Source organism: Scardinius erythrophthalmus (assembly GCF_964197995.2).
Source record: "Scardinius erythrophthalmus genome assembly, chromosome: 18".
Lineage (NCBI taxonomy): Eukaryota > Metazoa > Chordata > Actinopteri > Cypriniformes > Leuciscidae > Scardinius > Scardinius erythrophthalmus.
In genome coordinates, this window is record NC_138238.1 from 9,161,921 (window position 1) to 9,306,099 (window position 144,179).

Consider the following 144,179-nt stretch of genomic DNA (forward strand, 5'->3'; position numbering starts at 1 on the left):
AACCCCTCCACCTGCCTTGAGTCAGCTACTGACAGAAACACAGCAAATCACTCTGACAAGAGGTAGAGAGAGAGAGAGAGAGAGAGAGAGAGAGAGAGAGAGAGAGAAAATGATTGCGAGTTGATTGAGGGCGTGCCATGAATAATTAATGATGGATCCGAAAGGAAAATAATCTTTAAAAGGTAACGGAGAACAATTAAGACTTCAAAACTAATGAGTCGCAAGCAGACAAGTTGGTGCAGGTAGGGGGCGCTGTAAGGTCTGGGGTTTTCATTGGCCACACAGGATCCTTGTGTGCAGTTTGGAAATATGCCTGTGCCTGGCTGCCTTGATAAGAAACACATGCAATTCGGACAAAGAGACTCCTCTTGTATGATTCCCTCTGCTGAGGCGAGAACATAAACAAGCCGATTCAAATTAAAGAAGCCAGTGTCAAAATATTTAAACCCACCCAACCTGGGCTGAACCGATTTCAATTGAAACAAGACTGCTGCCCTCTGAGATACTGGCCTAGTTGCTTGTCAAAAACAGACTCTTTGATCCGACAACAGAAGCAAGTGATGAAAACTGTTTTATGGAGAGATAAAACAGTAAAGTGATTACAAAGAGTAAGAAAAAAATATTTCCATCAGCTTCGTGTTGCTATCAGAAATTTTATTGAATGACCGTGTGCAGTTCAAATCTACTGCTTTATACATAGACAGTTATTCAGACTGATTGAAAAACACTTTGAACCTTCACTGGTATTTCTACTGTCCACGCATAATGCGTGCTGTTGTTTCCATACGAGGAACATGCTGTGTTACTGCTCACAGAGGCAGACGGCTATCACATGTGTGAGGCTGAAGTGTTTTTACTACTAAAAATAGTGTCTGTGGGAAAAATGTGTGTTTGCTGACAAGTTTCATTCATGCTGGTTTTGACTAACTGCATGAACAAGCAACCTTTTACAAGCCACAGATTTGAAAAGTTCTTGGAAGCTTGTTGGAAATTGGAATGCACATACTTTTTCCAAGTCTGTCACATAAAGTGTATTCTGCACACTGACATACAACATGCTTAAGGGCTTTGAATACTTCAATTTTTTATTTATACTTGCAAGACAGGCTTGTAAACAGCGTTAGCTAGGGATGTCCATTTCCGCACCAGTAATTTATTATTACTGTGGCAGAGTACAGTAATTGTGACTTTATTTCTCACAATTGCACTTTTATTTCTCATAAGGTTGACTCTATATCTCACAGTTATGACTTTGTGTCTCCCAGTTGTTTCTCATAACGGCAACTTTATCATATTGTTGCTATATTTCAAAATGTGACTACATCTCACAATTGCTGCTATAATTCTCATAACTGCAACTTTATCGTAATTGTTATTCTAATTTAAAATGTGACTACATCTCACAGTTGCAACTTCCTTTCTTATAACTCAAATATTGTGGGATTTTGTCATACAATTGCAACTTTATACTTCAAAATTGTAAGTCTCGGATCTCAAAATGTGACTAAATTGCGAAATTCTGACCATGTTTCACTATTCCGCATAACTGCAACTTTGTATTTATTGTTTACTGTTTAGAAGCCGGCAAAACCAAGAAGTGAAAAATATAATCTATGCAATCATTTTAAGCAACCACAAAGTGTCTCATTTAACTATATTAAAATTGGAGTTGTTTCTTCATTTTTTCCCTGCTACAATTTGTGTAATTTTGAACTCAACTTAATAAGGGGGAACAAGGGGGTTTGCGTTGTATCTGGGTCTGGTTGCGTATCCCTGTGATCCCTCTCATCCCGTACCAATCAGCAGCCATGTTACAGCACTCATCTCCCATCTCATTTAGAGTCACTTAACTCCATGCCTAAAACTTCTCTGTGCCATACGCAAACCCTCATGCTCCCTTCAACTCTTCTGAGGTCACAGCCAGCCTACCAAATGAGTTTCAAATGTTCATGTTATTTATGATTAGGTATCAATTCACTCTACAAATCTCTTGCAGATGTTTTTGTCACTGCAAGCCTCTTCCACATACATAGGCTTGTATATGCGTACGTGTGTGTGTGTGTGTGTGTTAGAGAGAGAGGGTCTTGTATGAATTATACATACAGCAGGTGTTACTGTTTACCACTAAACCTTGAGCCTGGGTTATACATCACAGGCGTGGCAATATCATCTCAGTTCAGGCACGGACGAAAATACATTTACAATCTGTAAATTTACAATCCCCCCCAAAGGAAAAAACAACAAGAACTGCAAAAAGTTTACTTAACAAATGACAGAAAATTATGGTTAAATGAGAATTCCAACTAATAAATCAGCATTGTATTTTACTTTATTTCACGATTTTACAGGCTACATGATACATATATAGCTCCTTATTCACTTGCATGTTTAAACAGGTAAATAGGACACAAACCAATCCATCTTACTGAGGTTTTTTTTAGCCTGCACTGTGCTTTTACACCAGTAGGTGGAGTCGTCAAAGTGTCTGTCATGTATTCAATACATGGGGGGGGGGGGGGTGTGATATTGTAAAATATTGCCCATCTATATATCTCATCAAAATTTTATAAATAATAACATATCCAATTAGTTCCTAATGAATAAAATCAAGTCCTTCTTAACATTTTTCCCTTTGAATATCCTGTTTGACTCGGGAATATTTCTAATAATGTAATTGTGAACATTAGCATCATGTAGACGTTTCCTCGTATTTCCTCGCATAACATGAACACATCATTTAACACGTAATTTAAGCAAGAAGTGCAATTTTTATTTCTCTCTTGCTTCATAGAAGTGGGCTTTATAGTAATGTGACTGTGAATTTGAAAAAGAGGGACTGAACGTTGCAGGCCTCACCGTTCGACTCATAATACAATTCCCTCGTGGCCTCCCCTAGAACATCTCTCTTACTGAAACTTACCCTTTCAGATCTCATCAGTCATAGGTTACCCCCGCTGACAGGTCTGGCTTGAGATTGACGCACACATCTTTAAACACACATACACTGCCTTATTCCTTGTTTTCTCTCTCCCCTGTAAGGCATTCACAGTCAAGGAAACCTGGACACACCACACACATACAGCGGTGTCCGTTGGGGTCCTCCACACGCCAGGTCTGTGCAGTTCAGAGAAGCTGAGACAGGACTTAAGGCTCAAAGGACATGAGGAAGACAGCGCACATGACCTTCCTCTACCCCTCTCAACATCTGGTTTGGTTATCCCTATCCCTGCCGGTGATCCACTCACACACACACACACACACACACACACACACACACACACACACACACACAGGTACCTCAACATAACACACATGCACACACATGCGCGCCACCTCTTGCCCTCCGTCCATTAATCGTATCAGCCACATCGTGCCCTCAGCTTTCGCAGTGATTGGTAAAGTAAACCCAAGACGTGAAAATGATGTATGAGCTGCTCTGCTACGGAAACGACAATCGAGCAGAACCTCAACCTCGGCCGGACCCCGCTGTGCCGCTCTCTCCCCCTTCAAAGGACCCCACTCTTCTCCCAGAAGTCCTTTCTCCCAATAGGCAAGACACACCTGTCCTCCTTATATGTCACAACGGTTTACAGGCAGGAGTTTTTCAGCCCTTTATTGGAAGCATCTGAGCCGAAGCCTTGTTAGAAAGAGGACCTGGAGAAGGCAGTTGCTGCCATATATGCTTCCAAAACTACATCTTACTGTGTAAATACAGTTAATTTTTGGAAATGTAAGGCCCATTATGATAAACGCTGCACCGCTTTTGTTGCAGAGTAGAACGAAGTCTCGAGATGATGCATTTTGTCATTAGAATTTTTTCAGTAGTGCAGTAGATCGTAATGATTCTGCGAAACGAGAGCATTGTGCTGTCATTGTGAATAATAAAAACATCAACTAACTGTTGTCTCGAAAGACAATGTGGGGTTCATTTTCAGCCATCTTGTCATCAGCAATAACACTGCTATTTCTCAGCCTAAACACACCACACGCTGCCGCAGCTTTCGCTGTAAAACAATGATCACCGTAATTCTATCCCTTGAACCTCACAAAGAGGCTGTAATAATTAAGAGCAGTACAAAATCACTGAATAAAAGCATTTTTTTCTTTTCTTAAATGAAGCGGATGCACCACAGTAATGCATGTTAAATGTGTGTGTGTGTGTGTATATATAGGCTATAGCCTATATATTTTAAAATATTTTTTTTATCAGTCATTTTTTACAGAATTACAGTAAATTGCCTTTTTTTTTAATCTGAGTTGAGAATTGCGTGCAGATACGCAGTTTTGTGTGTTGAGGAGATGAGGAAGAAACTGATGGTAGAACAAGACAGGCCTATCTCACATCTCAGTCTTTGCAAGTTACTGAAACCACACATGAAAATACACGCATGTGCAGTGCAAAGTACTGTTTGATGTGAAAGATAACTAATTGGCACCAATGGTCTCTATGATCAACTTAGCTCAAGATGCTTTTGAGAAACGCAGCCCACTACGATTTCGTTCCCAAAGCATATTTACCGAAAATGCAGTTGTGAAGCCTGTAAATTCAGTTATAGAATGCCGCTTACCAAGAATTAATCACATATAGGACTGGCAACCGTATTCTGCATGTGAATGTGGCCATATAGACTTGTCAGGCCAAGTTTCTGAACACAAAACAAGCATAATTGACATGTAAAAGTGCGCTGTGTTTTTGTTAATGAATTTGTGTTTTTGAAGTTAAAGAGTCAAGAACAAGTCATTTTTCAATTACTGTTCTTTTTTGGTCTGGTTAGAGGTTTTTTTTTGAGAAGGTTATGTTTTCATAGGCTACCATTAACTACTTGAAAAGTTTTATGAATTTTATTTTCAATTAAAAATTGTATCTCAGATGTTGGGGAATTAGATACTGTATGCAAAATATATAAAACAAACATTCTAAAAGGTATTAATAAATGAGAGGTCAAAAAAAAACATTTTTTAAATTATTTTATTATGAGACAGATGGACATTGTATATCTCCCACTTTTTTAGTAACACACAGACCAATCCATATTTTTAGGGAGTCAGAAAGAAACTGATTTCAAGTTAAGATTCTGTGACACACAGATGATGGCTGTCTTCCCACAGGAATCATCCACTGAGACTTCACGGGGATTCTTTGGATAAAAAAAAAAAAAATTGTATTGTAATTTACCATAAAAGTCATATCAGTTTAAGTGGAGAGGTTCAAACTCTGGTTTGCTTTTATTCTCTGCTGTGCTGCTCTCTGTTCTGTGCATGCATGTTGAGTCAATGTATCGTAATACATCCCCAGGAATCATAATTACATTAGTTTGAAAAGATATCAGGGGTGTGCATGTGTGTGTTGTGGGGGGTGTGGGTGGAGAGGGAGGCTCATCCCATTTTGTGGAAATGCTGAAACTCCAGGAGGTCTGACAGCCAATTAAATAAGCACCAATCCAGCTCCACCCTACCCCCACCCACCCTTCGCTCCAAGACCCCCTGCACCTCCTATTCAACACTCATTCCTCACTCAGAGAGGCAGACAGAGAAAGCGAGAGCTAGAGACTAAGGGAGTGAGAGACAGAAAGAAAGAGAGATCTCTATTGTCATCACTGTCTGTCAGTCATAGCCATGGGCCTTGGAGGTAAAGCAGATAGACCAAAGAGCAGAGAAAGGCCATTGAGTCTTCGGATATGTTTGGTACCTTATACAAGCCTGTGGGGTGTTTTCAGTGGGGATTCAGCACAGGGCAGACTTCTGCAAAAAAAAAACAAAAAAAAAAAAAACACCTACAAGTCCAGTCATTGGCCAGGACACCTGTCAGGATGGAGAAAAGATTTGATTTGAAGATTTTTTTTTTTTATGAAATGATAAGCATGACAGGAGCGGACGATAGTTTCGATACGAAGTATATGATAAAGTAGTTTTGCTCTGCGTCCAGTCAGTCCAAATCAAAATTTTCATGGATAGCCAGAATACGTCTGATCTTATATAAAACAAAATGTCTAGTACTTCAGTATTCTCCAATTTATTTTCTGATCAGCAACACTCTTCAACACCAATCTTTCGTGAATGTTTTTATTGCTTTTATTGGATTAAAAGTGGGGGTCTTAAAAAACACACAAGGGAATGAGTAACAGAAAAGAAAGAATGTAACATTGCATGAAATACTCCCCAGATCAATCTCTGATCATCAGTCAACAGTTTGTATCAATACAGTGAAAGAATAAAAGTATTGAATGGACATTCATCATGGCCACTGCATCAGAATCTGCAGTTAGTCTTTTCACATCCTCATTGGTCATTACATGCAGAGCTCACACAACCACAGGAAATTGAATACTAAAGAGAGAAAACACACATAGACGAGAAAACACATTGGCAAAGTTATAAAACTGCTTCGGTACTGATACAGTGTAACTTAAAAAATGAATAAATAAAACAGGAACTTGCGGGAAAGAGCCAGCGTAAAAACAGAGATGCTTCTTGTTTGACTTATTTCATTACCTAAAGAATATGCTTGGGTTATTTATATAATGTTTTTAACATCTGTTTGCCATTGTCTGTATTTGCAATTTAATCTGAAATCACGCCCTATTTGTCAAAAAAACGCCTTCAAATGACGGTTGTTTTTATGCAAGGTAAAATTAAGTCACGTTGCTCCAAAAATGTTTAAAATCCATAGCTAAAATAATCAAAGGAAAGAAGCTCGTTTCCAGAAAGGATCAGAAAGGTATTTGGATTTACTTTAATAGCTGGTTAAATGAGCACGGCGGCTTTGGACTTGTGTTTAACGGGCTCTCCTGTGTTTTACAGGGCAGGATTCTGTCGACTCACAGCCGTTGAGTTCTAGTTTTCTAAACGTTTAATAATGTTCAGCTAGCGTACCTAAAGCATTGAGTTTAAGTTGTAAACTTTAAGAACAAGTTTATCGTGTGAAAAAAAGAAAGATGCATTAAAAAAAAAAAAAAAAATTCAATTAAAATAGGCCTTCTAGAAAAATCTGGTAGGCCTATTATCTGTGCGATGACTGTGGGTGTTATTAATTTTAAAAAAATATATATATATATAAATAAATATATAATTATTTACACATGTGATAGGCTATTATTAATATAGCAATTGGAATAATACTACATGTGGAATATCTTGAAAACTGAATATAACTAAAAATGAATTATTTTCAACAACTTAGAATGTTCCATCCACACGTCACTATTTTCGAACTTTTCGAGCATTTGCTTAATTAAATTTTGTTTGACGATTTTCAAGTAATGACTCAACTTTAAATGGCTGCAAGCTCTTTGTCTTCAGTTGGCCTCCAAAATTTCTTATAAATCCATAATGAATTTTAGAAGGCGTTCTGAAGTGATAGTTTAGTTCTCAGACACAAAGGGAGAGGTATGAGGCTGCCTCAGGGGGGCGAGAGAGTCTCCTGCCTGAGACACTTCTGACTTTTACATTGAGTTTACGATGATACACCTTCTGTCTTGATAAATAGGCTATTGGTAACACGGTCAAATAACTTTTACTAATATTAACCAACACAGATCAGTAATTCGTGTACATTAAATTGACAATATTTATTAAAATTTAAGGTTTAAGGCATTTATCACTGGATGTAGGCTTATCACAAATTATATGAGCTTTACATAATGTACCTATAGCCTACAATAATATTTGCTAATTCTATTAAAATTAAAGGTTATTAAAAATCGCCCACAATGCTATTTTTAAACTAGGCCTATGAACAACAGTTTATGTCTTGAATGTTTCAGCTGACCATACTGTTCGCATCAACTTAATAGGCTTTATAATTCTGCAAAGGCCTAGAACAAGAAATTTAAGAATTTCGTGAACTAATCTCTGGCCGTATTTTTCCCACTGTTTTTTTTTTTTTTTTTTTCTCAAGATTTTTTTGAAAACGGACATAATAAACAAACAAAATAAATAAAATTAAATATAAATACGTAATTGCATAAATATTCTTATTGCTTTGCCTCAGGCATTGGAACGTTGGTAAACTACATTACTCTAAGCTTACATAACACATAAAGCTATTATATGACCATATAAAATGTCACACATTAACTCCTCTGCTATCTTCAACGCGTGTGAACAGTCTACAAGCATACAAACAACCAAACAAATAAAAAAAAATTGACTTATTAGTATGCCTAATTGTAAAATGGCCCGAGTCTATGCTTTCAGGTTTTCGTATAAAATCACCTCATTTGAATTTATTTAAAACATCATTCGATTCGAATATGAAATAACCCCCCCAATAGCTTTTGTTTTTCTAAAGGGTTTACACTGTAAATACATATCCCAAATACAGTTGGCAGCGAGATGTATTGTCAGTGAAGTGAAAAGACTGATAACACGAACTATATGAGAGGCCCTACTGGCCAGCAGCCTGCATAAATTAATGAATGTTTTATACATCAAGTAGCCTACCTACGTCAATCTGGAAAATCTACAAAACACAGATGTGTCTTTGGTCTTGTAAAAAGAAACGAGGAAAAACTGGTTATTTGGCCTTCATCCTCTACTGGCCGTCGTCGGAGGAAGGCTTTGGGTCATAGGCAGGCTGTTGGTCTGGCGTGAACCTTTTTAGAAAGATTGAGTAATTGCAAATCACAATGTTCCATTAACCATAATAGGGCCTTGCCACAAAAATGCGTAAATTGACTGTCTTGATTTATTATAAATTTAGTCTTTTCCTCTAAGAATATACTGCTACTAGCCTAACTCCGTCATCGTATTCATAAAAATTCCCTTCTGCTCAAGTCAGTTTGAATTAACTTCAGAAACTCGTCACTATTCGCTGCGGGGCTCCGTCTATTGTTATAGGCCTACAGAAAGAAAGAAAAAACGAGGAAAATTAAATATTCTTTCTGTGTTCTTGAATTCTTGTTTTTGTTAAGTCAGTGCAGAGGTAAACCGGTTATGCTGTCTATCTATATCCTTAACAAGAATGCCAGTTTATCGATAACCTAACGGTTAATCTCAAAATTACAAAACATAAATACAAGCATATAGGCCTAGGCTTAATGTATTTTTTTTTTTTTTTTTTTTATCAAACTCACACTCCCACATACGCAAAGTCAACATGCCTGCACAAATTGAAAAACATAATATTACCTATATATATAGCCTAGGTATAAAAAGTGTAGCCATACAATTACAAAAAAATATGGGTAAAATAAATAAAACAAACACGTGGTAAAATAAATAGCTTACATGTAAATATGTAGAAAAATAGAAAATAGTAGATATGGTCGTAAAATAAAATAGGGTTGTAGTTTGCTTTAGATTTGGGGCAATATGTTTTATGAATTATCTGGGGCCTATACGGCACTGCTGAATTGGATTTGCTTTTGTGCATGTTGATAAAAACACACACACACTCACAATGTGTTAAATTATGGGATACAAAACACACACAAAAAGCTTTTTAGTTTTAGGCAGTTGTGTCACACACCAAATGTACATTTCACCACCATAAAAATAAAAAAGTCCTTATTCTAATAATTCAACTAACAAAATCTTAATCAACTCTTTATTTATAACGTTATAAAAATCAGACGACAGTTCTTAAAGACGAAATTTGCTTAAAGAACATGTTAAAAAAATCGTGCCTGTGTTTAGGGATTTTTAATAGACACGCAACAAAATATGACTCATAATTTTTAAATTGATAGATATGTCGAAAATAAATACGGTACAGGACCAGGACATTTTTATTTACTTTTATTTTTCACACGAATAAACAATACACATCTGATTACAGTATTTTGTATCTGAAAACATGCTGTGCAAATAAATATAAAATAAATAAGTAGGCTGTAAATACAATAAAAAATGCAAATCATGCGCGATATAAAAAAGAAAGCAGAACTTAGGCTAATAAATAACCATAGCCTAAGTCTTTTTCGGTTCCTGAATCAGAATCGCAATTGTATATGTGTGGATTTTTAAAATATTTATTGCAAGGTGTGTATTCGTTATTTCAGAACAATTCGGTTTGATCATTCATATACAATTTAACATGTTTAAATATGCCTATAGACTTTATAGGCTACTAAAGATAACTGAAAAAAAAAAAAAAAAAAACATTTGTCTTGCTGTAAATTGCGTAGTTTAAAAAAAATGTGTAGTGTAGGCTATATTACCACTGATCCAAACAATTGTCCTCTAAGAAATCTGTGGATACCCAATGAATTATTCATATATGTCCTTTTGAAAACAGCTTGTAATATTATTTAGGCTAGGCCTATATATATAGGCTAAATAAATAAATCGCTGTATCCCACCTTAATGGCAATGCGACCTCCGAGACATCCCATGCATATAAAACATCCTTGATGTGAAAACGACGAATTTGTTTAACCACACAAAATCTATTTCCTTCTTTTTTTCCAAATATTGTTGATTGTCGCCATTATCTTACCATTACACTATCGTACGACTAAACTCCGAAATGCAAGTAGGCTAGAAGAAAACAAGCAAGCGCGACATTCGAAACTCGCGCCAAATTATCCAATGTCTTGTTGGTCATAATGACGCGCAATGCTGCAACGCGTGCTGATCTCGTAGTGCTATTTGGAAACATTTACAAATAGTCGACATCCATGACAACACGAGAGCAGTACGTGGAGAAGAACGTTGATGCTCGCGGTGCCATTCATTGCCTTTTTAAAGACTACGTGTAACAGCTCTCGGACAAGACTGTGAAATAAGCTATCTAGCCCTCTCTCTGCTCCAGACGATACAGTCCGCTCTGCAATCTTCCTCACTGTTGTATTCCACAACAACGATCTAGACGTATCAAAAAAAACGCAAGACATTTGGCATCTTCCGTTGAAGGTGCACCGTCGTCCATTTCCACAACAGGGTTTGAAGCACCGGAGGCGCGCCATTCTTCTTAACGCAAAATCACAGGCGTCTTTAGGTAGCAGGGTTGGAGAGGAGTCGTGCAAGGGGATCTCCCCTCCCCAACCCAGCCGCCGAGGTGGATAGGGGGAGGGGAAACCCGCTGGATCTACGGGAGGGAGCCCTTGGCCAGTCGCGCAAAAAGGAATTCCCACCAAACGTAGCCCATATTTAAGGGGGATCCGTAGACTCGATAGATGCAAACAACTGGCACGTTAAATGTGCATTCCGGTCGTGCCAGATTTTTATTTAGACCTCGTAAAACACAATGTTGGAGAAGTTGTTTTGAAATACAGGGAACGGTATGGGTCGTTTATAGATAACATAGCGTAATTTGGAAATAAATGTGATCCAGATATGTCCACAAATAGATCAGGGCAACCATGCGTGGGTATAGAATGTTCCCAATGAGAACCGATTGAAATATAGCAGAATTTAAATTCAGCACGAAGCCTATTTTTGTTTAAAAGAAAACTGAGTGTGTTGGAGCTGAACGTGTCCACCTTAAAACATGAGCTCTTTCAAACGCAGAGAGCTCATGATGGTGGTTAATGCCCTGGTTAGATGTTCTGCTTGGCTACTTTTTGGAAAGCTAAGACTATTGATTTGCAAAAACAAAAGGGGAACTATGAGGATATCAGAAAAAATGCCTCAGAATAAATTAAGTGATGGTGAAGTCATCAACAGTCTATCGTGATACGCCTATATGGTTCGTGTGTGAAATTCCTTAAATCTGTTTTTTTTACTATGTTTTATGTGCACTTATCTGTTAAACATTATATAATGTAAAGTATACGTTGTATAATGTAAAGGACTGGAGAATTACATTGTTACCAAAAAAGTCGAGGGGTGGCTATTTGGAAAGTATTGTGAGTTGGGGTTTCGCATTTCAAATGAATTACTCTCGGCTTTCCAACAGTCGCAGTTCACACCTATGTAAACGCACCCCGGAGGGCAACAGATTTATTTGCAAGAGAACTATTTTACCCCTCCTTTTTACCCTCGACTCGGTGATGGATGGACGATCTCTCTTTGTCTAAATGCAAATAGACTTTAACCCTGAATTAATGGATAACTCCGTAGAGGGGTGATTACTCGACTTTCGGGTTGATCTGCCTTTCTCATAGTCCGTCTGTCACCAGCTACATGACAATTGATCATTTGACGCACATTTGGTGCACCCCCTAAATGTGCGAATTACTACCACTCTAGTCTAGACAATCGAGTTCAACTGACAATATTCCTTACACTGGTTTATTAATCAGCTGGACCAGTCTATCTATCTATCTATCTATCTATCTATCTATCTATCTATCTATCTATCTATCTATCTATCTATCTATCTATCTATCTATCTATCTATCTATCTATCTATCTATCTATCTATCTATCTATCTATCTATCTATCTATCTATCTATCTATCTATCTCTGACAGCACATTTTGATACTGTGATACAGTTCTTTCTTTTTCCAAAGTCATGCTAAGTTCATTTATAGATTTATTTTGCTGCTGTTTTTAAGAGAGTTCTGCATGTCAGCATTAAAGTGCATTAAGTAGCCAATAATGTTTGGAATTTTGGAAGCAATCTCCAACGTTAACTCTGATAAACATAACATGGCTGTCATTTACCCCTGAGCTAGCTGCAGACCCCCTGTTGTTGTCTGTAAGGAGCCCCATTTAAAAGCAATAAAGAACACAGCAGCGCGTGCAGAGAGGGGAATGGAGAGGCATTTTGGATTTGATTTGAAGTTGTAGGATCAGACAGTAGATCTGTTTTTGAATGCAGTGGGTTTGCTCTAAAAATGCATAAACCTTATTTGTAAATTATTGTTTGACTTTTATTGGTACAATTTACCAAGTAGATCAATTCATGTTGTTAATTTACTAATCCCCTTGCCTTTCCTCTGTTTGTGTTTTGTATCTTGTAATGTTTTTGATTGCAATGTGTCATACATGCTGAAACTTGTTGCACCAGGGTTGAGCATTTATTGATAGTACTGTAACAAATAGAAAGGTGAAATGAAAATGTAATCTGAAGATGTGTGTGCATCAATACGTGTGTGTGTGTTCAGTTTTGTCCTGGTCTTCAGTACGACTTGCACATTACCAGGGGTACTAAAATTTTATTTCCAGCTAACATGGTCAGGATACAGAGTGTGTGTGTGATTGAGTGTGTGTGTGCGCTCGAGAATATGTGTATAACAGCACTATTGCCTTTTGCCAAGGGGGGCGTTTGCTCATGTAGCTTGTAAAACTCAATGTCTGGGCACCCTTTAAGCCTTCCCTATGAAATATCACTTGTGTTCTTGCTGTCCGGTGATAAAAGAGCCAACAGGATTTGGAACTGATCTATACAGAAGAGGCCACCTGTTGCAGAGGATACAACATGAACCATTATCAGTACATAATATTATGCGTCACATGAGACCTACTTTTGTTAATAAGCCATATTCTTTAATGCATGTGAAACTAATGTTGGTGTTAAAGGGATAGTTCACCCAAAAATGAAAATGTTGTCATCATTTACTCACTCTGATGTTGTTCCAAACCTGTATGAGTTTCTTCTGTTGAACACAAAAAAAATATATTTTGAAGCATGTTGGTAACCAGACAGTTGACAGTAGCCATTGACTTCCATAGTAGGAAAAAAATACAATGGAAGCCAGTGGCTATCATTCTTCAATTCATCGTCTTTTGCGTTCAGCAGAAGAAAGAAACTCATTTGGAACAACATGAGAGTGAATAAATGATGACAGAATTTAAATTTTTGGTGAACTATTCCTTAAAAATGATACATATAAGCAAATATGCACACTTAAAGGGGCAGTTCACCAAAACAATAATAATAATAATTGAGTATAATTAGGCTATTGGTTCACCCTCATGTTGTTCCAAACCTGTATGACCTGTATGAAACCACATCATTGAGTAAATTATGACAGAATTTTCGTTCTTTTAAACATTCGCCTTTTTCCACCTTTGTTGCCATTGGCTTGGCTTGCTTAGTTGGGGACATTACATTTAATTTAATATTCAACAATAATATTGATCTACCTGCATTGACACTATTATACAAGAACTGAACTGAGCTGTACGATGACATCACGGTTTTCTCCAGAGCGGCTATATATATATATATATATAAATGAACTAAATTAATAACTTTTTTAAAACAAAAATGAAACATCACTGAACTTACTTAAGCTGGACTGTGACGCTATTTTCTTCTGGAAACAAACTTTTTTGCATTATTTTCATGTTATCTCTTTAAAGCTGCTTTGAAACAATCTGTATTGTAAAAAGCACTATATAAATAAATGTGGCAAAATCTTTTGAGAAATGTTTGCAAGATAATTGAATAATTAATATAATTAGAGGCATGAGTGTGATAGGAGGTCAGGAGGTCTAGGCCCACAAACTCATTTCATCCTCCCCTTCACCATTTTGCTTCTTTTTTTCCTCACTTTCTGCTTCTCACATTCTCTTCCTTAAATCTGTTCCATTGTGTGGTTGATGGAGTCCGTTGTTCATTCGTCTCATAAAATCAAATCAGCAGTAGTCTTGGGACCTTGGTGTGTATCAGGGTGAACACAGGGTCGTCTCGTTCTCTCTGCACATCTTTAAAAAGAAAGCGATGCCCAAGGCCTGGAGATAGAGACTGATAAAAGGCAGCAGAATGCGAGAGAGGAACGAGGGACAGTGGGGAGAGGGAGGAAAAGAGATGGTTCATTGTTGGGTGGGCAGTTCCATCACTTGATGACTGTGGCACTCTCCTCAACCCTGCAGCTGGGTTCTGATGCCCTCACAAACTGTCTTTCTTCTTCCCAACAACAACCATGGCTTCGGGGGGTCACAGAAGATGCTTGCCCTGCCATGTGATGGCGCTACAGATGTGGTGAGGGAACTTTTTTAACATCCAGGGCAAAAAGCAAATGCGTCAGATACAAAGGGAGCGTCACAATACCGTCCTTGTATCTTTCTCCCAGCTGTATTTAACAGCTGCAATAAAGAGCTTATTTGAAAAACCTGAAAAAAAAGAAGAAATTGAATGCCTTAGACTTTTTAAGGGATGTCTCTGTTTGTAGTTCTCTCTGTACTACATCTAATGCCTCATCCATATGTATACAAGTGTTTAAATCAGACCTCTTGCTCTGATCTGAAGATAAAATAATGAGCACTGCTCAATCCTGTTCACATCTCAAGCCATTTGGAGCTGTGATTTGGTGGTGTGAATTTAGCACGGAATATTTATCTTTATTTTCTTATTCATAAACATAATAAGGATCATGGAATTAACACACCTGATGCAATTCCTCATTTTCTAAACTTATGTTGTTTACTGGAGTCATTCAGTGTAATGTTTTGTACAGTAGTTTGTTTTTAAAATAAAAAAGTTTGTACATTATAGAATATGCCCATTGCCATATTGGAGCACTTTTCTGTCACCTATAGGCCACATGCACACTCCATAACTATATATTTCTTCTCTGCATTCTAAAAATGTACTCTAGAAAATTCACCGTATTGACAACCACGTTAAGCTATAGAAGGTCCGCATAGTGTATTGAATCGTTCTGTGCATCCGTCGCGTAATTTACCAAATTGATTCAGGCAACCATAGCAGTGACGTCACTATATTTTTGTACCCTGACAGCTTGGGTTACGGTGCAAGGAAAGCACAAAACACATATTACTCAAATTTTGATTCTGTTTCTCTCCACTAGTTCCCCACACCAACCCTATTTGGGGAGGACCGCGTGTCTTTAAACTGCGCGCGAGAGCGACAGATTATTTCTATCGTTAGTATTACTATGATCGTAAACATCTCCACCACACGTATTTTATGCCTGTGAGAAGTCGAAATGTCGCTTTTGTTATCACTAAATTAGTAGGCCTGTGTCAATCATCTACATCCTGTTTCGGAAGTGACTCCTGAATTCCGTTCACAAACGGGATGATAATTTAAGTGATTCACTTGTAGCCTATTTAAACGCGACTCTCATTTCTGTAGCCTATGAGTTGCTTTCAATGGTTAATTACATGGAAGCTCCTGCTCCTTTGTCCATTTAAGCATAGAATGCCTTTAGCCTACTATCAAAAAAAAATAATGTTCTGGAAATCATGGATCTTTTTGAAGTTTTCCATTTATTGGATTGTCAGCAGCTTCATGGAGGAATTTAGAGTCTTATTTTTCTAACATATTACAGCTGTTATCACAGTGGACTAAGCACAGACAGGTTTACTGTGATTTCTCCAGTGGGGATAGAAATACGCCCTTAACATGTGATAGGTCTGTCCACAGGCAAAATTGCAGGCCCAAGGAAGAAAAGTATGTCTGTAGATATAGTACTTATAAACAGAAGATACTCTTTTTTTTTTTTTTGACCATATCTACTTTAAATTTAATTTGCCATAAGTCCATGTCCTGTTTTTTATATATATTTTGTCATCTCATGATATTTGCCTATGTTTTATTTAATCCACCATCCTGATTAATCTGTTAATCTCATCATCTCAGAGCTGGTCTGGAGGGGCTGAATGATGATTGAACGGCCAATGAGGATTTGTTCTCCTGTGAAAATTTCTATATTAAATGACATTTTTAAAATAGATTTATACATTTTGTTTCAAATATGTAATATACAAGGGCAGGGCAAGAAAAATCTTTGTACAGAGGGACTGATTAGATTACATTCCAATTGAAATAAATGGAACATGCATTAAAGCATTCCCGAATCAGTCACATATTTGCATCTTCTGACACTTGTATTCTGCAGGACTCTTTCTGTGCACAAATAAGGAGCATGGATCTTAAGTTTAGTTTCACTGTAATTTTAATTAACGTATTCATACAAGAGAAAGGTTAGGAGTTTGTAGTAGCAGGATACCATCATTCATGCTTTCATGAATATGGAGAGGTTTAGCTCCATCACTTTAATCTTCTGTTAGCTGCCCCGAAGCTTGCTTAGTGCAGACAATAGTGTTAATTATTCCATGCTTCTCTCCTTCAAACACTTACCATTCACATATGTTTATGCAACAAACAAGGAAGTGCCCAAAACACACAGTCATTAAGAATATTCACCACACAAGCAGATGATGTTTATAATTTCTGCCATCGCAGTCATGCCAATGACATTGTCTTTAGCGGTACAGCAGGGTAATTTGGGGTTAAGTTTGTGTCCATGAAAAAGTATCTGACTTTTCTTGTCCTCCCTTGATTGATCCCCTTTGAAATTTCATTATTAAACACGAGCGTCCATGTAAGCCACTGGTGTCTGTTTTGTCAGGATGCTGTTTAACTGTTTAAATACACTTTGACTGCTAATTATTAGTGTGCAGATGTACAGTATATGCATACTAGCAGATCTGTCTCTGATTTGTTTGTCATTTGGGGTAGGCCTGCTCATGGAATGTCCACCTCTGATAAATATAATATGACAACTGTAATGAATAAAACTATTGCATTCAGCACATTTCTGCCCTTATACAAACTTTCATGAGCAAGTTGTAACATCTTTGGGTATTTATAAACATTGGCAATCGGTGAGGGAATTTTTCAGGGAGGTTAATATGTAAATCAATACCGATTAAACCAATAAAAGCATCAGGTTTGATTTTTTTTTCATGCAGTTACAGCTTATGTACACTGAGTTTTTTAAATAAATATTATTGCAGTACGTTTTACTAGAAAGTACTGTTTTAGTCTTTCAAATTTTTACATTTAATTCAATGCTACTTGCTGTTTCTTTGTAATTATCTGTGAAGTTTACTAGTAGTTTTTTGTCAATTGTCATATGATATACCCTTAGTCTTAATAATAGTCTGACAGAGTATAATATCCCAAATTACAAATTTCTTTTAATCTCTCGTTTGCCTTTTTCGGCTTAAAAAATGATATGCTCCTATTGTTTCTTTGTGTAAAACTTTTTTAGCTTTGAGTGCACCTTTAAACTGCACGCCTGTTTAGCAGTACAGCGTTCACCCTTTGCAAGTTGGTTCTTTTAACTTGTAAGTGCATGACAAGTTGCACTATATCAATATACTTGCGTAAAGCTAAAAGTCTTGCGTCTCACTCGATCAGTGCTCACGGGACTGAAAGCGTTAATTTTCAGACGTCATCATTCCCGGGGCGGTGACCTTAAAGGTAGGGGTGGGGGCAGATTTTTGCTCCGGGGATGAGTGGGAAATACGCCTCGCTTTCAAGGCAAATAGCCTGTTTTGGATGTAAAAACATAACTTGTTTGTAAGAGTCGGGCATTGCTTTTCTTTCAGGACAACAAATGTATTTTGTAATGGATTGCCTGTGTTTCCTCAAGGTAAATCTGTAGTTATTTAAGTAAACAACATATTGAAGCGAACGTGTGTTTGTGGTGTTTCTTGTAACCTCCTCTACATAACATCTGTTCTCGGACACATTGGATTTGTCGAATGCATTGTATCAGCCTTTACAAAACGCGTATGTACATTGAAAAACAACAGTTAAAATCGGTTTGAAGTATCAATATTCTGTACAGTTTCGATGTCTTATCGCTAATTTCGCACGCGTGGTCACGATCGACTCGCGAATTGTCTGCGATGTATTTTAATTTCCCGAAGTTACCACATGAAACTGGCTACTTTAGACCGATTAAGGTAGGCTTGGTTCTTTTTGCAGATCATGAGGAAAGTCCAATATGGTGGAGAAGATCTGATTTAAGTATCCAAGGTCTATACGACGCAGTGGAAAGGGGCCGCTTTCCTCCTAATCTTTTCCAAGGTCCCGTTCGGTGCAAACATGCAAAAAAGTAGAACAGTTCAAGGTGTGTTAAGGAGTTGGGGTATGCTCAAGAGACACGTGCCCTCTCCCCTAATTAAATGAGGCAAAAATGCAATGGTCTGGATATGACAGCAGATTAAATTTCGTTCGCCTCTCCATCAATTTTCTGTTTAATGTCACTGAGCTCCATTGTGGGAGAAGAGGACGCGTCATCCAGCCATAAATTTGTGATTATAGAGGCTCGAGGAGGCAGTTGACTCTATTCGGACGGATTTGCTCCGTACCTTCAGATAGATCTTCAACAACCAGAAACCATTCAAGTGTCTTTTATATACCATTTAGGCTTTAAATAGTTTTTTACCGGACTAGACTATGACTAAGTAGTCATGATAAATTAAGAAGCCTCTATTTTTTTCCAAAGGCTGTTAAGATTAGTTAGAAAGCTCTGCGCGAGGAAGGGACACTTCAGACGGCTTTTTCTTGATGAAAGATTTGAATCCAGATCACGGGCGAATTGCCCATTGCGCATAAATCAATAGTCAATTCTTATTTAAAAAATATTTTCTGTCTGGATGGACTTCCATTTTTATAGGTAGGTGTTTTCTACTCATCTGTTTGTGATTTATTTCAGCCATAAGGACTTTTGCAGAAGTATTGAGAAGATCGTGCTATACATGTTTAGGCTACTCGTAAATATTTGTGTCCTTTATGCAGAAGGTACATGGGTTTTCAGAATAAATATGGTAATGATTTACTACAAGGCTGTTCTTGACATTAAAATACACTTTCATCTCGGACATACACCATTCGATCAAGAACTATTTGGCGGTCAGTAAAAAGAGACTTGTATCAATTTTTGAGAAGTCAAGCCTTTTTCTAACTGGCTTTGAATTCAGTATTGTAATGCCTAAACAATATATTTACTTGTAGCCTACAATTGATATGGGAATTTTAGAAAGATACTAATGTGCTATATCTCGTAAGATTTTTATCAGTATTAGGGTATAGCCCACAAAAGACACGCAGTTCTATGTAATATGGGAGAGGGCCTTTTGACCGGATATTTGATTGTTCTGACTTTTTCATTGTTTGTGCTGGACTCTCAAATAGTTTACGTCACACAAAAAAATTACAATTTTAATACATATAAATTATATTAAATTAAATATAATTTATTTTAACTTTTATACTTATTGTTTCCGTTCACATGCTAAATGTTTAACCACATCTCTACTATGGTCGTTTAGTAGGCTAGTTTAAGTAATTCATTCGAATTCAGTCATTTGCATTATTGCTTTGCTCACCAAGGTTACTTGGTCATAGGGTCAAAACATTATTGCTGTTAAACGAAACATGTATTGATGGTAGCTTATATGATTTCATATTATTTCAGTCTGTTTGGATTGAGCCATTCGTGAAATGTAATACTAGCTATACATTTGTTTATACAACCAAATTAAACTCGGAATGACTCATTTTTGTTCCCATAAAAATCAACATGTATCAAGGGCCTTCAGGAGGGACAATTACGTCGACTGATAACGTGTAAAACATTGAATGCATACCTGTGAGAGGAACTATGAAGATCTGACAACCACCAGGCTGTGATAAAAGCATATACTAGGCTACATAGGCTATACTCAGATCAAAACAGCACATTGTCCCGTGTCAAAACCGAGTGGGCCACTGACAATCCAAAAGCATGTGCTGAGCCATTCCCTCAAGGATTTATTTGAATCTTTACATACAGACTCATTATCGCGAATGCAAACAGTGTAGACTATTATACTGCGTTGTGTGACTACATCTCTCATAAGATTTTTATATAAGGTAGCCTATTTAATTATGGTTGCACTACTTTGTTTTAGATTTATGGCAGTAATGAGCAATATAACAGCTCGCAGTCATTCCTTCTTAGGCCTAGGTCATAGGCTACTTTTGTAACTCGTATTTTGAACAACTGTATACTACAATACGAAGATTAGGCTACTCGAAATAGGTAGGCTATTGCTAATATTATTCACTAATTTCCTAGTAATTAGACCACTCATCCGATTAATATTCTTTAGTCACGTTAAATTTGGGAGATAAGCTTTAAGGAGACGTTTTATGAATTATCACAGAATTTAAACTGAGGTATTTATAAGACAGTCTCATTAATGAAGCACTATGGGTGGTAAGTCGTCAGTTTCTTGTTCATTATAAATGGATCAGTCAATAATTGGTGCATATCAACGGCAAGTAGCCTATTTACTTTCCCTTCATCTGCGATGTTTTGTGCTTCTGTTCTAAAGTCCTATGGAGATTTGCAAGGTAATAACAAAAAGTTTCTTGAGTTTTTTTTTACGGGTTTTTGTAAGTGTTTTTTTTTGTGTGTGTGTGTGTGTGTGTGTATTTTGTTAGATTCATTTACCTCTCTATAGTTTGACTTCTCGCTTTTACAATAAAACAGGTCGTAATGAGGTAGGTTTGTGCCATTTATGGGGGTGAAGCAGTACTTCCCTTAATTGGACACAGATGCTCTTTTTCTATCGATAACGCCGTACCCTGGAATTTATAAAGGGCAGCTAGTCGGTATTTACCCTTATTGGCAGTTGTTTTTTTATCATTCAAAAATTATCCCTGGGCCTGTACTGTCTTAAACCCAAAATATTCTTAGGTTGTTAGGGTTAGGGTTGGGTTTCCAACCTCTAGCTACATTTGATTTAGCTTGTCTCTTCATCGTTTCAGTTAGAAATTTGACTTCGGTGTCAGGTCTGTCTAATATTACTCACTCATATGCGATTGCTAAAATCAACTGCATGTTTCTGCATTGCTGATTTCATTAGACCTTACTGTTCTTGTAAAGTTCTTGTCATCGACACAAATAACGCTTCGATCAATGACAACGGACCACAAAACACAAATTTAAACTAAATATTCCTACGCCTAAAATGGTTATTTATAATGTCCACGTTTTAAATACAAGTCCTGATACACACCAGTATACTGCATACATTGGGCCTTCTAAACCGTTTGTCCAAGCCGTGTGTGCACGTCCCTGATGCCTGACACTTACCAGAGGCCAAGCCATTTCACTAGAATTTTGTAATTCTGATGGTTGCAAATGTTCAAAAGTAGCTCAAAATATATTTCGCTTGGATATCAAATGCAGTAGCCTAACTTAAATCATCAAAATGAGAGGAGAGGTCACCAAATAGCTACCAGTCAACCTAATTTAGAGCTTGTAGGTTTAAGACGCCTGCATGCACTCTCAAATATTCAATCAAGTTCTGTTAAGGAATAAAATAATTTGATGTTCCTGTATCATTTAACACCAACGTAAAATTTTACACTTCACGTTAGTTAAATGATACCATATTAGGCTAATACATAGGTTAACATAATAATTAATTAGGCCTATTTTTTCAATACAGCGGATGTTTTAAAATCGTGTTTCTCGTGCAATTTTACGAGCAGATCTCCGGCCAGTGAGCGAAATGAATGTCTTGACTGAACATGCTCCATCCTCGTCACCAGTTATGGAGTGCATTGTCACAATGATTCATCCGACGGACTCGCATAAAATCCCCTAACCTACATGGACGTGTATGCGCATGTAAGCATCGTTTATACATTCGAATCAGAGTGGGCTCTAGTATTCAGGCGTCCTCTGTCTTATTCTTTTGCCAAAGGCAGACCATGGGGATCTCGCACTATCTAAAACTGGTGTGCAACTTAGGCCTGACAATAACTGCGTCTCTGCGCACCCTTGGCCTATACGCTGGTGACAAACGCCCCGTTCCGGTAGTTTGAATGTAGCTGGAAGATGGAGGGAAAGTGTCAATCAGAGACGCTTCATTGATCACGGACAATGCCGTTCGCAGGACTGGTCTGTTTCGAGAGCAATCAGTCACTCCGCATTAATTATCCCCGCGTCCCACAGTAGGGCAGCTCGCGCTGGCACATGGACAGTGTGTGTCTGTTTGTGTGTGCGTGAGTGAGTGAGTGAAAAAAAAAAAAAAAGTAAGAATGTGTGTATGCGCGTGGGGAGAGGAGATTGTGTGGAGTGCGTGTGTGACATCAAGAAACAGACACTGAGGTTGTGTTCAGGTATAAATGTAGGCTATATGTATTTAGACGAGCCTCCATGCGAGAAAGAGAGTGCATTTGGTTGTGTGTAAACGTGTGTTTGCATGGGCTGCTTGTGTGTGTGTGTGTTATCCGCACACCACTAAAAATGCACCCACCCCCACCTTTCAAGTTGCGAAAAGGAGCCAATAAAAACCCAACAATAAAAGGTTCTTTCTTGTCACTAAATAAATTAAGTGCCGATATCTGCTTAAAGCGCTGCACCTTTTTGAGTATTGCAGAACGGAATTCTTTATTGCCCCAATGTTATTGTTTTTTTCCAGCATTTTTTTTTTTTGATAGAAAGGTCGGCGGTAGGGCATAGCACACACTCTGTAACACGTATTTTAGAGTTGGTTAACACAATGACTGTGCACTTTGTCATATTAAGAGCTTCTGCTTATGGATGATTACTTGATTTCATACTTCTGAGGCCAAAATTTCTGTTTAATCTCATTAACCGTGGCATTTTTCTTTCAGGACTTACCCTATTTCTCTCTTTTTATCTCTGTCTTTTTCCTTTCCTTTACAACAAGCCCCACTCCTACAGGATCATAAACAATTTATACATTAATGGAATGATTTATTGAACTGTTGATTATTAATTGATTCCACCACATCATGGAATGTTTTATCGTTTCGTTAAAAAAGTTCAAGTAATTATATATTTTTTAGTAAGTCTATTGTCTCTCTCTTTCTCTCTTTTGTTTAGATGGCCTCAATGATCAGCCCATTTTTTTATCTAAAATTTTAACTAGGCTATATGCAGACCCATATGTAAAATATATAAAATACCAAGCATATGTGGTTTGTAATATAGCACATTATAACTGTTCTCTATATATTGGTAATCATTATATATGCCTATGCTTTTTTCCCCAAATATATTGAGCAAATATTAAAAACGTAATATTCTATATCCAATAAAGCTAATGGTGGTCGACGCCTCCCCCTTATTTATTTATTACAAATGGATACAAGATTGTAACAAAAAACGTAAAGTAGCCTACACTTTCATGAAATTACAGTTCTTCTAATGGCTTATCTGAAGTTGCCCTTATTTATGTGATGGACGCAGAAGGTTTTGCTGGATGAAGTTTAATGGTTTTAATTTAAAGAGGTATAGAAGGAAATAATTGCAGAGTATAAAAAACATAGAACAAAACCAAAACAGTACAGTATATATTTATTTATTTATTTATTTTTCAGTTTATTGAAAGAAAAAAAAGGCGTTTGACAGGCAAAATATATTTATATTTTAATAATAATGCATTGTGGGATAATACAAACAACAATAATATTTCTGTTAATAATCATTTTCCAGTTCACTCACCCAGGTTTTGCAGAATTGCATTTGTACCGAGAGAAAAAAACCCGGCATACAATAGTTCGTTTTAGCGTTTAATTATTAGTTTGTATTTTACGGTTAGTTTATATATACTTACTGTTATGAAATATCCACTCAAAGTTACAAGTCGCAGTCAATGTGAAGTTTTTTGTTTAAATTTCATCGTAAAAAATCCTCAGTTAGCTACCGCACGCTCGTTTTGGTCGCTTTTGCCTTCATTTCTCGTGTTTTAAGTCTTTTAGATCCCATGTATTAGAATTGTCATGTTGCTGTTGAATTAAGCGATATTAATCCGAGAATCTATACTTTAAATTTAATACAACATGTAATTTCCCCCTTTTTAGCGCATTCCCTTTGATTAAGTCACTCTTGACTCTCCTTTAGCTTTGGGGCCAACGAGGTTCGCCTAGGGGAGGCCTTGAAACCGCCCCTCCTTATCTCCTTTCATCATCCAGCTCTGGGACGCCTTGAAACCGCAAGGCCAGTAATTGCTTTTTTCAGGCAGCCCAGTGCGGACTGGACAGCAGCCAATCAGAGCCTTGTTTACATTCTATGATTGACAGCGCTCTGGCAACACGCCAACCAATCAAACAATTTTAAGGACGAGGCCCAGGATTTTAACTCTTTGTTTGCCATTGCACCGTAGTTTGGGCTTTAAGTGATTTCCCATCTTGATGTGATCTGGGTTAAATTTGTTTCTTAACTCCTTAAACCTAACGTGCAGTGACATGCATGCTTTACATTGAATGATACTGTACTTTCACAACAGAAAGAGAGTTTATTTACGTTTGGCTGATGTTAAATTTCTCATTTTATCATTGTTCAGTTAGTTTGTATTATGCTCGATGAGACACACCGGATATCATTTAAAATAATAAATAGGCTATATAATGGCAACTAATAATTTGTCATGTTTGCAAGGCTTACTGTTCCGCTTGTTAAAAACTCAAATGTTGTGAATTGCGTTTCTTGTGTAGTTTGAAGTCATTTAAATAATGGCACTGTAGGCTGCATAAGCAACCATGTGGTCGTGCCTCACACTGAACTAGTCGCGAGACAGGAAAGCTCAAATAAAGCGCCCGCCGTTTTGTTTAGTTGATCCAGCTGACACGCCATTGGCTCAGAGCGCCATCCAATCGGAGCCACTGTTTATCCTGGGGCGCGCTGCACGAGCTTATTGACATGTAGGTATTAGACCAATGGGCGCGACTGCTCCCACAGTCACCTCCCCCTCTTCTCCTTGAGTGGCACTAGCAGATTCAGGAAAGAGCCTCTGACTGCTTGTACGGGGCTCGATTCAGCAGAAGCTCTTACTACTACGGTGCATCTCCGAACTTCTGCACTGCACACGCACTGCAATCAGCAGACTCTAGGATGTAACCATTTCCAAATGTTTTTATTCTGCTTCTGCTCTCTTTTGCGTATTTTTTGTATTATGTTTTTTTAAATCCATTTATTGTTTTGCAAGGAATAACTTAACCAGTAAGTAATTCGTTTATATTGTATTTATATGCGTGCAATAATAAACATTTGCCTTCAAGAGCTGCTCTTACTTTTTGTTTTTTTAAAGAACATCTGGCGTTATACAAAATTACCGAGTTTGTGTTGCAGGGGGGTGAAAGAAAAATATCCCTTTATTTTCATCCGACTCTGTTGCTTTGTTTGAGCAATGATGATGATGATAATAATAATCATTATCATTATAATAATAGAAGATAAGCGCAAGACTGAATTTCTGTTTGAATAAAGAAGGAATTTTATTTAGAGGGAAGACATTAATGTCTTATCGACTAATAATGTAAAAAATACAAGTGTGAATAATTATACACAATCTTAACAAAAGACTAAATCCTACTTCCATTTGTACTGCTATGCAATGGACGTGATAGCAGAAGAACATACGCGCTTTTACCTTTGTAGGCTACACTTGAATAATGGACAGTTGTTTATTAAATTGAAACTGACCATTGGCCTGTTGACTAAATTTGAGTTTCACGTGCTTTTATTCTATAGGCGTTTTATATTGAAATACCATGATTCGTAAAATTGTCTGGATTTTATTGGAGTTTAAAATGGCATTTCCTAACACTCAAAACCTTCTTTAGGAAACCTGTTCTTTCATGTGCTCCTCCTCACCTCCCATCCGTCCTCCGAGCCAAGTCTAATAGATCTCAGATCCCAATGAACGTTAAAAGTTCGGCTTTACTTAATAGCGGGAGTTCAAATACTTCATGCTTTAAAATTGCTGCCCAATTTCTTTTCACGATGTTGCAGAAATGATACATGTTTGCTAAAAATGTCCTTTGTCAGCGCAAAAATGGTGCACTATACATTTAATTCTGTGCCTCAGTGAATGCTCATTATTTGAGGGAAATTCTCTTAAATTGATGCCTAATGTTGTGCACATCAATTCACTCACTCAACTTGTCTCTTTTCATTTTTTGTGTTTTTAATGAAAGTAGTATTGCTACAGCAGTGTGGCACTGCAACCATCCTCACACTCAAAACTGGGAACTTCCAACGTTTTAAGGCCTCATTCAGCAGAACGCTGAAACATCCAACAGACGTTCAACGTTCTGAGCGTCAAATATCTGAAGATGCGAGATAAGGAGATCACCATTCGCGCGAGCTTTTGTAATTCTGTTGAGCAGACCTAATTATTATTGCCTTTCAATGTTCAATATCTGGCAAAAGTACTTTATGCAAGCATGTTATGAGGATGTTTTGAAACAAATCTCGCGCATTAGTAACACCCCATGACAATTCTCTCAATGCACCATTTTGCCATGACAAGACTCCATCTGCAACAGCGCAAGATGTTGCTTTTACCCGTGATTTAGGAAACTAAAGGACTAGAGGCCAGAGGTGAAATATAGACGCCAGTTACCCCATATACAAAGGTTACAGAAAGCCTGGTTCAGACGAACAAAGCAGTTTAATTTAATGGAATGACTGAGAAAAATTGATGAAGAAATTACATTTATAGTTTGATGCATTAAATAATTAACCGTTTGCAATGGAAGCAGTCATACCAAACATCAGCGATTATAGATTTTCTTAATTTTTTTTCATCTTGTCTTGTGGAAGACAGAACGACTGGTTTAGCTTTGTCCATTTTATATATGTTTTTGCTTTAGGCGTCCTTAGTTTTCCATATGCGTAAGAATACTGTAAAAATGTTTTGATCTTGGCATCTCTCTGAATGGTTATGGTATATAGCCTGCAGTGGGTCTTCCATGTAAAAGTGGAGGTGTGCTGCAAGCTCGCTCAATTGTGGTGAGATGAGAGAGACGAGCGGAGAATTTGTAGTTTAGGCAGCAGTCGCAGCAATGGACGTACACTCCTGGTGTTTCCAATGAAGGATTACCATTACACTTCTGAAGGATACTAACATGATACGATCTTGTGGATTTGCATCACTCATTCGTGTAACTGGTTTGTAATTGAAACTACATTTTATGATTTTTGTGTTGCAGAAAACATGACTGGGACATACTTTTTTGGCCGTCAGAGCCAAAACTGTGCTGAATGCAAGACCTAACCGAAACTCTTAACGGAATTATAACATCTGGGCGGCGTTTGGTTCGGTTCTCGTGGTTTCCCGCTCTGGATTTCGGATTTAACGTTTTTTATCGGGATGGAAGGTCGGGATTTCGCTCCTCCGCCGCACCTTTTGGCAGAGCGAGGCGCGCTGGTTCACAGAGCCGCCTCGAGGATCACTCATGCCGGGCACACGACAGTGCAGCATCCCGGTCACTTCCAGCCTGGGAAATATTACACCTCACATATAGCGATGCCTCCACATTCAGGTAAGTGCTTGTGTTTCCCTGTTGATAAGTGAATGCTTTTAAAACATATTTTTAGCAGAATTAAATCGCTTAACTTCAGAAAAGCGCGTTGACTTGTAGCCTACTTACCTTTTTATTGGGAAATTAATTGCTTTTTGGAAATAAGCAATTGCTACGGACTCAGTGTAAGTCACGTCTGGCAGAATTAAAGCGTTTTATTGAACAGTTTACTTGCATAATGTCTGTCATGAGCTGCGAAAAGGCTGGTCGTTTCTAGTTGATAGCAGTTCATAAGAAAGCGGGCAAGAAAATTACCTTCAACCTTAACTGAGAACTTTACTAGATATTTAGTCAAATTGAATTTATATTTGCTATTTTTTTATTTATTTTTATGATTTAATTAATGTAGTGTTTTGTTAATAACGAACTGTTACTTTATAGCTGGATTGCCCTCTTTGTTTCGCGCTCGTTCAGACATCTAGTTTTCTTTTGACAAAACAAGTTGTTTGGTCATATCTATTCTAGTAAAGCCCCATGATTTTATGTTAATTATTAGGGTGCATCTTTGAGTGGCTTGCTGCTTTAAGTTAATAACACAAGCTTTGGTGTGTGTGAGTGTGTCTGCGCTGTGGTTCGAGAAGTCTCCCAGATTAGGGTCAGTAGCTCTGTGTGTATGCGTATGTGTGTGTGCTAAAAGAGGCGTCTGTAATACCAGAAAATCCGGTTTCTATATTGAGCGGTGATGTGACGGGGTGCGAATGAGTTGACAGTACATGCATTAGATTTAACAAGTGTCTCCAGCATTCAGTGTACCTTTGGGATAGAGGTACACTTTGCATTTTGATTATTAATGAGAAATAAGTTCGTATGCTATATGAATGCGTCAGTCTGTGAATGCTTCTTTTGTTAATCACTGAGAAAATCATATGTTAGCCTACATAATTCCACAATTTACCATTTTATAGGCTATATAGCCTAGGCCTAACTTTTCATATTGTTGAGATAGACTATGTTTTGACTGACGTGTTGTTTTTTTAAGTATGTGCTCAGCAGTTTAATAGTTCTAAACAATTAATGAAATAAATAAACTCCCGTTGGTGTTGTTTTAGTGTGCTTGAATAGGCCAATATTTTGATTAGTTTTATATCGCTTAAATGTATATTTTTTATTGTATCAGATTATATATTTTTCGCATGTAATTGGGTGTGTTATTAAATTCAGCATTTAAAATTGACTTAATTTAAAGTGTAGCCTATTTCGATTTGGGGTTTGCTGTTCTTTAGACTCATATTAAATAGCCTATGTTCAGTCGAATTCTCGGTGTGCTCAACCCTGCTGACGTATTTTCAGTCGAATTCGAAATGGACTCATAGCGTTCTCCGTGCCGTAGAATGAAATTTCAGAAGCGAGATCTATCACAGCGCGCGCTGACCCTGATGGTCCCCGGCCCACGGTGAATGCGCGCGGGTACTGACGGGGTCTTTAGCGGCTGTCTTTCTCTCCGGCCTCCCGCTGCATACCCTCGCACTGCCTTCTTAAAAGTCATTTTTATTTGTTCCTTACACAAATAACTTCGTCCTAATACCTCACACAGAGACAAACAACGAAAGTCCAGAAGGCAAACTCTATAAAAAATACAGCCTCTTTTACGATAGCTGCTTTCGAGAAAATGTAGCCTGTCGTTATTTTTCATCTCTAATGTATTGAATCGGTTCATTGTCTCTTTCTTCGACGACTGTCGTCGAGCTGAATGCATTTTAAAAGCCGAACCCCCGGTAGATTGATGGATTTTGTTGTGCTGCTCAGGTCTCGCGTGCACATCAAATGCTGCTCTGGCAGTGCGCGCGGATAATGTGTACAGTAGGATCTCCTTTTCTTCTTTTTTTCCCCCCACCTCTCTCTCTCTCTCTCTCTCTCTCTCTCTCTCTCTCTCTCTCTCTCTCTCTCTTTCTTTTCTTTCCTCCATATCCTCAGCAGATGTCTTTAACGTCTGCCTCAAGGCGGACGCCAGCTCATGCCATACAGGTGCATCATTTACTTGTGTAGGCTATGTGTGTCTGTGTGTATGAGTATGTGTGTGCGCTCGTATCAAATTCTTGTTCTTCCGCTGTGGCTTTTTTAATCAACACAGGTGTCTTTTCTGCTCATACAGAATAGATAGTATATTGTAGTATAAGATGATATGTGTATTATTTTACATCATATACTGGGACAAAAGTTATTTATTATTAAGTTTTAGATCTTACCCTTTTTGTTTGAATGGAATGTAACTAATATATATATATATATATATATATATATATATATATATATATATATATATATATATATATTACATTCCAAAAGTTATTTATTATAAGGTTTTAGAACTTGCCCTTTTTGTTTGAATGGAACTAATATATATAGGCTATATATATACTATACTATATATATATATATATATATATATATATATATATATATATATATATATATATTTATACATATATATATATAAAGCATATTTTCCTCCCTTTTGTATGTATTATTACATTTTCTTCATTTATCAATTATTTAATATATATTCCCTTTAGATCACGGAATTTAGATTATTTCAGACATTCACACTCACATAGAAAGTGAAATCCATTGTGTGTAGACATGCAGCATGGGAGGAATGTGTAAAAGTCCCTCAATGTTTGTGAAATTAAGTAAGAAATGCATTCTGGTATACTCTTTTAGCCAGAGCTTCAATTTTCTAACTGTTCAAGTCAGACAAATACTTATAGATTGGTAGATGGATTAAGAGAGAGGATAATTTAATTATTCTCAGATGGAACAAACACCAACTCGCAGTTCAATTAGGTGGCACCCTGTCTGCCTGTCACGGTCATCCACGTGGTTGTTCGCCATCACCCTCGGTGTTACAGAGAGTTATTTTGTAGCTTTGTGCTGTAGCAGTCATGTTTCTGCAAAAGCAGTGGTCTGCCCTGTCAAACCTCGGTTGGCCTTCTTTCATATCACTTCTTCCTCTCTCGCTTGTGTGTGCCCTGAGTCCTGATTTAACAATGCTGTCTGCGCTGCTGTTGATCCTAACCTGTCTCACCCTCCCCGTCCACTCGTTCCTCCGCGGTGCAGCCCTGTTCCGCACAGAGGTACTGCTGCCCCCGGGCCATTCGCCTTTGATAGGGCTTGTAGTTTAAATTAGTTGCGTTCCCTAGGATCTAGTTAGTATCTCTTTTTCTTTCTCTCTCACTTTTACCTGTCTGTCTCTGCATCATCTCTGACTTACAGCTAATGGATCAGTTTGGGCCTAAACGCTAAATGAATTAGGTCATTTCGGGAATATCCCTAACTTGATTTCTGATTTGGATTGAACGTTTAGTTTGATTCCATCTTCATCCTGAACTTCCGTAATGGCATGCGTTTCTTCCGCTTCTCCAAAAGGGGGAACGAGTGAAAGTGACTAAAAGAGAGAGAGGGAGACGAGGAAAAAGAGTGGCTGAATGTTTCCACCTGGTTGGTAATCTGGCCCAATTACCTCTGCTTGGTAGCACAGAGCCTGGCGTGTTCCATCGCCACTCACTATGCCTGCCAGCTGAGTGCTGTGAGCGAGTGTGCGGCACTCTCTATGTGTGTGTGTGTGATTCAGCAGAGCTTCGTTGGCAGAAGCGACATCGTTCCCCCCCTCCCCTCCACCCCACGGTCTCTTCTTTCACTGTTTGATGTGCCTCAGTAGGCCGAGAGAGTCCCAACGCCCTGGCCCGACTGCACCCATCACCGCTGCCCCCTCAAAACAATGCATCTGCACGTCATCAATGTCGGCAGAAAATCATTTATTAATATTTGATACGTACACCTTCTTATGTGCACCTATAAAAAATGTATTACCTGCTGCAGCACCATGGAATATCATCACTTTCAGTAGTCTGTGACTATTGATCAGGACTGTGTTTCCCCCAAAGCACAGCTGTGCCGTGAACTTCATGAGGGCCAATATGGCGCTTTCCGAAACGTTGAAGCCTGCATTCATCTTAAAAGGATAGTTCACGCAATAAATAATCTGTCATTGTTTAGGCCTACTCACATTTATGTCATTCCAAATCTGTATGACTTTCTTTTTTCTGTTGAAATATATTTGGAAAAATGTCTGTTTTTTTGGACATACCGTGTATAATTAAAATCAATGGGGTCTAATTTTGTTTTGCCCCCTCAGAGTTGTTCAAAATATCTCGTTTTGTATTCCACAGAAGAAAAACATGAGGGTGAAAAATTGATTATGGAATTAAAATGTTAAAACACTGGATATGTAATTTCAAATCTAGCTTTGGTGTACTTACTCAAACGAATGCGATTGTTTTATGCTGACAAGACATTTACAAACAGTTTGCTATAGATTTAATGCAAATCAGGAGGGTTTAAATGAGGAAGTGAGAATAAATTACACTTCCTGCATGCATGGCAACTCAGACATGCATATGCACCTATTACACACCTGACATATGATACGGTGTTTTCACACCAAATCTGAAAATTGTCGCTCTTCCGACTTGGATTTGTGCAACTGATACTTGAGAACTGAAAATGCTCACTGGGAGGGCTAGTTATATGCACACTGACACAATCGCACACAAACACACATAAGCTAAGCTTAATAACGGATGCAAGCAAATAAGGGTCAATAGACACTGACACACACACACACACACTTCAACTTTTAAACCCTGGGTTCATCTGCTGTGCATTGGATCAGCACAACAATGAGGCAGTACTCGGGGGCGCCATGAGCTACAGAGCTCATTTATACAGCTGTCAGACTCTTTCTTTCTTTCTTTCTTTCTTTCTTTCTTTCTTTCTTTCTTTCTTTCTTTCTTTCTTTCTTTCTTTCTTTCTTTCTTTCTTTCTTTCTTTCTTTCTTTCTTTCTTTCTTTCTTTCTTTCTTTCTTTCTCCCTCCCTTTTTCAATCTCCTCCTCCTCCTCTTCCTCCTCTGTTTCCTATTGGCTCACATTTTCACAAGAAAACAGCCCCCTGACTCGTCAACATTGCTGTTTGGATTTCATCAGTTTAACACCCAGCATTTTTTTTTCTTTTCCATTTTATTATTGTTTTGTTTAGCATAAGTGATTCTTTCAGCTATCTCACTCATTTTGACACGTTTCCTTAAGGGGGTTACACGTTTCTTCTCAGAAATTTGTAAGTTTCTTCAGCGGTTTGAAAATTAGATTATACTGCAGATTAAAATGCAGTGTATGTTCTGGTTAATTTCGCATGAATCAGCAAATGTTTAAGTGTCTTATGTTTGTTCGTATGAATAGTTATAAATAATCTCTTAAGTGAATCTAAAGGCTGAACAAGGATTATTTTTCATAATAGCAGATTTTACTTGCCATGCCAACATTTCCACTGGCCGAATATTTTATTATTTTTTATTTGACTTTTGTCTAGAAATTTACATTTATATATTTTATATATTGTTATTGTTTTATCATTTATTTGTATAAGTATTAGAAAATATACTAATATGCAACAAACTATTTATTATGTCTGGAATATATATATAGGAAAAGGGAATGAATGAAGGATAGAATGAGTAAACAAATAAAAAGGAAAAAGGATGATTGAATAAAAGGAAAACAAAATCTACAAAGGAAAAAAGAAAGGAAAAAAGAAAGAATATATGTATGTTTGTATTTGTTTTTTACAAAAATAAAATTATAAGTATCTGAAAAAAAAAAAACTTCACATAAACACTGGTCTCTTTTGTTGAACCCTGTCAATTTACCGTTTTTGTACAGGGTTTGAGCAGAATGCGTTCTTTCTTTCATGTGTACGTGTGTGCGCTTGCATGCTGCTTGCTACATCCTGTGAGCTACTTTTCATTGTGACACCTCGACTGATGGACTCAACCACCACAGCATATTATAACCATGTGGGGAATCTCTCTCTCCTCCCACACTCTTTCCCTCGCATTGTCTCTTGCACTGCTGTCATTATTAAGTCCAAACTTTGACTAGGCCTGCAGCCAGCTTTTGTAAATGAGAAACAATTTTGGGATTTGGCTTAGAAAATAAAAGCCCTCCGCATTGGCTTTGATGTCTGATAGTAGAGAGAAATGACATTTTAAATAGGCTGCAAAAACAAAACCTTGAAAGTGCTTCCATTTCTGTGGTGAGGATGTGTGATTGGACAAGGAAACTAGTGACAGTCCTGAGTGTGTGCTTGGAGGAACTGGGAAATCCACTTCCCTTTTTTTTTTTGGAATGTGTGTGTTCTGAATCATGCTGTGTAATTTCTGTGTTTGTGCATGTGTGTGCATACAGTGATCAATAATCGATCTGTCTGTGTGTCCTCGCCAAGGTCAGATCGTCCCGCCTTGGCACACACAATTGCACACATAATTTCACAGTTGTGCTGAGCTCATCACCATCAGATACTGAGATGATATCAGGCAATATCATCAAGGATTTTATGCTGCAATGGCATCTGACACCTGTATGTACCAGGTGCGCGCTAACACACACACACACACACACACACACACACACACACACACACATTGTGTTTTATGGGGACTTTCCATTGACATAATAATTTTTATTCCGTACAAAATGTATTCTATCCCTTTAACTAACCCTACCACTAAACCTTCCCATCACAGTAAACTTTCTGCATTTTTACATTTTCAAAAAACATCACTTAGTATGATTTATAAGCTGATTTCCTCATAGGGACCAAAAATGTGCCCACAAGGATTTTGCCGTCTTTGTGGGGACATTTTGTTCCCTCCATTTGTTCTCCCCAGTCAAGATCCAAGCAGAATCCGACTACCTTATTCATGCAGTTATCGTTTAGTATTTTTTTTTTTTTTTATGCTTGTCATCATTTTGCATTATTAAACACATTTTTTCTCCTGGCGCATATGACTATTATGAAAGGCACATTGTAAATTTCGATATTTGGGTATCTTGAGCAGTATGTGGCAGCATGTGATCATGCGAGGGTGGGATACCACACAGCAAGACGAGCGCTCCAAATGTATGCAGAGCCTTCATTAAATATACATAAAGCATGCTTTTTAAGGACGCGTCGCTTCCACACCAGTAAAGGAAAAAAAGCACAAAACAAAGATTAGCATCAGGAATTCAATATTAATCAGTCTCGAGGGACACACACGCGCTCTCTCGCTCTCTCTGTTTTCCTCTCCTTCTCCTCTCTCTCGTTAAAGCGAAGGCTTTAATTCGAGAGGGACTTGTTGCTTTTGAGCCACATGTCTGAATATTTTCATGTTCTCTGATTAAAACAAAACTCTGGTTGACGCGTCGCCTTTGTCTTTGGCCCGTGCTTTGATTGCTTGTTGAGTTTTCCTTGCTCACTTTCATCCCTCCCTAATCGTCTTCCTGAATCTTTTTGTTTGCATTATTATTATTTTTTATTTTTTTTAGGCAAGAACTTGCTTGTTTTTTTTCTTCTCTGTCTCGCTCTCTCTCTGCCTGTCTCTCTCTGGTTCTGATTAGCGTTTCTCAGACTCAGCAGGAGGTTGGCTAGCTGTGGGGGAAGACAGTGCCGTGACCACCGTGACCACACAGTCATGCCTGAACACGGAGCCAGCCTTCCATGCATCCCATAATAGCCCCTGTTCTATTTCTGGACTCTGGCCTTGCCATTTTTACCCAGAATGCACAGAAAAATGAAGCCTTATTTGACCACATGAATTCTCAGCTTCACTCCTCCCACAAGTAAAATTCTGCGAAGCGAACAACATGTCAAAACATGTGGGTTTCATTCCAATAATCTAAAAGAGTCCTCCTTCTCCACACCACCTTGGCCCCCGAAATGCACTGATTTAACAATAAACTGCTTAAACGAGCATGGCTTGGCTGGCGTGCTTTGTTGTGTATGAGCTGATCTGTGGTCAGGTGTACTGTGTGGTCACAGCCAGCTGAATTAGGACACAAACCTGCTCAGCGGCTATCAGCATGGCAACATAATGACTGTGATTTGGATTGAAGAGGAATGCATGACTACATACAGAGAGGGGCTGTTGACAAGGGAAAGTGGCATGTCAGTGTGTGGATGTGTGTGTGAAAGTCTATAGAGCATGTGTATGAGGCTACCCTTATTATCGCTCTTTTCCCATAAACAGATCTCTAGCTTTAAAAACGTATCGGCTAACATCAGTACGCTTGTTTATTTAACTGCTTAATTACACCCCCACACGCACACATATATGTGGGTATTGGTTGCCTGGTGATAATAGCTCTGGGCTGGTGACCCAACCAGGTGTGATCCCAGATAGGGGTGACCCACGAACTGAGCGTTACTGAGAATCATGGTGCCCTTGGGCAGGGGGGTTGACCTGTGCAACCTGCTATTGTCCCTGTAGTTAAAGTACTGTAAACTACTTTTTTTTGCTTACTGACAAGTAACCAGTTATACAGCTAATTTCTTTGTGTAATATGTTTTTTCTTTTCTTTTTTTTTTTTTTTAAGATGCTGCTGCTTATGGGGTTTCTGCACATGAGAGTGTGCACTGTTATACGTCTCTCCTGAGTCAGAGTTTGCAGGGCAGCAGAATGAGACTTGGGGCTGCTGGTAATCCCTCTCTGGGCTCTGAGTTTCTGAGCTTCGCTCTCTCACTGATACTATGGTTAGAGGGGGATTAGAGGACTTCATCATTCACTGGACCCCAGAATAGAAGTATGGGTGAGGGTGAAAAGAAGGGAAAATGAAAGAAGGAAGGAAGGAATAACGTAAGGAAGGGGGAAGGAAATGGAAGAAAGAATGGGATGAAAGTGAGAAAGCAAGGAAGGAATGAAAATAATTAGGAAAGGTGAGGTAAAGGGGGAAAAGGGAGTAAGAAAAGAAAAGGAAAAAACTATAAAAGGAAGGAAAATGAAGATAAGAAGGAAAGAAAAGGTGGAAAATGTAGGAAAGGGGAATGAAGGAAGGATAGAAGGAGAAAACAAATAAAAGGGGAAAAAAGAATGAATGAATGAAAGGAAAACAATTCAGAAAGGAATTGGAAGGAAGGAAAGAGAAAGAAAGGGAAAAGGAAGAAAGAAAGAAAATCATTAGTAAAGGTGGGGCAAAGGGAAGAAGAATTGACAGAAAGAAAGAAAAAAGGAAGTAATGAATGAAAATGAGAAAACAATCAAGGAAACACAAGAAGGAAAGAAATTAAGGGAAGACAAGTAGGAAGGATGGGAGGGGAAAATGAATGAAGGAAGAAAGAAAGAAAAGTATGAGTAAAGGTGGGGCAAAGGAAGGAAGAACTGGCAGAAATAAAGAAAAAAGGAAGTAAAAAATGAAAATGAGAAGACAAACAAAGAAACATGGAAAGGGGAGAAATTAAGGGGAGAAGAAAAGAAAAGTAGGAAAGAAAGGAGGGGAATAGGTAGAAGAATGGAAGGAAGGAAAAAGACAAGGAAAGAGGAAGAAGGACAATATACGAATGAAAAGAAATGATTAGGAAAGGTGGAGGAGAGGAAGGAAGAATAGACAGAAAGAAAGATAAATAACAATGAGAAAAGGAAGAAAAGGGAAGGAGGGAGGGAGAAAAGATAAGTAGGATGAAAAGGTAGGAAAATGAACAGAAATGTAGAAATTAAGGAAATTATGTGGAAAGAAAGAAAGAATAAAGGAAATAAAGAATGGATGAGAAGGAAAGAAGCAAGAATGAAAAGGAAATAAGGATAGATGGACAGACAGGAAAGAAGGAAGGAAATGAGGAGGAAAGGAAGAAAGTAAGCAGGTGATATATATATGTGTGAATATAATGTATGTGTGAGAGTTTGTGTGTGTGTGTGTGTGTGTGTGTGTGTGTGTGTGTGTGTGTGTGTGTTCTCTCCACTATGGTTTATGCTTGAACGAGAGTGCTGATGTCATATAGACACTACCAAGATTAAAGTGCTGCACCCGCTGTCTGGGTGTAAACACTGCCGGCACATTAAACACTGCAGAGACACACACACGGAAACATGTCAATGAAAGACAGAGACAGTGACAGAAAAGAGAGAGAGAGAGAGAGAGAGAGAGAGAGAGAGAGAGAGAGAGAGAGAGAGAGAGAGAGAGAGAGAGAGAGAGAGAGAGAGAGAGAGAGAGCGAGCAAGAATGAGTAACAGAAAGTCCAGAGTGTGGGGAAACAAAGAAAGGAAAAGCTGTTGATACAGGAAAAACAAAGGCAAAGTGTGTGATTAATGAAAGCGAAAGTTGTGTAATGACTCTCTAAAGGGCTCACGGCAATGACATCATCAGCAGTGCATTCTCATTAATGCGAGGAGCTTCATTTGCATCGTTTACTACAGCGCCGTACGTGTAAGACGCGTCAATGTAACTCTGCAACAAGAGCCACACTACGCAATAGATTATGGGCTTCATCACGCATATTTTGATCTGAAAATTCTTGTATTCCTGTTTTTGTCCTTCAAATCAACATCCCGCATCTGATTATAGAGGAAATAAGCAGTTCTCAGGGAGCAGGCGGAAATCAGGACAAAATAAAATAGCCTCATAAATAATTTGCCTACACTCTTTAGCGAACGCGTGCCATGTTTGCAACGATAAGGAAAACACTCCTCATCATTTTTGGTATCTCTTTAAAGCAGGAGACTCAATTTGCTCTCCGTTTAATCTCATTGCTGTCTAGAAGAAACAAAGAAACAGATCTCATTTGGGATTTTTCTTTCCTACAGGTCATTATGGACAACATATTCAACCTCGTCTGTGCTTTTACACTTTCTTATACATGTGCATGAACTTTTGAGCAGTTTCTGTTAGTGTGTGTGTCTGTCTGTATGAGTGCATGCGTGTGACGCCGGCTCCAGTCGTCAGCGGTTATCAAAGGCCTTGCGGGTGCTGTGTTGTCTCTCTGGCTTTACGCTCGTTCCCTCAGCACGTCTGGTCGGGCAGGCCTGTCCTCTATCATGCCTGCCAGATAGTGGCTCCTCTGTGCTGAGCTTTGTTTGGAGGTCAGGAGCCTTACACACAGCTGTGGACACAACACAGAGGCAGTCAAAGTCCCACAGTCCTCCCCTATCATCTCCCCCTCGCACACACACACAAATACGTTCAGGACATGGAGCCGGTCCAGCCTGATGAAAGAGGGAAAGATGTGAGGCGTGAATCGAGGCTATAGTGATTCCACATCTCGGGTGCCAGAAACGCTGCTCCTCTCGCTCCTTGACGGATGTCTAAGGATAGAACGAGTGCCGTTTTTTATGAAAGTTAGTGATTCAGATCTTTTTAATGATTCAAACGCTCTTCATAGCTTGGCTCCTCTCGGTGGGGCAGAAGAGTTTTTCGGCCAGCTGTAAGAGTGAGTAGACAAACACGATGAGGCGGCGCAATGTTATGTTGCCACTGTAAAGACCATTCAATCAGCCTTTAATTCTCCTAATAGCCGAGAGACCGGCCTATGATTACACTTTGGCTGATATACACTTCCCTTTGGCTCCGATTCAGCTTTCCGTGTGACTCAGTCTGCGAGTTCTATTTCTCTTTCGCTCACTTCATGCTTGGTTTGCTTTGCTCTTTCTCTGTCACTTCCAACTGTTAGTCTGATTCTCAGGTGCTGTTTTGCTAAAATCCAAACTTCATTCTCACATTCTGCTTCCAAAACCCAAACCTGCTGAATGATTTACAGGCAGAAATGATTCTGGTTGGCTAAAAAGGGTTTCTTTTCAACCTAGGACTGTCACAGAGATGTGTTTTCAGACACCTATTTCAGTGAAATCTGACAGGTAATCACATTTCATGTGTCGTATTCCAAATATTGCTTACAGCGCCTTAAATACACTTTCTGCCTCATACTAATATTTGCGCAGACAAACACACCTTTGTACAACAGCCTTGATCCTTAAAATACAATCTGCAAGTGATTCAGTTTCCTTTATAGTCACACATTCACCACCCTCTGAATATTACTAGCATTATTTCTTCTTATGCCTTTCACTTCTTTTCTCCTCCATCTCACTGTGCCTTTATTTTTCAGTTTGTGTTGTCGCTCTTTCAATAACTCTTTATCCTCTTTGTGGAGTATTGGTAAGAGCCGTGCCTGGTTCAGACTACATGGTATTTTTGTTTGTTACGATAGTCACTGTCAGATTATGTGATTTTGACTCCTAAATTCTTAGTGTCGTGGACAAGACACATGTCAGACTGCACGTTGCTTCCCGATCAATCATCGCTTGCCGTCTTTAACAACGTACGTGATGTCATTGAGGAGGCGGAACTAGCGACTGACTTCGGGAAACAAGAGGGTAAACACACAACGGTTGTACTAGCTTAATGCTAATTCCAGTACTCTCACATGGTTGCTGAAGCGCCTCCGATATTGTCGCCAGCATTTATCTTTTTTCACTCCGTCGTGGTGGTCGCTTGAGGAAACATTATAAAGGCAGTAGGATTGTTTCCATATCTCCACAAACCTTTCCTCCATTGCATAATTCCACGTAGCAGCACAGATACGTCGTCTCTCTTTCGTTTCGCCAATTTGCGGAAGAGCTTCTGTGCTCCTATTGGTCAATGTTACCGATTTCTTGCGTCCTGACGCCCGTTGTCATTTACGAATCCCCATGACACCCTACGTCAAAAGGATCATGACAAAATTGTCAGTCTGAACCGTCAGTGCATAAGTCAAGAAATGAACATAAATGATTATGATTATATGAGCAATCTAGTTTTGTTTTTGTTTTGTTTTGTTTTGTTGTGTGGAAAATTCCATTTGTGCGATTTGTTGCAGTTCTTGGTTCATGTGCATTTACATCAGATGGACGTCTTTGTCTATTGTTCAAAAGAATCATTTGACAAAGTGTCTAAAAAACCCCTGAAGAAAACGTGTCCTGTCTCTCCAAAGTGTAGAGTGCTGCTACTACAGTAAAGTCGCTAACACCATTAACATGTTTGTGTAGAGTTCTTTTTTTTTTATCTTTAATTATTGAGTTTTCATGATCAATTCAAGTGTAGATGTGGGGTTAGAGAGAGAAAGAGCTAAATGCTCAGCTGTTGACTGTAGTTTAGGGTCATAAAAGAGAGTCTCACACTGGCTGCTTCTCTGATGGTTTTCCATGAGGTTACTGAACCCAGAGTCTTTACCACTGCCTCTAAGGGTTAGGATGAGCTCAGTAAATCAGCCATGTTTACTCTTTTATGTTATTTTCTGTGTGTGATTGTCCAGGATTGGAAGGCTTATTCAGGTTCTCCTGCAGATCTCTTTGAGCTGAGCTCACCCTTGCTTCTAATGAATCTTACAGTTGGTTTATGTTTTGAGGGAGAAATCGCCTCTATAGCACTTAGTTGAACCCACACAGCCTCATCTTTCCTGCTGTGTGTTTGCTCAAGGTTAGAACGCTACAATACTACTCCAATCTTCTCGTTTTCAGAGGCGTTTAATCTCAGATCTGGGATCAGCCTTGCCTTTCCTCGCATCGCTTCTACAGCAGTTCAAACAGGGGCATGTCTGTGGCCTCCAGGTCGGATCGAGAGGAAGTCTGTTTTCCTGCCGTTCACTCTCTCTCCATTTTGGAGCCATGAGAGAAGAAAATGAAACGCATTTATCTTGGGTTTTCCTCTTCTCTCAACCCTTCATGTGTCCTTCCTTCTGCTTTTATTTGTCGAACACACACGAACACAAACCCCCGGAACGGTGCGCCCATGCAGCGCCGTCGATATTCAGAAGGGCCCTGAATGGATGGCTGGCATTTGCATGCATTGATTGAGTGCATGTTTGCCCAATATTTCAGCGCAGCTGATGGCTTTATTAGACACATTGATTTAGAAGGCAGATAGATGGAGGTGGACGACAGGGAGGGGAATGAACAGAATGGAATAAAGGAGGAATGAAGGAGGAAAGGGGAGAGAACATTGCGACACACACACTGGAAAATTGAGCAGTTTGCGTTGCTTTTCTCTGTATCTGTCAAACTAGAAAAAAATAAGTCACAAATAATAATAAATTCCTTACAAAATTAATAGTATATAATAAATTGATTTTTTATGGAATCAAGAGGTCAAACTGTGATGTCCTCTATTGGTCTAATGTCCTTGTTTGAACTTGTTTAGTTTTTTATTTCATTTATATTATTTTGTTACATCTACTTATCCTTGTCCATTGCCCATGGTTTATCCTTTCATGAACATTCATAAAAAGTTCAATATCACCTGTATTAATTGTGAGGTTTTTTTTTTGTTTTGTTTTTACAGGAAGCCTGATACATAAATGGCTTTTCATACTATTTTCAAACATTTTGTTGAAAGATTAAAGGAAAATAAGAAGATGTGGAAGAGAGGAAGCTAGAGTGAGAGGTCGCTTTAGACAGTGAGAATTGTGTGACCTGCGTGTGTGTGTGTGTCCTGATAGAGTCTGATTAGGAGGACAGTTTTGGGTTGTCAGAGGAAGCGGTGGCCTTACGTAGGAACTCTCACCTTTTCACTGAACTGCACTCAACATAAGTCTGACCCTTCCTAACCACTGCGCGCACACACAACACACACGCACAATGAAGCATGAACACAGAATGATCAGGGTTGGATCACACCACAGACTGCTGACTGCTCTCTCTCTCTCTCTCTCTCTCTCTCTCTCTCTCTCTCTCTCTCACTCACAATGCAGTTAAATGTGCCCCAAATCATTTTTCCCCCTCACATGTGACACAGATCTGACACGGACTGTCTGAACAGCAAAAACCACATTCATGGTTCCTACACTTTCTATGACCTTTTCAGTTTTCAGTTATTCAGTTATTCCTTTTCAACTTTTTTTATTTTTTATTAGTATTTTTAAACCAGATATTTAATTATAATTATTATTATTAGGTAGTTATTTGGACAGGATTTCCATTTGTATGAGGAAGAAATATTTCAAACCAATCATTTTAAAGAGTTACACATTTACTGTACAAATGTCTCCAATAAACGCACTGAATGATGTTTCATTGTTTTCAGATTCTAATATATACAAACAATCATAAAGAGCAATATTATATATGAATACATAAAAAAAACTTTTTTTTAAAATTCTATTTAAAGAAATCACAGTTTTTTTCCACATTAATCTTTAAAGGAGAACTCCGGTTTTCGGTCGAAGTCCATAGTAATCGATTGTCAAGTTCACGCGCGTGATAAACCTATGCACGTGAACTCGACAATCGATTACTGTGGACTTCGACTGAAAACAGGAAGAAAATACAGGTATGTGCGCTGGCTGAAATAACATCTTCTTTATTAATATCTTTCACATCTACTGCAGTCAGATTCACCCGTGTTCACTCTGAAGGAATCACTCACATTAGCTGTGCACTTGTAATGACACATCAAGGATGTTAAAAGCAGGTTTAAAACTTGCCCCATTGAAGTCAACAGGGTGCACATTTTCAAAAGAGGATAACACGGTGTAGGCAACACCGATTTTTGTCATTGCTTTCTGTATTGACAGCACTCCAAATTTACCAAAAAATTAGCTCAATGTTAAAATTGACCGGAGTTCTCCTTTAAGATTTTACTACATTTTATGACTTTTCTAGGCCATGGAAAGCTATGGCCACATTCTGTGTTTTTTATTTCTGTTGAACGTAGCAGGTTTCAGAGTTTAACACATGCAGGTCTAGGAGCGTCACCTGTTCAAACTGACGTCTGATATGGGTCACATTTAAAAAGTTGTGAGCAACCACATGAAAAACTGAATTTAAGCAGAAAATCTCTTTGGTTTGTGATGTGACCGTGTGCCCTCTTTCTTTGTTTCTATCCATATCTTATTTTAGCCCAAGCCATACTGAATAATTCCCTCTAGAAGCAGCCCTTTCCAATTGATATGAGTGGAAGCCAAGCAGATGTGGTTTTTGGTTACACTTCTGTTAAACCCCCTCCTAAAGAAACTGCTGCCTTTTCTCTCTCCCATCACTTATTCTCAACATGGGAGGGCTAGGGTTTTGCCGTACCTCAGCTTTGGGGTTTCAGGCGTGCTTCACGCTCTCTTGCAGAGGCCAAATATAGAGGCTCGTTCCAGTGTGCAAGACACCGCCAGACATGACCAGACTAGACCCCTCTGCAACAAGTGCTGCTATTTCCACTTTCCAACAGGAAACTGGCTGTGTGGCTTTAGCTTAGCAAGGGCTTTTCGAGTTTGTGAGTTTGTGTGTGTGGCAGAGAAAGTAAGGAGGGTTTTAATGTCATGCGCGCATGTGCGGGTTAATCTCATGTTGGACAGAAAGAACGTTTGTGTGTATGCATATCTGATCTAGAGAGCAGTTACAACGGCATCAAGGAGCAGGAAGCTACTTCTCCCCCTGTGTTCCTCTGTGTCTGCTTTCTCCCTCATCCCTCACTCCTCCTCATTTGCTCTCACAAAAGAGTGTCATTGTTTGCAAAGCTGCAAAAACAACCATTGTTTAGTCGCGTTGTGGTTGGGAAGTAGGCAATTTAATATCTATGTTCAGCATTTAAAGTGTACTGATATTGTGATGATAAAGTTTCACACACACACACACACACACACACACACACACACACACACACACACACACACACACACACACACACACACACACACACACACACACACACACACACACACACACACACACTTTCCTTTGACCTCTATTGTTTTTATACTGAACTAATTATGTTATCTATCTTTCAACTAAACCTAGACTTCACAGAAACCTTTCTGTACTTTTTCACTTTTTTGTTGTGCACACATTATAGGTGTTTTTCAGGTTTTACTATCCTTGTTGAATCTTTTGGTCCCCACCAAATTAGTGTTCACAAGTTAGGATTTATTTTTTAAAGGAATTACTTTTATTCAGCAAAGATTCATTAAATTGATCAAAGGTTACAGAAAAGACATAATGTTACGAAAAAAAAAAAATTCTGTAAATGCTGTTGTTTTGAACTTTTCGATTCATCAGAGAATCTTGAACAAATTACAAAAATATGAAGCAGCAGAACTGTTTTCAACATTGATAATATTAAGAAATGTTTCTTAAGCAGCAAATCAGCATATTAGAATGATTTCTGAAGGATCATGTAATGAAGACTGGAGTAATTATGCTGGAATATTTTGCCACCACAGGAATAAATTACATTTTAAAATATAGAGAAATAGAAAAAAAATATTTTAAATTGTAACAATATTTCACAATATTTACTGTATTTTTGATCAAATAAATGCAGACTTTCTAAATTGGTAATATACTACCTACTTTTTATACAAAGCTAATTAAATTATTTAAATTAAATTTAAACTTTAAACTTTTTGCAAGTGACAAAATCATACATTTGTTGGAAATATAGCATTAAAAAAACTTTTTGTATTTTTATGAAACAGTATTTATTAATTTATTAGTTAATAATATCTGGTTAACAATATATATATATATACATATACATATATATATATATATACAATATATATATATATATATATATATACATGATTACATTGGAATTCTTTTGGATATATATATATATATATATATATATATCCAAAAGAATTCCAATGTAATCATGTAATCATAATTTTTTCCTCAAGTATACTTTTAAGGACATCCCACATGTTACCAAAATGAGTTTTCTTTCATATTTTGTTTTTAGTAATACAATTACAAAAGTATTACTAAGCAAATTCACAGACACTGACAAACACACACACACACACACACACACACACACACACACACACACACACACACACACACACACACACACACACACACACACATTGTGTTTTCATGTTTTATGAGGACTTTCCATAGACATGATGTTTATACTATACAAACTGTTTATTCTATCCCCTTACACTACCCTATACCCCTAAACCCATCACAGACAACTTTCTGAATTTCAAAAAAGATTATTCTGTATGATTTATAAATTTGTTTCCTCATGGGAAACAAAAAATGTCCACTCAAGGACTAGGATTTTAGATATTGCCGACCGTCTTTGTGGGGACTTTTTGTTTCCACAACGTAGGGTTTACCAGGACCACACACACACACACACACACACACACACACACACACACACACACACACACACACACACACACACACACACACACACACACACACACACACACACAGACAGAAGACCATAAACCAAACAACCCAAGAAAAACTTAAGCAGATTAGCAAAAACAGTCTTAGCCAACCAAAAAGACAACAGAAGCACAACCACATGTATACACATGGTTTGTACATACACACACAATGGCAGGGCACAGAAATATCATTATGGGTATAAAAAGACTAAGTAAGAAGAGTAAGAAGAATGAAAAAAAGCAACCTGGAGGAATTAGCGAGTGTGACTGAAGTAGTTCAGAAGAGAATAGCTTGAGTAATTCATCTGCAGGTCTCCGCATGCCTGTTTGCACAAGCTCTGGATGCATGTGTGTGTGTAAGTGGACACGTACTATAGGGCAGCGGAAAAAGTCATTTGTCTCTGTGATTACTCATTAATGATCAGGGCCCATCCAGCCACTCCTGTTTTGTTTGGTTTCTGTGCATGTGTGTGTGAGTGCATATTTGTGTGTGAGTATAGTGAATGAAGTGTGTTTGCTTTTCTCTCCTCCATCATGGTTAATTGCCCTTTCCTCCTCCTCCTCCTCCTCTTGGCTTAATGAGGTGTCTGACCCCTGGTCGCCTCCAGCACCATCAGAGCCTTATCATAATACACACACACACACACACACACACACACACACACACACACACACACACACACACACACACATATACACACACACACACACACACACACACACACACACACACACACACACACACACACACACACACACACACACACACACACACACACACACACACACACACACACACACACATATACACACACACACACACACACACACACACACACACACACACACACACACACACACACACACACACACACACACACACACACACACACACACACACACACACACAGGAACATATGCATGCTGAACATGGCTTCTCCCACAGTTCCTGTTGTTCGCACAGTCTCCATACAAGAAACTAATGAGTTGTAGGTACGTCTCCTCGGGGTCCACATACTGCCTGTGTGACTCCCTTCAAATGAGAGTCATGCTTTCATTGGTTGTCTTTGCCAGCACCATGACAGATGCCAATGTGTGTTTGTGCTGGTATAGATACTGCTAGTTGATTCTCGTGGCATGTTCAGACGAGTCGGTGTAATTAGGCTGCTGGATTATACCAGGCTCACTCCTTCTCCAGGAAGGAGGCGTTCAGATATATGTGTCTGTGATTAAAGTGAGAATGAGGAACTGCTGATTCTGGCAGCCTGGTTGCACTGCTACAACAAACCCTTTAATATCAATGTTACTTTCAAATGATGTCTCTGGTGATTGCGCTCATTTGCACTACATTATCAGCTTGTTTGTAGTCATTAGTCACAATTTATATACATTGTGCATATTGTGTATTGTCAAAGAACTTTTATATTTTAAAACATTTAAATGTAATTTTGTAGTTTTGTAATTACATAGGCTATGTATTTACATTTAAAAAATGTATTCATGTGATTCACAATATTACTGTTACTGTATTTTTCATCAAATGAATGCAGCCCTGGTGAGCATAAGAGACTATCTAGTTGGGAATATACTACCTACTTTTTATGTAAAGTAGTGTTTTTTTTTTTTTTTTACATTATTAACAGTGTTTTAAAGGGCTATGCTTATTTTTGTGGAATCTTTAATACTATTTTTCAGGATTCTTTGATGAATAGAAAGTTCAAAAGAACTTATATAGGAATAACAGGAACAGGAATAAATTACATTTAATTTATTAATTTAAAAAAATAATTTGCTATTTTAATGTTTTTATTGTATTTTTAAGGAAATAAATGCAGCCTTGTTGAGCTTAAGAGACTTCTTTCAAAAACATTGAAAAATTGGAATGTTACCAAACTTTTGACAGGTATATATAGTGCAATCACTTTCTTTCTCCTATATCTCTTCTATATGTGAGTGTTCATGTGAAGTGAATGTTGTTGCGTTGACTTAAAAGTTGTGATTACCTCCATGCTAACTGTTATTTTGGCGAATCTAATCAGCCTGGTGCCTGGCCCCCTGCGGCTGCCTCTGATTGGTTCCTCTCTTCCGCCATCACAGGAAGAACACAAACCCCAGCTGGCCTGTCAGCCAATCATCAGCTCAGCTCTTTTTGAGGCCATTGGGAGAACTTGTGTGTGTGTGTGTGTGTGTGTGTGTGCGCGTGTACATGTGCGTGCGTGCGTGTGTGTGCTTGCGCGTGTGTGTGCATATGGGTTGATTTTGGCATGAACCGTGTTTATTCTATTTGTATAGAGAGTGTGTTGGTTCTTATGCATTACGTGCCCATTTTCCTGCATGCTGATGTCTTTGTAAGTGCATAACTTTGCATTTCTATGTTGTGTAAATGGAAATGCTTGTGTATGTATATGTGTGTGCTCGTCTAGACACACAGCCACCTTTCAGTGTGTGAGAGATGCAGCATGCACTTCTGCCCTTGATGTTGTGAGAGCGTCCCCCAGTTCCCCAGACACACTCATCCACCCTCTGCTCCTCCCTTCCTCTACGCTCATCTCTCTCTCTTTGTCTCTTCTGTCATTCTCTTCTCTGGGGGATTCTGAGCTCTATAGTTTGGGGTGTCTTTCAGTCTCTTGACAGGCAGACGGATGAGTGCTTGAAGGACTGCGTAGTGATTTCTGTGACTGTGTGTGAGAGTATAGGGGTTGATACCTGGAGTGAACTCTCAGAAACCTCCAGTCTTGAGCCAGAAAGGTTTGACTGACAGCTGCTGAACCAATACAAATCTCCATAGAGAGAGAGAGGGTACTAAAAGAAGAGTTGTAAATGTGCAAAGAAAGAACTGTAAAAGATGTAGTGTTAAAGGTGAAGGATGTAATTTTTGCATCATTTGTGACACTAAAAAGAATTGCAAGAATTCTTCTTGAAGAATTCAAATGAATGCTTCAAAGGTTGGTCAAATAGATTCAAATAGTCCAAATGGAGATACAAAATGGTCCAAAGAAATATTTGGGGAAAAGAGGCAGAACAAAAAAATCATTTTTTTTATGAAATACTATTGACAAAACGAATAATATGTAATATTTAACTACAGGTTGTCAAACATACATTAAACACATATATTAGTGGAACTCTATTTGTCCGTTTTATGAATTTCTTTTCCTTCAACAAATCATTTCATAAATGCGTCGTCAGAATTGAGATTAATGCGTGGCGAACCGCGGGTGGAGAGCGGTACGGTTAGTTTTTTTCCGAGAACCGTTACATCCCTAAAAATCATGGTAGGTTGTTGTCTGCTGTGGGTTTAGAAACTTTGCGATTTGATAATCATACTAAGCCTCTTTCTGTTCATTCACCTTGATGTGTTAATGTGTGTTTAATTTGAGCGTGCCACTTTGTTTATGGTGGCCAGTTGTAGTGCAGATGACTAATTTGAAACTTCAAGCTAATTTGGGCAGAGATTGATTTTCATGAGCGCTCGTCCCAGTTCTGGACCAACAGCATTCCCTTTGGGTTGTTCAGTGTGTTTTCAAAGTGGTGGTCGAAAGTCAAACTCTAAGGAGCCTTTATCCTTCACGACTGGGAGTCTACATCTCTTGAATTATGCCATGGAAATCTGTCATTTGCAATGGTTTATCCTTTTCCTGCTTTCATTTATTCCCCATTTCCATTCTTCTCCCCTTTTGTTGCTGCTTTAAGATGATTCAGATCACTTGGTTTGGTTCTCTTGGGTGATCTGCTCTCTGCTTCGTTCCCTCTCTCCTTTTCTCTTATTTTTTTCCCTCAGTGACTGCGAGACTGAAGAAGAATGAGAAAGCAGGGTGAGAAACATTAGTAGAAGAAGACAAAAGCGAGAGAGTTTTCCTAATGGAAATGAGGGGGAAAAAAGGTGCCCGGGTTTTTTGTGTGTTTCAGTAAAACACTAGTGCCAGGAGGAAGATGATGGCTGAGACTGACCTGTTATGGATTCTTTCTTCATTCGTTTGGCAATCAGCGTACAATGAGTCAATGAGTCAATTAAAGGGGAATCGTTCAACACTGGTTGCACAGTATGTTTTCGATTCACTAAAAAGGACCGGTTGCAGCGAGTTATTCTTTCGGACTGTATCGTAGTTTTCACTGTTCTTTTATTTAATTTTTATACTGTTTAGACTTGGTAATAAATAGTCTTCAAGCTTGTCACATGAATGTTAGTACCATCAACATGTCGTCATTAAACGTAGGCCTATAATAGCCTACTATTTTTCATTGTAAAGCCGGACGTTTTCTTGAATTAAATTCATAAACAATTTATATTTATCTACAAAATTGTATTCATATTTGTATGTATATTTTATTATTTATTCATGTATATTTTTTACATTTTAATTTAAGCAAAAACTGTTACATTAAACGCTTTTTACTAATCGTAAGAAGCAAAGTGTTGAATCCAAACTCTTCACTGATGGTTGTGTAATTCTATATTTCTAGGGAGCTCATTTTTTCCTCATCTTGACTTGCAAAACCAGACTGCTATCAACAGGGGGCGACACTCTGCTAGAGGGCGCTGTAGGTAGGAAGGTGTGAAGGGGGTCAGACTTGCGGTCAAAGTGTTTACTGTAAACAGATTGTTGAACAAACAGCGGCTAACATGCTCACCGGCAGACCCGCTGTCCACTGTTGACTTAACTGCTCCCTTATCAGAGAGAGCAGCACACGGTCAGCCCTGAATAAACATTCCTAACACAGGAGTCCTTTGTGTGCATGAGTGCGTGTGTATGTGTGTGTGTGTGTGTGTGTGTCAATGCGCTCAACTCTAATGAGGAAATACTGAGTTTAACTTGTCCATATAGTGCGTTCAGCATGCTGCTACAGTCGCATGCAGATATAAAACAAGAAGGCTGCAGGCCAAAGCCAACCCATCCAGATACACATGCTCTGAACCTGCACCACACTGATACCACAGCTCATCCCTTCAAATAGCTTCACATAACAAACATTACACAGATCAGAACACGCTGGACCAGAACCAGCTCTTTTATCGCACTGTGATGGCTGGAAAGCTCCGCATGTGGCTTTTGATGTTGACTTGACAATGGCTGTAAACCTGTGTGAGAGAGCCGATATCATGATTCATCAATATGCTGTTTATGCTTTACCTACTTCATAGATTTATTTCTCAGTTTATTCACGTATTCTGATATTTTATTTAGTATTTATATGCTTTTATTTTTTAAATGCTTTTGAAAGAAATCTTTTATGCTCACAAAGGCTGCATTTATTTGATCAAAAATACAGTAAAGGTAGTAATATTGAGAAATGTTATTACAATTGAAAATAACTTTTCTTTTTTAATATGTTTTTAAAAAAAATGTAATTTATTCATGTGATGGCAAAGCTGAATTTTCAGCAGCCATCCCATCAATCTTCAGTCACTGATATGAATCAATACCAATATCACTGAATGATACTTCAGAAATTAGAAATGTAATTGTTTTGTAACATTATAAATGTCTTTACTGTCACTTTTGATCAATTTAATGCATTCTTGCTAAATACGTTTTTCCACAAAAAATATTGTACTGACCCTATTTTCAGAAATTCAAAAGCCAAGTGATCCTACAATAAGTCTTACTTTTTTCAGAGACACAAAAATGTAAATTTTTATTTATTGTTTTTGTGCATCTTTAAAGAGTGCAAGGATGCGTTTGCATAGAGTGAAGAAAACCTTTATATGCAGTTGATTTTGGCTTGTTTTTGTGCTAATTATCTTCTCCTTCATTTAGAATAGTCCAGATTCACCAACATTAGATCAAGAGCAAGAACAAATTGATGTGTGCATGCCACATACACAGTGCACCTGTAGTGAATCTGACAGAAATATAGCTTGAACCTTTCAATGTGTACGTAATTATTAACGAATAAAACCCATAATTCTAATGCTTTTTGTTCCAACAAAAAGTGAAAATGAATGATTCCTTTCCTAATTACGTTTAACAGAGGGATTCGCTGGTGTTAATAAGAATTCAGTCCTGCGTTAATGAGCCTATTGCGTATGTGTGTGTGCTTCCGTGCATGTTTGCGTATGTGTGTAAGCATATGAGATCAGGCTTCCTGTCTGAGTAAGTACCCCTGTCACTTGTGTTGTTGCTTTATGTCAAAACATCTCAAAGCAGGGACTGCGCTCTGACTCTTAACGCGCACACACACACACACACACACACCGTTGGTACCAGCATGCTGCCAAGTCTCTGGGTGGTTACAGAGCTCAACCTGTTAAAAGGTTGAACTCTTGGGAAGGTGCTGATCTGAGCACACCGCACAGAGGCCCTGTGCACTCCTGTCAGCCTGCAACACACACACATACACACACACATTCTGTATTAAAACCTAGAGAGCTGCCTACGTAGGCCGCATTATAAGCGATCATAGATATGTTCCCAAAGCAAAAGCTTTTCAGAAAGATCCAAATTGAATTATGCTGCCTCCTAAGATACCTTGTTTTGGCCAGATTCCATGTAGACTTTGAAGAGAAGGCAGTCCCAGAATGCATTGCGACAAACTCAAACTATTTCCTTCTTGGAAGGCAAGAAGGCATGTCCAAATCCAATTCTTGTCACATTCTGTCTAGTGAGATAACTTCATCTGATCATTTTTTGAAGGCAGCATAGATGTATCCTTCGCTGCCTTTGATATCCCACAATCCTGTGCGTTCCATTTCATGACAGTTGAGCTACTTTGTGTGTAAATGTAAATTTTTGACCAACTTTTTTCCATTTTTGATGTCATTTCTAGCTTAAAATTACTAGTATAGTGATTAAATATTTGCTTAGTTATCTCCAAAGCTCTCTCTGTTTTGCTGTAGATCATTAAAGCGTTATGCTGCCTCAGAAGCCTGTGTGAAATCAGTTTTGTGAGCTACCTTCATGTGCAAACGCTGTCTGCATTTCACTGCCCGATAGGGCAGCGATGCAACGAGTCAGATGCATAAGCTTTCCAATTCAGCCACTATCTCATCCCCATCTTATGGTGCAAATACGCACAGCTTTGGTCAGGTACATAAGGAAAGCCTTTTACCTTTTTATTGTGTTCTAAACTGACTTTTTATATGTTGTAAAGGATATTCTGAGATTTTCTTCAGCTGAAATATGGCAGCAGTTTCTCTCCATTATGGCAACTGGCTCAGGTCCTCCCACTTTATTCCAACAGATTTATTTACCTCACAAGCCTGGAAGCACGCAGTAATTCAACAAAGGTAGTATGCGTGCACACGCTTTGTTTAAGTGTTAAAAAGAGCGAATGAGACAGAACGGAAGAGACGGAGAGAGAAAGCGAGAATGAAAAGGAGTACCAGATCAACAAGTCAGCATTTGTAGAGACCCTGTTAATTGGCATTTGTGACAATAGAACACTGGCAGTTATTGATTCCAGATCGGCCAGGGATCGAATATGCAGAGTATTACTCCTCAGCATGACTGAACACACTTGTGAGTGTGCACGTGTGTGTGTGTGTGTGTGTGTGTGTGTGTGTGTGTGTGGCCTGTGAAAATACTTTAATTCTTTAATAACTGAATTGATGACACATTGTTCCTAATTAGATAAAAAATTTGGGATTCTTGCTTTTTGTTTTCTTTTTCCTGACAAAAGGATGTCATATATTAATAAAAAAAAAGCTTTTCTTACTGCAGAAAATAGTTTTTGTGTTGTTTTCCAGTTAAAATATCTCAAAATCCTTGAAACAAGATAAATTAATTTGAGTTCCAACACTTAATAATTTATAATTTTAATACAATATTTTCTCCCTGATAGATTTTGTGTTGTTTAAACTATAAACAAGTTAAAAAATAAAAAATAAATAAAAGTGTGCCAGTTTGATGTAGTCAGATTAAAATAATTAAAATGGACTTTTATTGAAGGCACACACTATGAAATGTCTTAGAAAAGTCTTAATATGTTTTACAGTATTGATAATAAATTCATAAATTGTTATTTATAAAAAATATAATTGTAAATTTGTTTTGTTTGAAATATTTTGGTATATTTTAACTGGAGGACTAGAAAATATTTTCTTTTCTGTTTATATCAGTTTTTTTTTTCTCCGAGACTTGATGAGATTAAATGGAGAGCATTTGCTTTTCACATTTTTATCCTGAGAAAATAACCCTATTCGTTTCACATTTGTCTCCTGTTTCAGTGTTTCAGACACCTCAACAACATCACACACATCCCCTTTTTAGACTAATAGGAGAAACGCAAGAAGGAGTTGAAACTTAAAGGGAAAGTCCGCTCAAAAATGAAAATTCTGTCATCATTTACTCATCCTCATGTTGTTCAAACCGTTATGATTTTCTTTCTTCTGTGGAACACAAAAGCAGATATTTTGAAGAATGTTGGTAACCAAACAGTTTTGCTTCCCATTGACTTCCATCTTCCATTGGATAAAAATTCAATGGAACAGTCAATGGAAACTGAAACAGTTGGGTTACCAACACGCTTTGTTTGTGTTCTGCAGAAAAAATAAATGCATACAGGTTTGGAATGACTTGGCGGTAAGTAAATGATGACAGAATTTTCATTTGTGGGTGTACTATCCCTTTAAATATAACTGAGAGCTCCATTATGTCTCCAGCTCAGCTATGAAAGACAAACTCTGTGCAGGTATTGGCTGACATCTCTCTGGCAGGGACGTCACAGGGTCAAATGACGCCTCTCTCTGTGCGTGCTCCCCTGTGAAGATGACCTTTGCTGTGAGTGTACAGATTGCAGGAAGTGCTCCCTAATTTTACTCCCCAGCTGGGAAGGCTTGCTGCTTTATTTCACCAGATGTCCAGCAGACATCTGAACGCCATGGATGAATGCGGCTGTGTGATGGAAGGCGTAATTCAACTTTAGTGCAAGTCAGATTCAGATGTGTCTCTGGTAATGCTTTACCCGCCTCCGACTCTCCATTTTACCCCTGACTGGTGAAGTCCAGAGGCTGGAAAAACATGAAAGAGGCCCCTGGGCAGGTTCACTGTAAGGAATAAGGGGGTAATCTTTAGGCCTCAGTAGAGCAATGATGAGGAGAGGAAGATAAGAAGACTGTCTGATCTCTATATATGAACCTTTTCATCTGCATGTGTTTAACCTATGTGGTTTCCAAGCTCTCACATGCATACACAAGCAAAGGAAATTATTGCTCAGAGGTTGCTCTTTCATAGCTCAGCTGGAGACTCAGTTGTATTTAAAGGGATAGTCCACCCAAAAATGAAAATTTTCATCATTTACTCTTATTGACTTTTTATGCTGCTTCTGAATGTATTGTAGGTACTTTTGTTTTTAAACTTACTTCGCTAACATTAAAAATGTCTGTTCTATGTGTTATAAATGTGTGACGTAAGAATGAAATTTGGACGTACTACATCCGCTTTGTTGTCACTGACGTGACCTACGGCGTTAGTTGCGTCGCTTCATCACCTCCATTAATAAATCCTCTCCTGTGGCCTCATGGGATAGTAAAGTGTCTATCAAATGTGGAAGTAGTAAATCTTCTGGGTACTTTTTGCCTTCTGTTTTATGAAAACTATGAATCCGGACATGGAAGTAGGCATATTCGGATGCACCACTAGAATTTATGAGATTTCTCTCTGAAGTTTCCACTAATGTGACAGTAGTTGACATACTTAACACTTAATGTTGACACTTAAAATTCAACAGTATTATTGATTTGACTGTACTGATGCTGTTGTAGAGAACTGAACTGAGCTGGACGATGGCATTTGGATTTTTTTGAACTGGTTTATAGATGAAATGAAATCAACACTGAACTGACTTCTGCAGCAGAAATGCGTAATTTTCACTGGAAAGCTTCTTTTAAACAATCTTTATTGTATAAAGCGCTGTAAAGGTGACTTGACACTGAGACCTCTTCTAAAAAAAGTATTTTTTTATTTCTATTTTTGCCACTAAATTCATTTATTTTTATTCTGTGTTTATGCCTTGTTGCAAATTCTGCTGTTTTGTTTCTCAAGAATAATTTTCTAGCTGGCTAACAGATGAGGTTCTGCCAAAATTGCAAAAATTACTAGTGATAATTCTGAAATCAGCAGTAAAGGCCCATTCATCAGCTGGGAAAATCATTATGAAAGTGATTCCAACATTTTCGTTCCTCTGTGTGGTTATTGTTATAGTTTTGATGTGGACTTCAAGCCTGGCTAACGTCAGACCTCTTCTCATTGAGAGATTAATTTTCTCGTATTTGAGGCGTGGTTTACGAATGCCCAGAGCCGTTTATTGGGCTTATAGCCAATCATTTAAATTATACCAGATGACGTATGTAGAGCGACAGAAATTCGACGAGGAAGAAGACGATGGGTCAGAGATTTATGTGTACACGATGGCGTTCAGCGACTATTGCCGTTTGTGCAAGACAAACATGAGGGTAGAAGGTATGTGTAGATATAAACAAACTGCTTCGGTGTGTCGCATAGACGTCGTCATCGTCTTGCTGCTCCCTCCCCGTTCTGTGATTGGTCCCCTCGCTGAGGCGAAAATCTGGTCCGTGGAATCCAGGCTTCCTAGCAGCTTGAATAAAATCGCGCTGCGCGCAAGGCAGCATGGGGAAACCCAGGCTAGTGGACTTCCCTATTCTTAAAGAATTAGAATGATTATTGAAACTATTGTTATCATACTTGGTGTGAAGGGGCTTTAAGAATGTCCCGATAACTGAGTCAATATGTAAATTATTTCTGTCAAATCGATTAATTGCATCTAATATATCTCATTTAATATAAGAAAAACTTGCATTTGATCACTTTGCTGCCGTGGAGAAACAATACAGATATTTCAGATTTCTCAGTTGTTTTTTTCTTCCCATGGTAACGCATTGAAAACACGTGCAACCCCCTCTGAGAGCATTCAAACAAATGCATATTTAAACCAGTTGTCACTCCTGCACCTGATCATCTGTACCTCATCTTCCTGCATGTGGACCACCTTTACTCCCTTCCTCTCTCTTTCTAACCTCCCTGACTCGCTCTTCCTTTTCTGCTCTTCCTGTCTTTCTTTCTCCAACCCCAAAAGAATCTTCCCTCTCCTCCCCCAGAGTACACGCCAGCACCAGACGTTGCACCGGGGGGCAGAGTGTCCTTGGCCGGTGCAGCCGGCAGTCTTATCTTCTCAGCTCTGCTTTCAATCTGAGCGCTCTCTCACCCCCGGGGAGATTTCACCCAGGGCTGGGCTTTGAGCAGATGCAGGCGGGTGTCGAGTCATGGTCAGCTCTGTCTTGCGTCTGCTAGCCTGCTCTGGATCTTCTCACTCACAGAAGTGGGAGTGCGGCCCTGAGAAAGCTCAGGTCTTGATACCAGTGTGAGGCATATGAATGTTTGCTGTCGGTCCAAAAACTGATTTGGCCCATGCTTCAAAGTTGTGTAAATGTTAGGACTGTGTTAATGGTGGGAATGGGTGGTTAGTGTGGCAAAACTCTCTCAATAAGTGAACTTGTCTCATGTCCTGTTTATTTCTTGATAGAACGGCGGCAGTTTTTTCATGAACTCTCTCCGTCTAGCTTTTTAGAAGTGAGTGTGCAATTTTGCATCTGGCTGAAATCTATGACATGCATTTTGAGTTGCTTGTGTAAATACTGACCGCTGATGATTTGTCAAGAGTTGAACCTTGGGCGTACCGACTCCCTTTAGATTCCTTTTGACCTGGTTTACTCTTTACAGCTTTATGGAAAGTTTTGGAAGGTCTTGTGATTCAAGGGCAGGAATGACTTCTCAGTGAGCTGTCAGTGCTGTGTGGGATCTCTGGTTCCTCTGTGAGGCTGCAGTCTTGCAAAAAGGCCTCTGGAGTGATGACGTGGCCCAGGGTCAGAGAAAAGAAGCCTGGGAAACTGGAAAAGTATGAAATATGTCTCATAGACCCTTGCTTTGATTAAAATAATTATTTATTTGTTTTACAAATCATTTCTTGTCTGGACATTGGGCATATCTAAAATAGGGATGCACAATATATCTGCACCATATCAGTTTTTTTTTTTTTAAACGATCTGCATAAGTCAATGCTGGAAATGTAATTGTTCATTTTCATTTCCTCTCCCCCCTTTTATATAAATTACCTTTGCTGTCATCTAACACTCACTTAATCTGTACATTGGCAAATTTCTAAATGTATATTGATTTTTATACTGCACATGATAATGTCATGATGCCTAAATTCACTTAAATTATTTTAAATGATTGTATCTAAAATTTACCAGTTATCAGCCATAACATGAAAATAATTATCAGCTTATATTATCAAAATTTTAATATCAGTGGATTCCTAATGCCAGAGTTTTTTGTTACATTTTCTTTGGGTATAAAATCTTTAATCAGACATCTTGGAGGCATTTTACAATAATGCAATTAATGTTACTTTATAGTCATTTATATCAGCACAGCTTTTGGCTAAACAATAGAACAGCTCAGATTTAACGCTTTCTTGCAGTATTCAAAAACATCCCACAAAATTCTACAGTGCAGAAATGCAACAGAATGTCTGCAGAATGCACATGTGCCTAATGAGCTCTAAGACCACGTACACCAAATGCTCTTGGTAGAACTGGTGAAGACATTGAAAATAATCAAGATGGACATTGATTAAAAACAATGATGATGTGCTGTGTGCGTAAGAATCAGCCTGATGGGAAGGGCAAGGGCTTCTGGGAAAGAAGGGATGAAATGAAAGATTGAAATGATAATGAAGAAGACAGGATCTGGGAATTAGGATGAACGGCAGTGAAAGATAGATGCATAAGTAGCATTCTCCAACTGTACCCTACCAACACCAAAAACACTTTTACTTTTTCTAATTTGCTCCAGCTTTCCTCTCTGTTCTTCCTTCCCTATCACACTTGTTTTCATTCTATCCCTTGCTGTTCAGATAGTGTGTGTCCTTGCTTTTAAAATGTGTTGTTCCCTGGGGAGAATTAAGCCCTGTGCACCGGACATACTGTCTGTGTGTGTGTGTGTGTGTGTGTGTGTGTGTACTGGCTGAGTGGCCCCTGAGGCTTCATGCTGGGAGCCCACCCAGCTGACAGTCTAGCTCAGCCCAAAGTCCCATCCTCCCCAGCCAGACCACCCAACCACCTGATCCCAGGACTCTTCAGATACATCAGTGGGCTCATGTGGCTATACATATGTCATGTGTATTTTTATTTTTTGTCTGGCATATGTATGTGTGTATAAAGCTTGTACAAAAGTCAGAATTGAAAAATTGGCCTTCTTTCAATTTATAGTTGGAATTTTAATTTAATAGGCCACGACTCACAGGAAGCTAAATTGGAATGTGAATTTGAATGATAGGAAGTGGAATTTACTAAATTACAATTCAAATAATTTCGATAGGTATGGCATTTTGGAAAATACTTTTTTTTTTCACCTCAGTTCATAAATCTATCTGACTTTATGCCTATGAATTCTTCAAACTTAAAGACTTTTTAAACCTCTCTCAAGCAACATTCAAAATTTGTCTCAAAAATCACACTTGTTTATGTGAATTTTAATATACTTCCTTAAATTTGAACTGAAATTGTATTTCTTATTTGCCAAATTCAAATTCTGAATTTATATGTTTCTATAAGTTTAGAGGTTGTTCTTTAATAGCTCAGGAGATTTAATTTAAGTTCTCATTTATGTTTCATTTAATCAAATCTTGTCAAATCTTTCTATTAAACCAGTGCTTCTCAAGCCTGTCCCCACCACTGCATTTTTTTTTATGTCTCACTCATTGAACACACCCAATTCAAGTCTTGCAATCTGATGAGTTGAATCAGGTGTGTAAGATGTGGGAGACATCCAGGACATGTGGATCCCAAGGACATGTTTTAGAAGCACTGTCCTAAACTTCCATAAGAATTTCTTTAATAGAAACAAAACTATACTAAAACTATTCATGTTGAAGTAGCCGGCCCTACTTTTCTTGCTCTGAGCAGGATTTGAATCGGCGTCTCCGGCATGGGATGCAGGCACGCTAACTAAGGGCGCTAAAGACTGCCGCTTGAGGCCAGGGGAGTGAGGTTTACTCACACAACTCTTACAAGCTGGCCTCTGTTACACACTCATCCCCCGAAACTTCACTCCCATCCGGGTCACGGCACCAAATGTAACCGGCCCTACTTGACTCACTCCGAGCGGGATTCAATCCAGCATGGGAGGAAAGTGCACTAACAAGGACGCTAAAGACTGCAGTCCCTAGTGTCAGTCGCCAGTGCGCCTCTTGAGGCCAGGGGAGTGAGGTTTACTAGCACAGCTCTTACTAGCTGGCCTCTGTTACATTGACATTGATAGCTCAGATAACATGGTCTTGAAAACTTGTATATCAAATATTTAAGTAGTCTTTTTTGAGTAGAATATTTTGAAGTCTTCTACTTCTACTTTGAAGACTTTGGTATTTTGACAAAGTTGGGATCTCTTTTGAAACTCTAGGAGAGACCTGATTTCTGGGGTCTTTTTTGTAAGGAAAACCCGAGAAGCAGGAGTCTTAAGCAATTTCATTGCAGTCTTACACTTGCACATTTAAGATTTCATTTGTAATATTTCTTTCTCATGCCACGTGGCATCTTGTTGTCAGGAGTGTGCCGGAGAAAGCGGAATGGTAGGATGCTCAGAAAACCAGAGGGAAGACTGTAATGCACGCACATGCTCGAGCTAAAACCAAAGAGACACCGCCAACATGCACAAACACACAGTGGCGTGAGGATAAGCAATGTATTAGTCATCTATTACAGGAATCAGTCTCACACTGGGCCTGTTTTCCAGTCTTGCTGGATGCCTTGTGAATTTCCACCCATGAAATAGAGCGGCTTTCTTCCCCCAGACTCAGCTCACAGAAACTCGCTGCCCACGGGAGACGGCTCTGACCTGGCAAATCTCTGCTTACAGTGGGTCAAATTCTCCACCAGCAGTGTGGATGATACAAAACATAATCCAGAAAAGAGAGGCGCAGCGAGTCTGACTTCACCCCATGAATGGACTGAATGGAGGAGTGTTAGCCGAGCTGGTCGATTTGAAAGCATGCACCTGGTGTGATTCAGGTGTGTGTGAAGGGTATTGTACATGCTAAATGGATTTCTCACCTCTCGCTCTTTGTGGAATGGACAGACCAGCCAAATCGCCCTCACTGAGAGTGCTCTCAAGGCCTCGAATATATCCTCCCTACCAAGAATGAAAGAAACAGAGAAAGAGTTCGAAAGAGAGGGATGAAAAAAATGAGGTGTGTGTGAGAGAAACAGAAGCAGAGAAAAAAAAGAAAACAAAATAGCGTTTATGGTTAAGGCTGCCTCTGAAATAATTTTCCATATCAGTGCAACTGCATGAGCCCCAGTGGGAAAGGGAATATGATTTTCTCCATACAGTGCCAGTGGAAAAGAAGAACTCGTATCAAAACAAGATAGAAGAATGCTGGGAAGAGAACGAGAGAGGCACTTGCTGGTCTTTACATCAGGAATCCTGTACTGGGAGCGCTGTAGGACTGTTGTTAGTAGATCTTTTCTGGTTGGAAAACACACAAACCATCATTCAGTCATCTGTCCAGAACCTGTTCGGCCTGTCCAGTAGCCCGCCGAGATCTATTAAGCTTCGGCCTCTGTCTCCAGCTCGGCACGCCAGATCAATCCAGAGAGCAGAAGGGCTTGACTCCATGTTAATTCCGCCCACTCTCTTGGTTGCTCCGCTCTCGCCCCTCGGGTTGGGAAGCGGCTCTTGCTGAGCCCCAGGTTTTGGACAGTGTCCTGTCATTAGTTTATACTGAGAGCTCCATCTGATAAGTCCTTGCCTCTCTTCCCATGCCGACACTCAGGATAGAACAGAGGGTGGATCGGGGGGACGTGGAATGATATTTGGCCCCTGAGCCAAAGTGCTCTTGTGACAACAGGCCGATTAGCATGAAAACAAATGCTCGTAGCAGACAATTGAATCGTTCCCTGTTTGGAACAAATGGTGGCTTTGCTTGTTGCATGTAATTAGCCTAGCCGAGGCAGGCTGACAGCATCCATATGTCTCAGAGGGTGCGAGAGTGTGTGTGAGTTTACCGTAAGCATTGGAGCGTAGAGCGCTAGCCACTAGCGCAGCATTTTTAGCAGGAGAGGAACTGCAGGAAGCGGCAAAGGGAGGAAGAGAGATTTAATGAGGTAGAGAGTACGAAAAATGACAATTCAACATAGCTGCTGTTTGCTAAGATAACAATGAAGTGATGGCGACAGCAAGATGCTGATCCCGGGGGAATGAGGGCAGGTTTTCCTCATTAAAGGCCAGGGTGGTGTGGAGGGAGGGTGACGGGCATGCAGACCTGTGATCTGGCCAGGTGGAAATCCATGTAGATAACACGGCTACTGAGGATGAGATTGATGTGTCAGAAAAAAATGAGCAAAAAAATAGTAAAGAGTACTAAAGTAGTAGGAGAGAAAGGTTTATGCTAGTTAGAAAAGATGTCACCCAAATATTCACTATTGCACATTACTTTTTTGTCCCAAGCAAGTGTGACTTTATATCGCTTAATGTTGCGATCAAGTTATTCATATTGCAACTTTACATCACCTATGTGACTCTATATTGCATAATTGCAGCTTTAAATCTGTCTATGTGACCTTATATCTCACATTTGCTGCATTATTTCGTACAATAATTTGTGACTTTATATCTCCTGATTTTGACCTTAATGTGACTTCATATCTAGGAATTGTGAAAGCCTGTCTCATAGCCTGTGACTTTATTTCATGTTTTAAACTCTTAGAAAATACCTTAAAAATCTCAGAAATACCTTTCTGTTTTTTACTCTGAGTCAGAAACATGCTTCCATAGATGGGACAGAGAAGGTGCAATAGAGAGAAGCAGGGAAACAGCTCAGGTCATATTCAAATCAGACCACTTCTCTGATGGCTGAGGAATCTGACTCATCATACCAGTTTAGAAGCCTGGTGTAGACATCAGCACGGTAGCATCCAAAATGCCACATATGCTGGTCTTTTCAGCAGGGGTAGATTAGCATGAATAGCATGAGAGAAGAAAAGATGACTCCCCCCCCCCCCCGTCCAGTGTTCCTGCCATACCATAGTTAGGAGTGAAGGAGTTTATTGCTGTCTGTGCAAACTAATTTTTGGACAATGGTCTGTCTATGTGTGTGAAGCTGGTGTCCTATCTGTAAACCCTGAGTTGACCCAGACTGTCGTGTTTGCTTTGTAAAACACTGTGTGTATGTGTGTGATTTTTTTATTTTATTTGTGTGTATGGCTTTAATGTTTGACCTTGTACTGCTGTGTTTATCTCCTCTCGCTGGCTCTCGGTTTTGTTCTGAAGGTAGAGTGATTTTAGAGACTTGCTGATCATAGAGGGGTGTTTTCGCACCCAGGGGGGTTGATTCAAACATTCATACATGGAAATGGAAGGGCGGCATTGCCAGCAGGGAGCTGTGTGTGTGTTGTGTCCTGGAGTGTGTGTACGTCTGCTCATCACCGCTATTGTTTCGTCTGCTCTGTTTGACTCTCATCTCCGTGTTTCACACGTACACACACACACTCACACTCTCTGAGGATATGCTCTTTCAATAGTCTGGGTGTGATTTTTGATTGACAGCTAGTGTTTGAATTAACTGGGTTCTTAATAAGGGGGCTGAAAACCTGTCGCTGATTTAAAATGATACCCGTGTGAGTGCTGGCTTGTGGGAATGCTTTTAATTGATCCGCAATGGAGACGGAACAGCTATTTGTCATATTTGAAAATGTGGTGGGACACGTCCTCCCAGTTTTCCAAACCAAAATTATACGTAGTCCCAATCCAACATCTGGAGCTGATGAATGGCACCTACTAATTTTTTAAAAACAGAAAGACAGCCATTCAATTTCACCAGTGTTTTGTGGCAATGCTGGCTTATTAATGTTTTGTCCTTGTGGTTTTCAGAAAATCAGATCACGAGTTTCTTGCCAGGACTAAACTGCTCTTGCCAAACACCATAACCATCTCTTTGAAAATAATCTTAGGCCAGTACTCAAGGGCGATAGAGTTACCTTCAAATATCTGTGTCATAAAACTGGATGGGTTATTTTTCAGGTAGCGTGCTGTAAACATGTTTACAGTTGAACTAACTTTCAGTCATGACAACTCTCGGAGTGGATTATTTCAACCGCCATTTATTGGCATGGGGCTTGGAATATACATAGGCTTGACGAGATCTGCTACGCTGTTGCTGCTGCTGCTGAGCAAATACAATAATTTGTTCAGCTTAGTCAAAAATAATAAACAATGGAAAGGCTTCTTCAAGAAATGGTAAAGCCCCCGTAGCAGATCTCTACAGGTGGGGCTGGGGAGGATGAGGGATAACAGAAGCTTTCATAATCGCGCAACGTGCCGATGGCAGGCTAGGGTAAGATATATATGCTTACATTGATTTGTAAGTACTTCTGACTGATTGGCTGGTGCCACGGCATTGAAAGAACCAATCAGCTTTCAGGTAGAGTTTCATGCCTGAACTATGTATTTAAGTAACTTTCTCAGCACAATTGTCTTCAAACAGTTGCTCCGCCATGCTAGTAGTTGACCTGAAGGAAAAACTTACCATAGAAGACAGTTGACAAATGGTGGTTTAATTCAAATGTGGCATTAAAATGCATGTTATTATTCAGGTATAAATTAACTATAAATAAAATATACAAAATCAATAAAATCAACTATAAATGTTGTTATTTTTTTTACTTTTAAATAAGTTGCTTAGCAAGGTTCTCTTCAGATTGTTGTTCTGACATGACAGTTTCTGCTCTGCTTGACAGAAAACTAATCATAGAAGAAAAAAGTTAATGCTAATGCTCGCTAACTTGCCCCCTTTATTTAAGTGTCATTGTTACTGTGTAATTATATATTTAAGTACTGAGCTTGTTATAGTGCCCCCTAATGTGGCAATACTGAGAATGCAACATGTAGTATCAGAGCCGATAGCCTTGTGGGCAGCGCTCTGACATGTAGCATGATTGCACTTTGGGCGACACGAGTTCGAGTCCAGGCTTGCGTACCTTTCCCTGTCCCGTTCCCCTCTCTTTCCCACTTTGCTTCATGTTTACTCTATACTATCCTATCATAATAAAGGGAATAACACCAAAAATAAGTCTTAAAAAAATCATTATGAATCATATTTTGACACATTTGTTTCAGGCCTAAACCTTTATCTTACAAAAAACAAATGTATTTTTTGCATTACTCATTCACTTCACGGTGTTGCTTCTAGACTATCCGTCATTGTTTTCTTTTTCTCTTTGGGTGGTGTGCAGTTCTCTGTGTCTTTACATGCACGATGCACTTTTACTGTCCAGCAAACGATGCTCCGTTGTTCCCGCCAGCTGTGCTGTCTGTGCCTATACAAACACTCCGACCCGCAGACCTGGCTGTCGGACTTCGGCGATAGATCTTTGGGTCTTTGGTTTTCTGCCGTGTGCAGTGCGCTTTCTGTCTAGTCTTTTCTTTCATTGTTGCCGGTTTAAAATTCCCCCTCCTCCTATTTGTCTTTTTCTCAAATCGCCTTTCCTCCTCTGCGACATATTATTTCATGCCTCTGTGCGAGTTTTTTAGTGTGGTTTGACGTACCTCATCCTGAGAAGCTGTGTTTAATGATCTTGCCATAGGACAACTCACACGTGACACACAGACACGCACACCATTGTGATTACTTCAACTCCTTGCTGCCAAAATTTTGTGGCAGTTCTGGGGTGTGGCGTGTCCCAATCCTTTGGGAATTAACTCACTTCCAGTCTGACCTCCTTTTTTAAAATACACAGATGCAGAGTTACACACTCACACACTTACAAGACCACACACCCACTCATACGGCCTCTTCCCGATTCCCAGGGGAAGACGCTTCCTCTGATTTACAATTCAAGGGAATACCACGGATGGTATATCATAACAGTGAAAGGTAAAACAACAACAACGAAAAACGTTTATGCTGACAACAATGACGAATTAAATAAAAAATTTAAAATGAAAATCTGCCTTTTTTGGCACAACATTCACAAATGACATCACCAGGGAGGAAATTCCTCAACAGCAGCCAATCTCTAGTGGTTCTTGGAAAAAATGTAGCATGTTCTTCACAGTTTGAGCTGTAGTTGTTAATCTGTCCACTTTTTTTTTTTTTCTGTCTGTTTCAGTGTTCACTCTAAGATTTGAAGAAAAAAAGTAGAAATGTGCAGCAACCATCGTAGGTGTAAGCTGAGCTTGATTCTTGCTTCCTGTCGTAGAGTACAACATGGAGTAGTGATATGATTTAGTGGATCAGATCTCTCTAAAGCCCTGTTTGGATGAAATAGTTATCCCTGAGGAGATTACGTAAATTTGTTCATCACAGATTTTGTTTTATTGTATTAATTTTGTCCTATTTTATTCTGTTTTTCCCCACAACCCTTTTCTTGACCAAAGTTAAAGAATCTACAATATTCAATATAAACATTTGAAGTGACAAAAATCACGTGTGAGAAACTGACTGAAATGTACGTTTTTTGACACCTGCCTCAGCTTTCCTTGACAAGTTTATGAGAGAAGTTTTGAATTAGGCTAATCATTTGATCCAGTTGAATCAATTGGACTGATCTGGATCTTGAGTTAAACTTACTGTCATGACCATGTTGTTGTGGTTCTGGTTGTTTTTTTCCTTTTGTTTTTGTAGGTTTGATTGGTGACTGGGGTGTAACTTGAGCACACCTGAATCTCTTGATGGCACCTTATTTAAACGTGCAGTTGTTAGTCACCATCGCTATAAAATGCTTCTTCTAAAATGCAGACCAGTTTTGAGAATGTTGTTTTGTTTCGCATCCATGGATTTGTCCTATTATGATTGTTATTTTGTTTATTTTTGATGTAATAAATTCTTTTTTAAAATTAATTTCACCACGTTGTCTTCCCTTAATGTCGCATCTTTGAGCCAGGTGTGACATATGGGGGCTCGTCCGGGATTCAGTGACCCAGTGATCCAGTTGCAGCAGTTAACAACTCACTGGAGGGGAAGATTATCAGTCAATGCCTTACATTTCTGTTCAATACGTACAACTATCATAGCTCTATTTCTTCTAGCTGCATATGTACAAATGTAATTTTAGAGTGCAACCTGGGGATAGGCCTCCAGCGGGAGCAGGGTTACACATGCAGTGCCATGTTCATTTAAATCCTTCCTGTCTCTGCCATTTCTGTGTTAAGGAAGAGAAATGATTAATGACTAATGCTAATTTTACATGTGGATTACCCTAAATACTCTCATGTCAGTTTAGACTCATTCGCACAAGCGATCGGGCCAAAATCAAACGACTTCAAAAATATCCTCTCGTACGGCACAATCCCAAACTGACTGAGTCACGGCTTAGAGAGGCAAAGCAAACAGGCAATGAGTGAAGTGTGCTGTTTCTGCAGACCCTGCCCTTCCTCCCCCCCAAAGTCTATTTATTATGACTGTGAAGAGAGAAAATATTGGGGTTTTTCTGGAGTGGCACATGTTTTGGGGGACAGCGAGATGTGGGGTTGTGTGAGAGCGTGGAACCCAGCTGTGTAAACACTCCCTCACTTCACACACACATATGCGGTAACCACTCCCCTGACAAAACCCTTAATATGAAGTCTCTTATGCCCCTCCTCCACTAGCTCTGCCATATAAGACATGTTCCAGCTCTCACACTAATGGAGCTACAAGATGTGTGTGTGTGTTTGTGTGTGTGTGTGTGTGTGTGTGATATTTACAGTTGGACTTTTGTGTTTGTGATTTTGTGGAGCTTGCTTACAGCTCGGTCACTCATGTTTACACGTTTACCTAGTTTTCTCTGCAGGGATATCTGTTGTTCTTAAATTTAGCACAGGATTCATGTTCCATATGCGCCGGAGTCCTGTTCACCCTATCAGGGTTTATTTTGCAATATTAACTGTCTGACCAAATATTATCCCTCTTATTGCACAACTACTTACCAAGTAAATAATGGACATACAATATTGATGAGAATGAGCGAAACTGTTTTATTATGAGAGGAGAGAGAGGACACAGAATGATACAAGAGACATGAAACTGGCACTGTTATGCTGGAAATCGAGTGTTATCAATTTAGCAGGCTTTATATAAAATATTTGACCGCAGATTGACCAATCAGAAACAGGTATTCCAATTTTTTTCTTTCTGTTTATTGGGGGAAATAATCGATTGGCAATACCTAAAATAAATTCATTATATTTTACAAATAAATAAAATTGTATATATTTTGCCTAAACTATGTAATTCATTTGTTTGGTTATTTATTATAGCAAAATAATACTTTTTTATACATTGCCTAAACTATAGTATTTTTATTTATTTATTTATTTATTTATTTATTTATTTCAGGTAAATATAAACATTTCTTTAAATTACAATTTTTACAAATGACAAAACTTAATCAAATATTATTTTAGTTTATGTATATTTTTTTATCTCATACCTAAGCTATATAATATGTATGTATGTGTGCATGTGTGTATATGTATGCATTTAACAATATATAATTTGGCAAATTTATATGGTTTAGGTACATGTAAAAGACGTTGAGTTTGTTTCTGTTACTCTTCGTTCTCTATTCTCTTCTCCACCATAGTTAGAGCAGCACTTGTGTTATCTCTGTCTGTTGAACTGAGTACTCAGCACCAGTAGACATAAACATCCTCCTGTGAAGAGAGACATAGAGAGAGAGAGACAGCTGTTGTAATGTACACACACAGACCCATTAGAACCTGGAGCTGTTGTGTGTGCCGATGGATTGCACTTCATTTGGATCTCTGACTTAAACAAGTAACACATAATCCAAACCTTTGACTTGACTTTTTTTCCCCCTCTCTCTCTCTCTCTCTCCCTCTCTCTCTGTCTGTCTCACACACATGTCTTGTTCCACTAAAGGGCAGCGCTGGGGGACTCTCATTTGATGACAAGGCTGAACATGCACTTGTGCAATTGGCAGTTACGTGAGTGTGTATTTGTGTGTGGCAGACACACTCGGGACTCCCACTCTTCAGGATTCTTCCTTTTAATTCCTTAATTGGATTAATGTTGCTCTGAGCCTGGAATCAGGCGATTAGTATGCACATGACCCGATTTCCTTAAGCGCTCGCACAAGAGTCACTCTCTCTCGTTCAGCCGAGTTTCGCACCACGGACATAAATAAACACACATTCCCTTTGGGGATCTGCCTGACAAGACAGCATCATCCTTTATAGCTCACTGTATTCCTGCCGTAATGACTCTGTCGCTGTTGTTCTTTCACAGTGACTGGGCTTCCCCAGGTTCAGCGTGCCTCCCCAAACACGCTGTTTGGGCTTTTTTTGGCAGCCACATTTCTTTTTAGACCTCCCGCCATCCTTTCCTTTCCTCCAATCCCTCTGTTCATGTATCAACAGCATTTCATTTCTGCAGTTTGGTTTATTAGAAGTGGTGGAAGTAGGGGGGAAGTTAGTAGGATGGGCGAAAGCAATAATTTCAGCGTTTGCAGCTGACGCTCAGCCCACGACGTGCTCGAGACGGAGGGGAAAAAAAGAGAAAAAAGTCAATAAAGCAAAGCAAACAAGAGGAAACATTTTATTAAAGGGAAGTTGGCGGAGGGCGTAGAGGAGAAGAGGAGTGAGGGCTTTATGTGCTGTTCAGATGGTTGGGTACGGCGGGTGTAGTGCAAATCAGACTTGTGGCATAAAGTCTGGTCCACTTTACTGCATATTTTGGTCAAAAACGCCCATCGAAAGCTACATTCAGTTTACTTTTGTCTCTATGTGCTATTTAGATTAAATCCAGTGATTAGTTCTTCCTCTCAAGCTCTCATAATATTAACCTGGTGCCTTGTAAACACTGTTTTGTTACTCTCCAGGCTGGACCTGTGTGTGCAATGAACTTGCATGGCTGTTGCTGTGAGTTTCAGATGTGCTTTCCAGTTTTCTGTTCAGACTATTCATCAGACGGCCAATGTCGGCAGTCTGTGGTTGTGCTGTCTGAGGTTGAGGCTACCAGGATACCAATGGCGACAAGATGGTTGAATCATGTAGGAGTATTTAGGTTCACATAAGGGTGGATCAGCTTTCTCCCTGCTTTCATTCGTTCAGTTTGAATTTATCATAGATCGAATATTTAGCTTCTCCATGTCTCTAGGATTTCAGGGCTGAATGAGCAACTGCTGTTTTTCTAGTGTTTTCCCTAAAAATTCAGTGTTAATCTCATCAACGATGTTTTATTTTATTTTGATTAGATAAACAGTGTGCATCGGTTTTAATCAGAAGTAGTTTCTGAAAATATGAGGTTAAAAAACTGCAAGATTTTTTTTTACAATCTAGTTTAATATAAAAATATTAATCTTGTCAACAAAATTACAGATAATGTTCATTAAAGAAATGTTTGTTAGTTCATCAAATAAAATGTCGATTTTAATTAAAATATGAAATTCAATTCATTGAAAAAGCTATATATACACACAAAAAAATCAAATGTTTAAATATTTAGTTTAATTTTCTTGTCAAATACACTTTTTTGTTTTTATAAACGCATAATCTCATCAAAAAAATTTGTCAAATGTATTTTTAAAGTTTTTTTTTATTTCGTCGAGGTGAAAAATGTGCGTCTATTTAAATTAAAATATACAGTTTATCAAAATATGCAAGGTGAAAATGCAAGATATTTCATTTTTGTATCTTTTTTTAATAAAATCTAGTTTTAATTAATTTATAAATTAAGTATTTCATTTTCTCGTCAACTACATAATTTGTATCAAAATTTCTGTAAAATTAGATGCCTAATTGACTATAATTAATAAATGTGACATTAGGAAATGTTGATTAAATTTAATGCATATATACACACACTATACATATATATATATATATATATATATATATATATATATATATATATATATACATATATATATATATATATATATATATATATATATATATATATATATATATATATATATTTACTTTCTCAAAGTCTTATATTGTGTCCTAACTGTTGACCTAACTAACTAACTGGAAAAGACCTTGTACATTTGAAAGTTGTGGATTTTGCCAGAATTGTGGAGACCACACCCATAATGCATTGGTGAATACTGCACAGTCCTTTCATTTCGGGAATGGAACCCATGGGAAGTGGGTAGGGACATTTGGGAGAAGACGGCTATAATGTGTGCTGGGAATTCTCCAGCTTAGATATTACCATTTCATGTAGCGGGAAACTGTTCCTAGACCAGCTCAAAAAGGCTACTTTCATCCCGAGGCGAGTGAGTGGGTGAGCGGAGACAAACTGTCTTGACGGCTGTGATCCCAGCATCCACCCCGGCTCCAGCGGCCTAACGTCTTTCCAGACCTGTAATTCCGCTGGTCTTTTCCTGCTTTCTTGACTTCTTTTTTTTCCTGCTTGCTGTCATTTTTTGCCTAGGGCTTAAGCTGTGGCCTGGTGCTCTGTTTATCTTGTGAGAGCACTCATTTAGTAATTTCACACCCATAAACGTCTTCCTTAACCTCATCCCCCTCACCCACGTTAATTAACTTTTATCAGTTTAGGAAATGAAACCGCACTCGCCTTCACCTCGCTGTTTAATTGGTGGTGTTGGCTGTTTTAGAGGACACAAGGGCAGGGTCTTTGTCAAGGGAAGACGCACAGGAAACCACAGCGGTATACACTGAAACTAACAACAGTGTGCTCATGCGTGGATGCGTGGTGTTTTTTCATCTGCACAGAATTCTCTGTTGTTAATCTTGTAAATGTTGTGCAGACATCGTCTTAAGTGCAATTCGTTCTATTGAGTTCCATGTTTAATAAGCTGGTTTGATGATTCTATATGCTGTATCGCACCACGAGCGAATCATCTCCGGTGAGCTGCCTTATCTTTAAATTATATTATGTCTGAAGTTTATTAAAGCCGTGCCTCTGTAGCATATAGGTTAATCAAACTTATTGGAGTGTTGCAAATTCGCTTTGTTTCTTTCTGTGTTGAAAAAACAACAAAATATAGATGATGTGTTGGAAATTTAATGACTTCTCCGTGTGGTTCGTATGTACTGTGCGTGTGTAGTGGATTTGATTTAACCCTTGTTGGCTTGAATGAATAAAGTCTTGCGCATTTTCCTTCAGGGAAGAATACAGTTAAATCACTTTGATGCTAATCGATCCAAGGTTTCCTTATTATCATTCCACACCATCTTTTTACGCTCTTTTTTTTGTGCATCTGTGTTTTTTGGGTGATTTAGGTCAGTGGTTCTCAACATGGTTTTGCTTCAGGACCCAGAATTTATATTTGGATATCAAGTCAATTTTAAAAGTCTGTTGTTTTCTGTGCTAACTGTGGTTTGTTGCAGTTTATTCTTTGCATTTAGCATTATTTAGTCCCTGCTGGCTGGACAGACAGACACCCAACTTTGGGTGTGCTGTGGTAATGATTATTTGGATGAGAGTGTATTACGGCCTGTTTCTCATTCTCCTTTGTAGGTCTTGTCGCAAAGTGTGTGTGTGAGAGAGAAGCTACAGCAGAGTGATCACAGGGACTTCATTATGGGCACAGTGCACGCTACAAAACTCTCTCTTTCTTTTTCTTTTTTAGTCATAGTTCTCCCCACAATTGCACTGTAATTGTCTAATTTGGTTAGAATGATTATTTTAGGCAGAAAATAATCTTCATGTATTTTCGCTTTGTAACGGCTACACTGTAATTGTGAAGGTCCACTTCATAATTTTCAGTAATTCAATAATTTGGTCATCCCGTGGTTTTGTCTGATTTTTAACCATTTTTTAATTTTGTCCTGCAGGCAGTGGACTGATAGGGAACTCCCCTGCCTCCTTCATGGGAACATTTCTGGCCAGCAGTCTGGGATCTCCTCCCTCCCATCCCACCGGACCCCCATCATCCCCCTCTTCTCCACCCTATCGCTCTGGACCTCACTCCACGGCCCCGTCACAGATCTGGTTCCCCCACTCACATGAAGGTGATCATCTATCTATCTATCTATCTATCTATCTATCTATCTATCTATCTATCTATCTATCTATCTATCTATCTATGTCTGTCTGTCTGTCTGTCTGTCTTATTGTTTTGTCAGTCTGTCTATATAAAATTCACCAGACCTTTTATTTATCTATACTGTCCTATTCTTATATACTGGTCTTGTATAAAGACCCAGCATGCTTTCTATATGGATCATAACCTAACATAATGCTCACATAAGATTCAGTGTGCGGTGCTATATTAGTGTACTCCTTTCTTAATTTCAGATTTTTATATACAAGCGTAATTCTTTTTCCCCTTATGTGCACTCCGTGTGCTTATGTTTTAATTTAGACTGTCCTGTCCATAATGTGCAATATGTTCTTTTAAACATTTATAGATCTTTAAATAAATGCGTATGCCTTTAGTGTGTGACTGAGTGTAGTGTGTTTTTGTGTTGCACATGCTTTTTAAATGGTATGCACAGCTGAGCAATTGCTATTGGTATTTTCACAGATTCGTGTACAACCGCGTACAAGTGTATGTGTGTGTGTATCAGTGCGGGTTAACTGCTCTGTATCTGCGGAGCTCTTGGCAGCTGGCAGAATGGAACAGTAATTGTGGTTGGCAGCGAACACAGTGGTGTTACTGCTGGCACCCAGCGCTACTGTAACTGAATGACTGAACAAATCTGCGCGTGCGAGACAGAATGAGAGAGTTAGAGGGAGAGGAAAAAACGTGGCGCCGTAGCCGACCTAGAGCATATTCTTCTGCGCGGAGAGCTTTATATAAACCATCAATAACCTACAACAATAACAATAATCATAAATATAATGATGATGCTTCTGATTATCACCATTAAAATAATAATAATAAAACTAATAGCAATAATATTAATAACAGAATGTGTCTATAATGATACAAACGGCCCCATCGTGATGATAAGAGCTCATTATCTGAATCAGTCTTTAATTGTGCTTAGCCCCTTGAAGCAACTGATTGGATGGTTTCGTTTCCCCCCCAGCCGTGTCCCTGCACTCCCTACTTCATTTGCATAAAAAGCATGTCATCAAAACGAGCCATGCAATTACCCCAGCCCCGTTCCCCTGGAGACGGTCCAGCTACCGATGATGTGACGCCCCACCTGACCCATTAGGCCAGGGGGGTGAAAGGGGGAGGACAGGAGAGAAAAGCGTTAGTTGATTGGATGCAGCGGGATCTCCTGTGCGGTCCAGGAAATTGTTAATTAATATTCATTAACTTTATGAGGATGGTGCTGTAATGTCTGTCGGCAATTTAGTAAATTACCTTAAAAGCAACAAAAAAAAAAAAAAAAGGCGAGGAAATGCATTTTGAGCATCATTGTAATGGGATTTCATGATGAAGTTGAGCTGGTCACAACGGCCGCGTGGACACCAGACTGCCAAGAGACGTTGCAATGTGAGGCTCAACATTAGAGGCTCGCTGTTTTGGGGGTTGATGTGGGGTTTCCTCATCCAGGCCCAGAGGTCTCGTGACCCTTACGGTTAAACCCAACTGCAACGGTCTACTTCCTGCTCAGACAACCGACACTCACACACATCTGTGTGTGGATTTGTGTGGATACGTGAATGCGGTTTTAACTGAGAGATGCCGATGGTTAGAAGCATCACCACAGGGAGGTGCTGGCTTCCGGACCCTGCTGAGCGTGTGTATGTGTGTGTGTGTGTGTGTGTCCTCTCTGCCTTTTGGCCCCTCGGCTCCTCTTTTGGCTATGAACAGTTTGTGGTCAGGCAACACTTTTCAGTGCCTCCTTTATCTCTCCCGGTCAGGTGTGTGTCAGTGTGTTTGTGTAAATTAGTGTCTGAGAGAACGTGTGTTTGTAGTCATATCATAGAAATAAGCCAACGGTGAGACATGCTGGCTCAACCTAACTGATAACCAGATACCTAAACGCCCAACCGCCCCAAGGCAGACAGATCAGCCAGAGGTGTGTGTGTGTTTTTCAAACAGAAAACACAAGATATTGAGTTACACTCCAAATATTCCCATGGAACACAAATAGTTATTTTGCCGATACGATGATCGAAGTTTACGATGCTCTTTTCTATGCAAGTGAAGTATATATAGTGACTGTCAAGCTCCAAAAAGGACATAAAAGCACCATAAAATTGTCCCACATGACGCCTGTGCTATCATATCATAGCTTGTGACAAATAGACTGAATTTTAGTTGTTAAAGACCTCATGCAGCAGAGAAACGTGCAGCCATCTTTTGAATTTTGTGTTTGAACTTCCGCTTTTGCGGCAGCTCTGTATATTTCTTTGGCATCGCTGGTGAAGAGTATTTAGCTGTTGAAGTAACAAAAGTTATCATGAGCATTATAATGTTTGAAGTAAATGTCATAATGAATGTTAATAGGAAGTTTTTAAAACGAGTGGTTCATTCATAAATAAGTTCCTTCATGTGTGGAAATACAATCCGTAAGACAGAACACAACGAGATCGGAAAATGATTCGACGTATCGGAAAAAGGAAAAATGTCCATCAGTGAATTGGTGAAAAAAAAAAACACATGCATGGATGAATCATAATGAGTTTTATTTCATGCCAATTTGAAGTGGTAGAGTCGGTGAGTTGAATTTGAGAACCGAATCCAGTTTCACTAAATTGTTCTTTTGATTTGGATATTTTCATTGAATCGTTTTATCCAGTTTCTTCAAAACCAGTATGAATATGTTCATGAATCATGGTTTTGTGAAACTAGATGAATCAATGAAAAGATCTGATTTAAGATAATGTCATGAACTCTCAAAGGCGGAAGTCAAGATTTTCAGTGAACTACGACTTAAATTTTGGTTTTATTTACACACACACATCTATCGTATGATTTCAAAATAATTTAATTATATTGAAAATAGTGCAAAATATATATTTTTTAAATCTAATTTTGAGTTCCATGGAAGAAAGAAAATCAAAAAGTTTAAAATGACACGTTCCCTTTAATTCTAAGTTTTTCAGAGGGAATTAAGATTTTTAATTGTGCTGTTTTTTTTTTATCCATTTATCCATTAGTGTTTTCCCTTAAAAATAAAGTGCGTTCCCTTACGATCAAGTTAAAAGCAACCTGGACACCTGTTTTCCCATCTGTGTGAACCCTCTGAGGAACATCAGGTTGCGATTGTGCCTGACCAGAGGATGCTTTCGTTTATTCTGTCCCTCTTTCTTTCTCGCACACACTCTCACACACATATGTGCCCTCTAAATCCTCTAAACAAGTGTTGTGTGAGGCATTAACCGCACAGCTGAGTGCTTCGCTGGGTGTTAATAAAACGCCCGGAGCAGGTAGAAGTGAAGTCGGAACAGCAAAAGATTTGGAGAGTTTGTACGCACTACGTTTGTGTGAGAGAGAGAAAGAAAAAAGGAGAGCAAGGGAGTTGGCTCAAAGCAACAGAGAGGGGATCACCTTTGAAGTCCCAGCTGGTGGAGGAAGCCAGGCTTGGCTTGGCACATTGCATGCAGTGACTGTGAATGTGTGTGTGTGTGTGTGGAGTGTGTTTAGCCTGGGAAAAGACATGGAGACAGTTTGTATATTTCATAATAAATGAGAGAGTAAGAGGAAAATAATTGGTTACAGTAGCTCATGTACACCCACTCAAATATATGTTATCCCACACACACACACACACACACACACACACACACACACACACACACACACAGAGAGTCTGTCCAAATGATTGTTTTTAAGGACTGAATCCAGGAAGCCCCAATCGGCATGTTGCCAGCTGGCCGAACTCCAGTGTCTGGCGTCCAGCCAACGCACAGATCTGCCACCCGAGACTCTCTCTCTCTTTTTCATACGTGTATTCTCTTTCTCGCCGTCTCATTGTCCATCTTTCTTTTATCTCTCACTCATTCAATACCTGAGTTTTTTCTCCCTGATGTACTGAACCACTCTTCCTCTACATTAATGTTTTTTTTTTGTTCGTTCCTCTCTATTTTTCACCTTCATCCATTGCTCTTCCCTTTTAAAACTTTTTTTTTTCCCATTATTTGTTGCTTTCGGGTTCTAACACCTTCTCTTACCATTGATTATCGATAGACCATCATCTTTCATGATCTTTTTCACCTGCTTCTCTCTTTTTATTATTTGTCCATTTTCTTTTTACATAAAACCTTCCTAACTCAAAATATAGATGCATTAGTCTAAAAACTATATTAAGCAGCACAACTGTTTTCAACATTAATAATACTACATTATTTTCGAGCAGCAAATCAGCATATTAGAATGATTTCTGAAGGATTAATGTTAATGGCTGTAGAAATTTCAGCTTTGCCATTATAGGAATAAATTACATATTAAAGGGCACCTATTATGCCCCTTTTTAGAAGATGTAATATTGGTCTTGGGTGTCCCCAGAATGCATTTGTGAAGTTTCAGCACAAAATACCCCACAGTTAATTTATTATAACCATTTGAAAATGTCATTTTTGGGGCCTGTTTTAAAAAGAGCTGTTTTGGCGTCTACCACTTTAAATGTAAATGAGCTGCATATCCCCGCCCTGCTGCTGGACCCAGATGATGAAGAGAGTCTGGCACAGAATAAACACGAAAGAGAATGGACTAAACGTCTCGGAATGGTTATTTGATACATTTATGTACTTACAAAGTTTTAATCGCGTCCCCTTTGCCATTATGGATGTGCAACACACACACATACACACACACACACACGAACTGTGATAACGTTCGCGCAATTTTTTGAACCTGCACACACACACACACACACACACTACTGTGATAACGTTTGCTAAGGACAAACGATTTATTTATTTATTTCTTAAGGGGAGGGAGATAGACGTTTATATAGCCTACTGTCTATGGAGATAGAGCAGACCTTAATTTATTTACATTTGTAAATGCTGCAAAAAAATGCCTAACTTACGTGACATAAAACTGTCTGACGTTGTTTTTTGAGACATCCTATGACGACGACAATAAATAGCTTTAGACGCATTTGTTGTTGAACTGGCTGACATCGATTGAAATGACTATTTGCTCATAAATCATAAAATACACTTACTTTTTCTGGAGGTGACGTTGGATCGCGAACAGTAGGCAACGATCCACACTTGAGGATTAACTTTGACCCTCGTTCACTAAACAGTCAGTCAGAAAATGAATCTCGTATTTAGGAAGTTTAAGTGGCGCCTTTTCTTCATAAATAAAATCCATCCGCTGCGTTTTCAGTGGCTCTGATTTCAGTGGAGACTAGTATGTCCATTCTTACATCTCACAACAGAACACCTACACTTCTTAGGAGACATTACCGGCTGTCGAGGATGCAGATCACCGAGGGCGGGGTCTATGCCAAAACCAGATGTCAATCAAATCACGTCGGTGGGGCTTAGCTCATTTCTACGTCACAGTGAGGGAAATCTAGAACAGGGTGTTCTGAGACAGTGCTTATGATTTATTGAGATAGTAAAAAAACTACTGGGTGGATTTTTATCATTCTAGGGTGGTTTTGCTCACACACTGCCAACACACATTTATGTTCAAACACCATGTAAAAGTGAATTTTGCATAATAGGTGCCCTTTAAAATATAGTACAAAAACATACTTTGATAGCGAAAACAATGAGCCCTACATTTTTTAAATGACTAATCAAGTTAAAAATCATCAAAAGCGCTTCAGGATGTGATCCCTTAGGCTAATGAACTATATTACTTGCTGGAAAGAATTGTTTATTTCAATTACGATGATATAAAAATAAATCATACTATTTATTCAACATAATAGTCTTTTATTGTATTGCTGTTTTGCCGTTTATTAAAGCAATAAGCCACCTGAGGGTGTTCGTTACAGTGGTTTTACCACAGATTTTGAAGTGAATCGGCCTTTTGTGGCTTATTGCGTCTTCTTTCTTGCAGCCAGCCACAGTGGCCACATTCTGCAGCCGTTGATTCAGCACATCTCGCAATTAACAGAGCTGACAAGATCCCCTCCCCTCGTCCTCCTCTTCCCCTCTCTGTTCTGCTCTCTCCTCCCTCCGTCTGCCGGCTTCGTTCTGCCGCTTTGCTTCAATTAGTGCGATAGAAGATCAGAAGTGCGTCAGCCCTGTTTGTTTTTTTTATATTGTACTGCTTTCTCTCCATATCAGTTTAAACAATGAATTTTTAATGGCATAACAAAATGTGTATAGCAAAAATTAAATATAGCAATATTTATTTGTTTTGTAGTGTTTAGAAAAGTAAAGGTAAATACATTTTAGAGAAAAATGAACAAAAATGTATGGTAACACTTAAAGCCTTTATGTATGATGCATAATAAAGGTATTCATAATGTTCGTTATAATGCATTATATCTTTTCATAAATAATTGTCACCAAAGTTAAAATGCATTATACTATTCACACAGATTCCTTGTTACTGTACATCTGGAATTTGGTTGTTTGTCCTGTTTTAATGCATTAAACTTTATGAAGGTGTAATATGACTGTGGTTACAATTATACATGAGACCATACAGTTCATTATAAGGTGCATTATAATGCATAATAATAGATTAAAAATACTTTTATAATGCATTATACATAAAGGCTTAAGTAAAGTGTCGCCCAATTTACTTTTAACGAACAATTATGAATTAAGTAATGTAACTTAAAGGAATAGATAATCAAGATGACAAATGTTAAATATCTAGTTAAAGGAAATATGTGAGTAATTTTAATAATTTAATTGTAATAATGAACAGTAACAGAGGCACGCATCTCTCTCACACAGTCTCTTTTGGTCAGGAATCTTTGTTCACATATATATACGATTACAGGGCTGTGCGTGTCGCTGTATGACTATAGTTCTCTTCCAGTAGGTGCATGACATGCAGGTTTGTACTGTACATGGATGTTGAGTTTGTCATGCACTTGAGAGGCTGTAATCTGAAGCACTTTATTGTGCCCTGCATGTGAAGGTATGATTGTGTCGTGGGTGCTGGTGGAGCTGGTATTGAGTTACACTCACAGCACTTCTTATTAATGATTGGAACAGATTGACTAGTTAATTTAATTAAATTTTTTCGGTTTATTACTGTTACTTTTTTTTGTCACTGATTTAGTTATTTAAATTAAACAGTCCTAGCAATAAAATATGTTGAAGTTGAAATTAGAAGTATTTTACAGAGAAAGATGGAGGTAGTGGAGTGGCTGTTAATAATTTGTTTATAATTTCTCATAGACTAAAGAGAAAATTACCTCCATAAAATAAACATTGGCGCTCAGCTCACCAGGGTTAATGTCTGTGTGCATATGATTGAATAGGTAGTTCTGTGTAGCACACACACACACACACACACACACACACACACACACACACACACACACACACACACACACACAACCAACCACAGATCCTCTTTGACTTTGTTTGGGACACTGTCCAACACTCCCCACCTGTACTTTTCACTGCTTCTCAGTCTTACAGAACAAAAACAGTGTCTTGGCTTCTGAGCCCAATCTCAGTTTGATCTGGCACACTGAGCTCCTGTGGTTCCATCATTCTTCATTTAGATGAATACAGTTTTCATTCAGACTGGGGAGCTGTAGTTTACAATAAGTGTGTTTGATTAGTTATGTGTGTGTGTGTGTGTGTGTGTGTGTGTGTGTGTGTGTGTGTGTGTGTGTGTGTGTGTGTGTGTGTGTGTGTGTGTGTGTGTGTGTGTGTGTGTGTGTGTGTGTGTGTGTGTGTGTGTGTGTGTGTGTGTGTGTGTGTGTGTGTGTGTGTGTGTGTGTGTGTGTGTGTGTGTGTGTGTCTCGTCACTCTAGCCTATAATGGTCTTTGCTGGACTGCATTTATTGCTCATCATTAGAGTGTGATTGCTTTCAGACTGCCGTGCTGCTCTGCTCTAATTGTTGGCATTTAAATTAATTGTGGAACGGAGGGATTGGGGTGATTGTTGCCTCCTCTCCTCTCTTCTCTTCTCTTCTCTCCTCTGGTCTGGGATCAACTGTGGTGGTCTGGTCTGTTCAGTTCCCATTTCCTTTTTATCTCCTTTTTGTCTCCTTTTTGAGACTGCACACTACCGTTCAAAAGGTTTTTTTTTAAAGAAATTATTACTTTTATTCAGCAAACATGCATTAAATTGATCAAAACTGACATTAAAGACTTTTGTGTCACATAGATGTCACATAGATGCTGTTCTTTTGAACTTTCTATTCATCAAAGAATCTTAAAATTAAGCAGCACAACTGTTTTCAACATTGTTAAGATTTCTTAAAGATCATGTGACACTGCAGACTGGAGAAATAATGCTGACAATTCTTTGCCATCACAGGAATAAATTACATTTTAAAATAAATGAAAATAGAAATAGTTATTTTAAATTGTAATAAAATATCACAGTATCATTGTTTTTACTGTATTTATGTTCAATTAAATGCAGTCTTGGTGAGCATAAGAGACTTTTTAATAATATTAAAAAAACTGTATTGTACACATAAACGTTAGTGTATACATGTGTACACCGTATACATGCTCAAGGACATACACACATTTACAAATGACTGTGGTGTTTAAATTTCTATTTCCCTGTCCCTCGTCTTTTGCATGTTCACAGTAATGTGTGCGTCTCTCTGTATCTACGCATGCTGCAGGAGTGTGTGTATGTGTGCGCTCCGCGTAAGTGTGTGTCGATAACATTGAAATTCAGTGGCTGTAGGAAACAGGTGCAGCCAGAAGGCCCGATATTACACATCTGGACTCCCCTGTGATGTCACTGTCAGCAGGACGCTCCACTGGTGTCAATTAGTAGGAGAGGCAGGAGAGGGGGAGATCTCCTTCCCTGCTCCTTTGTCTCTCAATCGCTCTTTCTCTCTTCCAGACACACTCACACATGTACCTACGCAGTCACTTACGGTCTGTCTCCCTCATAATCTGCCTCTTGAAATGATATGCTCTGTCTCTATCACACTCACACTCCCTCGTTCACATCTCTTTCTCACTTTCACCCTCTTGCTCGTGATTGATATATGTGTTACACAAAGGTTTAATTCATGCCCCAAATGTCTGTTACTATAGTGAAAGTCTTAACAAAGGTTCTTGAGGTGTGTGTTCATCAGTTCTACCAATCACGAAACAGTTGTTCAATGTTGCTGATAAAAACTCTCTAATATCGGCTGATGATTGATATGGCACCAGTAAATCGTGTACATCCATCGTCTTTTTCCAGAGTTTTGTGTGTGGACTGATGGGGTCACGACAGTGTGTGTGTTTTGTAGGCTATGGGACAATGGCTCTGTGGAATGCTGAGGATGAGCATTATGGACTGTTGTTTACTTTGGCCCCGGACCGTTAAACTTTTAACTGCATCCAATTAAACAGTGTGCAAGGACAGGGTGTCTCAAGCAAATACATGCACAGAGGAACACACACTCAAAAAGACACCGGGATACTCTCCCCTCAAACGAGTACCATTTCACTTACAGACAAAATCACACACACACACACACACCACAGATGGCCTATAATAGCTCTGTGTTGTGGGCGGCTTAAGCATGTGACCCTTGTGTGCCTGGCCATTGACCTCTACTGGTCTGTGGTTGGGTTTCAGCCATGTGCTTAGTTTACACATAAATACACCCCACTGTAGCCTTCACTATCTCAGGAAACAGTTCAGTGTCCTTGAAGATTGAAGTCAGAGACTAGAGTCAAGCTGAGCGGCCATTTACCTCTCTTTGAACCAGTAGGACGTGTGTGCATAGCTGTTAAAAGAGCATGTTGTATTGGTTTGTGTCTGTGAATGTGTCTCTCTTTATAAATATGTGTGTGTGTGTGTGTGTGTGTGTATATATATATATATATATATATATATATATATATATATGCTGTATATATTAGTTTTATGCACTAAAGTCAAAGGCAAAGCTTTCTGATGATATTATTATTGGTTACTGAGTCAATAATAGGATGCTATTTTTGTATTGTCTATTAGTTTATTCAAAAATAATAAAAAAAATGCAATTCATACATGCAACTACTTGAATACACCTTTTATGATGAGTGTCTTTTTATTTCTGAATTAAAATTATTTTTCATAGTTCAGATTGTAAAATATCATGGGGTGCGACTCCCCAAATACTTGATATTTATGTATTAATAATTCATGAAAAGTACTTTTTACCTTGAAAAATATATTTAAAAACTTTTTGAAAATAAAGATTAAGATTATTTTTAAAAGTCTGTAATTTTAAATAATTGTAAACAGAAGTTCTAAAAGCTCTTGTTTAGATGAGCTACTCATAAATGTTGAGTAAAGAACTGAACTTGTTTGTGCAGGGGATTCTGGGAAAGGTTGTACCATGCTGTAGGGCTTCATGAACCTGTGTCCAACCACAGCAAAAGGCCAAAACTGTCACTCTCTTTTGTTACATTTGTTTATCCTGACAATGTTCTCTCCCCTCTCTCCTTTCTCTCTCAGCCCCAGGGTATCCCCGCTTTTCAGGGAGTCTAGCCCCCACCTTCCTGTCCATGAGCCCCCTCGATCACCATGGCAACAGCAGTGTACTCTATGGACAGCACCGTTTCTATGACACTCAGAAAGGTGAGTGAGGTTAAATTTCTCCTGTCAAGCAACAGTAAACAGTTTATGTAAAAGTATTTGTCTAAATTTCTTTCTTTCCTAAGATTTCTATCTACGAAGCCTCCCGTCGCAGCCCCACCTTCTCTCCACCAATCACAGCCTCCCACCATTATCTAGGACCGCTCTCGCCCACCCTTTGGACTCCTGCAGTCGTGAGCGGGAACCTGGGAGCACAGCATCCCAGAAGAGCTCCAAAGAGACGGGTGTAGCAGAGCGAAGAGTAGCACCCGGAGGGAAAGAGAAAGAAAAGAGTAAACAAGAGTCCAAGCAGGATCGTCATCATCACGGTCCTCCCACCCTTCACCACCACCACCAGCACCATCCACAACACCACCCCCATGGCCTAGAAGAAAATTTTCGGCACAAAGATGATCCCAAGACACTTAGTTCCTGCCTGCTTAGCACCAAGACCCAGAATGGCTCTGATCCAGGGGCCACAACCAGGGGCTCCCTGCCCAGTTGTGTGGGGCCGGGGGCCTCAGGTCTGGGGACTGGCCGGCAGACCAGTGGAGATGGTCATTGTTGCAAGGAGGGAGTCAGTGGAGAGATGCGAATTAGTGAGCAGCCCTCAGACTGTCTTCGCCACAGTGCCATGTTGGGCCATGCCCACCCAGTGCCCTACTCCATGCCCCCTCACCTGGGCCTAGGGTCTGCCGTGGGAGCATCCTGGCTACACCCAAGTCATCCGCACCATCATCATCCTCATCATCCCCACCCAGATCTCTTCTGCCCACCACCCCCTGCTCCACTAACCATGCCCACTGCTCAAGAAAAGAGCCTTGGCAGGGACTCTGAGGTGACAGGGCCTACGTTTGTGCCCTCTGTGGGGCCACTGAGAGACAAAACCAGTGGACCATTCCAGCTAGGAAACCCTCACTGTCGAGGTGTGGGAGGTGGGATGGTCGGGGGTGGTGCAGGGAAAGAAATGAAAACTCCTGAGAGGAGTAGCAGTGGAAGTCGAGCAGCTACCCTACTGCCTCCTCCGAGTAGCTGCCAAAGAAAATCTTCCCAGCAGCAACACACATATGGCAAAGCAGACAAGAGCCCAGACTGGCCCCCGGGCCCCCATTCACGCACAAACGAGGTTCAGCACAGTCAGAATAGGCATCCCCACTCGGCTCGTTCATGTAGTTTGGACAGCACTGAGGAATCTGATGCCTTCCGTCCCTCTCTGCCACAGGGGACGAAGGGTGGCCACCAAGCGAAGAGTAGCATTTATGCCAGCACTCCACCTTTCCGGGACTGTACCCACTCAGGTCCGTCGAACAGGGCTTCGTCCGAAGATAAAGGTGCAACAGAGATTGAGTGTACTCTTCAGAGGAACAGTCAGAGAGTTGCACGGATACGTCATCAGCAGCACAGTAACAGGGCTAGCACTGGTGGACAGGGTCCAGAGTTGGAGCATAGCAACAACGCACAAGACAAGAGGAAGATGGACTTGGAGTCCAAGTCACAGGGACACAGCGGGCATCAGACCGGCAATCAACCGTCCTGGGAGGTGCAAGGACACCCGACTCGGCTGGATGAAGAACCGCACAAGGCTTACAATTCTCTGGGTGCTGTTTCCCAGACTTCACGTGGGGACCAAGGGCCTCTTCCCCCTCTAACCGCCCCGCAGGAGGCCACACTGGGCCACCAGGGACCTGAAAGCAATGCCATGAGTAGTCTAATGAAGTACAGCAGCCAGCAACCACTGCTGTTCTCTCAGAAGAGCCCGTTTGGTGGCCTGGGCTGCATCAAGCAGGGGGCAGTAACTGGGGAGAGGAGCGAGAGAAGCGACAAAAGTGGGAGCGGAGCGAGCAGTGCTCTACAGGAGGCGAATCAGACCCTGCCCCCCAGGAGAGCCTCATCATCTGGGGAGAACGCGCGTTTGGAGCGGGTGGGCAAGGACTCAGGGGAAGCTCAGGGGGAGGGAGAGGTGCGACAGCCCCCTGTAGGGATAGCAGTGGCCGTTGCCAGGCAGAGAGAGCCCCTGTGCCGCCTGCCAGACGGGCATCCCACCCACAGCCACCATAGCAGAGTGATGCCCAGCATGAAGGGTAAGCGACTCTCAACAGGAGGTCTGGTGTGTGTGTACAAGTGTGTGTTCTAACAAGCTATATATCATTTTTCAGTTTACTGGATGTGCTTGATGAACTTTTGTGAACTTCTCATGCAAAAAAAAAAAAAACATCTTGAAATTAAAGGAATGGTCACAAATAAGATGTTTTGTTTGTTAATCCAAACTACTTGTCATCCCATGATATTTTGTAGGTGTAACCTTGCCAGATTGTGTTATTTAGGTGTTACGGTGACTGCCAAATTGCTCTTAAATCTTCATTAGGACACAGTGTACAATATTCTCATATAAACACATGCCAAGATCATACAAATGTAGGATGACAATTAGCAGCCACCTGTTAAAAATGCTGAATAGCTATTACCCAGTTGCAACACCTTGGCTGTGTCTGATATCTGAAAATGCTAATTTTATACACAGTATAAAGGGACAGCAAGACATGAATGCAATAAATGTACTTTTTGGTGCCTGTGATATCCCACTATCCTGTACCTCTAGTCTGGCATTTGATTGAAAGAATATAAATGTTGTCTGAACAAGTGAAATTACTAAATAAATTATTAAAGGCAAATTGGTTTTAAAATGTACATAATGGTATATATCACATTATGGTGCGTCGGAAGGTGATTTTAAATCAGTTTTAAAGGTTTCTTTGAGTCAATTACTAACTGGGCAGCTAGGCTGGTTGTTGCCTTTGATTTCAGACACAGCCACTAAGACTTTTGCCACAGGGTGGTCTTATGTTTTTGATCAGTGGTGGGTGTTCAGATTATGGTGCTTAACTGTTCTGTGTTAGGTGTTGGACGCCCAATGTACCCGCTGGAGCGGGAGATGGATGAAGACAGGAAGAGAATCTGTGAGGAACAGCTTGGACTGCCTCCATTCGACAGAGAGCGAGAACTCCTCCTCAGGTATGGCTTTTAGTCATATGATGTTTCCAAAGATCAACCTGCAGAGTCAGCATGCTACAGTGTGGTTTTCCTGCCTAAGAGAGTAACATTGTGCCATTTTGATGGCCTCCCCTCAGGGAAAACAAAGACAGAGTTGAGTTTGCCAGGATCCACCCCTCCAGTAGTTGCCATGGAGATTTGACCTCACACCTTATTGTGCCAGGCGGTAGCCAATTAGGCACTGAGCCATCTGCTCACGCCCACCCCGCCCATCATCACTGGATGCCTCGGACAGGAAGTCCCTCCCTCTGGATGGGTCACTCTTATGGTGAGCAATTGCCATCTGTTTTTACTGTTTTGATGATATTAGATTACAATATACTTCATGGTCTTGTTGAATTTCTGCATGTGTTGTTTAATTAGTTTTACCCTACTAAATAATCAATGAATTGCCCATTAGTATTGAAACTTAAGCCAAAATCTTTCATCATTAAGCAGTTTTCCATGTCTGTTCAGGTCTCAGTCATGCAGCATTGCACCAGAACTTGACCCCAGGCTTCTCTGCAACCATGCCCAGCCCCTTGCAGCCAGTCTTGCCCCTGCCTCAGGACCCCTCCGCCGCCCTAGTGGTATTGCCTACCGAGCCAGCAGCCCACCCTGCCACTCATCACCTTGGTAAATTTCCCAAAATGACTGATATTTTTATTATCCCAGGAATTGCGCTTTTCTAGCAACAATGCCAGTAGGTTAGGATATAACGTGTATGGAGGCTATTCAGTTCCACATATATTCAAAGACCATGCAAATGAAGAAAATCTAAAATATTTGTAATTGTTCGTGCAGTTTTTTATTTATTTATGTATAAACCACTTTAGACTTGTTGTGAATAGTCCTTAAATGGATAAATGACCCAAAAATGACTCTCACCTTGTTCCAAGCCCGTGTGACGGACTTTTTTCTATGGAACACAAAAGCTGATTTTTGAAGAATCATCACACAGCTTTTTTTTCCTTCATCCAATGATCAATTAATAACTAGAGATAAACAGAAATGTCTTGTTTGGGTGAACTTTTCCTTTAACAGCAAGACAGTTGTAGCAATTTAATCCTTGATCAGTCTGTCCACTTGTTTTGTTCCAGAATTCTACACTGAATGCCTTCCCCTTGGGTCTCATGTCCCTTCCCCCTCTGCACAGTTCCATCTCATCCCCTTCTGCCCCTGTATCATTCTGTAATCATTATTGTGAAACGCTTCACTAAGCCAAGCAGGCATTTACAGCACATTGTAGTATGGACTTAATGGGAACAGTTTCACAAGCGGCCCTAATGCACACTCTGAATGCGCAAAGTGGAATTATTCAAACTGTTTAAACAAATTATCATTTCAAGTAGATAGCTTGCGTATTTGACTTTGAGTGTGTGTGGGGGGGAAGGGGGGCGTATGCATAGATAAGCGTGTGCGAGTGAGAGAAATGGAGATCTAAAGTCACTGTGTGGGTGTACGTTTCAGGGTCTGTTAGTTTAGATTAAATTTGTATGAATACGTTGTTCGCATGGCAGCAGAATTGGCCCAGGTGGGCTTTTAAGAGTTTGTCTCCTTTGTGTCAATGTGTGGAATCTAAGAAAGCGAGGGGTACAGGGAAAAATAACAATTTAGGGATCAAAATGTTTTGTTCATTTTTACACAGCGAAAGATCATTTTACTACTATATACTAAGTATAAATATCAGTTTTTTGGCCAACATTATTTTAAAAAATGTATTGGTATTGGTCAATATCAAATATTTAATTTTGCTTGCTTCTATTTGTTTACCTTTAGACTTCCTATGCCATCATCTAATGCTCACTTTTACAAAGTTTACCTTTAAAAGCACTAATAATTTAATAACACTGTTAAATGTAATCTTCAGCAAATCTCAGAATGAATATTAATTATTCATACTGTATGCTATAATACTTAATATCCTAAGTTCACTTGTAGCATTTAAAATGACTGATTTATTGGTTAACAGCTATAACGTGAAAATAATTATTGGCTTATCGGTATCAGATAGAATTTTAATAACAACGCATCCCTACTCTACCTGAACACTGAGTTACTTTAAACCAATGCAATATTTAGGATCAGCTCATGCCAGCAGTTTGTGTCATTCTCTGGTTAGAATATGGTATACTTAGCATGTCGTTAATGGTTTTACACTGTATTGCACTGTGCTTTGTCATGGCATGCTGTATTTGGCTGTGCTATCGTGTCTACACAGTTCTGGCATTGTGCTTTGATTTGTTGTGCATCTCTGTATGTCTTTTCGCCCTATTTATCCTGTGCCTTGCTATGCGCCGCATCATTTCGTGGCTTTTTGCTGTATTGTGCTGTGCTCTGCTGTCCTGTGTTGTGCGCCTCTGTTCGGCATTCCTCCTCCCCACACTGGCTGTGAAATTTAATTAGCTCTCTGCTCCTTAGCGTCACACTCCCCTTTCCGCAACAAAGAAGGGAAGTGCATCCATTGGATCCCTCCCTAGGGAAACATAACCCTGTCCCAGTAATCTTTCCCAAACAAAGGTCCTTGCCATACATCAAGGAAGGAGGGGCGGAGAATATGCAGCATGCAAAACCGAATGGCTGAAAGAAAAACATATTGTGTTGAAATTTCTGTGGGCTGAGGCTCAAGGCTGAGACTAAGTGCTTTGCACAGCTGCGCTTCATCCCTCTACACTCTCTCCCTCACTCTCCCCCTTCCGCCGTCCTTCCTATCTGATCAGCTTGTTTCAGAAATGACCAACTCCTTTCAAATTTCCTGTTCGCTTAGCGATTAAACAGCACAAAAGTGCATCTGTGAAATGCCTAGTCACATGTAGGCAGACTTTGACTTTGTAGCATTAAGTCTGGTCCACATTTCAGCTTGTCTAGTTAAAGGTATAATTCATACAAAATTTTTAAGTTTGGCATCCTTTAATCATGCTCCCCAATAGCCAAAAAAAGAATATATATATATATATATATATATATATATATATATATATATATATATATATATATATATATATATATATTGAAGAACTATTTTGTCCATATAATGAAAGTCAATGAGGATTTTCATTGTATTACAAAAAAAAAAGTATTGTATTGTTCCACAAAAGACAGTAATACCGGTTTGGAACAACATGAGGGTGAATAAATGACCGAATTTTCATTTTTAGGGTGAACTATCCCTTTAACTTGATATTAAGCTCCAAGATTTGATTCACTAACCTAGCAAACTTGACTAAATCCAGTGATTTATTTCATCCCCGCTCATTGTATCAACCCAGTATCTTGTTAACACAACTTTCCTTGTTTCCAGTTATTTAGCGTCAGTCAGTCATATTGAAACTGGCTATTTTAGATAGCACTTAATGTTTTTGCATGCAATATGCATCAGGTGGCCAGTGGGTTCTGCCTTGTGAGGCCGAGACAACGGGTGACCTTAACGCTTCCATGTCTGTCTCCTTTCCTCAAGAGTTTGTCTCTGGATATAACATCTGTGCTCCTTTTTAAGGCCAACACCATTCACCTAACCCTCATTACAGGCATAATAACCTAACCCAAGCTTTTTGTGAATGAGTGAGCCATTTGGGAGTAGACCCTTCTTGCCCGCTCTCAGCAGGCTGTCAGGAAGGTCTTGTCAGAGGAGCCACATTCATGTGACAGTTTGAGACAGCAGCGCTGAATCGTCTTGACTGGCACTGCGGCATGCGATAGCCAGAGATCAGGCAAGTGTGGCTGGTGCGCTCACTGGTGACCGTCATTTTGCGTTAATCCGCTGTGGTATGGCCAGGCTAACGGTGAGTGCAAGGGACAGACAATGTAAAAAGGAAGCCGTTTGCATTCTCTCTCTGCCCACGGATTGAGTGTGTTCCATTTTTTCCCTGGGGACGGAGGATGACTTTTGGAAAGAAAAAAATAGAGTGGAAGAAAAGAGGGACGGAAAAGGAGTGGAATCTTATAGCCGTAAATCAATAGGCCTTCAGAGTGATAACTGAGACTTGCCTTGAGGCAAAAAGAAAAACCTTTGTTCATTGTTTTCTCATTCCTTTCTCTTTCTCTCTCTCTCACTCTCTGTAGATGTAATGGAGCAGCAGGGACTGTGGCCCCCTGTTTACGGAGCCCGAGGGCCCGCCTCACACATGCAGCATCCCGCTGTCTATTCCCGCACCCAGTTTCTACGGCAACAGGAACTCTATGCGCTGCAGCAACATCAGCACCAGCAGCACCGAGCGGCACAGGCAATGGAGTTGGTGCACAGACACAGTCACTCACAGGTAACACATGAAGGAGACAGCACACAAACATATGGGTAGCCACGTTTCCTCGTACCACTGATTTCCCAACAGCTATTTCTCCACTGAAGCCCCTGCGTATTTCAGCAGGCCTACCCAGGGCGCCCGAGGTTATGAAAAGTCTGTCATTCCTGCTCTCAGAAATTCATAGCAGTTATAGCCAAAGAACGGCCAGCTTTCATTTTCAAAGTGCATTTAAATGTTGGAAGTCTTGAAAGAGTGGGATTCTTCTCAGGAACAGGGCAGGATTCAGGCTTTTATCTGGCTGCTTTTGTACAAAGAAGCAGAGCAGAATGCAAGTGAACAGTGGATCATTAGCACCCATTGTACTGCGTCCCTGGTGCGTGTCGTTATGCAAGAAACCTGAGGTGACTGAATCATATCTAGCTCCATGTCAGCATCCCCTTTCCACTATAAATGCATTTCAGTTGTGATAAAACTGGAAATAATGTTGCTGTAGTGCTGTGTTATACAGTCTCTGAAACCTGTTTGTAATTCCTCTGTTTCTGCAGAGGAAACCTGAGGATCCTCCCATCGATCTGGTTGAGGGATCGTCTGAGCTCCGCACGCCTAAGCACACGAAGCCTTTCTCCGTTGGAGCCTCCGCTAAACCTCCCCCCTCCTCCTCGTCCCCAGGGGGCTGCGCCTCTCGTCTTTCGCCCTGTTGTCGCTCACCTGCCCCGCGGTCCCATCTCAAGAGTACGCCCTGCACGCCCTGCCCTGAACCCAGCCCGGCTGTGGCCGCCCCTTGTTCCCCTTCACTCAGCCCCCACACCACCCCCCACCACCTGCCAAAACCCGCCGAGTCCCAGGACAAGAGGGGTGAGGGCCAGCCACCACAGGACTACCCTCAGTCGCTGGAGCCTGGTAAGTGGAAAATGGCAGCATTCATGTCTGTTTGTATTTCAATAGGACGTTTCTTCAGTGAATGTATTTAGTGTACTTACAGAAACAAACATGCATTGTATGGGTTTACCTGTAGATGGGTGCTATTGTGAACATAAGTGGCAGGGGTGTAGTAATAATATGAAAAGTGGGAGGAGGACTCATTATATACCTTGTCATCTTGGCTCATTAATATTAATTAGGTATCATAATGTTTGCACAACTTGTTTACTTAAAGGCAGATGCTGGAAAGTTAGCTAGTAAGAACCAATGAGGCTCATTCTCGTGTGTTAAACAGCAACCAATGAGTTTTTTTCTCTCGTGTAAAGCAAGTACGGTTGAGCTTCATAGGTATCATTGGTATCATATATACTATTGGTTGATGTAGACAAATGATCCTTTATTTCTAATTGCCATAGCTATAAGAAATAGCTTTTCCATGGTACAAGTTATAATTTCCAAAATAAAAAAATCACACAGAAATAATAATCCAGTCTGGAAAAAAGGGGTAAACGGAATAAAGCATAGAAAATAGCCAAAATCGTGTTTTTTCAAATTCGCTTCCTATCCCAATGCCCTCATATTTGAGTCTGAAAAAAACACAGCAACTAGAGGAAAGAGACTGGAACATTTCATTTCATTCTCAAGGTTAGGGTCTTGCCATTGCGCCTGGCTCCACAAACCCCTGGGGGAGAGAGAGTGAAGGAGAGAAGGATAAAAAGAAGAGAAGAGATGGAAGTAGAAAAAATAGACCGTGACCACAGGGACGATCAAGAGAAGAGAGATATTTCGCCGCAGATAAGATACACAGAGCCTTTGAAGGACTTGTTACCCTTTGATTACTGGAGACAATCTGCCTGTTAATATGAATGGAAGTACTGTATAAGCGCTGACTTTTCACTTTGTGTTTGTGTCTTTGCACCATTGTGTCCATTTCTGACACATTGGTATGTGCAAGAAAGCATAGACTCCATGGAGAGCAGCTAGCCGTACAGGGTAGGTATGAGTGAGATAGACAGAAAACAGTAGGGAGGTCAGTGAGACAGCAGACAGGGTCTCTCTTATCCTTCAGAGGTCCTTGAGTGCTGGCTGGCGGAGGGATACGCATTCATCTGGCGGATGGATACCATCAATAACACAGCGCTGAGGTGACAGGGCTGGCTGTGCAATCACACCCAGACACCATGCTGTCATCAATATACCCGGCTATGCTGCAGATCTCATATAGAGAGACACACACAAACACACTCTCACTTTTTCATGCACGCAGCATTCCCTGCACAATCGTTTTCACTCACGTGGCGGACGAGACGAATACACACTCTCACTTAAAGACTAATTTATACACAAACATTCCTCTGTGCACTCTTTCTTTCTCTCGCACACACTACATCCATAACAACTTGAACATAATTCAATATTCATGGAAAATTCGCTCATGCCTGCGCCATAGCCTTTATGGCGCCGGCTCCATTATGTGTGTGAGTTATACTAGATAAACGCAACGAATGGTACACACTGTCGCTAATGCTTCTGTATACAGCATATATATCACCCCTCTCTGCACTTCAGCGGCAGGGGGCCGTGCCCCTTAACTGACAAGGTCATATTGTGATGTGTATTACAAATGAATGGTAATGGGTTGCTGGTTCGCTGTGCGCTGAAGTGTGTTTCAGGAGCAGTTAAATCTTTATGCTTGTAATAGAGTGACTTCAAACAAGGTTGAGGAGCCCAAACTAACATCAGTGTTTATGGAAACACTCAATCAGTTTTATTCCCATTTTTTCCTGCAGATCTCCCTCCTGGCTACACTTACCCCGCCATCGCCATGGGTTACAAGGGTGGCCCCTCCCCTCAAGAAGTCCAATTGGCTGAGCATGCCGACTTGGAGGCGGAGCAAGCGGAACCTGCAGAACCTGCACCGCAGCCCCACCCCCTTTCTCCGAAAGAGGAGGAGCCTGTTTGCCACACTGGTGTTGGCTCTCCTACTAGAATGTCCCAGGAAGTAGAAGATGTAGCGGAGGAGGGTGAAGTGACGGACAGACAGGAGGATGAAGGACAGGTGGATGCCACTCTCTCACAGACTTCCCTTTGCCCCGTTACTGACTCTACAGTAGCGGACTCCCATTCGGACCGGACAACCATGATCCCCAATAGCCAGACTAGTGAAATGGAGAGTCCAGCGCCAGCTGAAGACAACAAGAAGCAAGATGAGGAGCTTCAAGACCCTATCCAGATTTCCATGACCACCCAGGATTCACAGTCTGTGGAACCTACCGAGCACGACCCTGAGAGGGTTGCTGAGGATGAGTGCGCGTCACCCACTGACTCACCCTCGCCAGCTTTCTCCCCCTGTCCTGTGCCCTCTGCCCTGGGGAATCAGTATCCCGGGAGCTGCATTTGGAGCCTGGAGCTGCTCATCGCAGCAGCACTGTGTGCCACACGAGATGCCCGTATGACGGCCCCTGTACCTGTGTCTGGGAATGCAGTGGCCCCTAATTATGGCATAGAGTTACTGAGTGAACTGGCAGAGCTGGAACGATCCCAACAGCAGAGCAACAACATGGGAGAGAATGGAGGTAAGGACGAACATACACATGTGCCCCCCAATATTCAGGTTAACAGTTGATCAGTTTGGGTTTTTCAGTGGTAGATTCGTAAATTCGCAAAATGTTCAATTTTCAGGGGAGTCAGCTTTTGCAAAAGATTTTTTATAGGATTTTTGCTAGCAAAATCGAGGTTCATGAATGAGATGAAACCCTAAAAATTCCCTATAGGAATTATTCTATAAAAGAACAAAAAGCAAACAATTTCTGTTTGTGAGTGTTACGAACTCCTAATCAAACACTTGTTAAAAGGGATAAGCAACATAAAAAAGACACATGAAGCAAGGTGCTGTCTAACCAACAATGTTTATTATGGACCAAAAATAACGAATGCACGCTAACTCACGTTTCCTACATTCACTCAAAGGAAGACAAAAATAGAGATAAAATAAACATTCAAATTTACCATACCAAAACCAAGACAACTTTTCAATAAACTTCACTCTTAAAGGAAGGAGTCAACAATATACGCATTAGATCAACAACACAACAAAAAGAACACGTGAAAAACAGCTTTGCATGTTTAATGAAAAACATTAAATATGTAACATTTCCAGCACCAACAGGTTTACAAAAGGTAGTTAAAAAGACAGAGAAATGGCCGTTCTGTTCTTTCTTATCACAATAGAAAGCACGCCCAATCACACACAATTTAATTCCTCATCAGTGATTTGCATGAGTGGTCTTGTACCGCTGTGATACAGGCGGCAAGGGAAGACCACGACAGAGGCTTTCATTTTTTTTCCTCTCCCCACAAAAAGAGGTGCAAAAAATAGGGTTTTCAGCTCAGCCAGATCTCCTGGCTTTGTGTGAAGGAAAGATAACAAAGCCCCCCCCATGCCGCCATCCCGCCATCCCGACAATACGGTGCAGAGACACACCGAAATACACACAAACACTAACTCTCAGCTGACCGTCCAGCTTTCCACTTTCATAGGAACCCACACACACTAGCTCACTCAACTGTGCACTAGCTCGCACTCCTGCCTTCTTTTCCTGCCTACAGATCAAATGCTCCCCCGTCTTTTGGGGTTCAGCACTTCCTGTGGGAGAGACTAAGACGGAGCGGTGAGGAGGGGGCTGTGTTTTTAAAGGGCTTTAGCCTGTCTTAAAAGGCAGCTCTAATGATAGCTAGTTCCCCCCGGGTCCGCCGGATTGGACTGTGTCCACTCACTCATCCTGAGGGACGGCTCCCCTGCCCCTGCTCCTCAAACCTGTTTGATCACTTTTATAAGCCTCATTTTAGATGGAAAAAAGCCTCTGCGCTTTCCCACAGCTCTTCGAGTCCCACAGTGCGAAGTTGATGAAATAGTAAAAACAGCTGATCTTTTTCCTCTCAGGACGCCGCCGTTTTTGTCGGCTAATTAGGCCCCATTGTTGTGAGCGCTGTTTTAAAGGCTTGTTGCTTTTCCAGGGACCGTTTAGGGTCTCCCTGCCAAAGGATGTTTTTTATTTACGCCAGCATCCTCTAGCAGCTGAGAAATCCCCAACTCTCACACCGCTCAGGAAAAAAATTCTAACCGCATTTGGCGCTGTGCATCGTTTTAGCTGTTTGTGTGTGTGTGTGTGTGCGTTTTCTGCCCGTATTAAAACAGGAATGTAATCTGCTGTGTAATTCTTGTCTAAGCGAGCTGCACTAAAGGGACTAATAAGAGAATATGATAAAGCTCTTTGCAGTGGGGAAGAAGTCATCAATAAACACGCCCGCCTCTGAATTATTAAAGAACTGGAGGTGAGGCGGCCGCGTGGGCTGTCAGGACCCAGTCTCTCGCCAGCTAAAGATTTCATATGCGATTGGGTTTACTCTTCAGTGATTTACCGATTTGATTTCAAGCATCCTTATCTATGGCAGACGTCTCAGGTGCTCCGCTAACATTCCTTGCGGTGTTATGGGCATTGTGATGTACGGACAAATAACGTGTGATAAAATTATATAGATTTTGAGAGGTTCTTTGAAGTATTGTTGGTAGTTGTTATTGATTGGTTAGTGATATCACAGCGTTACCCCCCCCACACACACACACACACACACACACACACACACACACACACAGATGTCTAGGCTAAATGTTCTCAGAGAGCATTATCTGTCTTTTCTCCTACCCTCTCTCATTTTCATTTCTTTTTTGGGCCTCAGCTTTTCCATCCCTCTCATACGTCTTGCTTTCATTTCATCACTCTATCCATGTGCTGTTCCATGGCTCTGGTCCCCACCGGTTTCATTACGGCAGGGCGATGGGCATCGATTTCAAAAAGACCACCACAGGGCTAAAAGTGGCACAATGATTTCAGCCAGGTGGGAAACCAAAGACCCTCCCAGACCCCCATAATCCAGTCTTCCTCATCTTGTATTTCATTCTTTTTTCCTTTCTGTTCACTTGTCTCTCTCACTTTGCGTTTCAGCTGAGAGATTTCCTTCATGCGGCTATAATTCTTTTAAAGCCCATACAACGTGTCGTTCGCATTTCTCCCTCCTCTCCCTCCCTTTTGAGGCAAATCTCACAGAATGTGTCAAGAACATGTCCATGTCATATTTCACCCCAAGCAAAAATAGAAATGTATTATTTTATGTATGCTATATATTTGTACATTAACATTTTCCATGATGATTAAGAACATTTTCCAATCCAATTCTCATTACTGTAATGCTTAAATGTATTATTATTATAAATTAAGTATTTAAAGTAGTAATTTAGTATACAGTGAAGATTTAGAAAATTATGGGAAATTCAAAGTATTTGCATCTTATTTGCAAATTAAGCCTATTTTTAGAACCATTAAGATTTTTTAAAATACATTTTGACATGACCGTTAAGAACATTTTCTGCCCCAGTTCTAATTATTGTAATGCTAAGAATTGCATTATTTTATTATTACTATAAATTGTACAGCATTTATTCAGTATGTAAAGTATTAAATCCGTATAAAATTAAAGAAATACTACCATGATGATTAGTATTTTTTCAACACCATTTATAATGAGAATCAACATTGAGAATAATGGGGGGAAACATAAAATGTGACACTGAGAATCTTTGGGGAACATTTGCTTTATTGTCATGAAAAAAAATCTTTCTTTGTAAACGTACTAGAAGAATCCCTTTGACTTTGTGTTAAGAGAACCTCACGTTAAAAGAAATTCCACTTAAAAAAAAAAAAAAAAATCTCAAGACGCCTGACCTAAAGGTCTTTAAAATAGGCTTTATTTTTTAATATAAAAAGCTCTTTTTTATTTTGTGGTAAATGTGATATGAAATTTACAGTTTTCACCACCCTCTTCTCCTGTCCTCTCGTTTGGTTTTGATCTCCTGCTCTCTGCCCTCTGCGCGCAGGTCTGCTCGTGCACCGTGCTTTTCCCCTCGGAGGAGAAAATTGGATTCTTTCCATGTTAGTAATGAGGGGATGTTTGCGAATAAATAGATAGCTCAATAAACACTTTACTTCTTATTGCCTCTCTCCCCTCCCTCTTTCCCCCCTTGTTCAGTCTCTCTCCTCGCCGATCTCATACTGTGCCCCTGCCTTGCAGTGACGCAACAGAATAGCGAGCTGTGGATGCCCGCTAACACAGACACAGACGCTCACACATACACACTCATGCAGTCTTCGCAGTATCCCCAGGCCAGCTTTGGCTGTCATGAATATTCAAGCCTCATTGGCTGAGTGGAGACTGAGCATGTGGCCTGCCCTAATGACAGTGATAAATGTTGAGAATTCGCCCTTCTTCATCTCTCTCTCTCCCCCTCTCTCTCTCTTTCTCTCTGTAACATGGCTCCTGGCATCTAAGCCTCATGTACAGAGATAAGCTCTCTGGTTAATAGCTATCATCATTGCTCATTCAGCCTCTGAAAGCACAAAGTGCTGTCAGGAAACAGCGGCGTGCTTAGAGGCGGCTTTGTACCGTTTGAGGCTTTCCTCTTTCTCGCTCTCTCTCTCTTCCACTCTCTTTTTATTTTTGCTCCTTCACAGGTTTTTTTTTTCAGCTTGCATCTACTGGGACAGACTGGATGTCTGTTTTGCTAGGTCACTTTTGAATATACATGGAGAGACAGAGGCCTCAGTTTACACATGGCATTAACATCTGTCTCAAGTGATTTCCCACTAAATACACATGTAAACAGGGTTCATAACATTTGAAAAGGGTCAGAAAACGTGTGACCGCATCTTGATGCATCTAAGACAACGATGAAGACTAATTGATTAAAGCCAAAAAATGAACATTCTGTCATCATTTACTCACCCTCATGACATTTCTTCTTCTTTGGAACACAAAGGAAGGTATTTTTAATTTTTTTTCTTTTTTTTTTTTTTTTTTTGTCCAGTGGTTTGGTTACCAACATTCTTCAAAATATCTTTTGTGTTCCGCAAAAGAAAGAAAGTCATACAAGTTTGGAATTATTCATTTTTGTGTGAACTATACCTTTAATCATTGTGCTTTGGGTTTTGAACTTTGCCTTCAAATTAACTTCAAATTTGATCTTAATCTCGTTTAATACATCTGAACCAGCTAATCAAGGTCTTCAGGATTATTAGAAACTTCTAGGCAGGCTTGTTTGAGCAAGACTCTCCAGGAAGTTGGCCTTCCAATAACAGGACTGGACTCCCCTGCCCTAGGCAGATATCTTTCTGTATCTTCCTCATATCTGTCATTGTGATATAAGATCAGATAATGCGATGTCTCCTTTAATCTCTTTATTTCTTCTCATTTTGTGCAGAAGACGACATGTTGACCTTTGACCTTCAAAGTTTGGCAACCCTAGCTGCCGCTCGGGCTTTGGAGCTGGCCCCGCCCCTTCCTGCAGACTCAACTCCACCCCTCCGCAGAATTCTCAATCTGCGCAGGAAGTGCAGGTGGACGCCACGGCCTGAACCGGTACATGTGACTCATGTTCATTCATTTACAGTTGCTTGTTTGTACATTGTTTAGACTATAGTCAGCAGTTGCACTCCTGTAATGAATTAAACGAAAACTTCACTAAATAATAAAATTTTGTTATTGAATGAAAATCTTTCCTTCAACTGTAGCTCTCAAATCTTATTAGTGCTTTTGCATATTCTAATTTGTTGCATTAAACATGTGATGCCTTATCTCGAAACGCTTGCAGTCAGGGCTGCATGATTAATTGAAATAAAGCTGGCTGTGTGCAATTATTAAATCACAAAGATTGAATTAAATATTATGCGCTGCACGTTTCAGAGCGATGTGTGGCACTGTGTTGCAGCGTTTTCAGTGTCTCAGAATGGCTCTGTTCACAGTAAATGCGGCTTCACATGAACTCTAACACTCTAACAAGTACTATGAATGCAACATTCACCATCTTCCCAAACTTGCAATTAAAGCATTAGCAAAAGAGCAAAAGAGAAGCTTTAGGGGCTCCCTGCGATTTTCTGCCACAATTAAAGCTTGAATGATTATTATTATTATTTTATAGTCATGTTGCTTTATAATAGCAACATTTTTGGCAAAACTTGTGCAGCTCTGCACATAAGCGCCACAAACCTGGAGCTTTAAAAAAAAAAAACATTTTAAATCGCAATTACAATTAGATTATTTCCCCCAAATTGTTCAGCTCTACTTGCAATTCAAATAAGATTTAAGAACTACAAAAAAGTATTTTAGTTATTAATGACTGAAATTTCATTTTGTTTCTCACACAAATCTATTGTATGGTTCCAGAAACCCTGAAATATCGGAGTCAAATGGACCAATTTTATAATATTTTGTGATGCTATTTAGTTCTTTTTGGAGTGTCATCATATATATATATTGTTTCACTCTATGGAAAAGAGCATTGTGAACATTATTCACAATATCTCCATTCGCTTTCTGTGGAAGAAAAACGGTCATACAGAATGTTGAAAGGCATTTTTACTGTAAACTCACTGGAGATTATTCCATTGTGTAGGTGTGTCCTGTTAAGGGTACCATGGAAACGCTCGACCGGGAGGAGCTAGCGATGCGTGTGCGGCTGGCAGAACTGCAGCGGCGCTACAAGGAAAAACAGAGGGAGCTTGCCAAGCTACAGAGAAAACATGACCACCAGTGAGTGAACCACAGACCACTTTCACAAATACACACCCTCCACATATAAATGCACCCCGCACACCTTTCAAAACCCATTTACACACATGCACGGAGAGATCGAACTCTCTTCGATCCCCCAGCACACGCTCAGTCTCTCTCCAGCTCTTTCTCTGTCCCCTCGCAACGCTCTGCTGAGACCACCCAGTGTGTGCTGAGCCCTCTTTGCATAAGCCTGAGCTGTGCTTAAGTCTTTCCTCTAGTCCACTCTCACAATTAGGATGGCTTAGTGTTTCGTTTCATTCAACATCATTAGTGTGAATTAGAGTGATTGACAGGCTGTGTGTGTGTGTGTGCGTGTTTGTGTGTTTACAGGAAAGAAGAGACCTCACGCAGTCCAGCTCGTCGAGGACCCGGAAGGCCACGCAAGCGCAAGTCCACGTCGGCACCCCCTATCCCCACAGACGCCCCTAAAAAAGTCAAGTGAGTGTTTCCCTTACAACTTGTTTCTTCATGCATGTATTTGTGAGGGACTCATTTCTGACTTGCAAAGACTTTCCTTGCTAGAAGAAAGGATCATAAATGGGCCAGCTTGTGTTTTAATTAAATTTACTAGTACTTCAAACTCTGCTGTTTTGTTTTTAATCAGTCGGACTTGCGATTTACCAGCGGCAGATGATAAAATAGGTTAAAAAAACCCTTATACTTAGACCACCCTACATTTTTTCTTTTCGATAATTCTTTGTGTTCATCACAATATGGAAGAAAAGATCTGTCGCTAATCCCGACATAGGCTTACAATCTAGTTATAATTAGCTATATTTAATTGCTATACAAGATGTATAAGTTGTATGTGTGTGTTTAGAATCGTATAATTCTGCAGAGCAGAAAATATAGTGCGATTCCTCTACAGCTCTTTTATATTAATAATGAAAATGCTCTTTCACAGTTTCCAGAGCGAGAGAGTTGAGATTAAATTAGAGCTTTACAGCGACCAGTATTAAGCCTAGCTCAGGAAACAATTCCTTACCTGCAGCCGAACGCTTCACATGCATTAATAACAGTCTAGATAGGAGATGTTTTGAAAGATTATGTTAGTGAACTCATTTTGTACGTGCGTGTGCAATCCGACTCTTTTGAGTGTGTGTATGTAAATAAGTCTAGAAGGCTCCTATCAGTTCATACAAGGCAGACTAAGTGCTTAATCAGTGCAAAGAGCCGTCATTAATCATATTTACAACTTCCATTGATTATCTACAAGTGTTGCGACACCCTTCTAACCCATGACGCGTCGGCGATATTAATTTGATAAAGCGCGGAGACCAATTGCCTGCGCAAAGTCAGGGCTTTAAGTTATCACTCTGATGGATGAGCGTTCTCTCCTGAGATACACCTCTGTTTATGCCGGGCCTTAGACGTTTTGATAAACTCGGTCAAATCAAGTTTACCCTACCTGATTAACAAAACTCCCATTTTATTACTAGCCTGGTTGATTAGCAGCGTGCTAATGAAAAGCAGGAGCAACATCTTAATTACACATGCTATACCCAGCGCACATTTATCCGTGTCGTTAATAAAGCTCCCCTGCCAAATAAAACAAATGACAACTTCCCGCCACTAAAATCTATCCGAGTCGTAAAAAGAGTGTTTTTTTTGAGTTCCTTTAGAGAATGGCAGAGAAAAGTCAAGGTTTGACTTTCTCATCATGGTTTATGTCAGTTTGATGGCAGACGGCATGAATTGTTGGGGAATTGAATGGTAACATTCATTGTTGTGTTTGTCAGCATTATTGGATTTGAGGTTATGTGTTGAAATATGTGGGCTTTTTTCAGTCTTTCACTCCCCTCATGCATTTGTGTACTAAAACGCGTAACATCCTTCGGCATCTGGCCGAATCTGTTTGAGGTCAAAGGGTCATTTGACAAGGTTAAGAGTGTTGATGGTGCATCATGGGAGCATGGATTGGAGACAGATTTTAAACCAGACCACAGCTAACCCTGTGTCCAAATATGCTTAGCTTCCTTTGATGGACACTTTACCATCCCATGAGGCCATGGGAGTAGGCCTTTTTTGACTTGCTTTCCAGGAAAAATATCCTTAAAAAAAAACATAAACAAAATGCTACAGATGCAACACTAGAGTTTTAGAGTTCTAATGCAGTAAGACAAAATACACTTGTATTAAGTCTTATTGTCTTATGCAGTGTTGCTTCTCAGGTAAATTTATATTATAATTTTTTTATATTTAATTCAAATTAGACAACAATAATAATGTTTTGCTAAATTATAAATTACAGAACATACTTTAATTGTCAGTTTGGATGTTCTTCATCAAATGCGGTACTTGGACAATACGTTAATTTGCACAGAGCTTAATTCTGGTCATTTCAGTTTACACTACCGTTTAAATGTTTGATGTAAGTACAATATTTTCTTTTTTTAGGATTCTTTAAATTGATCAGAAGTGACAGTAAAGACATTTGTAATGTCCTTTTGAACTTTATGTTAATCAAAGACTCCTGAAAAAATTGTATCACAGTTTCCACATAAATGTTAAGCAGCACAACTGTTTTTGTCAATGTTGATAATACATTTATTGAACTCAAAATCAGCTTATTCTGAAGGATCATGTGACACTGAAGACTGGAGAAATGGATGCTGATAATTCAGCTTTGTCATCAAAGGAATAAATCAGATTTTTAAATAGAAGTTATGATTGCACTTTATTTTACAGTATGTGCACTCAAGTGTACTTACAGTGTACTTACCTAAAGTACTGGTGAATATAAGGTAACTACATGGGTTAAGGTTAGGTTAAGGGGTAGGTTCAGGGTTAGTACCTAGTTATTACCCAGTTATTGTAATTACTATAATAAGTACATAGTATGTACATAGGGAATAGGACTGTAAAATAAAGTGCTATCGAAATTATTTTAAATTACAATATTTAACAGTATTACTGTTTTTACTGTATTGATCAAATAAATGCAGCCTTGGTGAACATCAGAGACTTATTGCAAAAACGTTTAAAAAATCTCACAGACCCCAAATGCTTGAACAGTAGTGTACGTTAGCCACAAAATGTATTCGGACACTTAAAAATGTGTAAATGTTATTGCTTTAGATAACACAATGCCAAAAGAAGGGGATATTTATTTTAACGAGGAGAAAAATGTCATGTGTGTACTTTTTAAGCAAGTTTGTTGGGTTTAAATGTACAAAATGAAAACAGAACCTTGGCCATTTTGTGGTTGTCAAACAGTTTCCTGCATATGATAAAACAGCACAGTGCTCTTATGCTGGGATTTATGCCGATATATATTCACTTGCCAGAATGATTGAGGGTTTCAATGGTAAATAATAGCAACATTCAGCATCTTTTTTCAGAGAGAGAATGCTAGAATTTGATTATTGGACTGTGAAGGGGACCATGGCAGGAACACATACACACACACACACACACACACACACACACACACACGACCATTTTCTCCTGCTCTTTTCTGCTGTCTTCTTCTCTCTCTCTCTCTCTCTCTCTCTCTCTCTCTCTCTCTCTCTCTCTCTCTCTCTCTCTCTCTCTCTCTCTCAGCTTGATGATTGTGTCTTGCTAATCAATGCCCTTCCCTGAATAGCATTACTGTGTAATCCTGACCTCTCTGAGGGGAAGGGGTTTGTAATTAGAGGACTGTGAATTCTCCTACCAGCATACTCGCTCAAGCACACACACTCTCTCAACAGCAGGAATGTGACATGGAGTTGACACAAGGACTAGAGGGGCCTTTCGGGGTCAGGAGGTCAGACGGTCGCCTTTGGGTGGCGACAGGCAGTGGAGAGTAGGGCGGGGGGCTGTCAGCTCTGCTCTTTAATAGACGCCCATGCCACAGTCCTCATCAAACTGAAGCAACCGCACACCAAACCCCGCCTCGGACCAGGTGTCGGGTTACTAATCAGGTTTCCACGGTTACCTGGTCTCCCGGGCCTTGGGGGTTTTGGAGACTCTGTGGCATTTAAATGCAGAAGAAGCGAATCAGAGATGCACACGGCCAGAGAAAGTACCACTCTGCTGCAGACCGAAGCTTTATTCTCTGTTCTGACAAAAACGGGGCCTTTATTAGGGCTCTTAATGACTTTGTAGTTGAGGATCTGTAGATAGATGTACTTGTGCCATGAGGAGGAGAAAGGGAAGTGCACTCAACACTCTCTCTACTCTGTTCAGAGCTGAACAGTTTACTCTCGGTAATGCTTTTGTGCTTTACGATTTTTCCTCCAGTTCCCCTCAGGTCTGTTGTGCTTGTTGCATCTTCTCCCGAAAAACAATAAAGAATCTCCAGGTGTGATTAGAAGGGGGTGGTTTGGAATGGGGATTGTGGTAATATGGTGTTTTTGGATGAAATTATCGGATGCAGAATTGCAGATGTGGAGAATGGGGTGTAAATGGGGATGTTGGTGCATGTGGTGGCAGTCGATAGAGGTTAGTGTCCATTGATCCAGCTCCGGTCGGTCGACTGACTCCCTCTGGATTGCTCTCTCTCTCTCTCTCTCTCTCTCTCTCTCACCCTCCCTCTCTGTTCATTTCACTACATCAGTCATTCTCATTTGTATCCACATTGATCTTTGGCTGCTTCTCTTTCTATTTAGTGATGCTTTGGTGTTCCTCTGACTTTTCTGATTTTGTTTAATCTTACAAAGTTCCATTTGTCTATAGTAGTACTAATGTCCATAATAAGTTTTATATATTTATTTATATATAACTATAGATATTTAATACATTTATATAAACACTCTACAGTTCCGAATCATGGGGTCAGTACGTTTTTAGCAATGATGCATTGATTTAATCAGAAACGACATTACAGACTTTTGCATTGTTACACAATTTCAAGTAAATGTTGTTCTTTTAAACTTGCTATCCATCAAAGAATTCTGAATTCAATTTTTACAAAAATATTAAGCAGCACAACTGTATTCAACATTGATAATAATAAGAAAGATGATGCGGCTGTTAACACTACTTAAGCTTGGTGCGCAACTTTGGTGCCTGTTATAAATTTTTATATTACTCCAGAGAACCCGGTCTTTATTTCTAAACTTGTAATACACCCTGAGAAAGTTGGCATCTACAAATCTGAATGACTCTTCTACTGAGGTTTTTTAGAGCATGGTCTATGTTTTTTCCACCCATCTGGTCATGTATCCGTGCCTCTCTGTCTCTGCGGGTATCCTCCCTCCATCTCCAGCTAAAGCAGGGGCTCTTTGTATTGAGGATGAGGGCCGGGGTTTATGTAGTGGGGACACTGATTCTTTCTGACAGCACCGGCCTGAGTAAAGGGCAGACAGCCAGTGTTCAGACAGCTGAAAGGAAGAGTGGAAAACAACGCAGCCAGTGCTGGGCTTGTATGGTGAAAGTGTATATGAATGTGTGTCTATGCAAGTGAATGTCTTCGTGCGTGTGCGTATGTATTTTGTATCATTCCTTTCTGCCAGGTCTTCTTCTAAATGGGTAATACTGAAAAATCACATGTATTTATTTTGTTTAGACCCTCGCATATGCATGCCAAAGTAATCTTCTTCATCTTCAGGCAGCTTTTTTATTTAGTTATGAGGTGTATGGGAAGCCAAATGCTCCAAAAGCAGGACGAAATTGCGCTATTCAGCTGAACAAATTATTCAGTATTTCATTATTCATTAATCAATTATTATTATATCAATTATTAATGACCAATTATCCACGTGAGACCCAGTGGGCAGTGCCAGATCAGTTATGCGCAGATCAATTTGGCCAGAGCTGCACTTTTAGTGGGATGTTCAACCTAGTTGGGATGCTCAGTGCAAATTTGGGCCACTTTTATGCTGCTTTTTGCTCCTCATGTCTAAATTAGGAGAAGTTGCCATGAGCAGTATTTTAAAATGAGGATTTCTGCAGAATAGGGAAATGACACCTTGTGACACTTGTATAATGAAAAATTAAGGTTTTCAAACTTGCAAATATGGCTCTTAACATTATACACATCATTAAGGTGAAAATATGCTCTTAAAATTGACCATAAGTTAAGGAAACACAACAACGGTGTTGCACAAAATGGATTAAACTATAAGCACAGTAAACAATGAGGCTGTAATTGATTTATACATGCCGCTGTGCATGCTGGGAAACAGTCCAGCATCCAGCACCGCAGAAATCACGAGGTCAGCTTGGTGATGTGGCACCTCGATTAACAAGAAAAATTAAAAATGTCTTCATGTCATGATTCTGGGTCGCTTTGGGATTAACTGACTATAGCTGTCGCTAGGACACAGAAGGGAGGCTGGAATTCACCAACCACATGCCGACACGGCTTCTGACACTCACCTGCCAATCATCCTGGTGACTGACGGGCCAGCTGATGTCTGTTCCGCCACCCCCCGCCCCGAGCATAGACTAAGGCAGCCTGTGGCGAGTTTGAAGTAGCTGTCTGTTTCTCAGGAGTAAAAACACTGATGCTTACACACTGCAAAACGAGAGGCCGATCGCCGCAGAGCGAGTGTATGAGCCTTATTTCAGTGTAATAGGTCTGCTAGATGGTTGGCTACACACACACACACACACTCACTCACTCACTCTCGTTGCCCTCCTGAAGGCCTATGCATTGTACTGCTTTGTGCAGGAACAGATGCATTGATATGGTAATAAGACAGAGAAGGGTTTTTTTATTAATGTAATGCTGGAATTCACAGCCCTGAAACCATTGGCACAGAATGGAAAAGGAGTAAGCAGAGACGGAGAGACCGAGACGAGGGAGAGCGAGGAAAAAAAGAACAAACAAAATTATGAGTGGGAGGTTGCTTTACCAGCACTTCTCTCAGATATTTCTCGGTTTGGCGTCAGATCCCAATTTTTCAAGCGTGCAGCAGGGAACCAAGCCCCTGCCTCTCCATTCATCAAAGCCTGAAAAGAAGGTCATTAGAGAGCCACAGAGAGGGAAGGCAAGCCCTCCGCTCGCCTCTGATCTCTCCTTTTCATCCTTCGTTCTTCTCTCCCCTCATGAATACCTCTCTGTTGTGATGGACAGGTCGGCTGGAGCGGGGGCGGGGCCGGGTCTGCTTACAGTGGAGGACTTGACTGGAGGCGGAGACAGGAAGAGGAAGAAGAGGAGGATGACCAGTAGCCCTTACCACCATCTCACTAGCACACAGGTTCGTAGCTAATCGCTTCTAAACTGCTGAAAATGTCTCCTTAAAGTTTGCTGTTGTCATGATGCTGAAACAGTTTTCGTTTTAGTTTGTTTTCTGTCACAAGCTTAAATACTTGTAAGAAAGGAAAGACCCATCACTATTTATCATTCAACTAAATGCAAGACAAGCCCAATTCACAATAATTCACAATTATTATCACAGCTGTCATCATTATCAGTTTGATTTTAAAGGCCAAACATTCTTGGTTGATTGGTGTTTTTTTGTCAGATGGTTAAATACATGTAAGAAAGAAAAAAATCAGCATTCAAATAAATGCAAGAAAACAAGACCAGTATATATGACAATCATGTCATTGTTGCGAGGAAAATTTGGAACATTCTTAGTGTAAGTAATAATTCATTTTGAACTTGAATTTTTCACTTTAGACAGTAAAGTGAATTCTTACCTTTTTCTTTTTTTAAATGTCCCCTTACACTTTTCTGTTGTCATGACACTCAACACTGTTTTCTGTCAGTTGGTTAGTGTTTTTTGCTCTCTCACACATGGTTAAATACATCAAATGATTTTCAACATGGTCAAATGATTTTCAAACTTTTACATAAGAAAAATTATTATTATAACTTTTTTTAATGCATAATGCATCAGTTTATATTTAAGAAATAACATTTAATCATATTAATAAAGATGAAGTGAAAGAGAGAAACATCAATAGTACATTGTTATGCAGAAATACAAAAAAAAAAAATATATATATATATATATATATTTAGAGGAGAATCTGATGAGGAACATCAATACAGTGCTGCCTTGCAAACATAAAAATGCAACACAAATATTGACATTGGTTTAATTATTTTCCTCTCTCTTTTTCAGATGAAGGCTCACTGTAGGCCTAGAGGCAGGCCAAGACTGCTGAGCACTAAGTTTAAGCAGAAAGCTTGCTCACAGCTGAAGCAGAAAGCCAAAGTTAAGCGTGGATCGAGACTGGTGAACCTGTTGTGTCACAGAGAGACCAAAACACAGAGTACTATTACAGAGCATCTGTCCCGAGAGCACAGTGGAAAAGAAGAACACACACAGTGTAACAAAACTGGAGAGAACAATGACACAGGTAAACATTATAGATACTAGACATATGTGACACATGACTTTTAATTGCATTCATATTTAGATTACTGTTGATTATTTAGAAATTTGAACATTTGCTCTATCCCAGCAGGCAGTAGGGCAGCAGTCCACCAGGGATCCGATGGGAAGCGGATTATGAGAGGAGGTGTGAGGTCAAAGGCCATCCTGAGCTCCTCACCCCTGCCAACCCGAACTCAGCAGCTGATGTGCGATACGGCTGTGACCGATAGCAAGCTAGAAGCTACCGAGAAGGGCATCTCTCCCTCCGACAGCAACACAGGTGAGTTATGGGCCGAGAGAGATGCATCCCAGCATGACGATCAGCGGACCCTCTCATTTCCCTGCTCGACTGTCATGCTGTTAAAAAAAATTAACGATGCCTCCTCAGGCATGCATTGGGCAAAACCCGAGCTGTAATGCTAGTCTGCATCATGCTGCGTTCAGAATGCCACACCTAGAGGGAAAAAAATGGTACACTTCCTCCACTGCCCCAGTTCCGCTACACGTTTTAGTCCACGCTCCCTGCAAACACACCTCTGTAAGTGAACAAAGTGGAGATGAAATCATGGCAGTAATGAACGCTAATGTGAGCTACGCCTGCGGTCGAGCTAGGCGGTGTTGTTGCCGCTCTGTTAATTGCCCTGAAAGTTATCCTTTTCACATTTCACGAGCTTGCGAGAGTGTTGACGAGCGCCTTGTAAGTGACAAGTGTGTCAGCACTGTGTTGACACCCGACACTGCTTGCCACCGTGCCATCTCCGCTCTATGCGAGACACATAGCCCACAGACGGCATCTGCCAATACATATCTGTGACACCCAAGCATGCGAGTATGACTTTGTGTGCGTACGCTACCGCTCAAAAAATTGGGAATCACAAAGACATTTGTAGGTTTTTGTAAGAAATTCAAATTCAAAAGTCATCAAAAATACAGTACAAAATACAAAAAACAAAAACAGTGCCGCAGAAAGCTTGAGATGTAACTCTATCTGAATATCTTAATAAACTGACAGCTAGAATGCATATGGTGTCAATAGCTGTTTCCATCCATGTTATGAACTTGTGAACTTATGTTATGAAATAGAAATAGAAATGGAAGCTGTAGGTATTGGGAAAACAATGTTATTTTAGTCATTTCATTAGCTTTTATTTAAGTTTTGGTGTTAATAATTTTAGCACTTAACATTTCAGTTAGTTGTGAAAGCAACATTTCTAATATATGTTTAAGTTTTTAAAGTTTTTTTTATCTATTATTTATATTTTATTTCCGCTTCTTTTTTTAATATTAGTTTTAGTTAACAGCTCTGTGGGGAAATCACAGTGTCTCTTTTGTCAAATTAAATAAATCACTTAAAACGTATTCTTACTGAATAAAACATAGAATGTTATACATTTTATTTTCACCTAGGTGTTTCCATTCAGCAAATTATGTGCAATATCCCAAAATTCAGATTTTTAAAATTATTTTTCATAGTGATTCCAAACTTGGAATGGTAATGTTTGTGTGGCTGTAAGCAGGAGTCAGATACTAGGGCAGACACGTGTGGGAAGCAAAGGTCTGGTGGTCAAACCTGTCAGTGACTAGACTTTTCTGACTGCCACAGTTCCTGTGAACGTTGACAGTTACAGTCACAGTTGGCACCCATTTCATGAACTTCATCATGCTAAATATCGAACAAATCATACAGTGAGAGGAATCGTCAGGCTGCATTCACATTCACCATGACCGATTCAGATGTCCACTCTGAACTGTTATCCAGTCAAGATGTCAATGCATTCAATCGATCCATCATTTTCACAGAGGAGGAAGATGACGGCATCTACGACAGCGAGGAAGGGGCAGAGGGCTTCAAGAATCTATCATCTAAAGAGCAACTGTCTGGAGTCGGCCGTCCTTTACAATGCTCCATCATGAAGCTTGAGGCCAATCAGAAAGCCAAGAACAAAACAGAAAGACAGGGATACGGTAAATGTTACATCCTTATTTAATTAGACCGCAGGGATTGACAGATATCACCTTAGTTCACAAACACTCATCTTTCACTGTCACTCTTAAATATCTTCTCTTTTTTTGTCTTCCCTCCAGGGTCTATGAATGTGTCCGTCACTAAAGAAGAGGTGAAGAGAAGGAAGGCCCCCTGTAGGCAAGCCCTGGTCAGTGCTGACCATAACCACTCAGAACTGGAGGAGGAAAGGAGATTGACTGGCTCTAAGTGGAGAGAGGGGTCAAGGGAGAACACCTTTGACCACACTAGGCTTCACAAGACCTTGCCTAGTCCACGAGAAATCACCACCAGGAAGAGTGCAGTGCTTTTTGGCAAGGTAGCAGCTATGTTTTGTTGGAATACTTTGGTAAATTAGCTACAAACAAGGCTCTAACAGTGCTAACATATCCCATACGGCTGTTTCAGGGGAAAAGCTGTTGGTTAGAAGCACTGTCGTCTCAGTATGATGACATCACTTGGAGCAGACGAATCAGAAACAAGCAGGTATGGAATGGTTCCTCTCAGTTTCCATGAAAATTGGATGGCTAACATGTTCGCTTCCAAAATAAAATGTATACTGGTGACCAGGAATTCAAGGAACTTTTGAGCTCATTTATAAGAGTTGTGCATCGCCACATAGCGAATTAGCCCCTAGTGGCCTAGATCTGTCTGCCTTGCCCTCTTGGCGCCCATAAAAAGTCATCCCTCCAAGAAGGATTGTGCAATTCTCGTGTGGTTTGTCCTGTCAGGGGCTCTCGTAAATCTACTCACAATAAAGATAAGATGGGATCCGCCTGCTAATTCACGGGCTGAATCATGCATTGTCTAAATAAAACAGTCAATAGTTTTGAAAGGATTTACACCGTAGGTGTCAAGGCTGTCACTGTCGGCACTTTGTGAGGTCATCAGTGAGGCATGCGAGGGGACTTTGCCTGCCTAATCAGAAGGCGGGGAGAATTCCTACTTTGCTCAAAGAGTGCGATAGAGAACAAAGACACGCATCATTCTTCACCTGGGCCTCGCCTTAGAGACACACTTGTAAAATGAAAACCGAACAGCATCACCCCAAGTGACGAAACCTCCATCACATTAATATATGACAGCTTTTTTGAGCAATGTTAAGTACCAAGGGCTGTGCACAAGATTGGACCTGTTAAAGTTCGAGAGGTTATGATATATTTGTATGGGAGTTTGAATGAATGTTGGAGCCCTGAATCACTCTCCCCGGGGCCATTAGGGGCGTGTGAGTATGTGTGTGAGACTTACATGCCGTTCCGTGACTGTTAGCAGGCTAAGGGGCGAGCAGTCAGTCGTTTGCTGGAGAGCTTTGCTGCCGATGAGGGATTCCGGATGGATGACGACAGCAGCTTCTCAGAGGGAGAGGAAGATGATGTGGAAGAGGAGGAGGAACCAGAGCCGATGGGCAGTGCATTACAGGGTAAGAAATATACAAGGAGATAATGCTGTTAAACTCCTGCATGTGGTAAAAGGAGAATGACCTCTCACTTTAATCTGTCTTTGTCACAACCAGCCCTGCCCAACTGCATTCTCACCAAAGAAATCCTGAAGGATGGACTGAAAGTGTTAATCTCAAAAGAGGACGAGTTACTGTACGCTGCCTATGTACATACACTGGACCTGCCTGATATGTAAGACAACAACCCCGTGCTTTCCACATAAAAAACACGGATGGATGGATGGATGGATGGATAGTTAGGGATGGATGGAAGGATGATTGGAACGAATGAACGATAAATGTATAGATAGATGCATTGAATGATATATATATAGATAGATGGATTGAATGATAGATGTATAGATAGATGAATAGATGAATGGGTAGATGGATAATTACAGTTTCGAATTTTTGTCTCTTCAGCTATAGTGTTGTCGTTGAGGGAGAGCGTGGAAACAGGCCGAGGATATACTCTCTGGAGCAGCTGCTTCAGGAAGCGGTGAGACCCTTTAAAAAGCTTCTTCAGGGGACTCATTCCCCCAAAGACTCTCTCCATACAGGCCTCGGACTGAACCAGCCCTTCAGGCCACCCTCACAGGCTCTCACAGACCCCTTGTTCTCCCCCAGAGCCCCATCAGCTCAAGGCTGGATCCATCCCAGCTCTGACTTTCTCTGCTAAAGCAGTTAGGAACATAGCATCTGGGGTTGTGTGTTCCGATAAGCAGTTACTTAGCCATGAAGCGTGTAAACTGCTATGATCTGTGTGTGAAGGACTCCAAACCAACTTTAGGCATTCTTTTGCATTTGCGTCTTTTATTGCTCATTTCTTATCTCATTGAGCACAAATTCATCAGTAAAGGAACATTTCAGCATCTGGTTGTGATAGAGCAAGGTAGACAACCCTAGGAACTCTTATATCGCTAATATAGCCTGGTTGTTGTTTTTTTAAGCAGTACTCTTAGCTTAGCTGCTCTTAATGCGGTCCAGCAGTCCACTACATTCCTGCATATACAGTTTCACATTGTGACTGTATATAGCTGTTCCTTGTTAGTTCTGCGTGGCCCCTCAGGAGGACGTACAGAATAGCATGTTTTATCCCTTTTTTTATTTATTTATCTTATTTAGGAACATCTTTGGGGCTGAACTGCGGGTTGCACTTACACGCATAGTTTATCTAAGCCGACGGGGAAAAAGGGAGCTGATTACACACTGTAAACCAACAGCTCTTTGTCAGCATGCATTCATTTGAATACATTATATGCGTTACTTCTCTCATTCATCTCTCTCAGTATCATGGGCTGGAAAAAAGTGTCTCGCTGCCTAGGGACCGCCTATCGCAAACTCTACCCACCCGTCCCCAGTCTCCCTCAAAGACATATTAATGAGCATGCTCTATGCAACTCTCAAATTCTGTACAGTACACAAAACATCTGACGATATCTCTTCTTGATACAATCCACAAGCTGCAACACAAAAAAGCTCTTGATTGTTCACAAAATGCTAAACAAAGAGAGGAGGTTGTCATTTGTGTCAGTGTTGGATGTGATTGTGCATAGTTGTGGGAGAGATAAAGCTGGGAGAATAGAAAGACAGAGAGAGCGAGCGCTATATTCTCACTGAGGGCTAGCACAGTAAAGGCTTTGACATTGAACGCTACACTCTACTCCTACAAATTGGACTCACCCATAAGCCTGCAGCATTGTTCCTGTGTGTATATTTGTGTATCAGCTTCACTGGAACTAGCATGGAATTAAAAAGCGAACACAGCTCAGGTTTACATAAACATAAGTCAACACGAAAGAATGCGATCCTTAATGCAAACTCAAAAAACTTTTCTGGCTCCATTTTGGTGTATAAATCCCACTCTTCACAATCCAATCAATTTTAAAATGGCTAAAATCAAGCTGAGACTTAGTTACAATGAAAAAGCTGAATATAAGAAATATATTTATATTTATATTTCAAGTGTAATTTCTCTCATCAGATTGCACCCATGTTTCCTGCACCATTTTCTCAGATGGAGTGGGTAATTTCTACACCAAATGAATTGCAAAAATAATGACTATATTCAAACAGGTTGCCTACGCATTCACCTCTCTGTCATTGGTTGGATAAACAGATAGTCATGCCCCAAACGCATGCTATTGGTTGAAACAACATTGCCATATTGGGCTAGATAAATGAAAATAGCAGTATATTGATAGAAACTACTATTTATACTTGTATACTCTTTGGGGGGATAAACCTACAAATGCCTTTTTTAAAAAGTCAGATTTCATGGAGACACTGCTAGCCACTAGCATTAGCCCCCGCTTCAGTGATACCTCGTCTTCCCTGGGCTGCTTTTAAGACTTCTTATCAGTTGTTTTGCTTCCAACACCATTGCCTGCATAGTGCATATCCTGGCCAAAAACTCCTCGGCTCCCCGTTTGTGCTGTCTGTCAAAAGGGCTGTATCTACAGCAGACTCGTTTGAACTGGTCCTAAAAGAGCCCTCAGTGCATGTGCTCTGTGTAGTGGGAGGGGAGCTGGCAGCCTCACTATAAAGTCATCGATTTAGGCCTTTTTCACCTCTCTGCTCTTTTATTCCATTATTTCAAAGCAGACTCTCCATTCAGCAATGCTTTTTATTCTCGTTGAGACCAAAGAGACCAAAATCAACAAACAGCGTTTCTTGAGAAAGGTATACCCATGGTTGTAATTGCCTTAAGGGAAGGCCTCAAAGATATCCATGCTTTTTGCAAAGTAGATGTCTCGTATTCTTCATGTGTGTCTTTTAACTAAATCAACTTGTTATGCTTGATAAGCTGCATGTCTGCCAGATATGTAGGTTAATTTTGAAAGTCATCCATGTGTTTCAGGTTTTAGATGTGCAGCCGGAGACAGTGGAAACTCTGACGGCTGGAACAAGAGTGTGCGCCTACTGGAGTGAACGCTCGCGCTGTTTGTATCCTGGATATGTCCGTAGAGGTGAGATCATTCTCTCTCTCTCTCTCTCTCTCTCTCTCTCTCTCTCTCTCTCTCTCTCTCTCTCTCTCTCTCTCTCTCTCTCTCTCTCTCTCTCTCTCTCTCTCACACACTTTCTCACTCTCTCTCTCTCTCACACACACACACACACACACACACAATTTTATACTATGCAAACTGTATATTTAATTTCCCTACACTAACCCTACCCCTAAACCTACCCATCACAGAAAACTTTCTGCATTTTTACATTTTCAAAAAACATAATTTAGTATGATTTATAAGCTGATTTCCTGAAAGAAGACCAAAAAAGGACAAGGATTTTGGATATTGCCATCTTTGTGGGGACATTTTGTCCCCATAATGTAGGGTTTACCAGGACCACACACACAAAGTTAGAATAAATGTAAAACATTTTATCATTAGCATTGTTAATAATTTAACAATTTTTCAAACACAAATACAATCATATGCATTCTCTTTAGAGCTGTACATTTGTGTCTTCCACAGGAGGTCCAGGTGAGGAACAGAAGGAGGGTAGTGTCATGGTAGAGTTTGACGATGGAGACCGGGGATGGATATCTCTTTCAAGCATTCGTCTGCTTCCGCCAGGCTACCAAATCCAATGTAAGTTTCTGCTGATAAATACATTTCATCTCCAATACAAACAAAGAGTCTCATGTTAACAATGTTAGACAGTGTGCCAAGTTTCCGTGCTTGTCATTAAGCCTGTGGCATTGTTGATGTACTGCAGGTGCAGAGCCATCACCAGCCCACCTGGTCTCACCTAGGTGCCGCAGGAGGAAGACCTCCACTCAAGAGAAGATAACTCGGCAGGCTGATGTGTCCTCAGAGCATTCCGCTAACACAGAGCCCAGGAAGAATGTTGTTAAAGCCAAGCCAGGTGCGTGATGACAGCTGCATCATCCACATTCTCATGGCTTTCCAAATAATTTTGGGTTACATTACATGTTTTAAAATCAATGCTTTTTGCATCATCTAAGACACCCCCGGTGTTACGTTTAACTTGCAACAAAGTGGTAAAACGTGTTGTTTCAAAGAGACACATTGAGAAATGTCTATCAAACAAGATTCCACTACAGGTTGTCATGATTTAGTAGGGTAGATGTTTCTCAATCTGTTTGTCCCTAAGGGCATGCTTCACTACCTTTCCTGGTTCTTGTTCCAGGAACTGACCCACCTACCAAATGGTTTATTTAATGTTTGTCAAGAGCCTTAAAAGAATTATCAGATGAAAAGTAGAATAATCTGTATTAATACGGAAGAAAAAAACATTTACCTTTATTACTTTAAATGACCCTGTGCAATTAACACACCAGCACTGATGAAATCAGGGTTCGGTTGACTAATGGAATGAAATGTGTTTAACTGAACAAATGGATGAGGGAAACTGGCGTCAAGGTTGAACTCTGCTTAACTATAGAGTCTGACTTAAAGCCCTGAACTACCGGTCCAACAGCTCCAATTCAGCAGATGTTATCAATAGTACAACAAACAACATGGAGTCATAAGATGTTCCGCTGTCAGGCATATTTGTTTGTATCTGTTTTCTCTGATGGGCTGAAGGTAGTATCATAGCAAGTGGAGCTTGGAAAATGCAAATAAGTTAACATTGATGGCAGGGTTGTTTTCCTATATCCCCATAGCAATACCTTTGTTTATCTTCCTCAACAGGAAGGCCAAAATCTGTCAATGCATCATCAAAGAGCTGTGTGTCTGTGAATGTGACTGGAACCACTTCCCCTCTTCTTGGCTGGCCAGTTGCCACCATGTCCAGGAGGAAACCCTCCATGGATTTGTTCCAGTTTAACGGGTTAACGAAGAAAGCTCTGAGAGGAAAGGAGTCAGACATGTTCCCCTTACTTAGCTCCACCATGACCACTCCAGCCAAAGGCATCTTCAGCACTTCCTTTGAGGTGGACTCCTTCAGCAGCATTGCTAATGGTTGCACTTCCTTTGGAAATCAGCAGTTGGCAACAGGTCTGCCTCTTAGTCACAAGGGCGTCTCTGGTTTACGGGGTAGAAAGATAGGAGACAGGAAGGAATTTCTCGTCAAACTGGACCACGAAGGGGTAACGTCCCCCAAGACTAAGAATGGAAAAGCATTGTTGCTTCTTGGTAACCCAGAGGTACAAAGAGGTGGACGACTGGAAAAGGGCTTTGGAGCCAAAGGAATAGGAGAACTGACCTCAACAATGGGCTACTCCCAGTCCGTTGTTCTAGTCAAAGATGCCAAAAGGAACAGTTGCCATATTCTCAAAGGTTCATCAGACATGCGTAAGCACCCTCAGGGTCTTGGGCTTAGTGAATATGCAGATTATGGGCCAAACTGCCACAGCGACTGCCTAAGCTCCTATTCAGATATGGATGAAGATGAAGACGAGGACGAAGACGTCAGAAGGGCAGACATGCGCACCACTGGACGCTTTCTGTCTCGTCTTTCTGTTTCGTCGTCGTCCTCAGGGTCCTCCAGCGCATCTAGTTCAGGCTCGTTGTCCAGCTCTAGCATCTGCTCATCTGACAATGACTCGTCCTACAGTTCAGATGAAGAAGAGGCATCACGGCTTCTGCTTCAGGGTTGCCTTTCTTCTCATCACACATTGCTTCAACAACAGCAGCATCCTGAACCTCCCACCGCCCCACCACGACATACTTTCGGAGCCAAAACTATAACTATCCCTAATTCAAAGGCTGCAGTCAATAGTAGTACAGGAAAACCTCCAAGGAGAAAGGATATTGCCAACAACTCTTCCTCTGTAGTACAGTCCAAATCTTCCAAAGACTTCCCTAAAAAACAGAAGTTACCATCTTCAGAGGGTCCACCAAACTCATCCTCGTTCATGCCAGGACGGCAGCTGTGGAGGTGGTCTGGGAACCCAACTCAGGTAATTTCCCATTCTGATGTTTCTGTTTTAATCCCAGTCCAAAATGGTTTTAGTTGGGGAAAATGTCCCTTAAACTTTACTTTCTTGTCATCAGAGACGGGGTTTGAAAGGAAAAGCCCGAAAGCTCTTCTACAAGGCCATCGTTCGGGGAAAAGACACCGTCCGAGTTGGAGACTGTGCGGTTTTCCTCTCTGCTGGTCGACCCCACCTCCCCTTCATTGGTCGCATTGAAAGCCTATGGGAATCTTGGTCCAGCAACATGGTAGTCAAAGTAAAGTGGTTCTACCACCCTGAGGAGACCAAGCTTGGAAAAAGGCACCGGGATGGAAAGGTACAGTAGTGACCAGAAGTCTTGTTTGGTTTTGATTGACTTAAGGTAGACTTTGCAGACCTAAAACTTTTCCTCTCTCTTCACAGCATGCCCTTTACCAAAGTTCCCATGAGGATGAAAATGACGTCCAAACCATCTCCCATAAGTGCCAGGTGGTAAGCAGAGCTGAATATGAGCGCCTGAGTCATATCAGGAAACCAAACAGCAACAGTCAAGATCTATACTACCTGGCTGGAACTTACGACCCCACCAGTGGCCAGCTGGTGACGGCAGAGGGAGAGTCCATCATCTGCTAACGTTTGAAAATGGCTGAATGCACTACTGAAATCGTGAGATACAAGAAATGGCTGACAATCAGGCCAGTCTTATTCAAGATACAAAACTAGCATGATGTGAAAAGTGAGTTTTACCCACAGCCATGGGTTTCTGCAGCCACTTTTATCTCCACTCTTAGAGTAACAGTATATTATCAAATGGATTGTGGGGAGGACAAATCGTGGTGATCACTCTATGAAGGCTCCACAGACATGGAATATTTTTGTATCAATTAATGAAAAAGACACTGGATTTTTTCAGAGTAGGATATTTAGACTGACAGACATGGATCGGAGGTGAAAAACACTGACTGAAATTTTGGATTTGCGGAAAGTTCTTTTGGAAAGCTCTTCACTGGTTAATCAAGTCAAACTGATGTCACCAGGACTTTTAAATATCCCAGCAGGACCAAATACACTGTTACTTTGAGTTGTGGTATGATCTGTTTGTTTGTGTTTGCGTGAGAGGAGGTGTGAATGAGAGGGTAATTTTTTGCTTCATGCAAATATGTGAACAGCCATGTGTGTATGTAGAGATCAGCCAAAAAAAAAAAAAAAAAACAGGAATGGGTGTTGACCTGGAGATTAGAGGCCTAACTGGTGTTCTAAATTGAATGATGCTCTCACATGTGTACAGTCTAATAACCTCTTTTGACAATACCAGGGATTTTTTATTGTTCTTTTCTCATTCTTTTTGGCGCTAATGATTATGTCAATATATTAAGAAGTCCGTTTATGAGCAAACAAAAAACACAGACAAAAACAAAAGGAATGATTTTTCCAGTCAAGCCATACACTTCTGTACCTCTTGCTTATCTTCTCATTCAGGTGTATAGTTGTACAATTGATTTATTTGATGTGTGTAAATATATAAATATATAAATATATATTAAAAACAACAAATGTAAATATAATATAAATGAAGAGAGAGCTCTATTCCTCTTTATTGCTCTTGATTGTGTTATTTTTTTAAATGAAATAAGTTTGTTTGGGAGGTTTGTTTTGGGGACAGGCATGATTTAGGCGACCTTAGTTACTGAATAATATCTTCACTGTTGTATAGGAGGGAACGGAGGGTTGGGAGACTTTCTGCTCATGGAGCAAACAGTCGAAACGATGCAGTCCAGTCAGAGGAAACAGGCTGTCTGTGTACACTTCATTACTATCTTTCATCTTTCTTTTGGAGTTTGATTTTGGCTTTGAAAGAATTGTTTGTTTCTATTGCATTGCATTGTCTTTGTGTGATCTAATTGGTAACAATTTAAGCAAAAAGTCAAAAGTGCCAGGTCCATATAGCATATTTGGAGGTTTTTTTTACTGTCCGGAAATTCATTTTAAATGCTGACTGAAGGAATCTGGCCTCCAAAATGACAAACCAAAGTATGTCCTTGGAACTACTATACTTCCAACTGCAATAAATATGTAGACTGAATCATAAACAAGGGGCACTTGCAATGATTTTGCCTGATGTACTTTAGATGACTGACAACTGATTTTGCAGATAGCTTTCCAAATGCGTTTGTGTTTGAAAACAGCTGAAATGTTCTTACAATGTTTCAGCAAAGTTGTAGCAAAGTGTTGGCCAAGGATTTTTTTTTTTTTTGTCTCTAAAGAATGGGTATAGACATGCAAACAAAGCGTGAACAGACGCTTCCAGCACTTGAAGCCTCCTGCTGTCCTATGTCACGTGATCATGAAGGACAATCATAACCTGTAAGTGATGGCAGTTTAAAACAGATCTAATCTAAAATATTTCCTCTTGTCACTTTTTTCTTCCTGCTTTGCCAAAAATCGTTCTGTTTGTTTTTTCCATTGTCAATGTTGTACTCTTATTTGTTTAATATGCAAGCCTGTACAGATTGTTCCGTGTTGGAATTGTGAAAAAGGTGACAGATATGCCTTTCAATCCTAAAGGATGACTTACTTTTTTAATGACATTGTTGCTGTTACACTGCAGAAGCTAAAGCTTTAAGAAATCTGATGTGAAAATTAATGTAATGTCACTTTCTGGGTCTATAAAAAATTAGAAGAAAAAAAAGAAAATGATATTTTTGTAAACAAACACTGGATTCAACGCTTGATATGATGGCACTGGCACCAGCAGCGTGCCAGGAAGTTGGCCAAGCCTCAAAGGAAATAGAATCATTGTGTAACCTGAATCTGAGACCCACTTGGAACTGATTTTTACAGTGGATGTTCTTTTTGACCTTGTGGCGAATATAACTCTAAGATATTTCCACTGTTAAAACGTTATTTATCTTAATTTTATTGCATTCGTGTTGCATTTAATTAAAAAAAATCTAAATGGCCTTGCCTCTGTGTGTTTTATTCAAGGTTGTTTGATATTGTGAAAACATTGATTTACCTGAATGTATACGCATATATTAAATGGTCTAAATTTACACCAGTTTGATACACTGTCGTAGTAGCATACCGCAAGTAGCATACCGCAGTAGCATACAAAGTAGCATACCAAGTAGCATACCACAAATAATGTTAAAAATTTAGTTTTGAGTCATCCAGAGTATTGACTAATCTAATGTTGTTCAGTTTCAGCTGGTTAACTATGTTGCCTTCATGTGCCATCAGAATTATTGTAACTACATGAACGCCTTCACAAGTTGTATACCACTGGGAAGTTCAGGGATAATAATAATTTCCAAATTGGGTGAGCCATAAACTTTAAACATGGCGAACGGTCTACGATTGCTGCTGTGACTGGTATTTTTTATTAATTTTTTCCACAACAGCTGCATCGCCTTGTCTTGTCATTAAAGTAGTGCATATTTACATATATGAATAATCATTTAAAGCGTATTATATGTTTTATACATTGCGAAAATAGCCTTTATTTTACAGAAATTCCAGAATTACTAGCTACATTTTATGGTGAATGTTGGTTGTCAATGAATGGGAGGCTAAATATCATTTTGGCTTTAAAGGAGAACTCCGGTCAATTTTAACATTGAGCTCATTTTTTTGTAAATTTGGAGTGCTGTCAGTACAGAGAACAACGACAAAAATCGGTGTTGCCTACACCATGTTATCCTCTTTTTAAAATTTGCACCCTTCTGACTTCAATGGGGCAAGTTTTAAACCTGCTTTTAGCCTCTTAACATCCTTGATGTGTCATTACAAGTGCACAGGTCATGTGAGTGATTCCTTCAGAGTGATCACGGGTGAATCTGACTGCAGTAGATGTGAAAGATATGAATAAAAATGATGTTATTTCAGCCAGCGCACATACCTGTATTTACATCCTGTTTTCGGTCGAAGTCCACAGTAATCGATTGTCGAGTTCGGGCACATGATCGTACATACTAAACCTATGCACGTGAACTCGACAATCGATTACTGTGGACTTCGACCGAAAACAGGATGTAAATACAGGTATGTGCGCTGGCTGAATAAACATAATTTTTATTCATATCTTTCACATCTACTGCAGTCAGATACACCCGTGATCACTCTGAAGGAATCATCTAACATGGCTGTGCACTTGTAATGACACATCAAGGATGTTAAGAGGCTAAAAGCAGGTTTAAAACTTGCCCTATTGAAGTCAACGGTGCAAATTTTAAAAAGAGGATAACGCGGTGTAGGCAACACCAATTTTTGTCGTTGTTCTCTGTACTGACAGCACTCCAAATGTACAAAAAAATGTGCTCAATGTTAAAATTGACCGGAGTTCTCCTTTAATAAGATTTTCCCAAGCATAAACCTGGTGTCTTTCATGACAACTTCAGAAGTGGGAAGTAGGAAATTTCCGATGGCACGTTAAGGCAGCGTAAGGTCATGAACACATGCAGGTCATTTCACTCCAATACCGCTTTGAGAAGGGAAAGATAAAGAGAGGTGGGCAGAGAGAGGACATGGAGAAATAAAGTCTACAAACAATGGTACATTACAAGTTTGGCAGGATATTCTGCAGGCAATAAAAAAAAACTTGAATTCTAAATAGATTAGACTTGAGTGATTATCAGGAATATGTCATATCTCACTCCTAATAGAAATACAATATTATATTTTGCATAAAGAAAATGAATCCTGTTTAACATTGTGGCATTATTTTCATGACAAATACAAATGAATCCCGTTATTTACACATAATTGTATTTCTTGGTGGAAGTGTGGATTACAACAGGCTTAATGTAGGCCTACTTTATACAAAATATAATTTATTTTTATCTTTTGCTTTTGTGGTGAAAATCTGGACATATTTTTGTTGATTCACTCACTAAACAGGCTCTATGTAGCAACTTAGGCTGAGCAAATAACTCTCTTCTTATTGATGTCATTTTTGAGTTGGCTATATGATATTCTGGAGATTTAAAAAGGTCTTGATGATCAGGCTATGGGTTCTTCAGATCAGTATATCGATTTCTAGAAAAAAATAAGCCTTTCTGGATTCTTTGAAGCATCTATAGATGGTTTTCAAAAGAACCACTTAAAAAGTTTTCAGTTTGTGTAGGCTAATGTAATTGTATTATGCACACCTTCACACTACAGGAAGAATATGGTTTCTGTAACACATGGGATTAGAAGATTGTTCTGTATCCTTTGTGATTTACATTCATGATAACTCCTTATTTTGAATAACTTTTCAAGCACATTAATATTCAAAACTCTTCTGTAACAATTCCTTTTTTTCTTCTTGTTTCATGTCTAATTGTATTTCCACAAAGTGTTATCTTATGAGTTAAAAAGTCAGCAATAAAATAAAAAAACATGCCTATTTATATATATATATATATATATATATATATATATATATATATATATATATATATATACAATAATAAAGATTTCAAATGTTGTTAAAAGACATTTCATTCTCAGCAAAGCTGCTTTTATTTGATCAAAACAATAGTTAACTACAGTATATTGTGAAATATTATTGCAATTTAAAAATGTATATATATATTTTCATGTGCAAAGCTGAATTTCCAGCAGTCTTTAATGTCACATCCTTTAGAAATCATTCTAATATATCAGTGTTGAAAAAAAATTTTTTTTTTAGACAGGTAGTGTATTTTTATTTATTTTTTGTGTGTAATCAGTAGGGGTATTTTTTTTTACTGTCTGGAATCTCTTAACCTTTATTTCCCAGTCTAGGTTTCCCAGTCAAGGTTTCCCTGTTTGCCATGCCACCTACTGTAGTTGAGAGAGGAAGGTTTGGGATGCTTGTGACTGCATTGGTACTAGAGGGTGAGGCTGACCCGAAGTTAATGAAGTTAATGATCTCGCATCAGTCACACCCGGAGCCGGAGGCCCGTCATGCATCAGACGCATGTGACCACTGGGGGAGGAATTTTTTATTAGTTTGTGCGCTATAAAGGCAGTTTACTTTTACAGAATCTTTTGGGCAACACTGCAGGATTCGATCGTGTTCGGCTGCCTGAAATAAACAAATACTAAGCTTTTGCTAGCTGTATCAGACAAGGACAGCTATTCCAGCAACTCACTGAACCTGAAACTTGAAAACCTGAAAGAGCAGAAGCCAGACCATGTCAATGCCACAGTGTGTTTTTCTGAGAGAAGGCAAATATCTACACCTCATAAATGTCCTGCCCGCGGCATGACCTCTCCTGGCCCGCCTGCTGAGTGGCTCTCAGGAGGACGAGAGGAGAGTGTGTGGAGCGGGTGGGGTGAGCATTCTGAATGAGGTGCTGCTGGTGAGACGGAGAGCGCACACAGACCCCTCCTATATGGTGGGGTTGGTTTGAAGGTTTGAGAGCTCATCCATCATGCGGTGTCATGCTGCTCAGGGGTCCCAAACCTGTCGGTGTGTGAAAGGCCCGAGCAGAGAGCGGACAAGTATACAGAGATAGAGGGAGGATGTGTGTGAGAGAGACCGTCTAACTTGCTACTGCTTCCGCAGTACAAATACACCATACTTTGCCATGCTAGTGAAGTATTGATAGAAAAAAAGACAGCTAAACAATGAAATAGTGTCATTTTTTCAGGGAAATCTGTTGTTTGGCTCACAGCATGTGTCTGCACACTTGGTGGACAATAAAATGGGTATCAAAAATTCAACCAATAAACTTGCATCTAGAGATTGAGATATCATAGAGACAAATATCTAATTTTTTATTTTCAAGTTTAGCTAGCTTTATTATTTAAGGCTACTATTTTTATAGCATTTGTATAGCACTAAATTTAGCCAAATATAGGCCTATTCTAAGAAGTATTTTAGCAATACAATACAAATATACATACATTTGATAAGCCAATAAAGCATGTTACAACTGCAACCGAAAGCACATTAAAATACATCATAGCTCAAAAGTACTTTTTAAATATGTAAATAAAACGTGTAAATAAAACGTTTACAAGTAAAGGTAATACAAATAATGACAAAATTAAAAAAAATACAATAATAAAGTCCATCTGAAATCAAAATTGACCCTATTTACTTTGTTAGCGCATATTACTAGTCTTGTGGTGAAAAATTAATCCGTGCAAGTTAATACACAGAAAAAAATTGTTTGCCGTCGTAATCTTTAATCAAAGTCTGAAAAGTTACTTCCGGTCTGGAATGGCTGATGATGTAGGTTTGACGGCTTGGGTTGGGAAACGCTTAACCACTCCCCTCAAACCGTTAGTCTGCTATGAGTGAGAGATGGAGAGGAGGAGCGCTAGAGTAAAACCCTGCCCTCTGTTCAATATTCCGTTTCACTCATAGGTTTCACTGGGAAATACGTCACAACACTGGAGAAAAGTCGTTTGCAACTTCCGGTTCACGCGGACTTTAACATCAACACCACTTTCCTCAAATTTGATTGGCCGAGTCGCCGAGAGGCCTTCCGAGAGTTCAACAACACAGTGGCCTTTCACTGTATTACTCCGCTAGTTTGTGTTGAACGACATGGCGTTCTAGAATCTAGATTATTGCTGCGACCCATTTTTCGGTGTGGACTGAAAACGAGCTGAGCGAGAAGCGTCTTTTGATATCCGGAGCGTTTGTTATTTCTCTTGCGAACAGACTTAACAGGAAGTTGTGCGGTTTTATCTGCAGCTTGAAAGCCAAAGAGCGTCGGCGTTGGGAACCCGGAGTGGAGCCTGGGATACGTTTCTGTTGCTCCGCTCCATGGATAGTTCCAGGCCGGAGTTTAGTCTGTGCGTTGCTTGGCGACTATCAAAGCTTTTGACTTTGGCCTAATGTGGAACTATTTTCTTTGGAGATGAAATACCAACTTCAGAACTTCAGTCTGAAGTTCAGTCACTTCAGAAACGTAAGTTACTCAATATCAGTTTTTTGTTTACAGAACTGTTGTATAAAAGAAGTATCACAGTTGCAATGTTGCTGTTGTATTGAATATCAGAATTGTGTCCTAAAGACAAATACATCGTTAGTATACAACAACAACACAGTTAACGATACAGTTAAGACATGTATAATGTTACAAAAGATTTCTATTTCAAATTAATTTGTTTTTTTCTTCCTATTAATCAAAGATGTTTTCAACGATAATGATGATATGATACATGTTTCATGAGAACTAAATCAGCATATTAGATTAATTTCTGAAGGATCATGTGCTGGAGAAATGGCTCAGAGTCAGCTTTGATCGAAGAATAATTAAAATTCTTTTAAATTGTAACAACATTTTACAATAGTAGTGTTTATTATAGCCTACTTTTCATCAAATAAATGCAGCCTTGGTGAACATAAAAGACTTAAAAGACATTAAATGAGATTTATGTACAAATTATGCCACCAGGCTCCTGTAATCAGAGCATCAAGAATATTTAGAGATTTAGGAATTGAACATAGCAATTGCACAGGCCAAAAACATGGACATATGTTAGAAAACTAAACTAGGAGGGAAAAATCCCCTGTTCTTATATTGTCTGTCAACACTCTCTATAGCTTCACAACATTTGCAGCCGTGACTTTCAATGTCTTTGTGCATTCCCAGAATACTTATCCAGACACTGCATAATATCCCTAAACTGCTAACTCCCTAAATCCACTATCCACCTGCCACTTATCACTTCTGACATTTACTGAATTTCTGATGCTCTGGATTTGAGGATGCCTTTAACCTGGAATTACACAGGATTAAGCTGTTTCCTGAATAGATATGCTGGTTAGATCTTCTAATGCTGGAATAGACATCATTTCTGGTATAATATGTCCTTGATCTGGAGTTATTTGCTCATATTTGACATTACTTTTTGTGTGCGTTACTGATCTTAATCATTGTCTTTAGTTTATGTTGGCAGTGACAGACATCAATATGTGAATAGTTGCTGTTATCTATGGATTCTTTCTACCAAAACAAAAATGCTTGTGAAGGACATGGCTGGTCTTCAGCCATACTTATTATCACCATCACAAGTGTTTATAAGTAAGAAGTACATGTTAAGTTTGGATTCATGTCATATCCTGCTGAGAAAAAAAACATCTTAGACCAGCCTAAGCTTATTTGCTGGTCTTAACTGGTTTAAGATCAATGGCCAGTTGCATAAACTTAGCCAATATGTTAAGACTGTCTTAAGAACTAATTTGACCAAGCAATTAATCAAGATGTAGTGAGTCTTGAGACTAACTTTTAAGACTAGTCTGAGTGGTTTATGCAACCAGCGCCAGGTCCCACGGCCTGGCCGAGCTAGTCTAATTGGTTTACACTTGCCAAGCTTGAATGTAGCTGGTTGACCAGCTGAAAAATACCCCAAAAACTTCTAAATCTGCCAACAGAGCATCCTGACCAGGATAGATCAGCAGCTAAGACCTGTTCAAGATGTTTTAATCAGTTTTTTTTTTCTGCAAGAAAGTAATTGGAGTACTTTTGAAAGTAACGTTTCCCGGCAATGCATCTCTTTTTTTCTATCCCTCTTTCCATCCCAAATTTGGTGCTTTTCTTTGAGCCACGTGTGTAAATGAATAGCTATCAGCTGCATGAAAGTGCTGGATATGGTGATCCAGACCAATGGCTCAAAGGTTGTGGAGGGGGATTAAGGGCATGGAACCCGTCCAGCTCACCCCATCCATCCCTCTTCCAGCAGGGGCCCCTGCGCACATAACATATCCATCCACAGCACATTCAGTGTGAGCTTTCAGGTCAGTGCGCCGAACCATGTGCCAGCGATTATATTGCACTCTGCCCTTGCACAAAACTGCATTTGTTGATCTCTCTCTCTCTCTCTCTCTCTCTCTCTCTCTCTCTCTCTCTCTCTCTCTCTCTCTCTCTCTCTCTCTCTCTCTCTCTCTCCTTTGGTTAATGCTTGCTATGCCATTGTGAGATCCTTTCTTTATTCTTTTTTTCACATGTGATTTACCTGGAAGTTGCGATATAGACAGGTTTCTCAACAGGTTTTGCTTAGGATCCAGGTTTTTACGTTGTTAATTTTTTTCATTAATTTTAATAAAGCTATATATAATATAATTAATAAATTAGTAGTTTGATTTTAAGAAGTTTGATTTTACTTTTGTACACTAACACTTTTTATTTACTAAACCACCACCATAAAATACCATATATAGGCTATGTATATACTGTATTTACACAATATGCATATGCATATCAGTTTGTTAGAATATTTTTTACATTCCCATACTAACTCTTGATTTGTGCAACTTGTCATCTTATTAATTGCATTCAGAATTGTTTTTTGCCCTGCTGTCTGTGACCTACCAGTTGAGGACCACTGGGATAGAGTTTTATTTTTTTTCTTGTCCGTAAAGCTGAAATATATAGTGAAGGGTGTCATAAAACACAGTAACAGGACTCCGGAGTTCAACTCCCTGACATGATCTGATAGACACTTCAGTGCCGCCGGACTCCAGGTGAACCACTTTTACCGTGGACGTTTTATGGGGGTACATTTGAATCCACACCCTGTAAATCCTGTTTAAAATGTAGGTGGTGAATGTGTCAGTGTGAAGGCAGACAGTTTGGGCGATCTGTGTTTATAAATTCACCTGCTGTCTCCGAGGCAGAGTAAGACTCTTGGCAAGACCACTTCTGTAACCCCCCCCCCCCCACACACACACACACACACACACAAACTTTAGTTATCAGTATGTGTGCATATGCTTGTGCTAAAACCACACTGGTTTTTCACTTGCACAATATCCATCAGGAACCCGAGACTGTCCCGCTCTAAACACCCTGCATACATCCTCAGTATGTTTTCCATCATAACTCCTTACTCCTGCCAACAACTCTGATAATAAAAAGTATTTAAATATATAGATCCACCTGCTGTAAACATCATGCCTACTGCCTCTTTGCGTCCACTTTATGTATGCAGGTGTTTCGCCTCTACATATGGCACCTGGGCAGGCGTGCTGGTTTCAGGGTGGGCGTCAGGTAGCTGGGGACCCCCGCAGGGTGCTGTAAATCAGGCGGACCTCATGCAGAAATGGAAGGACTGGCAGAGTTGGGCAGCAATAGCACAACCATGGCACAGAGCGCCCACTCTCGCACATACCTCTTTCGGCCAAATAACACACATCTCCGTCTGGTAGACAAGCCAGCTATGCTGATTTACCCGTGTCCCTCAGGCAGGAGGTCCAAGGCACGCTGGGACAGCGCAGGGGAGACAAGGGGGAAGGGGTTCTCTCTATGGGAACTGGGGCAGACGCCTGCAGAGACACTAGGAGCTCTGCTAGCGGGTTTGGAGAAGCAACTGCAGAAGCGTAATGCATAGGCTTATTAGTTCACCTAACATTCTGTGATGATTTACTCACGTCATTTAGTTTTTTCTGCAACACAATAAAATATATTTTGCAGAATGTTTGCATACAATGGCTGTCAGTAGAATCCAAAACAAAACACTGGACCCCATTGACTTTTAACAATTTAAAAGACCTTTTAAGAAGTAATAAAGTCATACAAGTTTGGAACAGCATGAGTAAATGAATACAAAATGTTCCTTTTTGAAGAAATTTCTGGCTGCTGTTTTTCAAACAAAGTAAGCAGACAGTGACCATGGGGGCAGTCAAGCTCCAGAAAGGTTTATTTATTTATTTTTATTTAATTACTTTTTTAATTGTTTTTATTTATTTTATTTTAAAATGAGGACAAACCAAGCTAAAAGGAGGCAAATGAGATGTTGGTTCCTGAAACTGTTGCTGTTGGGCATTATTACTAGAAAAATAAGTGCTTTACACACTATTTGATTTAATATTTTGAAAAAGAATAGATTTTAAAATAGTCTGTCAAACTATAAAAGCAGACACAGTGAACAAAAAAGGGAGAGGGACAAAAAAACAGGACAAAAGTAGTACTAGTTTTCTTCTTCTGAAGTCTTCTGAAGCCATATGATTGCTTTTTGTGTGGAAACACCTATACTAATAAAAAAAATCGTTTGAAATGAAATTATGAATATGCAGCCAGCAACGGTCCAGCTCAATCTCTTCATCTTGTCTTATCTCATCCTTTAGTCTCTCCGCTGATGTGCTCGCTCGCTCGAGCAGTGACTGGGGGCGTCAGACGGACCAGCATGCATTGGCTGTATTTTGTCTCTGTAATAATATGAGTGTGACCATGAAACCTCACTCCGCTTGCTTACCGCTCTGCGTTTTAAAAGCCTCCATTTGGGTGATATGCACAAACAAAGCGATAAATCTCTCTCTATTTCTCTTTTGTCTTTGTGTGTGTTCTCAGATTGTGGTTGAATGTGAGAGGGACAGAAAGGGGAAAAGAGAAGTCTGAGTTTCCTATTTGGCAGGGGGGTTTCCTATGCATATGTACAGGTGTGTTTTCGTGCATGTGAGCGTGTGGATATGATCCGCAGCAGTGGCGTGTGGTGGACTGCTGAATATTCAATTTCCATTTGATGTTTACACAGTTTCCTCTTTAAAGACTTTGACTACTGTATGAGACACCATTTACCTTGCAATCACAGATCCTTATCCTTTTATACTTCTATTTATTTATTTTAAATGAGGACACACCAAGCTTAAAGTTTATCTGCTGTTGTTGCTATTGGACATTATTACTTAAGAATATAAGTGCTTTACAGTACACTGTTTGATTATTTTATTTCAGCTAGTTACCAACTTCAGCTTCAACTTTAATTTATTTATATAGCACATTTACCAAAGCAACAGTTATCATTATCATAGTTCAATTTGATGTACTATAATAACTAAAACTAGAACTGAAATAAAAAATCTAATAAACAACACATAGCAAAATGACAACAATGTACTAAAAATGGAAAAGTTTTTCCTTTGCGTTTTTGTGATCCCCGTTCACACGGGTCTGTGAAAACGATTAAAACGCTGTATTCTGCTGCCAGGCCAGTAGTTGGCGATGTCGCTTTGTAAAGAAACACTACGCACCTATAGACTGAACGCGTAATACGCATGCGCGTGGCGTGGTGTCACCGTTTTCACAAATTTGCGTTTTTATAGTTTACACGGAAATGATAATTGTAAGTTTGTGTTTTCCAGCCCCCAAAACGCTGTTGTCGTGAAAATGAACGGCCTAAAAGCATAAAAAGTTATCTGTTTTTAGTTGTAAACGGCCCCTGGTTGTGAATAAGCTCCATGAAATAACGTGTGTGTTCTGTGAGTCTGGCAGGTGTGTGTGGCAGGGAGAGTACTGTATGTGTTAGGGGAGGCTACTGTCTTTCTCATCCATCATAGTCTTAGTCTGACGTATTCTATAAGTAAACAGGCTATTTATCAGACAAGCGAAACCCAGTACACCCCTATGCCTGCCCTCCGCTCTATAGTGAGTCCTTGTATGTGTTTGTGTGAGCGTGTGTGTGTTTGCATACTAGACTGAGCTGGTAAAAGCAAGAGAGTCATGGATGAAAGGAAGGAAGGATAAGAGATGAATACAAAACGCAACAAAGCCGTTGCATCGTTCTTAGTTTTCCCTGCTCTCTTCCGTTTCTTGCTCTCTCACCTCTCCATCCTGAAGTGGATGAACAGGACTATATGATACAATATAATGCTGATGTTTACTAATTTATCAAAAAAATAATGTCTTTGTTTTTTTAGTTGTGATGCTTTAACAAAACTATGATATTTAAATGCAACAAAAGTATACATATGTATTTGTAGTTTGCTCTATTTTTAATTTTTTTGTACAGATCTTTGGCTATTGCGTCATGCCTTGCTGTTTTTTGTTCTTTATTATTTCACGCCATGAGCCTCGCATTCTTCAGCTATCTGTTAGCATTCATATTCATCCTCTGTAAATGGCAGTTGCTCGGCTGGTGCATGGAGCCTTAGAAGCACACGGTCTGGAATATTGCTATCTTTGCTCAATTCCGGAGACTATTTTGCTATTATTACTATTATTTTATATATATATGGCCTAGGCTATATGTATATATGAATGTCGCACACACACACACACACACACACAGTGTTGCTCCGCCATTGCGGATGTCCAAATGTCATCAGAGAAGAGATGTCATTGCCATGGGGTGGGCAAGTTAATGTTTTAAAGATTAAGAGGGCACATGAATTAAGAAAATATATAATGATGTGTACTCACAAATAAAATACTTCAATATTCCATGAAAAAATAAGAATGGTCAATTTGATTTCATGGCAACTTTAAGGCAAACAAACCAAACCTTGATGATCTGATATAGAAGGGAGAATGCAGTACCAGGCTTCATTCTCACACCAATTTGCTCACGGGATCCTACACTTGTCTGCTGAACGATATCATGTGTATAAAATTCCTACATCACCAAATTCTAAAATTGACATTGTGCGCTGTGTGCCTCTCCTTGCATTTCTTTGCAACAGTGTGTGTGTGTGTGTGTGTGTGTGTGTGTGTGTGTGTGTGTGTGTGTGTGTGTGTGTGTGTGTGATTGTTGTGTGCGCACACGTGTACGCTCCTGATGACAGACGATTTCCTCCCACTGGGTTTGGCTGACAAAATCCAGACGGAAGCTGATATTAATGGGAGGAGGCTGCAGCCTCTGCGGACTTTTCACAAGTGAATATTTGATCTTGCACACACTCCTCGTCCATGTAACTGTAACTCCGCGTGCTGCCCAGGGGATGGTCAGGATTGCAGCTCCATCAACACACCTTTGGCTCTGCGCTCCATTCCTCTCCCTCTTCCCCGATCTGCGAAACTAAAAATACATTTATAGTAAACTTAGACTGGAAATCCACTCCCCACAGGAAGCCGCAAACAATGCATATGACATCATGAAAGTGATCATTTTTTATATATCTATAGCTATCTATTTTTATGATTACAATAAATGGATAGTTCACCCAAAAATAAAATATCTGTCATCATTTAAAGGGGTTCTATTATTCTATTTCACTTTTTCAATTTTAGTTAGTGTATAATGTTGCTGTTTGAGCATAATAAAAGATCTGCACTGATTCAAAGCTCAATTCCACTCCAAAGGGAGATATTCTCTTTAACAGAAAACTGTTTAAGAACTACAACAAACGGCTCATTGGGACTAGAACTTGCATTTTCCGGATCTTGTGAAGTCACAATGTCACTCATTTAAATAATCCCCACCCACGGAAAAGCAAAAAAAAGTTTTTTTTTCTTACACCAGTTCCAAAAAACCCTTGTTTGGCCTTCCTAAAGCCGGATGCACACTGTGCGATTTATAATGGTTCTTTACGATTGTTGCTTGTCAGACTGTACGCACATGATCATGAGTTTTACATCATCAATCAATGACACGTTCGGTGATTGAAATAGTGGCTATAAAATATCTCTAAAGTTAATTTTGGTCATGGCTTGTCTTGAAAAACTAAGACAATTTTACGGCCTTTGTAACAGAAGTCACACTACAGGACTAGTCAAATCTTCTGACCCTGCCAGAATTTCGGTAAAATTAGTTTGCAATTTTACCGAGTCATTAATCGGCTGTCGGTGAACATGTCAAACTAATGATCATATACTACATATTTAGGATCAGAGGAATCTTTTAGGATTTGCAAAGTTTGTCTCAGACGGCCAAATCGTGGCCAAAAATCCGACTGTGTGCACCCGGCATAAGGCGGATGAACTTATAAACAGTGGTTAATTTTAATTTTTAACACTGTTCCTGAACATTATAACCAATGTTTATCTGTATGCTGCACATTTTAGAGAGGACAGCTTCCAGAACCTAAGAGAGAACAATGACGGCTACGCACAAGCTTCTCTTGAAAGACAGAGCTGTTCCCACTTTGTCAGGACAATCAGTTGTTTATGGATCCCAACCTGTAAGTATGTTTTATTATTTGTTGTTGTGTTTTCTATTAACAGTTCCAATTATAAATTGTATGTTGTTCTACACCTGAGCAGATGAAACTCACGGTTATAGTGAGGGGAGTGACATTTCAGGAAAACACGCTCTAAGCGGTTCGCCAATCACAACTCACTGTTTTCTATTTTAATATATTTTATAATGAAATTTATTCCTGTGATGGAAAAGCTGAATTTTCAACATTATTACAGTCTTCAGTGCCACATGATCCTTCAGAAATCATTCTAATATTCTTGATTTTCTGCTCAAGTAACATTTCTTCTTATTGTTATTATCAGTGTTTAAAACAGTTGTGTTGCTTAATATTTTTGTACAAATGGTAATACTTTTAGGAAGTTCAATAAACAGAATTGATTTGCTTGTATTACATTTATTTATAAAAATGTCATTAAAGCTTTTATTAAATAGAAATATTTTGTAACATTATAAATGTCTTCAGTGTCACTTTTGATCTATTTAATGCATCCTTCATGAATAAAAGTGTTAATTTCTCTTAAAAAAAAAAAAAAAAAAAAAAAAATATATATATATATATATATATATATATATAATCTTACCACAAATGTTTGAATAGTATCACGGTTTCCACAAAAACATTAAGCAGCAAAAACTGTTTTCTGAAAATAATAACAAGACATGTTTCTTGAGCAGCATATTAGAATGGTTTCTGAAGGATCATGTGACACTGAAGACTGGAGTAATGATGCTGAAAATTCTGATTTGTCATCACAGTAACAAATATATATATCTTTTTTTTTACATTTATTAAAATAGAAAAGTTATTTTAATATTTAACAATATTACTGTTTACTGTATTTTTGATTAAATAAATGCAGCCTTGTGTGGATGAGACCTTGCTGGCGGACCTAAGAGCCCTGATACAAGAATCGTGCACTTTTCATTTTGTTCTCCATGGAGACATAAGAGTATGTAAATGTTATCAGATTTTTTAGTTTTTGTTGATCCAATCCTTTAATACTTCCTGCAACACTGTAAAGTATAAAGTTGTATTTTAGTACTTTTGCTATTGTTAATTTTAAATGTGTGCATTTTGTGTGTAGCAGTGTCTGTTTTGATACATAAATATCCGTGTGCACACAATATTGTTTTCTTAGATTAATGAAAGTGAATTTGTTTAAGGGTTGGAGGGGAAAAAAAGAAGACAAAATTAGTAGAAATCTGTTAGCACTTGTGACGAGAGATCTGTGTGTGTGTGTGTGTGTGTGTGTGTGTGTGTGTGTGTGTGTGTGTGTGTGTGTGTGTGTGTGTGTGTGTGTGTGTGTGTGTGTGTGTGTGTACACATAAGCTTTTGCCTCTGGCATCGATATTGCCCATGCTAAGCTCATCTGGTGGTAGCTGATCTTTGTAACCACTTACACATGTTGGTACAGTCTAGTCGTGCACGCCTGACGCTCCCCCTGCAGTGCCATGCTGATGCTCCATGGGGGTAGAAGCATCTTGCAATGCAGTATCTCGCAAACTGGCCCAGATAAGCTTTCCCAGACATCTGCCTCTCCAAAGCAAGCAAGGCCTCTCCTGCCTGCAGTGCACGCTGCTACTGATGCCCCACTTCACATCAGAGGAGCGCTTCAAAATCAAAAAAACTACAAAAGGAAAGTTCGTTAAGACAAACTTTGATGTTGGCTTGATAAAACCTTGTCTGAAAGTTAAAAAACTAGGGCTGTCAATCTAATAATTTTAATTGAATTAGTAACATGATATGCCAGTTAATTAATTGAATTAATTACAATTAATTGCATACATCAATATTGGCTGAGCCACCAAATTAAGAAAATTACATTTATTTTGGCAGAATAAGTGAAGCTTTAAATAGACATACAAAAAGTGGTGTTGGAAGTGAATATATTGTTTTATTGAACATTCTGACCTACAGTCCACAGATTGACAAACTTGATTGCAAAATGGATTACTGTCCAAGCTAGACTTGAAGGCCGCTCAGACAGGATGAATTCTCTCTAATTTTTTATTTATTTTAGGGATGGAACAGTTACTGGTTTGACGGTAAATAATGCTAAGTTAGACCATTTCATTTTTAATTAGCATTAAAATCGAATTTGAAACTCAGTAAATACTGTCCAGCATTAAAGTCGGCATGAAATGGAAGTTGTGATAGTTTTTTCTTCCCTATTGTGACTGAGTGAAACTCTTCTCAAACAAGAATAAATGTAGGGCGGGACTTTGTTTTTGTCCATTCGAAATTGATTAGATCGTTGTCGTTTGTGATGTCATGTGAGTGACGGGTCGTCCTGCACTCTTGCCAGTAAAGACGTCATCAGATAATAATAGTGGGAGGGGGAAGTTATTTTGACTAAATATTACGAATGTACGTGCACGTGCACGTGAATTAAAAAAAATTGATGCACACAGATAAATTATTTATAATAAACATTGCAATATTCCATTAAAAATAAGGGTTACTCTTTATTTTAAGGTGACATAATTACACGTTACTACATACTTACTATAGTAATAACAGTAAATTATGCATAATTAACCCTAACCGTAACTCTACATGTAGTTAAGTTATAGGCCTACGTCACTGTTTCATACTGTTTCATCTCTTATTTATATATTTATTATTCTATATTTTTATTTATTTATTTAAATTGTTGGTCTGAGTATATGGAGAGCTAGGAGTGCCACTTAAAAATAAATAATTAATGATCATATTTTAGATTTTTTTTTAAATGGCAAGAACTTTTCAATAATTTTATTTTTGGAATTCATAGAGAAATATTTAAACCTGTTTAATATTGAAAATAATAAATATTACATTTTAAAATAGTTAAATAATAAATTAATACATCACTTTTCAATTTGTATGTATTTCAAGCTCTAAAATTTGTTTTAACAAATTTTTAAATGCAACTTTTAAATTGGATTAAAAAAAAAAAAACATTGGCCAATTGCTTTGCTACCATTTTCCCGTCAAATGGCATTTTTTTCCACGCTATTGGCAAATGAATAAAGAAAGCATTTGGCAAAACGATAAGGAAACGCAAATGGAAATGCTGTATAAAAAATGTGTTTTAAATGTTGCATTGATCAGGCTGCAAGACGGTGCTGAGTTTGGTCGATCCAGCTTAAAATCTCTAGGTCGGTGGAGTTAAAGTCAGAAATGTTCTCTATATAGATTGGCTCTGTCAAGCCTACGGTAATTAAATTAGGAAGACAGAGTGTGGTCAGGACACTTGTTTTTTTTAGACCTGTCAAAACAACACTGACCAAAACCAGACTAGCAATCTTTTTTTTTTGGTAAATAATTGTAGAGATGATCATAGTCTGGTTCTACTAAAGATTTCCACATTGCTCTGAGGCTAATAAACCACAGTCATCTCGGCTTTGTTTACTGTCCCTATGTTTGTAAGCCATAAAAGGATTTGTATATTCTGTTTACTGTTCCACATGTTTATCTGTCTCGCTGTCTCTCTCCTGTGTATCCAGCTGTTGCTATCCCGTTCCAGTCACCGCATTCTTCAGGACGGGGTGTGTGACGTGTGTTTTGGGTGTGTGATGGAGAGGAGAGATGGACCTGCAAGCCCCCTTATGAGAGACAGATGGCTGGTGGTGATGCACGTTTAGAAAAGAAAGAGAGAAATATATGCAAACAGAGAACAAATACGTAGAACATCTGGACCGGACTAATGAGTAGGTGTTAAGAGAGTGTTGATTGAAAGTAATAAGCATCTCTTCAAAGCGATTCAACAGTGACGTACATATCATCTTTTTTTTTTTTCTTTGTTTTCTTTTTCCAAAAGACAAAAATTGAGCCTACCAACATTTTCAAGATGACAGTTTGGTGCAATGATCGTCTTGTCTCAGAAGTCAGTCATTATTCATCAGAAGGGGTGTGACTAGGATCAATGGAAACCATGGAAATATTGGACATTTGGTAAGTGCTGTGTGCTAGGTCGTATTCACTTCTTTTAAAAGTGTAGATCGACAAGGAAAGAGAGCATGCTCTCTGGCACTTCAAAAGGCTTTTATCTGCTTGAGTGTATCATGAGTGCTCCACCAAATTATGCCAGGCACACACCAGGAGGGTCAAGGTTTGGCTGGTTGGTTTCAGCAGTTGGGCAGTGCTGGTGGATGCCATAACTACACCATGCAGGCGAAAGGCATGTGTTTTCTGACGGATTAAAAAAAAAATTTGCAAGCAGCATATAAATAGAATAAAATTGCATTACGTTAAATTATATACAAAAATAATTATAATGTATTATATATTTATATGCAAAAATATTCTAATTTTGTTACAGCAACTGCTTTAAATGATCTTTTTCCCACATCATTCTACACTCCATAATGACAAAGAAGATTTTGTTGACTAGAACAGAATAGAATATATATATATAAAATAGATAACTATTTGTAAATAATCTCATAAATTGTATTATTTATTCTATATTATTCTAATGAGAGTTAGTTGACATACTGTTGGTGCATCGTTACTTAGGATGGATGGATGGATGGATAGATAGATAGATCTAGATAGAAGACCATTGTAACTGGATTCTTTGATGAATGGAACATTGAAAAGAAGTATTTTATAATATTATATACGTTCCTACTGTCACTTTTTGTCTATTCAGTAAATCCTTCCTGAATAAAAGTATGTATTTCTTAAAAAAAAAGAAGAAATATATATATATATAACTCCTTTCTCCTTATATAATTTTCAAATAATATTTTATGGGGAAAAAAGTCTTATTTCAACAAAAATTTATAAACAGTAAGATTGTGAAATATTATTACAATTTTAAATAACTGTTTCATGAGATGGCAAAGCTGAATGATCTTTCAGAAATCATACTAATATGCTGTTTTGGTGCTCAATATCTTGTTTTATTATTATAATCGATGTTGAAAATAGCTGCTTAATATTGTTGTGGAAACCATGATACACTTTTTTTTGAGTTTTTTTAGTTACTGGGAACTATATTCTCAGAAAGCGAAGCACTGTTACTTCTGTGGAGTGATTTACTCCAGCTCTGAGCGAACTCTCTACTCCTCACCATGGGCTTCTCAGGTGCTGCGAGTAAATCACACCGCCCAAGTAGCAGTGCTTCGCCTTCTGAGAATATAGTTCCCAGTATGTATACGGTTAGAAGATGGCTGTCTCATGTGACCTTGTTATTTGTACACGCTGTGACTATACAAATCACAACATATAAATAGGAAAATGTTGGCGTTATTTTGTCACTTATTGGGAGCAGTATGCTAGCTGGAGCCGTTTACCTCCGGTCTTTGTGCTAAGCTAGGCTAGCGGTGGGTGCGTCAGACAGAGTTACGGCACGCACGGAGATGAAAAGGGTATGTATGGACTCGTCTAACTCTGTGGGATACGGTGAATAAGCTAAAGTCCCCAAAAGTTGGTGTGTTCCTTTAAGACTTAAATGATTGGCTCAAAAAAAGTTTCTAGAACTGAGTGCCCATGAAGCACAGAATGCAGCATTCAGGCCGTATACTTGTTCATGACTTGTTCATGTGCCAGTCGAGCAACTGCCTTTGAGAAGAAAGTGAATGCAAACGGAAAGCTCTCCACAGGTATAATAGTCCACCATGGCACATACACGCACACACATAAAGCTTATGTAGCACATGCTTTCACAGACACACACAAATCACATTGCATGCGAGTGTGACAATGACAGTGAGAGAGAATATATAGAGAGAAAGACGGTGCATTGTCTGCATTGTTTGTATGCGTGTGTGCTCGTGTGCAGCCGACACTGAGCCAATGAAGAATGTGGCAGCAGCATCAGCCGTGGCAAGAAACCCTCCAGCTGACGGGGGGGTGGGCTGCGTGTGTGTGTGTGTGTGTGTGTGTGTGTGTCTGCGACTCTGTCTGCATGCTGAGTCAGTACAGAGAGCGTAAAGCCCTCACCCCTCAGCCATTCTACTCCATTTTCATTCTTTGGTGTCGGCAGACTCACTCTCGGGGCCATGCAATCAATCAATATCAGTATGATAGGTGTGTACGAGTGTGCATATATGAGTGTATGTGCACTCTGACACAATTAAAGACCATTAAAGGTATAGTTCACCCAAAAATTGTAAATCTGTCATCATTTGCTCACCCTAATATAGATATTTAGCTTGATATCCAAGCTGATTTTTGTTGCTTAAAATGGATCTTTGAATTCTTTGAAAAATTGTGATCTTGTCGATATATATATATATATTGCATTAAATTTGCTAAGTGGATCACAGGTCTGAAAGTATCAATCATAACGCGTGTGTGTATGTGTGTGTGTTTTTGTGTGTGTGTGTGGTTAGCAAGGACTCTCCATCCTTTCATCTCACTGAATCACTCACAGCTCCATCAATCACTCCCTCTGACGTCTTCTCATCAACAAAGGGTCCAGCTTTGAATGATAAGATCTGTCCACACACACACACATAAGCCTATATCGCATGACACACTAAGAACAAACAAGCTGCCACCATATACACATATACAAGGACGAACACACACACATCACCTATACAAGCTCTTGATGGTGTGAGACTCTACATTCTGCAGTTGTTATGATGCTTGCATTCTAATGTATGGGAGAAACCATCTATCCCCCCCCCCACCCCACCCCATTCATTAAACTCCCACTCAGCAGTGGCCATCACCACGAGCAGTTTCCATGGCAACATACCAGCAAACACTGATGGCAGACAAAAAACAAAACAAAAAAAAAGATCTCTCACGGGGCTTTGGCCATCTACGGTCTAAAAGGAACAGAGCAAGACTCTCTCTTTTTACTGTAATGGAGGTGAGAGCGGAACTGGCCCCTAAACTTTTTAACCTCTCCTTACAAGAATCATACAATATAGTTTTACAACCATTCATTTTTAAGGCCAAATAAAATCAATGCGATGTATTATACAGGCCCCAGAGAGAAACCCTCTCTTAAACTGTTTGAATGTCATTGCTTTAGGAAGTGTCATCTGCAAACAAATGATGCTAGGCCTTTTCTCAGAAATGAAATGCAGATTTATATATTTATTTTTTTGCAGTGACTTTTAGAGGATGTATGAAGTCCGTTCATACAGGTTTAACCACTGGTGTCGTTCATCATGTCAACTATGTGCATGATTTACTAACGTTTGACAACCAAATATATATGGTTTTATCATTTAAAATACACTACTGTTTAAAGTTTGGGTCAGTAAGATTTCCCCCTTTTCAAGAAAAAAACAAACTTTTATTTAGTAAGGATGCATTACATTTATCAAGATTTTCAAGGAAATGCCGTTCTTTTAAACTCTCTATTTATCAACGAATCCTGAAAAACAAGTATCACTGTTTCTACAAAATATGAAGCAGCACAACTGTTTTTAAAGGGTACATAACATGTACAGTTTCACCTAATCTGATTTCATGTTGAAGCGTGTTGATGTGCGCGGTCTCGCTCTCCTCTAGTCGACGTGTGCGCGGGCGGCGGGCGCGCTTTTCCGAGAGAAATGCTCATATAAGGAGTTCCACTCTCATCTACGTCATTAGATCCATGATCGAAAAAAACCAGCCGAAACTTGTACCAACCCGGAAGTAAGATTTTCGGCACAGAAATTCTCCGTTATTCGTCCAAAATATTTTTTTTAAAGTTTGCCCATGTTTAGCATGAGAATCCATCTCTTTAACACTGTAAACAACTCTGAATACATGAAACACCATTGTACCCCCCCTTTAACATTGATTGTAATAGGATGTTTATTGAGCACCGAAACAGAATATTAGAATGATTTCTAAAGGATCATGTGACACTGAAGACTGGAGTAATGATGCTGAAAATTCAGCTTTGCCATCAAAGGAATAAAATATATAAAAACAACAAAAATAATTGTAAAAATATTTCACAATATGGAAATGTGGAACACAAAGTATATTTTGAAAAATGTCTCTGTTTTTGCCCATACAATGAAAGTCAGTGGGTTCCTGTGTTGTTTTTAACCTCATTAATTACATTAGCAAAAACTTTTTAACAGCATTTTTCAAAATTTGCAGAAGAGAGAAAGAGAAATCTGCAGAAGAGAGAAATGAAGACTGGTTTGGAACAATTTGAGGGTGAGTAAATAATGACAAATTCAAATTCTTGGTGAACAATCCCTTTAAATGTCCAGATACTTTGTGTACTCGTGTGATTTTTATATTACGAAATTTATATCACTAAGAATACGTTAACAGACTCTCGAGGAGCAATTGAGACGAATGACATAGTATCTGCACAATTGCTTTAGTGTTGAGACTACACCTCGACAACATCTGCCCCACTAAGCTTGAGTTACAATCATCCGCAGTTAGACTACCATAAGAGCTCGACTCTTCAGTAAAACTAAACTCTGTAAGGTTGATTTGAGCCGTTGTCACCCTTTAAACAAACAGCATCTCTGTCATCATCATAATCTGTGCAACCTTCTCGTATATCACGGCTAGTTCTTTCATGATGAGAGAGTGTGAGGCTGTTCTTGATGGAAGGCTGGAGTGTCATATCTCTCACGCAAATAGTTTACCATGAACTCATGAGTCATTTCCTTTCTCCAGGTTGGGCTCATTTGGTAGATTCCAGAGATATTGAGGAGGCTTGCAAGTTGCTGAACTGTGGATTTCAGACCTACATTAGCCAAAAATCATGAAGAACTTCTGCAATAGTGCTTTAAAGGTCTGTAGTCGCATCTTAGGTTATGAAAAGCTGCTTTTTTTTATTAAGTGGTCTGAGAATGTTCCCAGCCCACTTTTAGGAAATGGTTCCCAAAAAGCTTCAGGAAAAAACTATTTTGAATTTTATGTACTTTTCAGGCCCAAAGTACCAAGGTTGTAACCAACACAGAGATTGATGGGGATGTTTCCCCTCAAGATTCAGATTAGTGGTTAACCAATATGGTTTTTAAATATCTGATGCTGGATCTATTATCATCGAATATGTAGTTATAGCCTAAAACCCATACATTTGTGGTTGTAGCCTTACAATGTACCAATATTATTTATTTAAATATCTATTTATTTACATATTTTTACAGCTAAATATTATTATAGAAAATAGTTAGTTTAACCTGTTAACTATAAAGTAAATAATTAATATTCCATGGGGACTCAAAGGGCACCATTTCCTGAGAAAACATCCTCTCACTTTATCCTCAGAATGAATGTTTGACTTATTAAAAACTATAAAAAGAATGACGAGAACATATGTTTTTCACAGCTACCTAAGAGACAAATGTAAAATGTCAAAACAGGGGGCAATGGAATACACTTAAATAGTTCAGCATTTCTCACCAGAGAGTTGCAAAACATGAGCATGCAGCAATGTGTTTCAAAAACATTACTCATATTAAGTTATGTTTCAAATAAAGGGTACATTTTGCAAAGGTCTGAAAATACATGTGGGTGTAATGGTCATATTTCATATTTACTGAACTTTATAAATGATTGTACTATGCCAGTGGTTGCATGTTGTAAACAATAGAAACTCTGTCTGTGTGGGCTTTAAATGGTCTTTTTTTTTTTGTCTCTCTTTTTTATTATCTTTTTTATTTCTGAATCTGAACACAACAGCCAGTTGTCTGAGTTTTTGTCTAGCGTTCATTGTGACTATTGCTGCTGGTTTGGACTATTTCAGTCACTCTGTCTCGTCTTTTTTGAAACCATACGGCCTTCCCAAGGGTTCAGCTCTCCCGTCGCTTACAAACACAGGCCCCCATCCCAACCACAGCAAGCATGTGGAACATGTCATACAGCTTTTTTAATGGGAGTACGTTAAGCTGTCAGTCACTCACTCCCGAGGGTGTGTAACCAAGATCCCCCCCCCCCCACCACCACCACCACCACCTGCTGATCTCCCGTCCCGTCTCGCCGCTGTCCGGGCCTAGTGTAGTTCATCTCAGCATGTCCCTCTGCCTGAGACATGTCTAAATTAAACTCCTGCGATATGGACCCTACATTTATATGGCAGATTTTAAAATATCACTTCTGCTCAGATACAGGGCCATAAGACGGATGCACAACATCACGTACAGTATATGGCTGTCTTCACAGCAATCAGTAAATCAGTCCTACATGCTTAATGACACACCTGGTGTGAAATGACACATTTAGAAGTATCAGTGTGACACATTGGACTGTGAATGGTATTTTATGAAATGTATTTACGTTACAGAGATGCACAATATATATATATATATATATTTAATACTTTATGATGCCATACTTTATGATGACAAAATTCACTTGTAGCATTTAAAACAATTGATTACAATGTTTTATTTTACATTTATTTGGTTATTAATTATATTATTATTTTACTATATTTTTTTAAATAATTATCGGTTATGGTTTATGCACTCTTAGAAAAAGTTTAATTGGGGCTCTATGTAGAACGCTAGGGTTCTTTACTCAGTTTAAAATAACTCTTTATGCCATAAAGGTTTTAGGT

At 39.5% G+C, this 144,179-nt stretch overlaps 1 protein-coding gene across 6 annotated transcripts; it reads left to right on the forward strand.

The window, feature by feature from the left end:
* The first annotated feature begins 19,195 nt into the window (after positions 1-19,195).
* Positions 19,196-120,826, forward strand: bahcc1b (BAH domain and coiled-coil containing 1b). 6 transcript variants are annotated; one of them, XM_081392888.1, is made up of 29 exons: positions 19,196-19,273; positions 27,616-27,948; positions 72,700-72,876; positions 83,331-83,453; positions 83,537-85,531; positions 86,348-86,462; positions 86,579-86,769; positions 86,958-87,116; positions 90,543-90,739; positions 91,270-91,624; positions 93,436-94,221; positions 98,961-99,118; positions 100,152-100,288; positions 100,643-100,750; positions 107,316-107,439; positions 108,313-108,550; positions 108,656-108,847; positions 110,368-110,532; positions 110,653-110,888; positions 110,978-111,055; positions 111,839-111,989; positions 112,083-112,200; positions 112,431-112,506; positions 114,868-114,976; positions 115,484-115,600; positions 115,728-115,877; positions 116,669-117,879; positions 117,974-118,210; positions 118,297-120,826. In XM_081392888.1, the coding sequence occupies exons 2-29, from the start codon at positions 27,777-27,779 to the stop codon at positions 118,504-118,506; spliced, it is 8,085 nt and encodes a 2,694-aa protein (XP_081249014.1). In that variant the 5' UTR covers positions 19,196-19,273; positions 27,616-27,776; the 3' UTR covers positions 118,507-120,826. The 6 variants fall into 6 exon arrangements, with proteins under 6 accessions (XP_081249014.1, XP_081249013.1, XP_081249015.1 ...); XM_081392887.1 differs by lacking the exon at positions 19,196-19,273 and adding an exon at positions 25,502-25,621; XM_081392889.1 differs by lacking the exon at positions 19,196-19,273 and adding an exon at positions 25,502-25,621 and having other exon boundaries at positions 111,842-111,989.
* Positions 120,827-144,179: the final 23,353 nt, after the last annotated feature.

What these genes read in the sequence shown, in the direction of transcription:
- bahcc1b (XM_081392888.1), top strand. Translation starts at nt 27,777, where the DNA reads ATGGAAGGTCGGGATTTCGCTCCTCCGCCGCACCTTTTGGCAGAGCGA. An exon ending in TGGAGAGAACAATGACACAG is followed by an intron (nt 108,551 to 108,655) that starts GTAAACATTATA and finishes GCTCTATCCCAG; the next exon opens with CAGGCAGTAGGGCAGCAGTC. An exon ending in TCCCTCCGACAGCAACACAG is followed by an intron (nt 108,848 to 110,367) that starts GTGAGTTATGGG and finishes TCATTTTCACAG; the next exon opens with AGGAGGAAGATGACGGCATC.